The following is a 144,179-nucleotide window of genomic DNA, read 5'->3' as shown; positions in this document are numbered from 1 at the left end:
CTGATAAGAGATAATCTTTGACATGTAATTATGAATTCAGGTACTTGACACTGACATAGTCAGAAGTTTCGCTTTTCATCACTTGCTTTACTTCCCACCATAATCAAGTGGGTTTTTTTTGTTTGTTTGTTTTTTACTGTTTTTCATTTTCATCTAAGTTTGAGGGCTAAGTCCTGCGGTAGCAATGAGGTATTTTTGACCATGCAAGAGAAACAGGAACAATTGATTTCACTGACATGCTTAGGTTTAACAAGAAGAGCCAGGCTCTTTCCAGCGGTGCCCAGTGCCAGGACAAGAGGCAATGGGCACAAACTTGAACACAGGAGGTTCCATCTAAACACAGGAAGCACTTCTGTAGGTGTGATGGAGTACTGTCACAGGTTGCCTAGAGAGGCTGTGGAGTCTCCCTCTTTGGAGATCTTCCAAAGCTGCCTGGACATGGTCCTGGACAACGAGCTGTGGGTGTCCCTGCTGCAGCAGGTGGGTTGAACCAGAGGTCCCTGTCAACATCAACCATTCTGTGATTCTGTGAACATGTTGCATGTGAATGGGAATGTGATCTTCCATAATACTAGGAGATAGATAAGTTGCACTCTTCAGTTCATAGAAAGTGCGAGACAAAAACGTGCAGATATAAAAGGACTAACTCATGTCATGCAGTGGGCATCAAATCCTGAGGGCTGGTGGGCAATACCACCTCCCAGAAACTAGTTCTACAGCTGGAAGAAAAAAAATATCATCCTTTTAAAAAATATTTTCTTGTTTTCATATAGAGCCAGGCCAGACATTGATAACATCCATCATGATAATGTTGATCTTGCCATGAAGCAAGGAAATAGAATACATGGCCTTTCCTGCTCTCTTTCAACCCTTTTTTCTTTGCTTTTGTGGGCTATATGATCATATGGTGAGTGTGGCCTTTTGACCTCTGCTACAGACAAAACCATCCAGTTCAGAAACACTCACATTTCCAAGAAAGTGCCAGTAAGATCTCTATGCAGAAATCAAATCTCAGTGACTCTATATTGAACACGGTGCAGGAGCAGATGTCAGACTTCTGATTTACAGCACATGAAAGTCAAGTACTTCAGGGCAACTTGTATGAGAGAGGGAGAACAGCACACCATTAAGAATGGTGTAAAGTGGTTCATACGAGTAGATGAGTCTCTTCGTGAATGCAAACAAAGAGTATGACTGTTCCTCTGCCTTTTCATATAAGGTACGTTCATCAGTAGGGTCTACTCTCACCCACAGTTATGAAGCTTCCACATGCAAGAATTTCAACATGAAAAAAATGTGGATAGAAATGTTTTTGATCAGACACTAAGTTACACACAAGTCTGGCTTGTGTTTCTCTCTAAGAAATGCATAAAGCACCATGTCAGGCCCTGTGTCTTTTCAACACACTGGAGCTGGGGAGATCCTGTTTGCTTAGGACCTTCTTTAGGTCTTTCCCTGGGCATAGGACCTTACTTGGAGAGTGGATATATTTACTTTTAACAAATGAAGGCATTATGCCTTTTTATTTACTTGATTAAACAAATGATCAATCACATTTTAACCTCCAAAAGCCGATTTTTGGACTGTCATCAATTGCTTTGAATTATGTCAAAAAACAGGTATGTCTGAAGGTTTCTTTGCAAAAAGCATTATAATAACAAGATACAGTGACAGCCCAAATTGCTTCCCAGCCCACCTAAATGATTCAGGTAAAGAGAGAAGGAAAGATATTTTCTCTTCTTTTTGCACATGTAAAACTGAGGCTTGCAGTTAATCAAAGAGTCTCACTACTATTGTGGTTCCTTCTTTTCACACAAGACAAGTTATCCCAAATTTGGGTTCATTGTGGCAGGGATGAAATGAAAGGTTTCTCTTTCACTTGGATGAACTATAACACAGGTGGAAGGGTTACAATTATTATTATTATTATTTTTACTTTTAAATGAAGCATTAAAAATCTGCCAGGCAGAATATTTTTTCAGCTTTCTTTCCTAACCCTAGAGTGGCTGTAAAACCTCAGCAGTTAAAAATGTTTTCTCTGGCTCCAAGTCTAATGCATCTATAAAAATTACATTTTAAATAAAGAAAACATGTTTTGTTCCAAATCCAGAGTGGCTCTAAGATGTTACATATTTTCTAAAAATGCATTTAATTCTCTATTTAAAAAAGCCTTCAATACACCGTGACAGACTAATTTGTTGAAAATTCTGTATGTTCTAATCTCCAATTTATCAACCTTAAACTGGCATTTTGGGATATGGTAAAGGAAAAGCCTTAGATTCAAAATCTGTCATTGTTTCCCCTCAGGACTACATTTAGTTCATGGCCTCTCTAGGGCTGGATTTTGTGTTCTGTGAGAAGCAGAGCTCATTTTGGTTTTAAGTCAGATACAGACATTCTGAAGGGTTTTGAAACCATGACACCAACTGAAAAGTCACTGAACACTTCTACCTCTTTGACTGAATCTGTGATTGGCCCTTTCTGAGCAGAATAGCGTAAGACATGAGGGTCCTTCAGAAAAGAGCCATCCTGGGAAATGCACTGTGTGATTTCTATAATCTTCTCCAAGCTCTGGTGTGGGCTTCTTCTTGGGTTTTGAGCAAGTCACTTAACAATTTTCATTTCCATCTTTGCTGAATGGGAAAACTCATTTTTACTGGCCTTAAGGCATGTTGTGCAGACAGAACAATTTGCATGCTTCCAGCAGATAACATTTTGCAAATGCCTGATTTAAGGGAGAAGTCCTCAGAGTAGGGATATGGGAGGATGGAGGACACATGCTCAGGATGCCCAAGAGGTAAGGCTGCATTTGGCAGGGCTCAAGACCTTCAGAGCTGTGTGCAAGACTGTGCTCTCCCTCACTGCTGATCCCTGAGCTTTACCATGTCTCTTTGGAGACGAGACAGTTAGGGGGTAGAGAAGAGGGTAAAAGTTGCCTGAAGTATAGATATAACTGCATAAAGCTATTGCTCTGTTTTCTTCTCCATTCTTAACTTCTAAGAGGTTCCAGCCACCTGTGTGCCTCCAAGAGCTCTTGACTGAGGGCTCACATGCAGTCTGGCTTAATTTTCCCTTGTTCTTGCCAAGATACAAGAAAACTGTAAAACTTTCCTGCAGTCCTCCACAAGCAGCTTAGCTCTTGACTATCACGCAGAACTATGCACGATCAGCTAACTGTGTTATCCCACTCTCTGTTCCTCAGATCAAGTACATACTGACCTGTATAAGTTCTAGTACAAATCAGGTACATATGAGGCTGTGATACATACATGTGAGGAGGAGGCAATGTGAAGAATACAGGTCATTGAAACCTCCTCATGTTCACCCAACCCCTCCCATTGAAGCCGACTGGAAGTATTTTGCCTCTCTGCAGTGCAGGGGCACAGATTTCCAGCTCACCTTCCCAGCTCCTACGGATGAAGTAACTCAGTGGGAGTTGTGGGTAAGAGCTGCTGCCTCACTGGAGGTGAGCTCTGCTTGCAGATCTCAGCCGGTGCCCTGCTTCCCACTGGAGCTCTTCCAAGGACTCCTTCTGGAGATGGTCTGCATTAGTCTGTAGAATCTCTTAAGAAGCCTTTTTAAATATTGAAAACTGGAGAGATGACAACATGAGCAAGCAGACTAGAGTTGTCTGCACTGGAATACAGTGTATTGGAATACAGTATATGTCCTCCTCCTTTCTTTTTTTATAAAAGAATTTAAATTTGATGTCTAGAATATCTCGCCGTCCTTTTTTAAATAGTTTTAGTTTTGTGTAGTGTGAAGTGATATAAACATGCTTAGGCAGAAACTGTTTATGTTGGAAAAAATATTTTCACAGGCCCACTAAAGAAAATGCCATGATTAGCTCTATCTCAAGTTAAAGTACACTGACGTTAGGGATGGCCATAAAAACCAGTCTCTCCTTAACAAGGAAGAATCAGAATAATTCTTGTTTGTTTACTTGTTTGTTTTCCCATAAAGGACTATTCTTAAAATAATGAGCATTTGTTTATTCATATCTAAACAATTTTGGTTAGGTGTTGATGAAGCCTTCCCAAACATCGTCTTCCAGTGAAGGACCTAAGAGACAGCCCCCGTTTACCCTCCTTCCTACTGTGAGATTCCTGCTTCCAAGCCAGAAGTAGCAAATCACCACCCCCTGCCTGAGTTGATTGAAAGAGCTGGAGGAATAAAAGACAAGGGTGGATTCACATGACCAGGTCATTATGTGAACTGTGTGCTGGGGACCCTGCATTTACTGCTTCACCTGATGGATTGCCCACGAGATCTCAGCAATCCCCCTGCTGGTGGGGCAGGGTGCCCATGACATAAACACTAGTTCTGGGCTGCGGAATTCACCCAAGGCTTTTCTAGAGCTTTCAGAAGCTCTGATAAACTCTCTTCTCTTCTACGACCTCATCACAGTGCACAGGAAGGACAGGCACCAGGGCAGAGTGACTGTTGCCACTATTTCCTGCATTAGTGCACAGGATCAATGTCTGTAGGAGAACTGTGACTTTATTTTTACTAAACGGCCTGTGAAAGCATTTCCATTAGAGATGGTTTGGTATATTATAACTAAGTGGATGGAACAGAGTGAACAGAGTGAGCGTTTATTTACTCAGGAAAGTTCGGATCACATGGAACATCTGGTTTTCATTGAAATCCTCTATTTTCCAAAAAAAAAAAAAAAAAAAAAAAAGCAAACTAAAAGGCCCAGCTGTGTTAATAGAGACTGAAGGAAGGCAGGTGGCTGACATGTGATCACAAGTGAGTTGAAACGGGATGAAAACATGAGCATCCTCTGAAGTCTCAGTTCAGATGATGCCTGGAGATCATTTTAGGGTCCAATTTACAGTCCTGAATAAGTGAAAAGATTGCTTATAAGTGCTGAGTGCACAAAGAGTTATGTCGTGTTTCTCTGAAATGTTTTTGTTTTCTTTCATTATAAATGTTATTATCATGCAGGTCAGCCTAACAACTAAGCTAACAAGTAAGCACAAGTTCAAAAAAATGCATGAGCTGACATCTTTTGCAGTTGGTAACACCACACACAGCTTTCTAGGATCCTCAACACAGCATTATCCAATAGAACAACTGTTCTTGTTCAGGGGCACAGGCATGGGATATCTGACTTAGCTGTCAGTGCTAGGAAAGAGTTTTGAGAGAGACGAATAATTCTAGGATATGTGGTTGGGAAGAGGATTTGTTCTGAAAGCATTCATGACTTGTGGAATCTGCTGCTGCTGCCTTGAGAAACAATTGCAATAGAAAAGGAATGTTTTCTCAGCTTGTTGGCATTCAGCACTGCCCCCAGCGATGTGGGTTACCTTTTAGTCCCTAGGATCCCAGGAGAACATGGTCCTCTCATTTCTAACAAGAAAGAACTTAGGCTCCTTGATCCTCAGTCCCTGCTCTAATAAAGGAGTGATTAACATTACAGTTTATTATTACTTTCAGTTTCAACTCCCATATGAAGCTAGAGGAGCTGCAGTACTAGTCAGAATCCTATTTTCTGCCTGTCAGTTAACCATATGAAGTCCCAAGACAGTCTGACTCACCTTCATATATAAAAGAAAATTATTTCTTTCAACACACACCTGTGTCTGTCTTAAAACGTGTCTTTATTCTGAAAAGTGACTGTCAAAAAATTGCATCCTTTCACTCAATAGATTTATAGCTTGTCTGTATTTATATCCAATGTATTTAGTACTAAAATACATTTTTACTGCATTTTTACTTTCACCTCAGTGTTTACAAAGGTATGAGAGAAAAAGTGGATTTCTGTTCTGGCTCATGCATCACAAAATGATTTGTTAAATGCTTTCCAATTCCAGGACCAAATGCTTCTTCCTCAACTATTCCTTAGCAAACTCATAGGACAATTTATTTGCACAGGTTTAATTGTGAACAGAATTTGATGTAATGAAGTTTTAATGGCAAAGCTGTATGAGCCAGAAAATGCACAGCTTGACTTTCAGATCCCAAGCTGAGTCTGCAAGTGGAGATGCTTCTAAACTGAGAAAATGTCATTCAAGTCACTCAGGCACAATAAATGTGAATCCCTCACCACCTTTTTTATAGTCAAGAACATGCTCATGTGAACACTAATGCAGGACTAAGATGCTGATAGTTATTTCTGCATAACCAGAATAGTAGTTAACAGCAAGACTCGGAAAAGAATTGTGTAAAAACTGTCAGGCTCAATATACACTAATGGCCAAATGTGTTTACTTCAGAGCAAAAGAACTTCAGTGCACCAAAGCTGTTTCATCTTTCCAATTCTACCAGTTCATCTGAAGAATAATCTCTGTTTCGAAATCTTATCTTCCATTGCCCTTCGGCTGCCATGGTTGCAGCAATACTTCCACTCCTTTGCTCAAGGACTCAGCTGGAGAACCAATTTCTAATAAACCGTCAAGGAGTGACAGCCATAAAAATCCCTGATTTGGGGTGCGAGTAGAGTGAATTGTGCCAAGAAACCAGGAATTTAAGACTGGGTAGGTGGTAGGTCTTCTATGTGACAATAACATGTACAGTGACATTCTTAGGAGAAAATGGCAAAGCAAAGAATTTCTGACATATGAGTGCCCAACAATCTTCTCAAGTCCTCATTTAACTTACTGGTGTGTTCTGAAAATAATTTTCATATGAAATAAGTGTTTAGAGTCTGTTTACTCACCTTTTCTGCCTCAAGTTCCTCCTCCAGGCAAAAACAGCCTAAATGCAGCAGCTGACAGTATCTCTGTTTACAAAGACAAGTACTTAGTATCTAGAGTCTCTTGGCCTCTGGGAATGCTTCCAGGCAAAGCCAAGATGGTTAAATAGCCATCTGAAGACTGTCAGAGATGGGAGGTGAGAAGGTACCAGGAGGCGAGGATCAGCCCTGATAACTGGTTATTTCTAATGTGTGAGCAGAACATTTTGTTCTATAATTATTTTTTGGTCAGGACCACTATGTCATTGCCAAGGACTGAGCATATTCCTGCTGTAGCTTTGTGATCATTTGTGTGTTGTGATTTTAACCTCAAATGGCACTTCAAATGGGTGCTTTCTCACACCATATTTACATCTAAACAAAAATATTAAAAAAAAAATAATTATTGGCCTGATCTGATGTCCTATAAATTATGCCATTTTATTTATTGTCATCTTGTAAATTGATGGAGATATCTTTAGAAGTGTTCTACAGTAGCTCAATTCAGCTGTCATGTAGTCAGTTATAATTTGCCCTATTTTTGCATAATTCATTTTCCCTAATATGTTGATTTATTTGGCCAAACATACCACTGTTACCGTAGTGCTGACTTATTTACTTGTTTCAAAATCTATGTATAGTTCCTGTCTGGTTTAACAGTCATTCCAACAGACTAGCAGGCTGTGACCCCAGTATCTTCAAAGTGTTGCACGAGGTTTTAGCCACTCGTCTCCCATTAAATTCAATGATACTCAAGCTAAAAGCATGAACAGTTCCTTCTCTTTACAGCCCTCTTACCTGTAGCTAAAAGACAGGAAAACCTGTGATCATCTTTTTCTTCAGGTGCCCCACGTTAACCTGAAACTCAGTAAATACAGTTTTTATTATATAACCCAGAGTCTTTTCAAGCATTAGTCAATGTAGCACAATGCTCTTTGTTTAGCTTCACAGTAGAGAGAAAATACTCTGGCTTGCTCATACTCCCTACATGGTTGCCTGTCTCTCAATGGTAATGTGCTGTATATGCTATGAATTTGCCTCCCAGCAACTTTACTGTATATGGATATGTGTAACTAACACAATTTAAGCAAAACTTCAGGATTCTCACCTTTTTTAAATGACCATACTTCCAGTTAAATTAATTCCAATGCCAACATTTTAACAATGTTACTTTATAAACAATATTGAATATTATAAAAAGCAGTTCTCTTTGGTACTTTTGTATTCCTTAAATAAAAATAGACCCCAGAGCAGAAATTATCATCAGACAGAAAATCTACACAATCCTTTCACCATTTTTAGTGCCCATGTAACCCAACTGCACTTTTATGCTCATCTAGGAGAAAAGGGACCTTGTTGAGAAAGTGAGGGCTTCCACTTTCCCCCACACTGTGCTTGTCAATGAGAGGAGACAGATGCTCAGAGCACCCTGCTAGCCCCCACTAAGGAAAGGTAAGCAATGACTTTGTCAGCTGTTGGAAACAGCTCTGACCAGAGCTTCTCCCATCCTGTTTACCCTAAACAACTTATGGAATAAGAATTAGCTCTGTATGTCACATATTTGCCTTTTCAAAGAACATTCTAAAGTGAAGAACAGGCTCATCTGATCAAGCTGCTTCCCTCTTTCTCTCTCCTTTTCAAGGAGCAGTGAGCTTGTTCTGTTCACGGATACATTTAAAATTTGGTTTGTTGATTCTATGGCCCAACTATAAAAGAGTGAATAATACTGCACATGTGAATTAGATCTGAATTATTCTAGTGTGGAAGTTCAAACAAAGTCACTGGCTTCCTGTGAAGAACTGAGCAGGCTGGCCTTTAACTGTAGATTCTTCTTCTTCCTATTTAAATTGGCTGCAAGAAAGCAAAAAGCCTTTCAAATAATTTAAACAGAGATGGCAAGTTAACATCCATTTCTAAAATATAGTTAGGTGATGCTATTCCCCGTAATTAAATACTTCATCACTGGAAACCGTAATAAGAATGTGCTAATTTCTGTTCACAGCAGAAGCTCAAAGGCAATAAATTACAACTCTCTATCACACCCCCATCCCTTTTGTGATTACTATTCTGCTATGGAACTAACGATTTTTCTCTCAAGGCTAAGAGAGTATCTTCTGTTGCCACAACCTTATCAAATTTTTTCATAAACCTAACAAAAATCAGGCATTGGTTGTGAAATGTGAATTTCTAGATTCTGTTAGACACTCTTGTAAAATACCAATAGCAAGCAAACAAAACTGTTCCATCAAAGAATTACATTGATGCATACAGACAAATTATTTGCCATGTATTCTACTGACTGTCCTGAGAACATCCTAACAGATATTAGAAAGACTGTTAAAAATTACAGAGAAAAAACACTCTCTATTCAGATATATTTTTTTTAGCATTTTTGTTCTCCAAATGCATTTTCACAGGTCCCTACCCATAGACTTTATCACAAGAACACAATAAACAACTGGCTGTTTACTCTTTCCTTCCACATTCCTTCCTTTACTCTTTCCCTCCAAAGTACTTTCTCACATCAATGAATCAGAAATCAGGTCAAGGCTTGCTATTGTCTTAACTTTCTATAAAATACTTTTAAAATGGACCACAAGAAGAAGTACTCTAGTCCTCTCCCCTTACAGAAAATAAACTGCTCCTACCAATCTTAAAGTTGGCTGCGTTACGGATTCATTTCCGATACTTGTCACAGTGATGGGTAACATGTATACAAAGCTATGACTCCTGAACCTTATTTCTACCTTTTAAGTGGCTGCAATGTATCCTCCAGATTGCTGACTGAACTGGAAGCAGATGCTTCGGAAACCATTTGGATTTCAATAAAGGAGGGATTGTTTATTTGGTTAAAAGATTGTGTGCAGATTTCAGTGGTTGGACTGGAGTCATAAGCCATAAAGCTAGAACTTGAGATAAAGGAATTCAGCTTCTTGCTTGTTCAGAGACTTTCTGCAAGATCTTGAGCAAGTCATTTAGGCTGCTTTAAAAGTTAAGTATTTTCAATAGATCTGAGGAGGCGTGTCTAGCTTTTTCTTTTCTTTGGGACAGCATATCCATCTCATGGCATCATTCATCCTTAAATTTTTTAAACATCCCATAGTGTCCAGATATTATAATGAGATCCCAGAAATTCTCTTGTTAAACCCTTCTTTCTTTTTCATGAAATTACACTTGTATATGATAAAGGAAAATTTTAATGTAGAGACAGAATATTTTCTCCCTGGCCTTATCTCTTTTGAGAAAGGAAAAATGTAAGCTTCTCTTAAAAGCGGTAATTTTCTGGCTCATTAGAGGTGTCTTCTCCTTTTTTTTTTGCAATGAAAAGCCATGTACAGTGGCAGAGGCAGGTCACACATGATTTGAAGAAATGCCATTTAATTTTAAGAAGCTGCCAAGAAAGTCTCCCATCATATCTATATACTTCCTACTGGCCTAGCAGTCAGCGCCACTAGCCATAGCACCCATTGGGCTACTTTCTTCAAAGCATCGTTTTATGAGAGCTGCCTTCAGGAATCTGTGTTCAAAAGACTCTGAAGACCTTAGGGTTTATTGCTGTCATGTCTGAAAAAACATTGGACCAAGTCAGACTGCTACTCATGCCCTTTGCAGAAGGAACGGAGCAGGTGGGTCCTGCAGTAAATACAACTCAGGTCTCATGACTAAGAATCATTAAATAGCCTGAAAACAGCCACATTTCTAAGATGTTTACAAATTGCAAGAGAAACATTTTGCAGAATAAAGCTGCAGTCCCGGAGCTTAATACTCACTTTACTATTTCATTACTGCCCCTGTTTTATATTAGCGCACCGAGCGATTTGTATGCGTCTATGGACCTTTTAGTAATGTATACCCAAAGCAATTGCCAAATGTTATTCAGGGCTGCTAATACGTAATAGTTCTAATGAATAATGTTTTTGTTAGGAATGTGGCAAACTGCTATTTATTCAGATGAATTCCAACCAACCATAATGCCTGGGTCTTACTTCTGAGGTATGAATGCAGTAATTACCAAACACAGTTCTAAACTGCAATTTGTTAACTTGGAGGAGATTGTGAGATCGTGACATACATTTAAAGTGCCCCCAAAGCTATTTTGGGTTGTTTTTTTCCCCCCTAAGTCTTTGTTTATATAAACAGAATCTCCTGTTACTGAATCCACCAGTTGAGTGTCCCCACATCCACTTATGCTGTGTGCATCAAGATTCAATAACTGACACAAGACATCAAGCAAGCAGTAATATCATCTAGAAGAGGAAAGAGGGAAAGAATTTTCAGAATTGTCCAACTCTTTTTCATTTTCCATTAAGTTTAGCCTCCAGAATAACTTGGCCTCGGAATTTGTCCCACATCCAAGAGGTCACGTAAATTAGCAAGAAATAGCACTAGAACCAAAATTTTGTGGATTAGAAATGAAAACTGTGCAGTTTTCTTATGGGTCCAGTAGGAGAGCTGCACAACTTTGTCAGAACTGGACCAGAAGCAGAACCAGCAGGCTGAGCACTATGGGGATGGGAGGAGAAAATGAACGGTGTTGAGTTGCAAAGCTGACTAAACAGTGATATAAATATAAATACAAAAATCAATATCAAATCAATATAAAAGTAATCTATTATGTATTTATGAACTGTAAATAAACATGTTCAAGATTAATGTCTGTACGTGTCACAGTAGACTGAAAATTCAATTACAATGTTATAAAAAATATAAATAAATATTTTAGTGGAGATGAAATTAGAACTAGCATTGACAAACGAGGGCTAAAATGGACAGCATTCCAAAACAAGGATTTTTAATAAGGGTGAGATAAAAACCAGAACAAAGTAGCTGCAGACAAAAAAAGAGTAAGAACTGAAACTAATTCATTACTATGGAAATAACATAGCATGAGAAATAAAGAATTTTGGAGACTGGCCTAAAAACTTTTAAATCATGTGATTCCAAATCTAAATCTAAACTTGTGAATCTAAATAACTAGTATGATGCTGTATGTATTTCCCATCACTCAAGATTATTCAGGACGTACACTTTCTCCCGTCTATCTGCTCATTTTCTGCAAAGTTTGCAAAGTTGCAGGTACGTTTTATGCTGGCAGAGAGTTATAAGTATTTAAACTTATGCACAGACAAGAAATTTGCAGCCTCATAGCTGGGAGACAGATGATACTGCAGGTGCATTAACACAAATGCAAGTACCACACTATTTTTATTGTGATTCACCTGGGAATTTAAAGAAGAGGCAGTCTTCCCTTCTGCAGCTGAGAGAGGCCAGGAAAAAAAACCTGCAGAGAATTCAAGCAGCTGGGCTGGAGAAACACGGGTTTTCTGTGACTCATAAGTTTTAGAGTTTGAAAAGTCCAGTAAATACTGAGGCATGGGGAGAAGAAAACTTGGGCATAGAACTAGTTAATGAGGGAAGGATGTTAGAACTGACTGCAACATTTCTGTGTTATTTGTTAGGTATAGACAATTTTTTTTTCCCCGTTATTATTGTAGAGCTCTCTACTGCTAGATCAGAATGATAATTCTTGGAGGAGCTTGTCACATACATACCAACAAGAAGGCAATCAATGGTCGAGGAGAGCAGAGTCTTCTTTAAAGCCATACAGGAGCCAAAATCTCCGTAGCTGTGACATTGATTATGCTGAACCCTGTGCTTCCAGCCTGGGTCCCAGAGAAATAAATTGAGTTTCAAAAAGCAAACTTTTTTTGGTGGGGGAAGTTTGTGTGTATGTTTTATCCTGAATCCTTCTACTGATTTGTTTGACATCATATTCCCACATCAGCACAAGAGAGGGGAGGGCAGCAGAAAACTGTGGCAGACAGATGAGGATGAGAATCTGGTGGGAAGACAATGGAAATCTTTAAAACTGGTTGTGCTTCCCTGAAAGCATAGCATTAAACAGCACTAGGGGAGACCCGATCTGGACATAGGAGATTTCTTTGGAGCCCTGCAGCTTCACTTGGAGAGACTGTAGCTTGACTGATCCTTGTTGCACAATTGTGAGCTTCTGTGGCAGTCCAAAGAAGTGTGGTCTCACAGTGTTCAGCCTCACAAACAGGAGTTCAGCCAGACACAGCTGTGGTCAGAAGAGCATGATGAATTGAGAGCCCCTCCCCACATCACCGAAGGAAGGGACTGCCCTCAGCTGCCGCTTCTCTGAGCCCGGCAGCTAGACCCCTGATGGGGTTTGTTCCTGGGGTCCTCAAAGCTTGCTCATACGACAGGTGAGGATTGCTGAGAATACCTTTCCTTTCCCAAAAAGAGAGGAAGGTAAAGCATTTCTGATGCCATATTGCCTGGTGGTAACTCTCCCACCATGTGTGGCTTTTGCTCCTGTGATGCTTTCTGTCCCAGAGGAACGACGGGAAGACAGGATTGTTGTAATCAATAGGAAGGAAAACAAGGAAGAAAATGAGTGAGGAATTAATTTCCAGAATTATGCTGCCATGAGCCCTGGAACCACTAGTGTGATCCCAGCGGATCTCATTCCCTCATCACAGTATCTCTTGCTGCTTTCCAGAAGATGATGAAGTGATGTGATTGGCCTATGTCACGTGTGTCATACTTTTACCTCAGAAAGAGAAATTGGGTAATGCCTTATATATCCCCTAGATTAGTCAGGGTCAGATGAGTTTTGGGTGTGTCTCTTGCCCAAGGAAACATTGAAGATGTTCACCATGAATGTGTGACATTCCTCCCTGCACACCCACTGCACAGGTGTAGCACTCTGCTTAAGTATTCACATGGTATTCACTCTGGAGGACCTCCGTCCCATTCTGCACCTCTAACGTTCCCCATTCAAAACACAACTAGGCACGGCGAGGACTATTTTAACACACAACATTCAAAGTAGACATTGAATACAATTTTAATTCTCACGGAGCTCTTCTGGCTGGCTCCTCCACAGACATTACTGTTTAGTTACACAGCATTCCTGCGGCACCAACTATTTAACTCCTGAGAAACTGAACCATGAACAAGCCCAAGCATCCTCCTTTGGATGCACACTGGAAATTACAAGGTCCTGATATCTCAGAGCACTCAGCAATTTTTAGCCCATAGCATGTTCTCTCATGGCTCCAATCAACCAGTCCTACATTCAAGAGCACTTGGCGTGTCTGCTAGGCTGGCTTTCAGCAACTTGCCCTGGGAATCCAGAAAACAAGGAGCAGACAGATTAGTGAGCCTCAAAGAAAATAAGGTCTGACATGACTTGCCTAGTATCGCAGAGGAAACCCATGTTGTAGATTAAATTAGGATCCAGCTCTCTCAACTTGCATTTGATTAAACTAATGATGAAATCATTTCTTTGCCTGCAGCCCCCTGAATCAGACCCCCAACTTCATTAACAAATTATGCACGGATCTCCTAGCTAACAGTCCCATTTCACTACACCATCATAACTGCACACCAGAGCATTTCATCCCGTTCATCGAATGAGACAGATCCAGCAGAGAAGTTGTAAGTTCATGTAAGTAGTCTGCTTCAAAGTGCACACATGAAGCAGCAAAATAAAGTCTAGACGCAGATTAATATAGTAATTTCTTAACTTTTGAAGGCTAAAATTTGAAACTTACTTTTTGGATTTTGAAAAGTGTAGAATTATTTTAAAATGTCTCATCCAACTGTTTTAAGTTGTTAAAGGAATACTTTTAAGAACTGCCTTCTTCAGCAATATGCATGCTATTATTATGTTCCACAAGCAAATTAACTATGAAAGACCAATTATACACTGCCTTTCATGTTAGGTGAGCAATTTTCAAGTGTGGGAAGTGTAATAAGTACATTTCTTTCTGCAAAGGGAGTTCTGAGTGTTTTTCATCCACTCTGTACTTCCATTTTCCTAGTGGTAATGACTCTGTAAGGGACTCAGAAGAGAAGAGTCAGACCTATAATCTTAAAGACAGACTTTGCAGCCTCCATTCATTTAAAAGTTATTTCTTCAGTCGTCTCCTGTAACTTAAGAAACCTGAGTTTGTGAGGTACTGAAGCGAAAGGCATCTGGTGAGTGAGCTGGGGAGGATGCAGGATATCTTGACACTATCTACAGCAAGAGGGGTTTAAGATGTGCTACACAGGGCTGATCCAGATTAACAAACTGATCATGGGTAGGCTCACCCCCACTGCAAACAGGGTAGGCACACAGTTGGGTGCCTGCAATGACAACCAGAGTGAGTAGGAGCAGGGCTGCAGGCAAGACCAAGGACCTGCTCTGCAGGGACATTGCCAGCACCCTGCGCACAGTAAGTGTGACTGAGAAGCCTGAGGGAGGTCACCACACCTGGCTGTGCCTGCCAGCATCGTGGTGGGGCTGCAGGATGAGGCAGGGAAATCCTAACAGGCCAGGTGTGAGTCCACACCTGCATCCTCTTTGAAATAGCAGCTGCTTCTCCGCGCTGTGGAAAAGTTGCACACGACAAGGAATATGCAGAGTGACAGCAGTTGGCAGCCGTTTAAGCCCAGGCAACTATTTCATCGTTAGACTAAGTACACAGTCATGCAAACTGATCACGTTTATTGCTGATTTTGTTTATACTTGCGTGTACTAAGGGTTTTTCAGCCAAGAGTAACTCCCTTGTTCAAACCCAACTCATTTGCAGCAGAAGTGATCCTCAACCCTGCTGCATCTGTGTGCACCCTTGCGAAAAGAGAGGGTGGGTGGCAGCGGCAGTGGGAGCAATGCCAATCTTGCCTTGCCAATGTGGATATATGCTCTAAAATATCCAGAGCTACTGTACATGGGGAACCGTGGTGAAAAGGACAAGCAGATGTGATTTACCTAATTGACGGCCTAATTAAGATCTGAAGAAGAGGTGGGTGATTTAGAGCTGTTAGAAAACAAGTTATTGAAAGGATTGAAAATTAATATAAAAGGTCTCAGTGGTGTTTAATAAACAGAATTCATTCAAAAATGTTTCTAAATGTTCCAGACCTCATTTTCTACAACAGCTCTGCCAGCCTATGATCACCACGTTCAGAACTGAGCCAAGAGAACACAGCTGGGGTGAGTGGGGGCTGCCACTGCATTTTCTTGTTCTCATCTGTTTGATGTGATGCCTATCCCTTAGACTGCGGCATTAGTCAGTAGACAAAACATGGTGCAATACGTCTCTCACTTCAGTGAAACACCCACACTCATTACAGCATGTTTTGTTCAGCAATTTCCACACAGATGAATTCTTAAGCACATCAAAACAAGTCAGGCTGGGCTGGAGGCAGCTTTAAGAGCAAGGAATTGCCATGTCCAGCCCTGAGGTGATGCCCCAGGGAGTTCAGCTCCTCCTTGTATTTGCTTATTTGCATTTTTCCTGATTTTTTTTTTTTCAAACAAAAAGAAACACCTGTATCTCACAATCTCTCTCAAATTCTAACCACTATCATGAGACTAAGCTATATCACTGGGCAAGCCAGACAGTAATACCCATCTCTGGGCCAACCTTGTCGTTAGATCTCTAAAATAGACATTTGGCCAGGGAAGCTGGAAAGTGGATCAAAGAAGACTTCTGCTTGTCTATCTAGGAAGCCATTAGTTTTTCTCCATAAGACAGTCTTGAGACAAGTGTGGAGGGAAGGCAATATCTGAGGTAGCAAAGAAGGCCACCTTGCACAATCTTTGAGCCAATCGGCAGTTTTGCAGATGGGAAAGGAAACCATTTAGTTCAGGGAAGCACTGGTGATGCCCTGACAGAGCTACCTTTGAAGTCAGCTTTGGTATCACGACTGGGCAAAGGAAGTGAAAGACAATGAGAGCAATCTTGGCTTCCTGTGTAAAGCAATCCTACCTGCAAGCTGTGTCTCATTTTGTATCTGGATAGTTCATTAAACTGTGACACAGTGATACTGCTTGCTGCACGTGGGGATCCCACGTCTGTGGGATACTGCCAGAGATGCAGTTAGCAGAGGCTGGACAGCCCTTATTGCTTAGAAGGGAATAATCAAAGAATAAGGGTTCCTGTATTAGAATATACAGGTGTTTTGCATTTCTATCTTCCCACACTTATGCCAAGGTTTTTGAACCTTCTGGATTATTTCAATCAAGTTTTTCACAGAAGTAGAGGTCTCAAAGGTAATTAATGTCTTTAAAGAATATGACCAGTTAAGGAGGGAGAAATCCCACAATACACTGACACAAAAACAGCCAGAGAATCCACTGTGGAGAGGGACTTAATGATTCTCCTACTATAGGGAGAAAAGGAAAACAAATAAACAAACCATCAAAAACAGTTGTACCTCAAATATCAGTCAAAATAACAACTTCTCAGACACCAAAGTAAATCTCAAAACACAGTTTAGTAGAAACTCTGACTGCAGTAGTTCTGATGTTCACTGAATAATTTGTTCTCTCTGGGAAGCCTTCTCTTTTGAACCTGCCTCCTCCACTTGGTAAAAAAAAAAAAAAAAAAAAAAAAGAGAGAGGTTTAAATGATCCTCCCAGTGCAGCATTTACCTTTAAAGACTTGGGGAGTTGTTGCAGAGAAGGCCTTGAAAGAATAAAGGGAAGACATTTCTAGTGAGAGTTGAAATTATTTGGGTCTTAGGTTGGTTTTATTTTAGATTTATGACAAAGAAACCTGGAGTACTAAGTGTATTTTCTTTTACATTTGTACTAGAAAATGAAATAAGCATTATCCAGTTCTTGTTTTATGAGCCTATGGAGATCTAGCCCATAAAATGAATGAGCACAATATCACTGAGTGCTGGACTTTGTTCAGAGTTAGCTGAAGGTTATGCAAAATCATAATGAGATCTGCTAACTTAAGCAAGAAGGACATTAGTCTCCAGCCACCCGTTTTCTCCCCTTCTCTTCTGCACTGTTTTTATTTCAGGAAGCCTGTGAAGTTCTGATCTTCAGAAATGTACCCTGTGTACTTCTGAGAATTATGAGAAATTGTTGATGTGGCTTCACCACAGGTTTTTGAAGTGAACCAAGGCGTTCACTGTGTTCTCCTTGCTAATTGTCCCAAGTTTAGAACTGATCTCATTCAATGCAATAGAAACAACATTTTTTTTTTTTAAGTTCAGGCAGATTTAAACAGGAAACTGTTTTTCTTAGAACAGTGTTTACTCATCCAATATAGTCTCGATGTTAGAGAAAGAGAAGCTGGGAAAGAATCTTCCTGAAATTTTCATTTATAGATAGATTAATGAGGGGACTTGGCATATCATCTCTAACTCATTTAGACTTGTTTCGCCCATTTGCTGCTTTATCCTGGAAGTGCCTGAGGTACACAGGCTACTGAGTCTCTGACAGTGGGAACTGCCTACATGCCACCAGTGCCAAACAAATTTTCTGTCACGGAATCTCTGGCAGAACTCCCCAGGGAGGCAGCAGTCAAGCACCTGTGGCCTCCAAGGGTCAGTGCAACTGCTCCAGCTGCACAAAAGGGAGATTGGCCCTACAATTTCTGACACTTAAAACCCCATGAAATGTTTTTTTCCATTAAAACCCCATGAAATGTTTTTTTTTTTTTTTTCCAGTCATCAGTATCAGCTGGATTATGAGTTGAGTTTCAGATTTTGAACCAAAGTCGTCTATTTAGGAAGGCCTCACGTCTACTATCGTCTGACCCCGGAGAAAGGTACATAGCACAGCTGGGCACAAATCTCTGCTGGGATCTGCTAGTGCAGCCATAACCTAACTGTAATAATTCTCCCTTCAAATCAGAATTTTACAGCTTTCCACAAATCTCTTTAATTACTAAAACCAGAACTCATAGGACCTGGAAGCCTTCACAGTGTTCATCTGCCTAAATTTGGAGAGATTTTGAATGTTGCAGCTGAGTATTAATTGAAGCTGTGACTGTCTGGACAGCAGAGAATTGAGAAGATATTAAAGGGAACAACCCTATATAAAAAACATACCATTTCAAAAACACCTTATTTCTGCTGGAAGCCAAGTACATTTCCTCTACACTCATCTCCGGTGATAAATATCCTGGAATTTTCCCCCCTGAAATGCTAACTAGTCTGCTGTAAGAGAAAGCCCAGCTCACTTTGAAGTGGTAAGTACGCTTAAATTTGCTGCAGGCTTCAGTATCCCTGAGGGTCCTAAGGCCTACAAATTATTTTTATTCATTTAAAATGAAATAGAAATTAGAAAAAAACCTCAATACAACTAAAATGAAGACACCAGAGAGCTTCATAACCCCATCATTCTCCCTGTGGTGTTCTGTCTTCTATCTACGAGGATCTCCCCTATCATTTATTCTGAAGAAACCTCTCCTTTCATTCAGAGCAAAGTAAAATTTGACACATGGTCTGGAAAAGGCAAACATTATTACTGTCATAACTCCACTGTCTGGTGTGAATTGGGGGTGCTTGTATGTTTGTTTGCATATTCTGACAGCAGTGCATCTATATACACTCTACAGAGAAGCTCCAATGAAATTGTTTTCATATAGTGATTTACAACTGCACCCAAAGGTATGACTGCAGCATAGGCACCATGTTTTGACCAGCCTCAGTAATATTGCCCAGTGAAGAGTAAGGGTTACATTTTGTTATAAAAGAACAGCATTTAGCTGGTAGCCTATGCAGATATCCATGCTACTGCACCTTCCTTTCTGTTGCTTCTCATGCTTGCCTGACTGATGTGATTGAAGTTGTGCCCATCCACACTGCTGTCAGACCCCCAGTCACCCTCTGAGAGCAGTACAAACAGTCTGGAGGCAGTTCTTATGCCAGTTTGGGACTGACTGTACCTCAGGGAACAAACACGTCATCTGGCCACCTCATATCAACAGATAAAGCATCACAACCCTCTCCTCCAGCCTATGGAGAGCCTTGTCTAATTCAGCTAAATATTCTTAAAAACCGAGTGGAAATTTTTCTAGGTAGTGCTTGTCACCATGCATTTTATTTAGGTACCTGCCCTACCAGCCCTCCTTAATTTCCATACATTTGTCCCACCTTTCAAGTACATTAGTTCCTATGGCAACAAGGATGCCATTGGCATGGGCAAGCTCAATGGCATTCATAATCCCTCTTTAAAGTCCATTTATAAAACGTAAAGTCACTTATACTATGGTTGTCAAATAAAGAAAGTGTTTATGGGCCAGCTTTGGATCCACTGATGTGGGTAGGAATTCTGCTACTGCCTTCAGTTGCATCCAGTATGGTCCTTATGCTGCACACCATATGTCTCGCTAACCACCACACAATCCCTCACCCCAGACTGCTAGCTCCTCTCTTTTTTGGAAGGAAAACTAGTGAGACTGATTCATGCAAAGTACCCTCATTGTTTATAATGAAGATTAAAAGCATAATTATTTTTAGGAGCTCTTCAGTGATATGAATTTTTAGACTTTAGAGATGTCAGATGATCTAGTCCTTGACTTTATAAAGACAATTTCCTCAGGTGCTGCGCTCTCTTCTGTTTCATGTCACTGCACCCACCTCCCACATACTCCTGGCTGCCATTTTAAAGAATAGCATAGGAATTATTTCAGACATGTAGAAGATGGGGTGTGATTCAGTTCGAGATCTCAGTGGGCTGCAGGGACAAAATTGGCAATTGTGAAGAACCTTCCTACACATTTTCCATATATTTCATATGTCATCCCACAAAAGGAATGAAAATAGAAAAGTCCCTTTCACTGAAGCTGTGAGAAGAGGATAGAAATCGGAGAGGTGAGTAAAGTGTGCCAGAATGCCTCCATTTTACACAAGCTACTCCAAAAACACAGGGAGTAGTCATCTCCTACACACAATATTTCTTAAAACCTGTGCCACTAGACCTTAGAGTATGAGAAGAATCTAGACACTGGCACCAACACCAACACAATGCTTTCATTATTTATCATCTGCAAGCAGTGTGTTTAGGACAGAGAAGAAATTCAGACAGACCAAGATTCCTGCCCTAGAAAGCCTACAAAAACTAAAAGTGGAATTAACAGCCAACAGTAAGTAAATAAATAACATTGCTTGTGTGAATTGGTAGATCGACGTTACTGGAGTTCTGGACAAGGTACTTCGGAAAGAGGTTTGGAAGGAGGGAGGGAGTTCCCCTATGCATCACAATGAAGAGAGACTTATTTCTATGTGTAAAAGGAAGAATCAAAATGACCATGTGAAAAGGACCTTTCCTGAAGTGCCCTGGGGACCTTCTGAAAAATAGTGCCTGAAGCTCACTGATCTCTTGAAGCTTCTTTAAGTCATTTTCAAGCATCCCACTGGGACATCTAGGATGGGACAATCCTTATGAAGGCAACCGACGATCCTATAGAGGGATCAAATGAAGTCTCAAGAAACAGCATGTGTTTGTCAAAATCCAGCTTTGTGGCAGTGAAGGGTGCTAAGTTTTCGAAATATTCAGTGCTAAATAGGGAAGGCTACAAGAAGTTTTAATGTCTTACATTAACTTTATCTTGAACTCTATTCAGCTCTGCCTGACTCTTTATGCAATATGGGACATATTGATATGTGTCAGTTCTGTCTGGAGGGATGTACCAAAAATATATCAATCTTGGTACATTATGAGACTGAATTGAATATTAAATTGTTATTCTACATAGGCAACACATTGCCTAGGTTGACTCACACATACAAAAGGAAACGTCTGACTTAATTTCTATGCTTTTTATGTTATTTCTGTGCATTTCTATCATCTTAAGAGGAATCTGGTCTACTTTCACATGTGAAGGTTGTTTCTTGGGAAAGAGAAACAGTGACATCCTGTGGTTAAACTGTGGGAAAAGTGTATATTTTGTCACACAGATGTCATTGCTCTTTTTCTATATGACTTAAGAACAATGCAAGTTTTCACCATGAAAAAAGAATATTGATTGGATAGCCCCAAATAGCACTTTATAAATGCAATAAGCTTTCTGTAAACATTAGATTACAGGTGTCAGTATATTGAAGACTTTTAACAAATATGGCATTTTATGTTTGGTTAAACACTTACCAAAATACACTAGGACTACTTTTAAACATTTAGATAATAGTTTTAAAACACTTGCGAAAAATGGCTTTTGTGTGGAATCCTCTACATTTTTCAGACTTGAAAAACAAAGTCACATCAGAACTAGTATCTAGCTTTTTCTCTCATAAGCTCCTTTAGGACTTATCATCTTTGGAAACACTTTGGTTACTGTTGTTCCCAGAATGTATTTGAAAGAATTCACCTTAATCAGAATATGATGGCATATTTCCAGGGTAAGCCAAGAGCACTAGCAGATGTAATAATTGAGCAGAGAATGTTCATATTCATGGGAAAAGAAAAATAAATAAATAAATAAATAAGGAAGTAATTCTGGTACATTGATTTAAAAGGTAATTTCCTTACATGTGACTCTTTTAAGCTATTCTTCTTTAGACATTAGAAAACTTCTGACAATCCTGTACTGATAGAAATAATGTCTTTAGACAAAGCTGCAACAATTTAAGATAACGTACCAAAATAATGCCTCAAAGACTTTGCAATGGTATCAAAATCATATTTCCATAGGAGAAAAGAATGGCAGAATTCCTTCCCCCGGCATTAACTTAATGTCATATACTGGCAACATACTTAAGAACTTGTCTTAAGGCTCTATTTTCTTTTTAGATGTATGTTACAGAAAGATAATTTCTGTGGTTTTCCTCATATGTGATTCACATACCGGATTTTTCCTCTAGTATATTTTTTGTCATTTGCATGTTCCTCAGTCATGAGCTTGTCCCTTCTTACATTTAGTTTGCTTTTATTAAGATTCCCAGGGACACAAAGTCATGGGAGCTGTTAAATAATGGCTCCCCAGTTTCCACTACAGCTCTTGACAGTGGCAGCAATACAAAGAGCAAAGGTTCTCCTGTCCCCTGACTTCCCAAGTACAAATGGCTGAGCGGATGGGTGACAATGATGCAGAATGAAGTTGGAAAAGAAAACAAACTTGTTCAGACAGAAAGGATGAAATGTGTTTCTTGAGCATAAGTGATTTTCTCCAGGGCTTCAGTTTCATGACTTTTTTCCCCTTCAACGCAAATAACCTACAAAGGTAAAAGCATGTTTATAGAAAAAGGGGGTATCTCAACTCAGTGTAAATGCTGTGCAGAATGCACACATCCCTGATGGAAGGTGTGAATGCCAAACCATAAGCTATAAAGAAAGCATTGTTGCCAATGGATTACTTATAACCTTTCTTATCATTCAAAAGGTACACAGTTGGATAGGCACTTTTTTCTATACATAAAGCCAAATAAATAAGTAAATCCCCCCACATGGCATAGAGAGTATTCACTGAGATTGCTAATTTCAGAGACAAAAGAATATGCCATCTAACATTTGCATGTATTTCATTATGTTTGACTGGCATATGGTGATCCATAAGCTTACTGCTAATATAGTGCCTGTGTTTTTTAATTAAATTGATGGTCTTAAAAAAGGTACCTAGTCTCCTGAGTAAGGTATAATCTCTTCAATTTTGAATATTGCGTGGTCTCACACCAACTCTGCAGTAGTCCTAAAATTGCTTCAGACACTAGAAGTTGCTTCAGAATAATTTTTAAATATAGGCTTCTAAAATTATAGTAAAGGACAAAGCAAAACTATAACTAGGGATTTCCCCAAAGTAAAATGAAACATAGAACAGTGCAGGCTATAATTCAAATTGTCAATTAGATTTGACTCAGAGGAATCTGAAAATTAAGTTTTTAATTTCTATGTACTCCTTCCACTAATCTGTTTGTGAACTTCAGACTATCAGCTGAGAAACAAAAAGAGAGGAAAACTAGACTCTTTTGAACCAGAGATTTAATAACTCCCCCAGGTCACAGTGCTCATTATAGAGGGAATGAAGTGCTGGTTCTTGGGGAACAGAGCAAACATCTGCATCCTGCAACAAGCCAGGTGCTCTAAATCAGGGCAAAACCAAGGCAGCCCAAGCAGCAAAATCTGAGCATGTCCTCTGTCTCTGCAGCCTGCCTGGGTCCCTGCTATGACTGTGTCTGCAGCTGGAGCGACCTCCCAACCGAATAAGCACACCTGGAAACGCTGATGGGCAGCAGCTGTCTGGCACCCACAGCGAAATTCCCAGCAGGCGTCAGGTGTTTGCCTGACTTTTCCTAGGGGAGCTGGATGCATGTGCACTGTGCAAGCTTTAAAATGTCATTGTTAGTTTGCGTGTCAGTGAATAACATTTAGGACTTGAATCGAAATGACAAGGGAGAGAAACGTTCTGTGAGAGGTTCTGTTATTGGCAAAAATGCTCGCTATATTTTTATTCTGAATTTCCTTTCTGTAAATCTTTCAACCGTCTTTGCTTGTGTACCGTAAAATGTTAACTTGCACACTCCTGGAATCTGTGCACACCTATCACAGTGAGTGTTCGCTCCATTATATTCTCACTACCAGACACAGCTTTATCAAAGCACAGAACTGATTTTCACACATTTCATCAAATAATTCTGAATATATGAACAGCTTATCACATGAACTGCTTATCTGCGCCTTTCTACCAACTCTGCATTTGGTCACCAAAAGCATATACCGTCTTCTTCCTGACTTCTGAAATTAAGAGAAGCATCCAAGACACTCACTGTAGTAGATACCTGTTTGCAAAGAGGTTTGCATACATACATGCTTTTTACCACTAGCATATATGGAGTATTCACAGTCCTTCAGATATCCTCATGAACAAAAGCTTTCACACTTGAATGTTTGCAAGTCAAAGGCAGAGCAAATGCCACCAAAGGCTGCTTTTATGAATGGGGATCATGTGCTTTTATTTTACTCCAAAGGTTTATGCATCTGGGAGCTCTGTTGCATTGCTTGAACAATGCATTTTTGCTTTGATATTATTTCATTCTCAGCCTAGTCCAGGAGCTGTGTATTAAACACTTTTTTTAACTACATGAACAAAGCATTGGTTTTGCTCATGCTGCCCGTGTCAGTCTGTAAATGCACAACAGACATCTTCCAAGTTCTACAAAATCACCTTTTGGGTAAAACATATGCAAGAAAGAACATTCCCCGTTTGTCTGAGTTGTCCCAGCCATGCCCTCTGTTTACCCCCATGCTGCATCTCAGGATGTAGGAAGTCCAAAACCAAACAGAAATCCTACATTGTGTACACGTGCCATATGTGATTCCCCCAGTAGTTTATAGACTGTACAGATGACAGTGTAAATGCAATGTGCACTGGTTCCATCTGACAACTGTGCATGCACAGCTGCACAGCACGTGCAGAGTACATCAGACATGAGGATGGGATGCACTTCCAGTGCATGTGTAGGCCGTCTGGGTGGTGCATGCACACATATTTCTGGCCAGGAAACCCCTGTCACAAATGTGACAGTTCTAATCTAATCCAGAAGCAGTTCTGGTAACAAGTGTCAATCACTGCATCTCTTCCGCTTTCTCCCTTAGGCATGTCCTAGGCACTGCAGATTGTGGATCTGCTACCCGTCCACAACACGCTGCAGAGAACTATTACATTTACATTTCTTCTAACATTGCTCTTTGATAGGTTTCCCTTCTTTTCCCACCCTTAATCTATAGTTGATGTCAAGATTTATTCATTCTGCGTCATATTGTAAAGGTGCCTTCATGAAAGGAAATGCATAATGCATGTAATTGTTAAACACTACTTGACATCCTGAGGGGCTTACCCCATGTACATACCCATATGAAAGACAGCATCATCCAGAAAGTGTAGGGAGCAAACCTAGTGCTCTTATCCAGACAGACATGGTCACTACTCTTGTATGGGGAGACCAGGATCAGCCACTGAGAATCAGTTACACACATTTCCAACAGAGCTTAGCTGTGTATTGGCAAAGCTGCTCTGAAACCCTCTGCCACACTGAAAGCCTCCTGTAAACAATTTGGCTTGTCTTTGACCATTTCACTGGATTACTTGATACAAACGTTGAGCATTTGTTGCTGACTGTCACACAGTGCTCTCCAATTAGCCATCCACATATTAGTGGTAAAAGTAAACTACTGCTTTGCCGGTCTTTTCTGCTTCCTTGGTTTTGTGTTCACTGATGAGAAGAACCTGCTCATTATGGATGGATGACTTTTTCTCTAAATTTCTGCTTTTTCTCAGGATGTCTATAGAACAGGACTGTGTTTTAATGTGATCTCAGCTCTGCATTTCTGTACTGTAAAAGAGGTTCAGATTTGACCTTTGACTGCTTTAACGTGACTTTTGGACGAGACATTTTCTTTCTTGAAAGGTATTTTACAGTTCAGATGATAGAGATGGATTCCAGCCTTAAAGTCACCTAAGGAAATACATTTGCCAGAGTTACAATTATCCACCAGACTTTTTGGGAAATAAGTACCAGTGAAGAGTGTGGCACTGTACCTAGATTTATGCCAGCTGGACATTGTATCAATTTCATTAAAAAAAAAAAAGTGTATATGGACACACATACATAAAATATGCAACATATTTCCAGAAAAATCATGCAGTTCGCTGCAACTTAATGAGCACTTAATCAGCTGATATTACAGTTATTACAATAACATTGCTATAACCTGTCCTACAAATTTAAAACCATCGAGAAGCTACTGCTCAAGCAATCTTGACTCTGATCCATATCTCCTTAAGTCACCTTGTTGTAATTCAATAGACTGTGTGATCACTGTCAAGAAGTTAAAGGTCTGTTCCACAGAGATGCAGCTTTGCTTTCAGAGATGGCACATTGTGCCAGAGATTTGAAAGCCTTGGTTAATGTTACATCAGTATTAAGAGTAGTCTCAGTAGTTCCACATCTTTACATTTACATCATTGTCAGAGTATATTGATCAATGATGCACATTTTCTGGAACAGGTGGATCTAGTATAGCAGGAGCTAAGATATTTTGATGACTCTCTGATGGTGCAGTTGGTGGGTACACAAGCAGTAAGTGTTGACAGAAGATCAGAATGATTTTCTTACATTATCTAGTATATTTTAATGTAATTTGTGTCTGTTCAGCAACAATCATTATCTGGTAACAAGTAGTTTTACAAGGAATTCCTTAAGACATGCAGGTACAGACTTTAAAGGAGATTTTTATGTTAAAGAAAAAAAAAAGAATATTTGTTATACTTCTTTCTGCATAGCTTTATGTGTACAGATAGAGGAAAATATATCTGAAAAGGCAATATTTACTAAAACAGAAATATAAGAGGCACTTGCGGTGGCTCAGCAAGCAGAGTTCAAGGTTTCCTTGAAATCTCATGTTTTACATTAAAGTCTACAAGTTTCTGAACCATATACAAGTTCTGCAAACTGTCTCACACCAGTCAAATCTGTGTGCAGTTAAGAGGCAAAAATCTCCCTTGCACTGAAGCTTACACACCAGAATATCTGATTTACATCATTGCAAGTCTTTTAAGATTGCAGTTTGCCCTGCATCTGGATCCGGAGATGCTTAAGTAGCAGAGCTTGCTTTGAGTGATTGAACAGGGGCCAAAATAATACTTCCAATTAAAATCTGCATTTTCCAGCTCTGTCAGTAGCAGGAAGACTTGGCCACTTCTAACATCCCACTTCACCCATTTTAGTCACCGTGTGGGGCTGTTTGTAACAGCTGTGGCTTCAGGAAGGTACCTGTCACTGAGGATGACAGTGGTCTCAGCACGCCCTGAGGGTTTCAGTGCCACGGCCAGTCCTGTAAGAGGGTAAAAGTGAGTGCTGTGTGGGAAGTCAATGGTAACTATCATCATGCTCGTGAAAGATAGCTCAGGTCTCAAGATCACCATGGCTCACAATGGCAGCTAGTCGGGCGTGCACAAGGACCACTTTAGTGTTTTCTTCATTGCTGCTCCTAGCCCTCATGTTTCTGGCATGTCTGCTCGCGCAGAGAAAAGAGCAGCCGTGAGCACGATGAGAGCAACCCGAGGGAATGGAACCCCAGTATAAAGAACATGCTGTTTTACTTAGACACTTTTTCATAAAAATGAGAAAAAAACTTAAAACAACATGTACGTCGTCGATGTAGTTTCCCTTGGATTAAAAACAGAACACTAGACACGTATTTAATCAGTTTTGCTGTCCCTGGGGGTGTTAATATTTGGCACGCTCCCCCTTTCAATTAAGAGCTGGTTCTCTTGTTCTTAAATAAAAATAGTCAGGAAATTTCCATGAATGCTTTCTCATAGAAAATGCATTTTCTGCAAAACTGAACTTTGAGGAAATATTAATATTCCTTGAGGTTTCTGAGTCTTCACTGTGCAACATTGACTCCAAGGGGAATGTTTTGCTTAGTTAAAACATTTCAATCAGATCAGTTAGACTGTACTTAATGGTCACAGAAGTCATAGCAGTACCTTAAGGGAGTTTAGTTCAGATAATGCTTGCCCCAGTTCTTTTTGCCAAAGCTTCCTTGACTGAGCATAGACATTCCTGAAGCTGAAACATCGGACAAGATCCAGCTCAGCTGGAGACCCCAAACCACAGTGGACAGACAAATGGGAACTCTGCATCTAAGCTACGGTTCCCAGGAGGAATCAGAGGAGCTCCTACGGATAACATTTTAGCTGAAGTCAACAAACCAAAATTAGACATTTTTATTTGGAACTGTTAAGGCACTTAACTTCAATCAAAAGAATTGAAAAGATCTGCTGAAATACATTTTAACTAGTTCTGTAAAAAATGATATTTGTTGTTTTCCTCCTTTTAAAAGCAAATAGAAATAATCCTTCAATTGTTGTTCCACCTTTATGTGTTAAGCAAGGGTGACAGAAACCTGGGTGGACCCAGTAAGTCATCTCCCAGACTGCTAAAGTTTAAGGCCAGGAAGGCCAACATTTTATGCAGGCTTCACATACTGAGTGAGTCCACTAATATGTGTGACTAAAACAAAACTTATGTTGAGTAAAAGCACATCTTCCAGAAAAGCATTCAGACTTGTTTAGGCAATATCACTGCTGGGTGGTTTTATTTTTATTTTTATTTTTATTTTTATTTTTATTTTTATTTTTATTTTTATTTTTGGTATTTTATTGCAGCAGCTATTTGCCCTTGTTTCTCAGAGCACATCTGATGTTTTCTTCTGACTTCATCTGGCCAGAGCCTCCAGCTGTAACTCTTATTATGGCCATATCTGTTGGATACTTCAACATCCATCTTTTCATTCGAATAAACACATTGAGCTTTAAGTTTGGTCATATTCCTTTATTCTTTTTTTTTTTTTTTCCAAGTGGTCAACATCTTGATGAAAATCTGGTTGTAGACCTGTGTGCCATGTTCTCATATTAGCTTTACCAGTACACACACAAGAGAAAAATAATTCCAAATTTCTACAGGCTGACCTACTTGTATACTTGGGGACTGTATAAGTCATTTGGCTTCCCCACCACAACTGTAAATTGTCATGAACTTTAATGAATTTTCATGTCCTATGTCTTATATTCCCTTACAGCTCCTTTCCATATACTTCATAAACTCTGCTAGAGCATACTAACTATTTATAAAGTACTACAACTTTCCCTTGTCAAATTTACCATACAGCAATAAACCTAATATATTCTATGCTCCAAAAACTAATCTGAACTTCGACTTATTTTTCTGTAATATATGCAATTATCTTGAGAGAAGGATTTTTATGAAGACGTGGTGATGTCTCCATTCATTCTTCCCTTTCTTTCCCATTTTTTTGTTTTTTTTGACAGAACAATACTTAAGCGAAACAGCCAGAATTCAGTCAATTAAAGGGCAGTAGAGGTAAGTTTTCAGAATTTTCTGGTTTTTCTTTTGTTTCCTTTTTCCCCTGTTTTTCCTAGTCAAGTATTTTCATTAAAAATAAATAAATAAATCTACAAGATAATATAAATATATATACGTGTGTGCATGTAACATTGATCAACTCCAGAAGACTAAGAAGTAAAAAGGCTAGGAAGGATTTCTATAGGGAAGACTGACCAGAAAGTGGAACAGAAGAGAGTTTATGGAAAGACAGAATAAAAGGAATAAGTGCAAAAGATTTAAGAGCTCCTCACAAGAATCAGATTGAGGAGACTAAGAAGAAAAAGAGATCTGTAAAGGCAGAGCTACTCAGATCACAGAAACTCTTATGTATCATCTCAGAAATAACTGCATGACTGTCAGCGAAGGCAGAGGAGTGAAGTGCACTGGGGTTCTTGCCCTGGTTTTGCGGGTTTCAGTGGGAACAGAAGGGAGCACTTTGAAGTCCTAGATTGGGACAAAAACTTCACTGCTCAACAGGGGCTCGTGGCTAGCAAGAGGACTGAAATCCACCCTGAATTAACCCTTGAAGAATAAATGCCATTGTTTTGGCTTGGAGAGTGGCTCATCTTTGGAAGGGGGCCCTAAGACTGTGACGTCCCGTGATTAAATCTCAGTGCCCCCCGGGGGCAATCCTGGCCTAGGTTACTGATAACAAGGACGCTTTCCATCCACTTGCCAACCTTAGCTAAACAAGCTGCTTCTAAACCTCACTCCTTAAAGTCTTGGCTGTCACAAAATTCCCACAGATTTCAGCTGATCAAGGTAATATTACTGAATACCTGCTTTTCAGCTTAGATGGCACAATGTTAATAGAAAGCAATCATTCAGAATTAGCTATGAGTGATATTCCTGAGCTTTCAGTACTCGGAGTGCTTGAAGGGCACACAAATAAAAGGTGGTGTTCCTGATTTTTGTGTGCCATGCACATACGAGGAGCTCTCCCTCTTTGCACAGGGTAGCTGGGAATTGGTTCTCCTGGATTTATTACACCACTTCTCTTGTACACCATCTGAGAATCAAATTGTCTTTGTTTGCACTTTTTATTTTTAAGGTAGCAGTGTACTGCCTATATGTTGACCTTGTGTGTGCCTGTGTCTGTGTGTACATCTATGTAGAAAAGCTTAGCTTGGAATAATCAATTGAATATTAGGCAAACAAAGCAGAAAGAAAATCCCACTCCTTTCACTTCACTGAAGCTGTGGAAAGGCATGACAAGCAGCAAAACCCCAAGCCATACTCAACCCTGGTTCTGAACGCTGGCTCTGAACTAGCAGTGGACTTTACATCAGAAAAGCTGTGAGCCTAAGTCAAAGTCTAAAGAGTTAAAAGGTCAGGAAGGTAAACAGAATCAGGGCCACTGCAAGCTTTATAAGTCAGTAAAGGAATTTTAAAGCCATATGCTGCTTAACAGGCACTGGGGTAGAGGGAACGTGAGACTGGAGAAATATGATCTGTAGATCAAGTCCTAGTAACAATTCTGGCAGCAGCAACATTCAAAACCATCTGCAGCCAGTTTAGCAAACAATCTGGAACACCACCAGGAACAAATTAAAATAGTCAATCCTGGAAGTCATGAAAGCCTGTATGAACAAGAGCCTGAGCAAATGAAATGGTGTTTTCTTGAGAATATCTTGCAATATTCTCAAAAACATCAAAAGAATTTTTTTGCCCTCTCTTTCATGTGAAGACAAAAAGCCGAAAGGAGACTCATATGGGCAAGCAGAGAGAAAGGCATTGCAGGACTGGAGCTCCAAAGCAATCAAAATGCCACAGATTTCACTGGCAGTAATGTTAATACAAGTCAGGAAGAGTCCTTGTGTACACTGCAGGGCCTCAGACCCGGATATTCCACTACACTTTGTACCACATGTTGAGTGCAGGAGCTGGGAAGCAAGTGTGCTGAGAAATCCCACGGAGAGGGGTGTGGGTGAGAAAACTGGCTAGCATATGTGCGGCTCCAACATACAGCAAACCGAACTCTCACTACATGGATTTCATTGTGCGGCACCTCCCAGCAAGGGGGGAAAAAATGTGCATGTGTGTAAGAGGTTAGGAGTTTAGGATGTAGCGCCAACAGGAAACGGAAAAGGGAGAGAAATAGAAAACCAGACGTGCGTAGAAACTGCAAGGAAACACACCTCTATTAATGCTATCCAGCGAGGAGCACTGCCTTGGCAAATGGCTGGGATAGCGAATTGTCAGGGAGAAGAATGTGAGACGAAGTGTCTTCACAGGCCCACACACTGGGTGCAGCACAGTCAGGGTCTCTGCCGTGGGCCATGTTAACTCCCCCTGGGGACTTCTGTCTGCTAAGTCTCGCATCAGGTGTGATGCTGATGTTCGAAAGAGGCAGCTCCCACCCCTGCTGCTCCGGCACTGTCGCACCGCTCTGCTCCGGCAGTGAGGGCACAGCCCTGCTCCAAAGTGCCCTCCGCTTTACCTGAGAAAAGAGGGAAAGATTTTCAGTTGTGCGTTTGCCTGGATTGTTTTCATCAAAAGGGAAGCTGAGCTCAGTCCAAGTTCCTAGCACATCAGATTCTCACTGGTTTAGGCTGAATATGAGGATCTCTCAGTGCTCTTTTCCCAGAGCAGTTTGACTCACCAGCAGAGACGGAAGGGCAGAACGAATGATCTGGGCCAGGTTTTTGCTCACACATTGCAGGATGTGAACAAGCAAGGTTCACATAGCCTGTCACGAAAAGGAACCTTAGTGGGATACCAGCTTCCTTTCTGTGCAGTCGGGGACAACATGAGAACAAAAATTAATTTCATATTAATCCTGCTCTGAGCTTTGTATAGTTTTAGTCATTCACCTCTCAGTTTTGTTAATCTGGAATTAATAGATACTAAAGCAAAGTTTTGCTCAGCTTAATTGCAGATGTAAGTCCCACTGTCTTTGCCATAGATTGGTATGGGTGAGGCTGAAGCCCTGCTCCTCATCCCAAGGAGGGTTTGTGTTCACCAGTTGTCACTGCAGTAGCAGAGCTGTGATGGAGCTCCCTCATTCCCCAGCCCTGACTTTAACCAGGAGAAGGGTGCTAAGCTCACCAGACATCCCAGACCAGCCTTGCACCCAGCTGTGAGGAGCCACATGACTCGTGCTAGGTGGCTGTTTCATCGCCATCTCTCTTTGTTGGCTATGTCATGGCTGCTCTTAATCTGGCTCTAAATCTGCAGTCAGAAAAAATAAAATAAAAGAGTGATTTATAACCAAGAAAGCATTTTCTGACAGACTGGGCTAGAGGAGGGGAAGCAAAGCAGGCACCTATAAAACACTATTTCAATTTGTGTATCAAGACTTTTATTAGCAAAGCTGATGGCAAGCGGCAGTCTGAGCTGATGAAGTTCACAATAAAAAAACCATAGAGACCATTCCCTGGCTTTTTAATTGTCCTTTCTAAATCACCCATGGTATGGATTTTGGAATTAAGTGGTTTAATAGCTGACTCAACTGAATGGTTTTGATGATGGTTTTATTCAAATGAGGGACAAGCTGCGCTTGCAGCATAGAGAGGCTGGGGAGGGAGCAGCGGAGGCCCTGGGGGCAGGCACCGATGACGATGGGAACAACGGGAAGCCAGGAAACATTTGTGCCCCCATGCAGAGACCAGCAGCCCCCCCAGAGTCTGCCTGGCTGCCAGGCCCCTGGCAGGAGCCCCACACGCACCTCGCTGCTCCCCACCAGTGGTACAGGTTGTGGTGGGACCAGCCAGGGTCCCTGCCCAGGCAGGGACCATGGAGAAGGGAGAAGACTTGGCTTCTCCCCCTGGGGCTTCTCCCCCAAGCTGGGGTTGATAGCTAGGGGATTTCTGGGGACAGACTGCTGCCCCGGCTCTCAGCACAGGCTAGTAGCTTCCTCACTGATGCTGCTGCAGGGAGCCAGGAGGGGGGGAGGTAAAATACGCTCTGCCCTGAGGTTCTGAAATGGCAAGATCACTCCTTCTTACCGAGGAACAGTTTAAAAACAGAAAGTCCTGTATTCATTCTCCCTCATATCCTGCCTCATTTCATGGTCAAATTTCAGTATGTTCCTGTACCTCACTAAAGCATAGCTATAAGGTACATAGCCCAGCACTCGCTGGGGCTGATACCAATGCAGTACCAGACAGATATGGAGAGCAAGCTGTATACCAAGAAAACATCTGGTGAAAGCCAAAACACCAGTCCCTGTCCTTGTCCCTGTCCCTGCACCCTGACCCTGTCCTTCCATCCTTGCAGCAGGAGCAGGAGGGGCGCAATATTTGGTCAAAAGGGCCACCCAAGGTAGGCAACAAAACTTTCAGCATAGGTGTTCAGTTAAGTCTTTCTGGCTAAAGCAATATCCTGTAAAATCAATAGGAAAACCTAGATTCCTTTTCCTTCTAAGGCCCCCGGAGTGGGGGGTTGTCTGTCATTAGATGCCTCAGTTTGCCAGAAATGATCTGCCTTTGAAGATCTTCAAAAACTCTTACCTTTTGTGGTCACTTGCAAGGGAATATAAGCACAGGGTTTAGCAGGGCTGTTTCATTAAGTACCCACAGCACTGATCTACATCTGACTGAATATGCCGTGACCTGTCATGCCCCATCTTTGGCAAAAGATTTTTTTCAATCTTCTAAGAATGTTTTATTCATACCTGTATCTAATTTTATTTGAAAACACAGAGGATTTGGAGTCAAACAAATAAATATCTGAAAACTCTTAGTGGTGAGTATCATTTCTCATTTTTCCTGTAAAGTTCCCAACCCTCCATAACATCTAATGGGCTGCAGGAAACAAACATTTTCCACAGCTGCTAAAACCCCTGCAAATGAATTAAAGAAGTAGAAATAATGATAAAACTGTTTACATAATTTCAGCCAATATCATTGTATTGTTTTGTTCAGCTCAGACAGGCCTAAAATTTTGTAAAACTAATAAACCACAATATTTAGAGCAGATTCAGTAGTTGTGAGCATATACCAAGACCTCAGGCACAAGACATAAAATAAATTGAAAAAATAAAAATAAAAGAAGGGAAAATAACTTAAAGTTCTGTTTTTCTTGAAAAGGAAGCCCCATTTGCCGCTCTTAGCACAAAATGGCCACCATAAGAAACAACTGCTTTTTTACTTCTTCTCTTTAAAGGAATATACTTTCATGTACTTTCTGCATATGTTGAGAAAGGGTGAATTAACCATGACTGCTTTTAAAGAGCACACACACACAGATTTCCTTACCATTCCTAAGGAATAACTCAGATTCCCATAGCCCTGAGAGAGGGATACCAGAAAACCCAACAGGAAACTCATGGACAAATACAGTCACATGTAAAAACGCACAATGTATGAGCGTAGCAGGTGTATTCTGTGTTCATGGAAACATTGCATGAATCTTGGATAAAACTCCAAGGACAAATGTAAAAAAGAAAAAAAATAATCTTTATTCCTTATTAAACTTTATTAGTAAAATTGTTTCACTGCTAGGAAGCACTTATTGAATGAATTTTAAATTATTGTAATTAAGTAGTTAAAAACCCACCGATTAAGAATTACCAGTGGTGGTTTTACCCTGCTGGGCAGCTGAGCTCCACCACAACCACTCTCTTACTCCCCCTCCTCAAAGGGAATGGGGGAGAAAATTACGATGGAAAGGGCTCGAGGGTTGAGATAAGGACAGGGAGATCACTCAATAATTATCATGACTGGCAAAATAGACTCACCATAGGGAGATTAATAAAATTTATTTCCTCTCACTAGCAGACTACATCAGTGAAAAACTAAAAGCAAACCAAAAACACCTTCCCCCATTCACCCTCTTCCACGTCCTCCTCCCCCCCGAGCAGCACAGAGTAACAGGGAATGGGGGCTGCGGTCAGTCCCTGACGCTTCGTATCCACCGCCCCTTCACGGTCACTCTCTGCCCCTGCTCCCCGTGGGGTCCCTCCCACGGGATGCCGTCCTTCCCGAACTGATCCTGCCGGGGCTGCCCACAGGCAGCAGCTCTTCAAGAACTGCTCCCACACGGCTCCGTACCACGGGGTCCATCCCCCAGGAGCAAACTGCTCCAGCACGGGTCCCCCACGGGCGGCAGCTCCCCCCAGACCCCCTGCTCCTGCATGGACTCCTGTCCATGGGCTGCAGCTCCGGCCCGGGGCCTGCTCCTGCGGGGGCTCTCCATGGGCCGCAGCCTCCTCCAGGCCACATCCACCTGCTCCACCGGGGGCTCCTCCACGGGCTGCAGCGTGGAGATCTGCTCCGTGTGGGACCCGTGGGCTGCAGGGGGACAGCCTGCTCCACCAGGGGCCTCTCCACAGGCCGCAGGGGAACTGCTGCTGTGTGCCTGGAGCACCTCCTGCCCTCCTGCTGCACTCACCTGGGGGGCTGCAGGGCTGCTTCTCACTCCTCACCCTCCCAGGTGCTGTTGCACAGCAGATCTTTTTTTTTTCTTTTTTTTTTTTTTTTCCTGTCTTAAAAATGCTCTCACAGAGATGCAAACAACATTGCTTATTGGTTCGGCTCTGGCCAGCAGCAGGTCCCTTTGGAGCCGGCTGGAGCCAGCTCTGATCTGACATGGAGCAGCTGCTGGGCTCTGCTCACATTGGCCAGCCCTTCAGCCCCCCTGCCATGCTCTTGCCACGTAAACCCAAGATGGTACCCTAATCTTATGGTGTTTTTAATGGAAAATCTGTTCTGTGGAAGAAACATCAATTATTTTTTAAAATCTTCCTGGATTCCTGACCCCCATAAAAGACAATTATGATTTGAACTCTTCAGAAATCTGTTATTTGGTAACATCACATAAAACCTTTGTCTTTCCTGTGCACTGACATCCATCAAACAAAATCATTGCACCATCTTCAATCACCTGGTTAAAGAAATACTACAGTTACTGTGATAGCACATAATCAATATATTCTGTTTTGAAGATAAATCTTATTTCAGTAAATGCCTTGCTTCTTGGACAGCAGGAGACTGTTACTCAATGAAAATATTCTGTTTCATTCAGATTATCTCTTCATTAAAAGTTCATGGCTGGGAAAAAAAAAAAAAGTGTGGTTGGGAAGGCAATTTCTTACATGAATCTGAAGCTAACTAACTCTGTGGCCAAAACAAAAGGAAAACAGAAAAGGTGTTTTCTCCTGTCCATGAATCAAGGTACTACCTTCTGCTTATATGACTCCTCACACTGCCATTATCAACAAAGACGATTCACACTGGCCATCTAGAAGGGCTACCTGATCTAGTAGGTGTCCCTGCCCATGGCAAGGAGGTTGGAACTAGATGATCTTTAAGGTCCCTTCCAACCCAAACCACTCCATGATTCTATGATTCTGACTTGTACTTATATCTCCCAGACAGATGCCTTAAATATGGATTTTCCACTGTAACTTAGCTTTACTTCAGTCTAAACTGAAACGGTTAAAATCAAGAAAGCATTTATATTAAAAAAAAAAAGTAATATCTCAGAAATTGCTTCAGACTACATATTTTATAATTAATTTGGCATATTTTGTGTAAGCTAGGAATGCTTATTATTTTTAATATAAAATAAATATACTTTGGCAGGAAAAAGTCATTTCAGATTCAGTAATAAGCTTATTAGTGTTTCTAGGTGCTCTTGAAAGAGTATTTTGGAAGAAATTTCCATTCCATTCTTTTCTTAGGTGCTCTAAATATTCCACTGATCATTGAGAATTGCCACCGCATGGACAGGTGAAATCCTGCACAGCAAGAAAACAGTGTTGAAAACTCTATGGACATGGATGGGGCAGGCACTATACTTCAACAGTTTGAATTTTCATCATTGTAGTCATTTCCCTGGAAAATACTTCCCAGTATTTAGGTAACTGATTTATGTATAAAATCTGTTTTGCTACAAAATGCTTTCTGTATTATTTTAGAGTGGAAATATTTTATGTAATATGGAAATATTTTATGTAAGAATTGCCTCGGTTAAAACTTAAAATACAATTTTCCCCATAGTTCTTTTCTTCCATACCCCCCCCCAAAAAAAAAAAAAAAGGATTAGCACCAAGAAATTTAAGTGATTTGCACAAATGGAGGTGTTCAAAGATGCTCCAGTTCTGAAAGCTCACAGCAAGTGAAAAGCTTTAATTATCTGAACCATCCAGATAGTGAAATGGGGGTGATTCAGCATTCCATTAGAGAATTCAGGTTATATCTCCAATTACATCTAAGATATAAATGGATATAAAGCTTACGGTACTCTGGAAGATTCCAAGACAGCTTTAATTGATTTCATTGGGAATTCCATTTGTGTACCTAAGGGGAGATTTTGTCTGTTCATATTAAAATGCAGCATCTCAACATACTTAAATAGTGTTAGAAGAATCTGAAAGAATGGACAGCTTAGGTTTTTCTCAAGAGACATCAGGATGCTGCAGCTTACATGAAGACTATAACAATAACAAATATAATAGTATATAGTATATATAGTACATAGTATATACTATATATACTGTATAGTATACTATAGTATAGTATACTATAGTGTATAGTATACTATAATATATAGTATAGTATATATATAGTATATATATGTAGTATATATAGTATATAGTATATACTATATAGTATACTATAGTATAGTATACTATAGTATATACTATATACTATATACTATATATATAGTATATAGTATATAACAATAATAAGTATAATAGTATATAACAATAATAAATAACAATAATTTGAAAATATGAGTATTCACATCAACAAGGATTTCAGTGTAGTGATGCACTTTGGAAAACAGGGCTGCATCAAATAGCATTCCTGAGTTTACACCGGTTTAATTTCCAAGAGATTTCTGAAAGAAATAACAAAGCCTGATCTGAGAGTTAATGGCTAAGGACTGCTGTATATTCATATTTGTTTGGAACAGTTTAGTAGGCTGCCTTGTTGTGCCTTCATGCCCTTCTGCAAGCAACAGTGGTGCATGAGCATGTGGTAATGAGCGTCCTTAAGGCGGAGGGATTCCAGCCAACCCTGCAGAGTGTTCTGGGCTGTCCAGCAGCATGAGAGGGACTTCAGTTTGTGAATAAAAGACTTGCATCTCCTTCAGTTCAATATACTGTCCCAGCTATTTCTTCAGGAACAGGAAGGGAGGGGAGAAGCAGCAGCACTGCAGGCCCCTTTCAGGGGTTAAAAACCTGGTATTTTTTGGCTTTGGCTGGATGGCTGCAGGTCGTGCACAGAAGTGTGAGTATAGGGAAGTACTCACTGGGTGAGTATGCAATAGCCAGGGACAGTGGTGCTCTGTATTTTACTCTCAACAGATGCCAAGTCAATGGGCAGTAGGACAGCAAGAAGTAGTTTTCATTTCCTGCCTAAATGTTTTTCTCAGGGTAGCATACAGTCAGCGGAACTGCTCATTTATGTCAGTAAGTTCAGTGTCTGTTGGGCATTAACTGAGGCAAGTGTACCCTGCTTAATTTCATAGTTGCCAAGTAACTTTATTTCATGCTATGCTCTTTTTGCAAGAAAATCTGAACAATGTTTTAGAAGGAAGCTTGTCTGTCCCATTTTACCCTTTTGCATTTAGTCTCCTGACTGTCTTTAGCCCACTGCTGTCTCACAAAATCTCCTTTGGGCAGTAGTAGCATAGTTAAAAGCTCAGAGATTTATGGCTTCAATTGTTTAGCTCAGTGGCAATAATGCATCATGACAGAAGCAATTGTTGGAACAGGCAGCTATGATACCATTCTTTTATGAAAAACTGTAGTTTGAGATAAGGAAGGCAAAAGAAGTCTCTTGTGAATATTATTATCCTCTGGAAATTATCCCAAAAAGATTTGCAGTTTCTCTATAGGCTATGGCTAGAGTTCATTGATCCACAGACTATCATCCTGAATAGCAGATTAAAAACAGATGGCCATAGATCTGCTCTTGGCTACAAATCTCAAAAGAAATGAGAGGGAGTACAGTGGTGACTGACCACAAATGAAAGGATAGTAAGGATTCTTTTTTTTTTTTTTTTTAATTCCCTCTTTGGTTCTTGTATAGTTTTATACAATGTCCATTGTAGTTAGAACTCAAATAATATTAACATAGAGAAGGTATGCAAAGTAAACCAAAGTAGATCAAAATTATACAAAGTACCCTAAAAATACATTACAAAATCTTTTATGTGGGGCCTTTGTTAGGTTATTGTGCTGGAGCAGCACATTGCCAGTGAAAAGAGCCTTTGTATAAACTGACTTGAATTAATGGTAGTACTTTTGCTTTAGTGGCTCAGGTCAAGTGAAGAGTAGGTATAAATTATGTGTCCTTATAAAAGTGATAAATATATACTGAAAAGTAAGGCAATATAGAGAGTGAATCCCTAAATATTTTAACTGTCAGGTCAAAATCCTTGTTTTCATTTAACATATGTCCATATGCAGATTTGTTAATATAGCAAGTAATATCAGTCCTTTCGCATATAAGTGCAACCTCACAGACCAAGGTCTTCCATCTTCTTTTTTGTTTCCATAGTGTTTGGAATAAAGATATTCCATTTATTGTGGAGTTCTATTCCACTTTAAGTAATATTTTCCTTTTTCTCTGCTCTGAATTTATTGAAATGGTAAGCCGAAACTCCAAAATTACTCATGATATAAAAATTCCAGAAAATGTTAGTACATGCTCATTGAAGCAATATATTTCAACATTGTTTTATTCTGACCTCAGTATCATCATTCTGACAAGATAAAAATCCTTCAACTCAAGACTGTAAAAATTCTGAATTTGCAGTTATTGTGTAAGACATTGTGTTTGGATTTGATTTTTTATTAAAACTATATAAAAAAATCAATCTTCAAATCATTTGAATAAGATAGTCAAACAATTAATCTTCTTTTGATTTTTTTTTCACAGTACATTTTCTCAAAATTAATAAATTAAGTATTTTGAAAATAAGGAAACTGCACTTTCTTCAGGAAGCTCTTCTATTAAATAGTTTTGAGGCAATACTACTCTTAGATAGTAAGTCACAAGCCTGGGTAGTCAGTGAAATTCCCATACAGTTCATTATTTAGTTTCAATTCAGCTTTTTTTAAAATGTTTTTGAGCACAAATCAAGTGCAAGCATTTTTCATCAGGAATATACTTAATAACAACACGTTAATGGACTCAATAATATTAATTGTAATTCTATAACAATGCATAAACTATATAATCAATATTATTGTTATAAACATCTACAGTAAATGGTTGTAGGAATCAAATAATCAAATTATATTGTTTCTGTTCTTAGATTGAGAGTATTTTTATATTTCATTTATTCTTGGATACAGTTTACAAGCACAGCTGCACATACTTCAAATTCACTTTCAATGAAGCAGAGCATCTGTAAATGTCTGTTGTTCAAATATTTGAAAGAATTTAATTCCAAAGTATGTAGCATGAAAAAATCTTTTTTCTTTTTAATGTTGATAGTACATGAAATACATGTCTACATTAGCTAGGTTTCTTTTTTACTATGATTGAAAGATGAAATATAAATAAATAAAACCATCTCAGCTCAGTTGATGTTCAGGAATTAGCATCAAATTATTGGAAGGTGTCAGCCCTTCGCAAGCTGCCCATGCTAGCATCTCCTGGAATGGTTAACAACTTAGAAACAAACCAACACAGAAGTTCTGGTCAAGACAGCTCTGTTTTCTGAATTAAAATCTGGATCTTAAACAGTCCAAATCGTCCAAAACGTTAGATGCAACTCAGATGTTCAGCTGCAGACCCATTGGAGTTCTTGTCTCCCTAAATTAAACTCACTTTTCCCCAAGACATTAAAATTTCATTTACATTGTTATTCTCCACCAATATGGAATGATTTATTTCTCATTTACATCAGACTAAATTGACAATTTTCTATCAAAATGTTTTCCCCTGTGAAAATTATTTTGCAATTAACACATAAGTTTTACTAAAAGAGTTCAAGGATATTAAATCTTTCAATTAATGATAAAAAAATCAAATGGAAAAAAATATTTTAAAGAAATATAAATATATTTTCCGTTAGTAGTGAACAAAAGGCATTTTATGTGCACATTTATTTTACTTGCCAAATCAATTTAACTACTGGAAAAAGGTTTTTTGTTTGTTTATTTGTTTGTTTGTTTGTTTTTGTTTTTTAATGAAAACAGCATTTTTCCCCCAAAATCCATCCTAAACATATGAAACTATTTTTTTTTAGAATAAAATATAAGAATTAATTTGTTCTGACATACTTATCCTCTCTTTAAACATCTCTGTTTTACGATGCTGCTGGGTACTGTCACAATTCACCTTCTAGACACATCAGGGAATGTCTCAGGCACATCAAATATTTTTCAGGGGTCATTCCATGAATCCAGCACTTCTTCAATTATCTTTTTTGATGACCAACGAAATGATCCTTGTTGTCTTGATAAAAATCCATTCTTGGGAATGCTCTGCCTTTTCTGTCACTACAAAAACTAGCTCCTCACAAATCCCAGATTGAAGAAGACAGCACCACTGCCATTATTCCAGATGTAGCCCCACAAAACCATTTTGAAAAATTCTGTCAGTTCCAAAAAATGTTACCTCTGATAATGAGTATTCCCTGTTTTCACTCCTCTGTAGCTAAATTTTAATGTAAGTTACACCAACTGAATTTTTTAAGGACTTCTGGTGGAGCAGATCTTTAACAGATGTATCAGCTTCAAGGTTAAAATCCTTATGTAACTAAGCTTTTGGAACATAAAAGGAGACTGAGACTGTCTTTGCTGTGGGCTGTTACTTAGCACATGTGCATGTGAAATCTACTACTTACATGGCATTATGTCAAGATCTCAAAAACCAGAGGCTCCTCCAAAATATGGAGAAGAGTACTTGCATATTAAGGAAATAGTGTGCTGCTCAAAGTGAAACATAGAGAGGATCAATCTTACTGTTTTGGTTCAGTAAGTCTGTACAAAGTATGCTAATTCTGACATATTCATCCTGTAACAAAATGAATTCTTCTTTTCTCCTTATGAACCAAGCTAGGTCTATGGACTTAAGCAAAGAGGACAGAGATGGGTTGTACATTGTTTGGAGAATGGGAAATTATAAACTGTTAATTCCTCTGTTGAAAAATGGTCCAGTCCTTCAACAAAATATTAGACAAGTTAGAATATAGCTACATGGTTTTGAACTCTGTGAAGGAGGTGGACAATGAAAGTTGTTCATTAAAACAAATGTCAGCCAAACTTGCAATGTCTCTTGATTAGCAAAATGGCTTTGCATGTTATGCCTTAGAGTGCTTCCTCAAGGTCCAATTTCCCTAATTTTCTAAACTTGCGCTAATTAACTCTTCATGTGGAGACTCATTGTTACTGATGCAGTAATGAGCTGCACCAGTTACCAGATGCAAAAAAAAAATAATAATATTCCTGACTCTCAGCTTCCAAGGCAAAGTCTTTGTCTTGTTGTTCCCCTTTTATATAGCTTTCTCTTGTGTGTTTAGTACAGGAACATCCTCCAAAGGAAAGGTGGACTCCCACATCATGCCTAGGCCTCTGTTTAGGAGGAGGCTTTTACTCATTTGTATTTCCAAGCTCAAGATGGCCAGCACATGAAATGCCCATGGAGACATGAGGTGGGATTCTGCACGCTCCCCCAAGCCTTCAAACCTTTCTGATATAGAGTCTGGCTCTGCACTGTTGGTGCAGTGGTTAAAAATAATTTTGAATAAAAAATCCTTATCCATAGCCCAGACTCATATCCCGAAGAGTTTATTACCTGAACAACGAAGGTCTGTAATCAAAATATCCTGACATTAAAGTTGCTGTTGTATCACCATATTTTTAAATATAGCCACAATTTCTCTCTAATTTAGTGTCTTATGCTCTGCAAAGACAGGCAACTGTTCAGCCAAGAGTGGTAAGGAAGGTTAACTAGCAGTTCCTGTCTTCAGAGATCAGCCAATGTCATTGATTATGGCAGTTGTATAAAGACGGAAATGAGGAAACCACATTAATTTTAGTGTTGTTGAATACTCATCATAGTGAAGGGTGAAGGACAAATGAATGCTTAATGAAAACAATTAGAACTATTGGAAAGGAATAGTTGTTCACAAAGTAAAACGGAAAAACCTATGAAGAGGTGGGTGTGTTTCTATGAGCTGTAAATGACATTACAGTCTTGGGAGGAGCAAGATGTGTTTGGACTACCAATTTTTGTCTATAATACAGAGGTAGATGCTTAGAATTACACCTATATTCAAAAGGTTGATGGCAACTTACTAACCAGAGCCAGTAAGTCATAGCTACATGCACATTCAATGGGAATAGCACACTGTGAAGTGTGAACTGTCTGAATGGGACTCCCATGTCATTCGGTAGACTGCCCAAGGAGTCAGACAGCCTTTGCTTCACTCACTGACTGGTCTGTTGAACTTAAACATCTGTTGGGCATGCAAGGGCATTTCAAACACTATAATAGCTGCTAGGAATATGTCTTGTTACCATTAACCCCTTTGTGTCACCGACTTCAAGGAGCAGAATATACACTGCAAGGTCTGGTACAAGTTAACACACTGCAATCTTTGCATGCAGACATAGCCCTGGCCAGGGATAATGAATTAATTTTCTCTGGAACTCAGACAAAGGCTGGCAAAACAGAAGTTTGCAGTGATGCCTTTCCCCTTGCTGTCTTTGTAAGAGGCAGGCTGACTGTGGATTGCTCTGCAGTGACTGTTGAATTTACTCTTGAGCAAATTTTTTTTTTTGAAAGAATGCAAAAGAACTCAGCCTGGTGATTTTATCATATTCTTGCCTTTAATGCATTCCAGGAGAAAACAGATGACATCCTAAATGAAATCAGATACATAAGAGTATCCTCCACATAAATTTTAAGGGACAGAAATATTTTCAATAGAGGGACATTTGTTTAAGGTGGTATTAAAAATAAATAAATAAATAAATAAATAATCTTCCCCTTTCTTTTGGCTTTAGGCCTATTTTGAAATATAATGTGGCTATTTTGCCCTTCCACCCTTCTACTGTCACAGTTTTTATCTGGAACATTTTTTTATCAGATAGCAGTATCCTGTGCAACAGGAAAAATATATATATATATATTTCTCTTTCAAAAAAAATAATCCAAAGGTTTCATTGTGGAATGAGAAAGGGTCTGATGACATTTTCTAGCAGCCAGCAAATCATGCTGTCATGCATAGGGAAAAAGCCACTAAAATATCCCCAGCTAAAATATCGCAAAATTATGTAGAGCTCAATTCTAGGGAGCCATCTGCCATGTGAAAGCTCCACTGATTTCTAAAGGCGTTCATTGCAGGCAAGCTTGCAGGACTGGACGCATAATTTGTCCCTTTTAGAAACTGTAGCTGTCAAAAAGAAGCCTTCATCACAAACACATGAGTGGCAGAGGCTGCCTGAAAAAAAAAAAAAAAAAAAAAAAAGGCCGTGAATTCAACTGGGCAAAAAATACACCAACATACCCTCGACAGGAGTTTTTGTGCTGTCTGTGTGCCACAGCTACAGGTGTAGAAATGAGCTACCCATGAAAGGTCTGATCCTGCCATGCGTATGCATGGAAATCTGGCTGCTCTCGGGAAGTTTTCTGTTCAGAAAGTGTGCAGATAAGGTTCCTCTTCAGTAACTGCCCCTTTCTGAATTATAAGGCCTTTTAAAACAAAAGTTAAATAATGCCAGCCCACTTGGAAGAATCTTCATAATACAGATATACAGACCATAAGCTACAGATCTATAGACTACAGTTATGTAGACTGAGATATGTATATGTGTGTATGTGTAAAATTTTAGTATTTCCAGTCGTTTTATTAAGAAGTATATGCTGGGGATGGTTTTGTGGGTCCTACCTTGGGACAGAAAGATGGTCTAACAGCCTCTCAGCGTCCTCCCTCCCAGCTCTATGTTTTTGGGAACATTGAACCTAGATGTGGAGGAAGAAATCTACAGAGAGGCAGAAGGGGATGTGTTTTACAAATTGCAGCCTCATGAGGACTGCAACAACATTAAACACCCGTGGAGAGTTTCTATAATACCAATACTAAATGAAAAATCTTTTATGGCAATAGTGAAAGCAAAGCCTTTGATATATATATATAAAATAGACAAAATTCCATTAATTTTCATCTCAGGACAGACGGTATATTTGAATTTACAGACATGCCAAATGGTAATTTTGGCTTCCAGTCTTTGAGATGTGGCTGATCTATTATGGGTGATAACAGCATATGCTACTTTCTGAGTCAGTTTCTGTTATGTCATGAGAGGCGCCACTGCTAGTAATGGGAGGTATTTTTACGTTAGCTAAATTGCAGTGAGGTTCATAACATAACAAATAGGTGGGCTTCAAAGGTATATTCAGTGCTTGAGATGGATGTCAAACTCAATACTGCTTAAATAAATCAACAAAAGCAAACCTCACATGACAAATCAACATGGTATGTAGTTTGTTCAGGATTTTTTTTCTTTCTCGATGTCAAAGGGTTGTGTGCCTTGACAACTTCCTTTAGCTGGTTATGCCTGCGAGACTCAAAGGAGACATTTGGCCTTCGTGGGTCTGTGTCTGAACTCGTATGTCCTGGGGAGGTATGTAGCTGCTTGAGACGCCACCGAGCAGCGATGAACAGCCAAGGAACGGCAACGTCTGAGTGCAATTTGATGGAGCAGATGTTGCATCCCGGCACTCCACAGCTGCCCCAAGGCTTTGTCTGGTGTCAGCCCTTCCCTAAATGAGTTTTCATAATGAATTTATTTGTTAATTGACACATAAAAATCTATGTTAATATAACATTAAGGACCTATCTTAAATTAACATGGCCAAGAAATTGGAGGGGAAAAAAAAAAAAAAACACACACAAGAAATCCTGAACTCGAATGTCACCAACACTTATCTGCTGTTTTCCATGGGGAAGAAACTGCTGGTACAGACACACTTTACACCCCACAGAATTAAGCATTGCTACTTGCTAATGAAAATAGTATTTGCATGGGAAGATCCTTTCTGATACCTGCATGGGCAGAGGCAGCACCTCCAAAGCTTGGTTGAGATTTTGGCAGTTGCTCCTGACCTTGATGAGCGCAGCGCCATAAGGACACTTTATTTGCTTTTACCTGGTGCCCAGACTTGCAGCTCTGGTGGCACCAGACCTGGGCACAGCAAATTTGGGGCAGATTTTGGTGATCTGGCAACACACAGCTGAAGTTCTCAGACCACACCTTGGAGCACACAGCCCAGATGGGCAGGATGTTGCCTTTCTAAGCCAGGGACCAGGGAGAAGGAAGGTTCAACAGCCATCCAAACCTACATGGATGTCTCCTGATAAATGGGACAGTAGGACTATTATCCTAGCTTTGAATTAATCTTATGACTGAACATATTTCTCCTTTACCTTTCTCTCTTCTAGTTAACACACTTCTAGTCGTATCCTAAGTTTTCTTGGACACATGCCGTGAACTCTGCCTGACACTACCCCACTGGTTCTGGTTGAAGTATCTGAGTAGCTACACTGGTGGAGGAAAAATGATTGAAGTGCTTTGAGTGCTGTGTTTGCAAAGACTGTCCACAACACAGAGGTGTTAATTCTCAGGATACACCTGTTCCTCCTTATGGACCACCTGTCTCTCTGAAAAGGTGTAGTCTGTGAGGTTAAAAGAGGCAGATGTCAGCTTGCTCATACAAGTACTTCACACTGTTATAGATGGAACACCTATAAATACTACATTTTGTCTGAAAAAAGAAATCTTACTCTAGAAAACAAAACAAAAACAAAAACAAAAAACCACAACACCCTCTTTTACTGCTATGAAGTAATTTAAATGTTATTACAACTACATTAACAGGCTCGATGGCAGTGTGGGGCAACTATCTTTGTGTGAGGCAAGTGGCACCTCTGCAGAAAAATTACTTTTCTGCTGATCAAGGGCCTGCCAATAGCAAATGGTTCAGTTTTTTATCCCGTGCCTCCTCATGCAGCATCCCCGTGCAGCCTGACATCCCAGCTGCCCCACATGCCTTCAGCCTTTTCATCCATGCACAGTATCACACACTCCCATTCCCTTGATATTTCTTCTCTCATTTGGCCTCTTCCCACACCCTGCTGCTTCCTCTCAGTCCTGTGCACCATGGCCTCGTATTTCACCAGCATCTCAGCCCTGGTCTCCAGCTCTGCATCTGAACCATTGCACGTGTGTCACAGTCGCTGTTGTGCTTGGGCTACCCAAGCTGTAGAGCAGCCTATAGGAGAGAGGACAGGGGAAGAAGGAAGGAGCGAAGCCTTCCAAGACTTCTGTCTGTACGTCTGTAGAGCATCATGGGTCCCCTAAAAGTCACCATCTTAGTTTCATGGTGCTGGGAATTGAAGACATTAGGCATGCCGGAGATATGTGAAGTGGAAGCAACAGTGGAGCCAGGCCAGCAATGAACCTGAAGATCGGCAGATTTAAACACAAATTTACTGCTGAAAATAAAATGAAAATGCAGATTGCAAATGCGATATTCCAAAACCTGTTTCAAATCTGGAAACACTCCAAGACCAAGAAAGAGAGGTTGATTTTTTTTTCCTTATCAGTTAGGATTGCTCTCATTCTTTCAAAACATGTCTTCCCTTATGGAAGTACTCTGAATTAAGATTTTGGCTAAAGGAATCAAGCAGAAAGCTTGAAACAGAAAGAAATGAAGTTCCAAAGATTTAAAAGGAGTTAGAGAGAAAGCAAAGAGAAAAAGGAACCTGAAAGAAAATTCAGAGAGCATTTAAAATTATTAGTTTATACTGAAGTATAAACTAACTATACTGAAGTCTAAACTAACTACACTGAAGTATAAACTGACAATTCCAGTACTGTGACTACTAAACTTTCTTGGATATGAAATGTCATAATATTATTTTAAAACATATTAGAAGAGGACTTCAGTAATAGAGATGTAAACACAGCAGGTCCACAGTGGCAGAAACTCTCCCATCTGTAGACTGCCACAGATGAATTGTTGCTATAATTACTATAGCCTGTTCAGGCTTCAAATGTTTGTGATAGCAAGTCAAGTCCCTTGCCATCATGAGTTTGGTTTAATGACCATTCTCTCGAGACTAAAAAACATGGTTACCAGATCACACCAAAAATGCAGCTCTGTAATGGAACAGGTCCTCTCCTGTCCTCATGTTTCTATAATCACTTTTTCTATCGCTGTGCTGGTTCAGTTCCTTCAGAAGCTTCAAGTGGTCCAAACCTGAAACCACCCCAGAGAGATTGTGTGTCATTTTGTAATGCTCCTGGCACTTTGTCAGTAGGCTAATAGAGACCTTGTTTCCTGAACTGATGAGCAACAAGCCTTTTTATCCACACTACCTGGGTCTACAAATGTCAGCTTATTTGCTGCTGGCTTTTTTACATAAACAAAGCAATTTACAGACAAGCAAAACTGTGCAAAAAAATGATGTTCAACAAAATCTGACAACTATTAGTAACAATTAAGGGATCAAATTCTTTTCTGTCTCAGATGTAATAAAGACAGTGTGTCCAATTTGTGGGATGTACTTTGTGGGATTTAGGTGAAAGCACCGCGTGCAGCTTAATCCAGCATTGTGGAGTTTTAAAAAATTCTTAAGTTCTGGCTGCAGTTTTAAAGCACAACGGGCATAAAAAGCATTTACAAGCACCTAGTCAGACAGAGGCAGCACAGACCTTTATGACCACCCGTGCATCCATTCCCTCAGTTCTTCTTAATCCTTAATCACCTGAACATATCCAGCACAAAAAGCCTTTTTATTACTGGAAGGCACATTAGGAAAATATTAAACAGCTATCCATTTCTCTGCTTCTGCAAGTCATGCTTTCCAGAAATGCTGTGGAGTCAGAGGACTCCTGTTAGGGAAGAAGTTGCTCCTCAAGCTACCTCTCAAATCCCTGGTGAGAGCCCACCTTGGGCTTTGACACACCAGTTCTGGGAATGAAAAGAATGAGGTTACTCAGCCATCTCACTCCAGAGTGCTTTCCTTGCCATTTTGTGAGTGTAGTCAAGAAGCATAGCTGTAGAAAACAAACAACAACAACAAAAAAAACCTTTATCATTAAGAATATCTACTATAAATTGGTAACGCTACAAGACATTTATATTTTGCAAGCCATTGTAAAATTAAATTTTAAAAAATGTAGAGGTTGTATTAATTTTGGTAGAGGTAAATGCTTTCATAAATTACCAGGCTTGAAAAATTAAGCTACTACTTTCAAGACCAAATTTTTAAAGGGATGTCAATCTTTTTCTGTTAATGCCATTGCAGTTATTAAGGGAGTGGGAGGATTTACCCATAATTTCCCTTATACTGGGGTAAGCCACAGACTTTATATATGCTATACCATCAGTGTGCACCATCCGTAGATGTAAACTACCGAGTTAAACAAGACATATTCAAATGACTGTATATGCATAGAGGCAATATTGGGAAAATTAGCCCAAGATTTCTGTATTCTTTATATAGGTAAAAACATCTGTTAGATGCCATACTCCCCTAAGAATTGTGAGAAAGTCAAACTTCTGAATATAATACAATTTCTCTTCTCTCATTATTAAGATCTAATATATTTTCAGGTTGGAGAAAGAAAAATATCTCATCACAGATTGGTTAGACCAAAATGTTAAAAAAAAAAAAAAAAAGAAAAGCTGCTAAGTATTGAAATAATGAGGGCATCTTCCTGCTGCCACATGTAAATTGTCTCATATTCCAATTTATTTCTGTATGAATTTATTGTGTATGCTAATACACAAAATTGAAACAACAAAAAAAAATTAAATGCATTGAAAAACATATGGAAACATGCAGATTATGTGATCTTTACTAAAAATCCATCTTAATGATGAAAGCACCATTTAGCATCCACACTGGAAGTGCACTTGTTCATTTATTTATGAGACGCTACTTTCTGTAGACAAAGAAAGTATCTTCCAAAAATAGGAGTGCCATATTTTCAAGGCATACTGTGTATTTTATTTTTGTAACTAGTAAATGTCAAACAGTATTCATACACAGTATTGACGCATTAATGTTTTCATTCAACAGTGAAGATACCTTTCCTTGTTACATTATATATTTATGGCACACAGAGCTGTCAAATAAATTATGTCAAAGCAGCTGAAGTCAGACCTTGTGACACTTGAATCATAGAATCAGGGCAAATAACCTTTAAAAAGAAAGACATATGATGAGAATTAGAACCATTTAATTTGCATAAATATAATGTTAACAGTCTTTTCCTTATTACACATTTTATGCCTGATTTATAATTGTCACTATGTTCACTTCTTAACATCAGTTTGCACTCTATTTTTTTTTCTTCATTGCTTGCTTTGTTTTGGAATGTGTGAAACACAAATTCTGTAAGAAGCATATGATAAGATCCCCATTTTAACATATTCTGATTTGCACATCTTAAATTTTATGGGAAAACTCTTCATTCACGTCATGTAATATCTAACATTTAGAATTAATTCCTAAAAATAGCTAAGAATTCCTAAACACATCAAACAAATACCAAATCTCTAAAAATATTGAGCAACTCTTGAAAATAATAATATATTAATATTTTCCTATGTAGTGCAGAATACATCAAAATGTGCAATATTGAAACGTGGATCTTTGTAACTCACATGTTCCATATGCTTTGAGTTTAGGGCTGTAAAATCTATGCATCTGAGTACACAGATAGGAACCAAAATAAATGGCTGGATTTTCAGAATTGTTTACTGCCTGGAGCCCCTGTTGGTTTCATTAGGTGAAACCTTGCAGAATGGCACGTTAGGTGAGGAGACGCTTCCTTGAGCCTCTGCTGTGAGGAGTGGAATCTCTTGCCTTCAGAAACCAACAGGAACCAAGGAAGCTCAGCAGTTTGCAGGACTGGACTCTTCTTGCTAACACCACATGGCCTTACACATGCAAGCACAAGCAATAAAATTTTGCATTACTCTGACAAGTCCCTATGTATATTCAGGTAAATCAGGCTGGAAGGTACAAAGATGCATGGCTACCTCAAGGGGACAGAATAACAAAGCCCCCTTATTCTTACTGGCTGCAATTCATCTCAGTTGTGAGAGTGATACCAGGGCATCTAATAGCACCCAGGCTTTGTGCAGCCCCTTTGCTACGGGGTGGGTTTTGTTCACTCTGCCCTCCTGCCCCAGAAGAACAAGTACATTGCAGCTGATGGGAGGTCTGGGGATAAGGTGCTACAGACCTCAGCATAAGTTACAGCCTAATGCTTCCTGTGAGCCAGAGCCAGTGGACAGTATATACAGAAGAGCATTGAGGAACGGGTTAAAACTGATATTGAACTCCAAAACTAAAAGGTTTAGGGTGTTTACTTGAAGCTTCACCAAAGAATCTGGCAGTTGTTTGCCAGGTAACAGTACAACTGGAGCACACACACCATCAGCAGAGATTTGCAGAGTCACGCAGATGAGACACTCAGCATCTCACAGGCCACAAGCAGAGAGATCCATGATGACTCCCTGGCAGTCAGTCACTGCTGTATGAAATCTAACAACATCTGGTCACCTGAAGGCAGGCAACAATTACGAGTTTTTTTAAATGTCAATAATTTGGTGGTCAAATAAATAAAAAATAAAAAAATAAAATAAAAGAAACATCAGCACTGAAGTAATTTGCCTTCCTAGGTCACTGGTAGGAGAAAAAAAAAAAAAAAAAAGACTTTCTCACCCAGTAACCACTGCTCTGTAAAGCAGTTCTGGTCTGGCAAAGCCTAAATTCAGTACAGATATTTTAGAAGCAATTGAAAGGGAAGCTTCCATTGCAGCCCAGCTTCAAAACGCCTTCATGGGCTCCTCGAATGCTCTGTTCTGCTGAGAAACAATTGTCATTAGTGGTGCTACTTGCCAGAAAGGGAAGCTAATTAACAATTTATATTCTCAGAAATAAGAGGAAATTTAGGTTAATTATACAAAGTAAAATACATTACAGGAATATTACAAGTATCCCAAGCCCCAGTGCTGGAAGATTAGAGAAGTCAGAGTCATAAGGTAAGAAATGTATTTCATCCTTGATTCTACCCTGAGAGACAATCAAGCAGTAATCACAGCATTAAGACAATTTGAATTTGTAGCCTTACACTGATGAAACACATTTGTAAGTGATATTGTGCCACAGGAAGGTCTTTGACCTAATGGGAGATAAACGTCCATCTCAAAACAGCCATTTAGCTGTAGAAAAGTTATTTCTATTGAACACAGGGAAAAGCGGAAGATATTTTGATTAGCACTACAAATTTCTTAATTTGATGCAGAGAGCTTCATCAGGCACTAACATTACAAATAATTTTAACAGCATCTGTGTTGTTTCATTAACAAGATCATTCAGAACAAAAGTGAAGGTCTCATGGTCGATGCTATCTTTGCTAAAGACCACGGTTTAACAATTTCATTAACCAACATATCCACAAATCTTTAGAAGATACATTTAGCCATCAAAGATGAAATAATGAACTTAATAGAAAAGATAACTTTTATTCATTTATTCGGCTTGCAGTTAAGTAGAGATCTCCATTCAGCTGTGACATACAGTTGATTCTTCTACAATTAAAGCACAATGTAAACAGTTTCTAAAGTGTTCATAAATTACTAAAACTGTCTGAGGAAATTAATAATCAAATGTTATAGCCTGTTACTACGTCCAAGGATGTAATGAGTCATTTGCAATCAACTGCAGCATCTGACACAAATGCACTTGGCACAACGAACAGAATTTACTTCTGTGTATAACAAGCTTCTCACAGTTACCAATCAGCATTTTGCATAGTATTTTTGAAAAGTTATCTTAGTAGAACACGTAGAGAATGTTTCTGCTCATCTGTGGTACGATGTGTGAAATAACCCTAATAGTCACCTATGACTGAAAGGCTAAAAGAACACAAGGCTCTCTCCCATTGTCTTTTAGTAGTGTGGAATGACCAAGGACAGAAGAAAGGCTTATATTTGCCTTAACAAAAACATGCAAGATGTGAAAATCACTCCATGAGCTGTCCCATGTACTTCAGGTAGCTGCTTTAGGCAGAGACAGCTGAGAGAGTCTAGACAAATATATAGATGTAACTGCTTCTGAAAAGAGGATGCTTAGCATTAGATTTTGGCTATGCACTCCAGCTGCACAGAGCATCCTTGTGCTTCTCTCCTCTCTGTAGTGCTAAGATGACCATTACAGCCATGCCATATTCATTTACATTTTAGCTTCCATAGTTTTTTTTAAGGTCAGTGAGGTAATTACCTACTCCTCATCCATTCTCTTTTTTTTTTTCTCTTCAACTTTTATATTTTACAGCTTGTGTACATATATGGCAAAGACAAGAGGAAAAAATCTTCACATATGTTGCCAAATAATACGATATTGATGTGATAGTATAATCTAATATGATTGATGGCAATCCATAATTGCAAGCCAAACGTGTGAATTCAACCTGTGAATTCTTCCCCCGTTTGTTTGCTCGTAGAGTACTGCACGCTGGAATTTGGGCTGAAAATTGACACATGCCTTCTGTGTCCCTCTAGGGTCACCTCCCAGCTGCCATAGCTGAAGATTCCAGCCCTGATCAAATTCCAGCAGTAATTCGGAAATGCAGACTATGCTGGAAACAAGAAAAAGTTTTGGAAAAATGTTACCAATTTTTCCTCTTCAATCTGAGCTAGAGAATACCTGTGGCACTGAAAATATAGCAAATCTTTATAATAACTCATGACATCTACTAGAAGAAGAGACAATCCAGTGCACTTAGCCAACATCCATCTGCCTTCTTTCAATATACTGTGCTTTCGCTGACCTTGGCAGGCATTAAAAAGCATATAATAACCAAGTATGAAAAATGCAAGGATATGTTAGCTGTGATATGATGCTGTTATTGCAAATAGCTATCTTGAACAGCAAAAAGGATAAGTAAAGCTATTAGAGTATGCATTGGTGTATGACTTCCTGCATATACTGTATCAATTATAACACACCACTTTTAAGAATTCATAATGTCTCCTTATTCCATGCACAAAACTACAGATGCATATTACAACTAATGTTATAATAGAAGATATCTAAAAGATAGTAAACAGTCAATACCCCACATCTGCTTTCTAATAATTTTTGTCTAAACATGTATAAAAATATAATATAAAACCATTATAGAACAATTGTATGAACATTCTCTGAGTGATGGCAGCTAAAGATTTTTTTTTTTTTCTGAATGTCAGATCTATCATTACTGAATGTTGTAAATATGTATGGCATACAAAATAACATCTATGAGATCTCTTGGAGAAAAGAAAAATGCTAAGGAGAAACCGTGGTATAGTTCATTCTGTATGAGTTGATCAGACTAGCCACATTTGATGGGTCAGCATCACACTTCACTCTGTTCACTGAACTTGCTGTAATTCTAAATTGTGAGAAACAGAAGAAGAAAAAAAAAAGTATTAAAATGTTTTCCTAGAATATCACGTAAAAGTAGTGGACAAAAGACTGATGTGAGGGGATCAGAAATGTAAATCCAAACAAATCACTTTCCATAAATTTCCACCTCTTTCTGCTCTGTTCTTTTGTATTCTATCCTGCCATTTTTTCTTCACTCAAAATTCCTGCTGACCTGAGCGTCTTAAAAAGTCATATGAAGCGTAGACACAGTTACAGTGTGGTGCTGCTACTGCAGTCACCGTGCCTTTTTACTCCTGTCCATCTTATCTTCAGTTGCTAAAGTCAAGGAACACATCAAGAAAACAACTCACATATTTTGAGTGCTCTGAAGAGTCATTGGCAGCATACATACACTGTCTATAATAATTACATTCAAAATTTGAGACTGTGTGCAAGTTTTTCAAACTGCTCCACTAAATCATTATTCAGAGTTTTGACTTGTTTAGCAGCTCCGGTAGAAGCATGTTATCAGTTCCTCGAAAAATGGACTTCTGAGCTCCTTTTTACTTGAACATTTATCCTGGTCTTTCCACATCCCATTTGCATAAAATGGGAATACTAGCTATCTTACAAGAATGTTAGGAACATTAATTGGTGTCTATAAAGAATGTAGACCTTTTATAACACAACGATCATGCTAATTCATCTAATCAGACCCAGGCAAAATATACAATAGCCATCCCCATTATTTTTGCCCTGCAGTTACCATTTCAGTAAATTATTTTTGCAGAGCAACAAAGAAAAATGTTGAAAAGCACCAAAGAGAACATACTTTTCCTAGTCAATCCACCAGAACAAGAGTCAACTCGCCTTATCTGGGTAAATCAATGGAAAGTGTATTTTGTCCATAGGCAGTTCTAATTTAATTCGTAAAATGTGCCAGATCACAGTAAAGGGGAGAAAGAGCAAACAGAAACCACAGACCATGATTAGTTTAATGTCTCTTGGAGAGGGCTCTGAACTGAGCTCTAGCCATGTTTGGAATCATAAATACAACCATGGGAAAGCACACTGCTTATAATGCATGCTCAGTTACACTGGGATTACAATGGAAAAGGCTTATACAGTTTACGAGGAAAGCCCAGGTTTATAGCCTTTTAAAAAGGAATGGAAGAATTATTATTGAGCAAATAAATACATGTTTAAGCAAATGCATGTTCAAGCCTCTAGCCTCAATTTCTGAGCAAATCCTTCTTCCTCCTCCCTCTAGCACTCCCTTCCACCTCATACATGTCCTCTCCCCTCTTTCCACCAGTGAGCCAACACATTACACTGCAGGGCCGGGCAGAGATGGGCTTTTTAGCTCTGAACAAATTTGCCAGGGATCCAGAAGTGTTTTGGTCAGAACAGCCTGGAACCCCAACTTGAATTTATCCACCTTCTCTGTTACTTAGCACATGTGCATCTCAGGGCAATGCTAACTGGAGGCATGCTGTTTAAGCAATGCAGACTGAGGAACAGAGTGTAGCTTTAGTTATGCACAGCTGGGTACAAGGTAATTTCCCTCACCGAGAGGCTACGTTAGGTATTTTGAGATGACATTATGCTTTCCAGTGGACCATGCACCCAGGTTAACGCACCTGAACATCATGCCTCTGGATCCAGCATAGAAGACATAGAAGTTATTGCAAAAGAAGAGGAAGAGAATGCAAGCAGGGAAAATGTGATAACTGCAGCCCCAGAGGCTGAGGACTGGTTGCAGAGAATACAGATAAAAGATTTCTGCACAAAACATTCACTGGATAAACGAGATTTCCCCAGACTATCAAAGTGCAGTGAGCATCCAAGAAGCCCCTCCAGACTTCATCTACCCCTGCTGTAAGTCTCACCCTGTGAATCTGAATGGCATCGATTGCTGAAGAAACAGATTCAAAGAAGACAGGGTTTTCGGATTCAAGATTTCCACCGTACTGCATTGCTTTTATCAAGGAAGCTGTAATAAAACAAACATATGAGCACTGATAAGGTAGTGAGGATATATAAACTGTCATGTTAAAAATTTTGCTGTAAGCTTATACTTGCCTTTGCAGCGTGCTAGCAACACATCAATGTGTCTGTTTTTGCAATCCATGTAAATCTATATGTGTGAAAACATGAAATTCAAAAAAAAAAAAAACCTGTTTAAAATACCAACAGAGAATAAAATACACAAAAAAGAATGTATTCAAAGCAGGCAGAGCATGAAGTGCTGCTGTTCAGGCTATGCTGACAGCAGCCACCAGAGAGAGCCCCTCTATAACACAAACAAGGAAAACCCACACTGAACAGGAAAGCATCATTTCCTCCCCCCTCCACAAAGTACTCTACAGTTCTACTGGCAATAAAACTAAATTGATTAATAATATAGCATTTATAATTATATTTTTTAGATTAGTTTTTCCAGTATGCCTTTTTCAACAAGTTGCTGCATCTCCTCTCTGTATGCTTACCAACCAGTCCAGAAAGACAGGAATTTGACATAGGAAACTTTGAAACTTCCAGTAGTCTATCAAAAAATTGCCATAGCCATCATGCTACATCCTGCAGTAAGTTGTTCTTTTTCCTTTCTTTGAAAATATGCAACTTCACAGAGACTAGGTATCCAATAAGCTAGAAAGTAACAAAAAGTGAAAATAACTCTAGAACTAGAGTAGGGCCTTTTCTGACAGACGAGGAAGCATCCAAGGCAGTCCCCATTAAAAAAATAAAAAATAAAAATAAAAAAGCTTAATTCATCCATGTAAAGTGGAACAGTTCTAATAGAAGAGATTCAATGAGAACCACATCAGAATAACAGATTTTTAAAAAGGAACCAAAAGCCTGCTTCAGAATAAAAATCCTTGTAACTCCAGCAGAAGTGATGGTATTTAGGGAATTAGGGAATGAGTGTAACATGGAAGAAGTGCATTCTTCCTTCGGGTAACTCAGTTCTGGACCTGTCTTTCAGATAGAGATTGCAACCCCAAACTGTATCTCATAGCCCAGGATGGAGTTGTATCCCACAAATCTGTCTAATGCCTCTTTGATTTAATCTGCTTTCTGAGATCTCAAAGACCTTTTGGAAATTAGTTTCACAAATTGTTTATTTATTTTTACCTACTAAGCTTATTGAATGCCTTTATTTTGAGGGGGGATGTAATAAAGAATAATTCCCATTCACCTTACTTAATTATCCCAGTTTTCCTTTTGACTATATGCACACCTAAATATGTTGTTTTAATTTTATTATTATTATTATTATTATTTAATTTAGCACTTCATTATTCACTTCAGTAAACTGAGAAAACAGTTAGGATAAGAAAAGTCCTGGGCTGAGACCCAAGTTCAAATCTAGTCTTCTATCTTACACAAAAAAATAATATATGAACCAAACCTTGCATACCCAATTAAATCTGTACTAACTGCACATCTTCTATTAAATGCCAAACCCTATGGAAACACAGGAAACGGATTCTGAACATATTTTTTCATCTGCTGTATAGAACTGATCATTATGGTTGCTGGTTTTGGTCTTCTCAGGGCTCCTGCAATGAGCAAGGAACCCAACCTTCTAGGTATGTAACCCACAGAAGAAAACATGGAGATCATTAAGACTCCTGGCTTAGAAGAAAGCAGGACATATAGATAAAATCACAGAAATAAAAGCTGAAATTTTAATGGTGTAAATCCACACAGAGGTCTGCTACAACTGACATAACTGACATGACAGGGTTGAATATGACCTAAATCAGTTTAAAAATAAATAAATACATAAAAAGGAGTGCTTTCAGAAACTCATTTCCATTAAATATGAATACTTACATTTGCACTGAATGTCACTTAAAATATTTAGAATTATTTGTATATAATTTTATATAAACATAGTGCAGTTCGGTACCAAAACTCTGCTCATCTTTTCCATAAGTGACCACGTTTATCCACTAATGTGAGTGATGTGAGTAGTAGCTGGTCCCAATAACTTGTGTGTGCAATCATATATTTCTATGTACAGAACGTGTCTGGTGTTATAAATACCTGAAGCAACGTGGAGGCTCCAGTGTAGTCAAACAAACTCAGTCCACTACAGTCTAATATCAAAACACGTCGCTCACTCTGAGATGGCTGCAGTGACTCACCTGCATATTTGATATGGGAGAAAGCTTTAATTAGCAAATAGTCAAGAAATGTGTATAACGACAGAACAAAATAAGCCCAAAATATCACAGTAAAATTTGTCTATTTTTTACTGGGACATGCATTAAGCAAATGGCACATTTTAGAAGTACAGACAAATGAAGGGCCATCAGAGCAATGGGGTGAAGTCGACAGGCAGAATATATTATTAGTGAGATGTATTAGACAGAAATAGTCTCTCCAGCACAAAAAAAAAGTTCTTCAGATTTGAAATTCTACATGATTCTGGCTTGTTTGGGAAAGTTCACTTAGGATTCACAGAGAAAATATACCTCTCAGATTCTGAAACTGCGTACATACTAAATGTGTCCTGAACTAGCATGCAGATGATTCCTGGCTTTCATAAAAGGAAAAAAAGAAAACAATGTACATCTTATTTACAATGGTCTGTGGACAAATAACAGCTTTAATATTAGTTATCACAAAACAAAATTCAAAAAAAAAAAGATGAATGAAAGGAATTATGAATGTAAAGATAGGTTAATTGAAATGGTTTTGACACAGCAGAAGAAAAGATTTTAAAATCTTGAGGGGACTTAGAATTTTCTTATTGTGTAGATTTATAATGGTGCTAATTCCTTTCTGACAGGAGTCTGAGTCTTTTGCACTCGCACCTCCAGAGATTTACTTTCTTTGTACTGTCCAATGTACATTAATAAACACATTGCAAACAAAAATAAAGAATTTCAAAGAAAGCCTGCCTGGCACTACTGCAGTGGAAAACCAGGAAGGATTTATGAGATCTGCTGGTCTGCTTACTGTAATCAATTCTACAAAACTCTGTCTCCAAACCAGAAGAACTTACTCTTTCCCTGTTACTTACTCACCCCCCAAAAGCATGCACATTTGTATCTGCAGGGTCCAACAAGTTTTACCTTAAAAAGTGGTCTGAGGTTAATTTTCCCTTTTGATTGTTATGCTGCTTAAATACAAGTTAAAAGTTTGACAGTTCAAAAACAGATTTTGAATAAATATAATTACAGGTAACTTGCTTCTGTATAACAGAAGCAATAATAAAGAAATTGGAAGGAAGGAAAGAAATAGAGAAGGAAGGAGGGAATTGATTTAACTTAGAAATACTACATTCAAGCACAGAAGTTGAGCTCACCTTACACCTGAAGTGTGCTTAGCTGATATGTTGCACAAGCACACCATGAAACCCTACTATTATCAACTATACTCTGAAATCTCTTCCTTGACAAACCTCATGAAGGTCAAACCATATGTACACACGTACATATGCATAGAGAGAGTGAGAGGCTATGCTGGACTGGAGCTCGCATTACCTTCCCCAAAAGCTGGCATCCTGCCATTAACTGGAGGCTGCTTGACCTCTGAAGGTGGGTGGTGGTGGTGGGGAAACCTGCTGCCTCTGAACCACTGGGCAAGGGCAACAGAAGCTAATTAACTTGTTGCTGATATAGACAATGTCAAGTCGGTATTCCCCAGAGGTCGAAAATAAAGGTTTTGACAAAGATGCTGCTGCACCTTCTAGGACAACTGATGTCAGGACAAGAATTATGTCTTCCTGCTCCCCTCCTTCCTAAAAATTTAAGCCCCATGCAGTTATGCTTTTTTAGTGATTTTTTTTTTTCCTCCTCTCCAGTTTTTATTTTAAAGCTCCCACAAAGAGTCACCATACTCTGCTTAGTACAAAGAACAACATTTAAGTCCCCAAGACAGGACTTAAGGAATCAGAAAAGAGGTCCTGTGCTATCTGTCATTTCTGTAATGTGAGATACCAGTTCATCCAATGAAACCACATTTCAGCGAAACCTGAAATGTGTACTGACAAGACCTTCCAAAGATCTCCCCACAAACACAATGCTGTGTGCTCATTTACCATTTTACAGTATAGCACTGTATAGTCTCAATAGACATTATCGTTATGTTGCTGTGCTACAGCAAAACATTCTATCAACCCCAAGTAAAGTAAACACTGTAAAAACATAAAAATGTCATGAGCCTAGTTAATAAGCATAAACTATCAGACAACAGCCCCCAAATCAGATTCTCTACTGTGGTCTTAATGCTTATAAGTGTTTTAAATAAACACAGCATCTGAATTCCATCCATGATGAAGTCATCTGTATAAAGTATCTTCTGCAAAAGGTTCTAGCAGCTATCCCATGGGAATGTATGTGCTCTGGTTTAATTTAAATTCTATAAAATGTGGGAAGAGTAGAATTATCCAGTTTAATCCTTAATTAAAAGCAAACCCTTAGGTTTTTTTTTTTCTTTATTCTGTGTTGTACTGTTTTACTGTGCTGTATTGGTGGCCACAGTGTCACTGATAACTCAGATGACGTTTATGAATTTTTCTCTTCAGTGCCTTTAACGTCCACAAAGACTTCACATAGCTCTAATCCCACCCTATTTTTAGTTTTGCATATTAATGTTCAAGTCCCACGATGAGCTCAAAACCAAACCAACCAACCAAACAAACAAAACACAAGAAAGCAAGAACACAGCTTAGCAAAACAGCTTATTAGGCCTTTGGCTGAAGACCAATAAAGGCAGCAATGCTGGAAGTGATCCCCCCCCCTCCCCCACTAGGTACCCCTATCCGTATGCATAGAGTGATTTGTGTGAAATAAGCAGGGACTCCTGCAGACAAAAATATTTTCATTGGTTTCCCACTTTTGAAATCTTATAAACTCAGTCAAGAACAGAATAAAAACAGGACCTGTTAGGCCAAGGTTAACAGAGTTTAACAATTTTTAGCACTCATGTTTCAGTGAAGGTGTGATCTATCTGAAATATTAGTTTCCAGACAATTTGAGTTCACCTATAAATAAATAGAAAAACCTGGAGCCATTTTGCACACTTACATCCATCTTAGTTTTAATATAATTTATAGATAATAAACTCACCATGACAACTTCCATTGGAAAATGAACAGAGTAATGTGTTCTGCTCACACTGAAATAAAAGCAATGAACAATTAGCATACCAAGGAAAACTAATCCAATGCAGAGTAACCAGAGAAAATCAATGCAATGCACAAGAATTCTGTTTCTCAATATCAAAATTAACTCATTCTCTCCAAAAACCATATTGTATGCAACAGTCTATTGGATATGTTATAACTGCTGAGCAAGCCTTTCATTATTCTTCTAATGTCATATAAAACTGTAACCTCACTTTTTTTTTCCCTTCAGATGACTCAATCTCTTTGACATTTGTATCCATTATAAAACATATTATGAAAACGATGCTCTTGGGAAAGCAGGGGTTAAGAAGCGATAGAAAGATGAGAAAGATGTTCTTGAAAAGATAAATTCAAGTTAGGAAACTTTTAAGATTAACTTCTACTTGATGCAATCTCATCTAAGATTTTAGTGAGAATTGTTATGATGTAAATATGTTAAAGAGTTATGTTTATCTGGAGAAATGTTTTTGTAATGGTTTCAATATGAATGTTAAGTTGTCAGTAGACCTATGTTTAAAACAGAAATATACCATGGAAACAAAATCCAAAGTGCAATACTTTTTCATTTCCATTATGTTCCATGGAAAGACTATTATTTCACACAAACACACACACACAAAAGAAAAAAAAAAAAAAAAAAAAAACAAACAAAAAAAAACACAAAAAACTATGCACAGTATTTCAGGCAGCTGTACTGCCAAGTAACTTCCAGAATAGACAAAGGATAACATCTCACTCCTAAGTAACTTATAAATTAACTTATTAAATTAACTTATTAATTCATTACACTTATTAAATTAACTCATAAATTAATTCCATGTCAATCCTAAGTAATTTCTCTCAGTTTGGGAGTTTGTTATCTTGGTAATCCAAATCAGTTAAACTAGAAGAGCCAAGGAAAAAAAGCAGCACAATATCTGAGCTGGATTTCTGAATAACAAGAAGGCACCCATCAGAGTAGGAACGGGTAGTGCAGATCTTTAGCAAGAGACAGCAGAGGTGGTAGACAAATATTACTGTTTTAACAAACCATCTAGGAAATACCTATGATTTTCTCAGTCCAGTTCACCAAACCAGATGAGATTGCCTACAGTTTATCATTTATTGTATTGGATTGGAATGTCTTCATTGTAATGATAGAAAAACAATACATTTTTCCCCTCTTTCTGGGAACATTGTAGGAATTTTCAGTAGCTATGTGCAAATAAACTTTACAAATACAGTCCTTACTGGGACATTTTCCAAAAACAAATTATACAAAATTTTTGTGCTATTTATTTTTCCAATACAATCAGTGCAGAAAATTAAAAAGAAACACCGCCTTAGGTGAAAACTTCAAGCAGTTTGTACCTTCTTCCTATATCTATTAAAATTATTCATAGTTAGAATCAGAAATGAAGCATCTGTCTCTCATGGACTCATCTCCAGAGGGAAGAAAAAATTAAAAACAAAACAAACAACAACAAAATAAACAAACCCACAACTTTATTCAAGTAGAATTTTAGCTACTCATTGAATTTTCGAAGTCACAACCTCACATTATCTGAGGTTATGTAATGGTTCCCAGAAATTTTGAAGAGCTTTGGCTAAGTGTTTTAATGTATTTTACAGGACCTTATATTGAGAGGTAGGAAAGATATTATTTTCAAGTAATTATAATAAAAAATGCAAAGAAAGGAATCATACTCTTCAGCATTGTCACCATGATTACAGAAGCATGTAGCACATCTTACCTTGTTTACATCTTCACATGTCTGGCTGCTCGTGCTATCCTTCTGGATTATTTTTGTAAGGTCTGCCTGAAATTTCCTGGCATTCAGAAAGACTAATGGGTTGTTGACTGAAACTATCTTTACCTGTTTTAATGATTTCTGTGAAATGAAATAAACAAAATGCTGAGAAGTTTATCTTCATTTTACAAATTATAATAATAATAACAACAGCAGTAATTTCTTTAAAAGTAATGAAAATTCCTGTAAATCAACCTAGAAGGAACTTTGGATTGTGAAGATGATCTAATGGATAACCATCTTGATCAGCTTCACACATGACTGAATAAAAAAGTAATCTATAAGGAAAATTATCCTTAATTCAGGTTAGCGCAAAAGCAAAATCATATTAATTCCAATGCACAATACTAAGAACTATCATCTGGCAGATAGTAGGAGCACTGTTTCAGTTGGTGTGATTCCCAGACACAAGCAAGACAAGGTCTGCAGACTGGGAAAATCTTCTACTAGGTAAGTATTATATGTATTGTAAAAAGTGAACAAGTTTTTGGAGCATACAATGTGGCTGGTTTGAGGAAACAGTCATAATGCTAATCTCGGTCATCTGAAGATGACTGTAGTACAATAGGGATATTTTATCATGGAAGTGAAAAAAGCAACCACTGACTTCAGTATGGGAGGAAATTCCCACCAGCCCCACTTGTCTGGTTCTCATACCACCCTGAGCTGAAGTTGAAGCAGAAAATCATTTAAGTACATCCTGCAGCAGAAGCACCTGCCCTGGAAGAAACCTTTCTGTAGCCACTCTTACTTCACTAAGCCCTTCAGCAAAAGCAAATTCCTGATGGTCCCACTTGTACTGACTGGATCCAGACTGAGCCTGATTTAAAACTTTGCTAGCATTTATCTACAACCAACATAATCAATAATCCACACAAGAACCATCATCTGCCCTGGATCCTGTCTTTGCATTTTATCAAAAAAAGTTTCATCCAAACTTCACACTGTAAAAAGCCAGTCACGATATGTGTATATATATATATTTATATATGAATATATTAGATATCAACATCAGTTGACATGCAGGTTTTCTAAGTAGAATTAACCTAATTCTACTGATGTCTTCACTTTTGACAAATTACAAACCAACTGTGTGTCTCTCTTCCTTGGGAAAGAACCCTATTCTTGCCGTTTTCCCTGCAAATATCCCATCTATGTGATAGATACCAACCACTTGTTCTCTATCACCATCTGAGACAGACCTGACTCATTGTGGAGCAATTGTTCTCAGCTGCTTTGATGCCTGCTGCTTGTATTTCAGACTTGAAGAAAAGTCTGCTGGCCGTTACGGTCTTCTACTTTTCCAGTTGTACTATTTAATCTAGTAAAAGATACTACATCTGCATGCTTTTTATCTATATTCAAATAAATAACGATTCTTTTATGCCTCTAGTGTTGTAAAACAGGAATAAGCAGGATCATATTTTCAGTAGCATGTTCTACCCAACAGGCATGAAACTAGAGATCTTTAAATATCCATAACAACACTGCTAATAAGCTCCAGTTGGCAAAAACACAATAGGATTAATTTGCCTTTCAGGTATGTCTTTCATAGAGGCTGGACCTCTGGATTACACATGGAAGTTCAGAGCATTTTGATGAGAAGAAGAGAACAGATGAGAAAAAAAGAGGATAGTTGAATCCACAACTGAACTTTTCACAGTAATGATTCTGTTTATTTTCATTACTGAAATATTTTTTTAATACCAAAGTAAAATATATGATTTATGCAAGTATCAGTTCTCAGAAGTGAACTACTCATGACAATGGGTAATAGGAAGTAAAAAAACAAACAAACAAACAAACAAACTCCAAGAGTTTGCAAGAGAATATAAACTCCAAAATCCTCTATTCTTCCTCATGAAAGTCAAAGACACGCAAAGTTACTTAACTAGGTCGTACTTAAACATAAGTAAGTGGAGCTGACAGAGAGGCAATTTTGTAGAAGTTCAAAGAATCATGGGATTGCATTGAAGATACACAGTTTTCCCAACAGACCTTAAGCAAAACAGGACTGAAAATCTTTACCACAAACCACACAAACGGTCTCCTTACTGTAGACTTCTGAGAAGCAGACAAACTCTCAGACACCACCATAGTAGACATCATACAGGCTAATGAAACATTTCAGACATCCAGAACTGAGGCAATGAACCCCAGACTATATATAGTGACTTAGTACAATTTACCTGTGAATGCAATCATCATATCACCAACATAGTTCAGTCTGTCAAGCGGTAAAGCCTAACCAGCAATTAAAAAGGGTAAGAGTATATGAAAAATAAATAAATTAATTAAATAAAACTTCTTAAATAGGGGTAAAACAGAGGTCAATATATGGTTGAATGTAGAAATACTGTGAAGTCTAACATTCCCTTAAAAACTATTCTATACATGGCTTAGTATGGAGACAAGTGGACGCTTTGGTGCCATACCAGAACTGACAAAGTGGAATGTGCAAACAAAGACAAAATAAGGCAGATGTGCAGAGATCAAAGCCTGTGATCCTCAACGAGCTAATATGAGGTGAAAGACTTGAAAGTCTCAAATCATAAGGCCAAATCAAGCTGATGGAAGACTTAGGTATAACCTTTTGTATGGAATCACAGAATCACACAATTGTAGGGATTGGAAAGGGCCTTGAAAGATCGTCGTCCAGCCCCCCGGCCAAAGTAGGTTCCTTAGAGCAGGCTGCCCAGGTAGGCGTCCAGCCGGGCCTTGAATATCTCCAGAGAAGGAGACTCCACAACCTCCCTGGGCAATCTGTTCCAGTGTTCCATCACCCTCACCGTGAAGAATTTCTTTCGCATGTTGGTGCTGAACTTCCTGTGCTCAATTTTGTGGCCATTACCCCTTGTCCTGTCCCCACAAACTACTGAAAAGAGGTTGGCCAAATCCCTCTATCTCCCACGCTTCAGGTATTTATAAGCATTGATGAGATCCCCTCTCAGTCTTTTCTCCAGGCTGAACAGACCCAGGTCTCTCAGCCTTTCTTCATAGGGAAGATGCATGGGGAAGGATGGGGAAGCCAAATTTGTCTATCAGTCCTGGCTCTGGTTTAGTTCTAGCTCCTTTCTCAGTAAAAACTCTTCTGAGAAAAAAATAACTTATTTTTGTCTGTTCTTGCTCAGAAAGAAAAAAAAATCATCTCAGGAGGTGTTTTTACTCTGTCACTTAGAAGGTTGCTGCCAATTGCCCTGCACACATGGCACAGCTCTCTCTACACTTGGGTAAGAATTCAGTTTAGTGAATGCCTTTGGTACAACGTGTTTCAAACAAGCTTCTAAATACCCTTTTAATTTTTTCCACATCAAAGTATCTTTTCTCCTGTTGATGAAATAATCCCTATAAATCCACAGACCTTAATGGTGGGGTAGATCATTAAGCTTGCATATTTTCATGTTTAAAAGTCCTGTTACTTATGTCTAAGCTGTTATTTACCAGTGGAACTTGGATTACTCTAACATTCATACATTAAAAATTACCCCAAATTACCCACTGACTCCATAAATTAAATTAAAAATATTTAGTATAGTCTTAAAAATATTTTCCTTTTTTTTTCTGTATAATAACCTCTTGAGCAATTTGCTTTCTTAACAAAATGTTATTTTCCCCAGTGTCTGCAGACACTGCTTAGTTATTACTTGGTTACTGGCACTAATCTTAATCATTCAGGATAAAAAGATGGGGAACAGTTAGCTTAAAAATGATGCATAGGGATTTGTACAGATATTTTATTAACTGACACACACACACACACAAAAAAAAAAGTAGGCAAGTCAAATATTGGTTACCATCTCTGACAAATTTACTCCACCAATTTTCTTAAGAATGAAAAGTGATAATAATAATTGACAGTTGGGCTAGCCTCAACAATAGTGTTTTTAATTTACATTTTAGAATCCTCCCCATTCTCATGTACCTCTCACATTCCAGCATTGTTCAGCATGCCAAAACAGTAAACCCACCCAAGCCAAATTCAGATTTTGAGCCTGAGATAGCTCTGATCGAAAACATTTGCCAGACAAAATAAATTCTTCAGAAGAGTGCCTCTTAATAATAGGGTAATAACTGCTGAGCACATTGCTTACTTGTAGAGAAGACCCTTCATATGTGTTGGGAAAGTAAAGCAGGCATAGTAGAAACTGCCAGGATGAAGAGGTCAGGGTGTCCTAGTGAATGGACTCCATGCCGAACGGACACATGATTCTACTTTCTTGGCTGCTGACCTACTGTTTTGTTTTGGAGGAGGAAGGTCACCTCCCTGGGTCATTACCCTTCCCTTCTTACCACAGACCCCACCACAAGAAACTTTGATAATAATGGTAATGAAAAAAATGAATAAAAGGAAAAAAATAGAATCCTTGACTAGTAGGTTTAAGCTTGTAAGAAGCAAATTTGAAAACCACGTTCTTTGCGAGAGATGCTTCCATCCATATTTCATATGACAGTACCCTCATTTGAGTCCAGGGTGGTGCGATGTGTGAAGTGGTCTGACAACTGCATGCTGCTCTCTCTTCTTCCTACTACACACAGTGTCCTCAGGGACAGCCAGGTCACAAGGGGCTGGTGGCAGAACCAGGGGTGGAAAAGAGGTGGTGGATGATGAGGGCATCAAAGGATTTTCAAGAAATGAGGAACTCTGAAAAGAATATTTATTATCTACACAGCTATCATCTGTGTAGATAACCCTTGTTCTTGCTGAGGAGAGATTTCCCTAGACAGACAGGATTTAGGAAACTTTATAAAGAGCAATTCCTCACTGAAAAGTAACAAATAAACCAAGGCAGGCAGATATAAAAGGACTTGCCAAACTTAACTTTGCAGACCAGCAACAGAACCAGGAAAATATTCCAATTTCCTGAGGCTACTTTTCTATTCTCTATGTCACACAGGATTTAGATTCAAAGTGATCATTTCATAAAAATGTTCTGAAAATACTGATTATAAGCTAGTAAACAATTACAGAAGATAAACAAATATAAATTAGTAGGACACAAAAAAGGGAAAAGAAAAGGATAATTTAACTTACACAATTATCTTCTGTTTTGTATTTATATTCCACTTCTTTCATATTTTTCAAATTCAGTGTCCTTACTCTGTAACCAATACAAACAGAAAATCTGTGAGGCAAACAGTAATAGTTGTGAACAGAAACAGAAAGTGAAACACACCAAAATTACAACATGCAAGTTTAAAGTTATGACAATGCAATCCATATATATTTTTGTGCATAAAAAGCTTATTAATCATAATAATAATGAAGTTAAAAGAGTAAAAGGCAAATTTTAGAATTATAGAATATCAATTTGAAAATTTAATAACATTATATATTTATTCAAATATTAATAATAAAATGTTTATATTAAAATTCATTATTTGTTTATATTATTAAATGTTTATATTAAATTTCATTATTGACTTATATCTGGCCAGAGAGCTAGTTTTATGTCAAGATATGTAACATATAAATTACAACTTCAAATGTACAATTTAATTTTAATTAATATTTTTTACCTACAAAATCATATTGTAAGGAAAGGAAACAAAGATACTCAATAGATATGAGTTATGAAACTCAAGGATTTTTTTTGTCATTAAAATTGATGCACCTCTGTATGATAAAACAAAACATTATGCTATAGCTGTCAAAGTGCAGGACTTAACTGGAAAAGCCAGTGTCCCTATGTTCTCTATATGGTCAGTGGAAAGAGAAAGTTGCCTTGAAAAGGCAGTTCAGTGTAAGATATTCTACTTCCATACATCCTTTGCAGGAACACATTTAAGTAGAGAACAAGATATCTATAAAATTAGCCATCACCTGAGCTATGTGCCTAAAGCAATGGAAATCATCCCAGAACACAAGCATTTAGTAGATGCAGCAATGCACAGGGAGGTACTGGGTCACTGCAGGTACTGGGGTCAGCTAAATGAGGCTTGCAAAACTCAGCTGTTCTCTCCTGTCTGCATAAATCTAGCTGTAGCTGCTGCTGTTTTTTAATATATTCTGATACATGACATAACATACCATGTCCAATACTCTGGTGTCTGAACAGAGGTTTCACAATAAATCATCTACAACATTTTTTGTGCTTTAGTGTCTAACTCTTCTGCAAGTCATTAGTGAGAACATTTTTGTCCGTGACTGGGTGACTTACTGCATGTTCCCATGCTAAACTTACCTGTGCAGTACAACTTTTAAGATTGTTAGATCTTTCAGTGCCTTTATATTTAATGGACAATCATGTGCAACATGATCAAAGACCACAAAAATCACTGGAAAGAGTCTTATTTATTAATTTGTGCAGGTTCAGGCTGAGGTCTCTGTCCAATAGCAGAGGATCAAGCTTTTTTTTTGTCAAATATCCCTACCCTTCCGTTATAGAATCATAGAATCATTAGGGTTGGAAAAGACCTCCAAGACCATCTGGTCCAAACATCACCCTACCACCAATATCACCCACTAAACCATGTCCCTAAGCACCACGTCCAACCTTTCCTTGAACACCCCCAGGGACGGTGACTCCACCAGCTCCCTGGGCAACCCGTCCCAATGCCTGACTGCTCTTTCTGAGAAGAAATGTCTCCTCATTTCTAACCTAAACCTCCCCTGGTGCAACTTGAGGCCATTCCCTCTAGTCCTATCACTAGAACCTCAGTCATCCAAACACAGTATGTAAATAACTTGGAAACTTATCTTTTCTTTTACTAGCAGAATTTACTCATAGTTTAGTTTGCTGAGTAGCAGAAGGTTACAAGAAAGGTTCTGACTGTTTCAAGCAGAAACCATCTGCCATAATTTGCAATTGCCTTGCAATTTTGAGCTACTTTCATGCCGATTCTGCAAATTAATTCTGTGAGAACAGAGCTCTGCACAATTTTAATGAGCATTAAACTGAACTGTCTATATGGTATTTAATTCCAGTGCAATTAAATGTTCGTGCAAACAACTGCCTGCTTGCCTACAAGTCATTTGTAGGACTGGTGAGTTATGGATTAATTTTGTAGTACGAAATGATCATGAACGATGATATTTTCCTTTGCTCATGATCAAAAGTAGCAACTGTAATATATTGAAAATAATATATGAATATGTTAGATTTAGTTACTTTGTCCTGACTTTTCTAATTCATACATAGAATTTACAATGAACATTTCAGACATCAGAAAATGTTGTGTAATTATCTTTCATTAACGTGTTTTAGCAAAACAAATATCAGCTTGCCAATCCTGTGCTAGTCTTCTCAGAAATGCTCTTCCTCAAAGGCAAAAAAGTATTGAATGGAAGCAAATTTATATTATTGATTGCCCTGTTGATTTTGTGCTACCTTCATTTAATGGGTCCTAGAGATGTGTAATATTAAGAGAAATCACAAAATAATGCCGTAGTATAAAAAGTTTTAGCCTACAGGTGTGACTTTTCCTTCTGAATGATCTTATCCTATAATTTTCTGCAATTAGAAAGGAGGGTGCAGTGAGGACAGAGCCGATCTGTGTGCAGTGGTGCCCCGTGCCAGGATAAGAGGCCCTGGGCACAAACTGGCCCCCAGGAGGCTCCCCCTGAGCACCAGGAGCACTTCTGTGCTGTGCGGGTGACGGAGCCCTGGCACAGGCTGCCCAGAGGCTGTGGGGTCTCCTCCTTGGAGCCCTTCAGAAGCCGCCTGGACATGGTGCTGGGCACCCTGCTCTGGGTGTCCCTGTGTGGTTGGACCAGGTGGCCTCCAAAAGTCCTTCCCAACCTCAACCATTCTGTGATTCTATGCAACTAAAAACTGAGGTCTCATTGTTAAATTTAGTGTACTGTATATATATATCCCATCAGTGAAGCAATATGCCAGAAAGAAGACAAAATGATGTGGTACTAGAACATTTCAATAAATTATATCTTACCTGGAAAAGCGGAAAATCACAGTTACTATAGTGGAGACAACACCATACAACAGTCCCACATTAGCAGCAAAACAGATTGTGAACACGTAAGTACTAACCCATATGCTCTTTAAGGAGGGAAGAAAAAAACTTGATTAGGTGAATGGCGATTAGCTTTAATTTTGTAACAGTCCACATTATATGAGTCAGAAAAAAAAAAAAAAAGAAAAGAAAAAAAAGAAAAAAAGAGAGGTGAACATTTGGATCTTTGAACTGACAAATACAGAAGACTGAATTATCGATCAAAATAACGTCACTCCACTAGAGAACACATCATCCTAATGCTCACAGAAGTTCATTTTGGAGTTCCTTAAAACAGTATATGAAGTTGCACTAACAGTGTAATTCAGAATAAACTCAGTTTGTTAAAGCTATATTTGATTTTCTCATATTGTAAGTTATTGTCAGCTTCTTCACTGCACGCAGTTAAAATCCTCCTTTCCTTTTACACAATGAAGTACCCTAAAGATCACATACAGAGAGCTCGTCTCACACTAATTATTTAATTGGGAATTATAATTTGATAGGAAGTTAATTAAAAGTGGCATTTAGCAGACTATAGCTGACTAAATCAATTCTATAACAATTTTAAAATGGTGGAGAAAGAATTTATTCGCATGAAAATTGTAAGATTTCAGATTGCTTCCCCATCTTTCAATGCTTGATAAATAATACTTTGAATTCATTTTAAATATAATTAAAAAAAAATACAAATAAGAATATCTGAAACAAAAGTCACTTTAAAAGGGTTTTTAAATATTTAAAAGGCAAAAAAAAAAAAAAGACATTTCTTTTTTTTTCTTAATTTATTTCTAAACAAAAATAATCATCTATATTTCCATACTATAACACTCCATGTGGCATAGCGATGTATAGATTTTTAAATTAAAAGGAGAGAAATATAAATGGCTGGATTTCTTATATAACTTTAATGTTAGGGATATTCAGCACATATTTCTTTCCTTGAGGAACCCTTAAGAAATGACTCCCACCTAATCTTTATATAAAAAGTGTTAAAAAAGAATGGCAAGTATTTTCACTCCTATGAATATACTGTTCTCCACAGGTGCCCCTTTGAACAATTACAGTGCTTCTTGTTAATGTTTGCAGAGGAACAGATCACATTACAATGGCACAATTGGTGTTAAAATTACCCTTTCTGATGCTTTCACTTAGCTCAGGAAAGCCAGAGACAATAGCATACTTTCAGCCTAACCACAGGAATTTTGCTCAATTAGATTTCAGAACTGTTATTTTATGTATTATAAACTGTAAGTCATACTGTACTAACTCACGTTTCATGGAGGACAGAGTGTTACATGACTCTACTGAGAAACCTTTTCCTCCCTCATCTTCAAAAATTCTTAACTACTGCAAAAGGTTTTGCAGTCTCCTCAATGACCCAGCTGCCAGGAAATGAGGTGGTTCATTCTTTGAAACAGTTCTCAGTCTCCAGTAATATTTTAAAATGAGATCTTATACAAATTACTGTGGATATATTTGCACAAAAAAAAAAAAAAAAAAAAAAAAAAAAGCAACTCATGTTTAGTACTGACTGATCAGAAAGAAACTAATTCTAAACTTATTTATTATATATTTATAAAGGAGCTTTCTGAATATGAAAGGGCTAACAGAAGGACTACAAACCTGAAATTCATTTGGATCAAGAGTTGGCCCATTCTGGTAAGGCTGAACCCTTGACAAAGCCTGAGATCAAGCAATCCACTTCAACTGCAGACCTGTGCCTTGCTGTCACCTTATTCTTGATATCACATCTAACTAAATATCTGCTGCAAGACCTGCAAAATTCTTCTTAGTCTCAGAAGAAAAAAGGAAAGATGAAATCCCAAAACAAAGTCCACACTGGAAGAATCAAAGCCAAAAATATTGAAGTACTGCTGAGTACTGAGAAAGCTAGTTGAGTACCCCTTTAGCAGCATAGTATCTTACCTCTTAACTGTAACCAGACTCCTATTGTTGTAGAGGACGAGCCAAAACAAGCATATTCTCATCTGCCAATCACCCTTTCAGTGATTTATATTGGCCTTGAGTCAGTACTTTTTATGCAGAGTAGCATCAAACTTGTAGGAAGAAGTTATGTTAATCTGCTAGACTTTTTTTTTTTTTTAATTCACAAAGAAGTCATAAAAACATCAAAGGTTTCTTTGGCAACTTACTTCAAGATTGTTAGTACATACTCCAGGATGGATAGAATCTAACCACTTCATTCTTCAAACCTCAGAGATAATGTATTATATAGGTACATGTTACTCTCAAAAATCAAAACAAAATCCAACTTTAAAATATGCTTGTACTATATTTTAAAGAGGGAGAAAAGAAACAAGTAGAAGATACAGATTTATGTTGAATCCTGCATGTATCAGAAAGTATCAGAAGCATTGGGGGGTATTGTGACTGCATGCATGTAGCAACTATCTCTGAAACTCTATGGGCAGTATGTTTCCATGTAGACCTTTGAATTTCATAGGATCTACACATCCACCACTGGGGGAAGGCTACAATAGGAACTTGGTGGGATAAAAGCACATAAACAGAAGTGGGAGAATACTCTCTAGGTCAATGATTAAACAATGCAACACTAAAATATTGTGATACTAAAAGTTTCTGTACCACTTTGAAAACTGATGATAGATTTACTTTTAATTGCAAACTGAAATGATCAACTATTGACTGTATGGGTATGGTTCATTTCACTTAACATTATCTACAGCACGGATGTCTGCATCTGGGTAAGCTATCTAGATTCCCACTATAATCAATGGAGACTTGCTTATCAGTGAGAGAGGGGAATTTAGGATGATTCTTCCTGATTATGTTGGTGACTACTTAAGGAAGAGATGAATCATGCCCTAACATGACTTGACTGACAAGCCTTGCACTGTATATACTGTGAAGTATGCCAGTCACTTGCATGTAGCCAGGAGAATCCTATTAAAGTCCTCTTCATTCAGCAGTTGCCTTGGCAGAGAAGGTGCTGGAGTCCAGGAGGAGGCTCAGACTACAGGGAGGATACATAGTACATCCATGCCCTAACATCCTTCTGCAGACAAATGACTGATGTCTGCATACATTCCTCAGAGTACCCTGCAGCAAAACTCAGCATTTGAGTGCTCAAGTCAACTATAGTCATACAAGAAGAACTGCTGAATAGTAGATGATACGGTACTTTTTTAATATCATTTTTCACAAGCATTCCATACTCAAGAGTTGAGAGGGTTTTTGTTTCTGAAGACTGCCTGGAGACAGATGGACTGATATAAATATTATTTTTTAAAAAGAATTTATATGGCAATCACACTCTCAATGGATTAGGCACTTGTAAACCTCTTCCCACTCCACTTAGACAAACTGCAGCAAAATTAATGTAACACAGAGTAGCATGTTCATTAATGCAGGAGGGATAGAAAATCTAGGACTTCATAACCTAGAAGTATTTGTGTAAAATTATTGTCATAGAAGAGCTGGAATGTTTGCTACTCTGTGGAAATTTGATTAGCAAAGCCCTCTGAGATCTCTCATGAAACAGGGCCTCACCATGATGAATACCTGAACAAATCTACAATGTTATCATGAGGATATTCTCATGAGGATAAGAAGATAAAATGTTCTAAAAATGCATGAAATTACACCAATGGGCTCCAAAATCCGATGGAAGACCTTCCCTGCACCCCTTACTCCAATCTATTTTGACAAAGTAATTTGACAGTGTGGTGGTTTTGTGTTTCAGAAACCCACACTGGCGAGATGCTGGAGGGCACTTGTTGAAAGTAAGCCCTCCCTTGCTGGCTCTACTTTAATTGCTGACTTGGTATCAGTGATTACATCTTTTACATATTAATAAATGTGCATACACTTACAATTCATTCATCCATAACTACCTCTCGCATCACAGCACCATGCAAGGAATGTGTAATTTTTACCATAAATTGTTGCTGTTCTTTCTGTTTTACAAGTCAGGCATACAACTTAGCTCTGCCTCAGCTGAGGTCATTTCCTGGCCAAGTCATTTGTACAATTTGTAACAGTTTTTATCTTTAAATAAAATATTATTTTTCTGTTCAATACTCTAAATCCCTTTTATATAGCTGTTTAACTCATGAGAATAATCCTTATTCTATTGTCATTTTTCACCTTCTGAAAAACAGTTTCCCTGTATTTGGTAATTTCTATTTCCAAATGTTAACAACAAAATGAATATTTTTCTTTAGCAGTCCATTATCAGTCTTTGACTAGTTAGAATAGCTGCAGCTCATCTGGGATTTTCAGCCCTAAAGAGAGTTAACAAGAACTTTATTGGCCTTTTTGTTGATACTAGGAAAGTGCACTCTCAAGTTGGTGAACAGAAAAGAGAAGATATGTTAACAAGTAGGCCTGTAGAAGGAATTAGCCTTGCGGGGAAGGGTACAGAAATCAATGCTTGAACTGATGACACACAGAAAAAGTCCGCTTTCCCTCCCCCACCCCACCTTGCCTCCCTCCTTCCCCACCCCCCCCCCAAAAAAAAAAAAAGAAAAAAAAAAGAAAAAAAGAGACAAAAATTCATGACAAATCATTTTCAGGTCAGCGTAAAAAACACAGATAACACAGGGATCAACACCTTAGAAACAACCAAAAGATGGAGGGAGAAGAAAATCTGTAATGTATATAGTTATGTAAACATACTGTTATTTTAAAACACATATCAGTGGAATAGAACAATTATTTATCTGAAATCATTGAAGTAATCTGAGAAGGTGCTGGGGCTGACAGAAGATCTTAATTGAAGCAAGAGACCTTTAAAGTTAATGTGAAAGTTGTGAATGACAGGACTCTGGAGCAAGAGCAGTGAGGTTCTAGCTGGAAAGAATTTCATTGTGATTTGAGGGATGGGATTTAAAAGCAGGACATTCCTGAAATCTGATAAAAAAAAAAAAAAAAGTTGAAAGAAAACTGAAACAAGTATATGTAATTATATTAACAACTATATGTAGTTATATTAAATTTGCAAGAAAAAGCAATCCGTGGCTGAATGGAGAGATTTCAAGCTGTACCTTTTACATTTAAAAGGATTATGATGTATAAATCACTAGTCGACAAACTGTGTTCAATGAGAAGCTTAAGTGCGAGGGAACAAGGTAACAAAAACTATAACATTCTGTTTCCATGCACTATCATTTGCCAGACACGTGAGCATAACAAACCTGACTTCTATGTTACATGACACACACCCTTCAAAGAATCAGTTCCAGAAAGGACAGCTGCTAATTACTTCCAAATGTTTTGTTAGAGTTTCTCTCTTCAAAATGCTCTGGATAACCTGGTAATGGAACTGATTTGTTTCCAACAAGCTGTCAGGTCTTGGGTGAATGTTTTCAGGCCAAAATCAACACCACTGTAATTTCTCAAATCACTGGGCTTGGTGGGGCTCCCTAGCCTAGGCAGCAACATAAGATCCATGTTTAGAGCTTTAGATTATGCTATTTAGAGCAGGATGATTTACCCTGTCAGGCTAAGGATTGATGGTACAACTACTTGAAGATAAATCGTTGTTCAAGTACGTTCAGTCAAAAAGATAAACCCAGCAAACTCTCCCTCTCTATAAACTCTCTTAAAAATAATGACAGATGTCAGAGATGTAATAACTACTCACCCATCCTTTTCTGCCAAAACTACGAAAGCAAAAATCAGTCAGGCTAGTCTGCCTATAAAGATGCATCAAGGCTGGTGAGCTTCTAGAACATTCTGCTGGAAAACTTAACCATTTATTTTCTCAATGCATTGTTAGGGAAGCTATAGATGCCTCCCATAACTACCAAATTTCTTAAGTCCACTGTCCCCAAAATAATTCTTGATCCACATCATTTATCATTTGGGTCAGTGGCAGCCTGGGTCAAGCTGAAGACCAAATACAGTACAAGTGATAGAAAATATTTTCAGAATTTTGCTGCTTGAGGAATATAAGGCTTCATGAAAGACAGACCTTTTCTTCTTTTCTTCTGGATGATACCAATAATAATAATAATAACCCTAGTCTTCTATCATTGAATATGAGAAACCTCACACAGTCAAACTTGATGATGTTTACTCAATTCCATTTTCCATACTGAAATTCGATACCTTATAAACATATATATATTTTAATCAGGCTAGACCAACCATTACCCCTGCAGAATACTAAGTCACTGGAGAGTTCAACAAAATTGAATATTACCTCCAGAAACCTGTACCTCCCACCACAGAACAGGGGGATATGCCCCAAATACTTTTATAAATATTTGCTAACTGAAACTGCATAAGCAGAAGTTTCAGAATGATTATGGAATATCAATATGTGTTTGTGTGATCTAGAAAGCTGTTAGAAGTTTTGGTTCCACTAATTTGGTAATGTATTCAAAGGTTCCCTTGCTAGAGAAATCTGGAAGTCTTCCTAAACATGGAGTCCTCTTTAATATTTGCTGGGAATTCTGTGCAAAGGTATGTCAGATTGTTCAGACTTTGAATTAAACTGTATTTTCATATTATGCCTCTTTCTACCTATCTGCTCTTTCTGCTCTATTTTATCTCTAATACTGCAGAATCTCTCATTATGATCAAATACGTATTCTCTTTGCAAAATCTCTGAGGTAAGGCAATTTACATCTTTCTGCATCTCTGGTGTTTCCAGTTCTGCTTGTAATGTGTGGTCATTCCATATCCAAAGAGAACAAAGATACTGGGATCTTTTTGACAATAACAAAATAATAATAATTAAAAAAATATAACTATAGCAAAAACATGCTAACTGGCTAGAGTAGGCTTACAAAATTAGATACATATCTGACCCAATTAGTCTGGTCTGACTGTATATACATTTTCAGCATTAAATTGGGTTTGATTCTTTATCACTTGCCAAAATTTCTAAATTTTTTTTTTTTTTAATACAATTGACATTTCAGATGCAGCTATTCTGAGACAGAAAATAAGCTGATTAATACACAAAAACCCTAATAATAATGTCTTGAATGTCTTGCACTTATCTATTCTAGGGCCATAGAACTATTAAAGTTTATTTAGCAAGTATTTATTAAAGGCTCTCAAGAAAAACTCCTCGGATTGAGTCTCACTTACCCAGTCTATTTTATCCACATTCCAATATTTTTTTAAGTCACGGAACTGCATTAACATTCCTTTCAAGCCCACAATGATAATGCTTGCTAGCACACACTGAAGGAAAAAAAAAAAAAAAGAGCTTGTTATGGAATTAGTAGGGAAAATGAATGTTCTTTCTTCAGTTCAATGATCAATATGGTAATTAAACTATTGAAAATCTGAAGTTAGTGTTTCAAAAGTGGGATAAGTTCAAGTATTCTTCTGATGTAAATATAATAGTATCACAGACATTCTTTTTCTTTCTTGAAGGCATTCTAGAGGGCACTTGACTATGAGAAAATGACAAAAACTTCAGGACATTCCAAGACTCTCCATGGATCATCAGACCAACTACATTCTGACACATTTGGGGGACCCCAAAGCAAATCAGCACCCAACTTCTCCACAGTGAAGAAATTAAGTTTCCCTTCATAATTACCTACAGAAAGTGCCTAATGCAAAAATAAAAAATAAATAAATATCCATTAATTTTGTGGCAGACAAGATAATTTATAGTTCTCCAAATCAAAAAAGGAGGCAGAAAGGGATGAAGAAATCTTCAGGAGCTCAAGAGTGATGGAGAATAATCAACTTGCAGCGGGGAGGTGGGGAGAACCAAAAAAGCGTAGGAGAATAGTAATAAAATATCAAGAAAGCAACATATGAAACATTTTTCTTTTTTTTTTTAATATGGAAAAAATCTATAGGAAAACAGTCAAAACTTACATATATTCCATATAAAAATGAAGGGGGGAAAAGAGTATAGTAAGAAAAAAGACATATTGTGCATCTTCAAATGTCTCTGATTTGCATGATTAGAATAAGCTATAACAGGATGTTTTTAAAAGTGTTCTGCCTTCATCTGACACTGCAAACAATAGCATGAAGTAAGTTTTAAAATTGTATACAAACATAGCAATATTTTAGATAATTTTGGAGCTGTATTCAACATCTTTGACATCTTTAGATAAAATTCATAGAATCATAGAATGTTGGGTTGGAAGAGACCTTAAAGCTCATCTAGTTCAAACCCCCCCTTGCCACGAGCAGGGACACCTCCCACTAGACCAGGCTGCTCAAAGTCCCATCTAACCTGGTCTTGAATACCTCCAGGGATGGGGCATCCACAGCTTAGCTGGGCAACCTGTGCCAGTGTCTCACCAGCTTCGGAGTAAAGAGTTTATATCTAATAATCTTATATCTAATAATATCTAATAATCTTATATCTAATAATATCTAATTTAAATCTCCCCTTTTTTAGTTTAAAGCCATTACTCCTGGTCCCATCACTACACTCCCTGTTAGAGTCCCTTTAAAAATAAATAAATAAATACATAACTATTCATTTTCAATATCAAAAGCTAGATATATCTTATGTGAAAATACATCATGTTACCTCATAGATTCTTAATGTAGAAGATGTATTCCATGACAGTTATAGGAATATCTCATATTTTTCTGTAATTAAGCTTAGATCACTATCTTCAATCATCTCTGTTACATTTATTTCAAAAGTATAATCATACATCATATACAAAACTGGAGTAATATTGTGGATCTTCATTAATTTCTACCAAGCTCTGTCAATTTAAAACCACAGCAATCTGGCTGAATGCTTTTCACAAACTACATGTCAAAAGTAAGTAGAAGAGAAATACTTTATTATATGCTTCAGTGATATCTTATGTATATGAATGTGTATGTGTAAAATCTACATATACTATGCAGTAACCTCTATATCTTATTATTCTAGGACATGTTCTACCCTTGCTGTTTTCTCTCTCATTGAAATTAAAGGGAGCTATTTCAGATAGTATGACATTTCTTTCCCTCAAAGAAATTAACTCTTTAGAAAATATTTGATGCAATCTTTAAAAAATAAGATAAGGAACATACCATAGGCAGCCAGTATAACATTGGTCCAATTGTGTAGATCACCACAAGAATTAATGCAGAGGAGATAAGGCAAGCCACCTAAAATAAATGAAGAAGAAAATCCAGTCCAATCAGTCAATTAAAAAAAAAAAAGTTTTATTGTTAAAAGTTGTAGACATAGTCAAGAATGAGATGCTGAATATGTCAGCTATTAATGTATCTATAGATTGCAGAAATATGTAGTTTCAGTTTCTATCTAGGGTGATTACTTTCAGCCAACAACAGTGAAAATATAGTAAGGGATACCAATATCTGGGTTAGACCATGATGTCAGTACATAGACTGAGACCACAACACCATTGACGTAGTTGTTAAATGGAACGTGTGTAAGCATTATCTCATTTCAGATGTTTTGCTGCATCCAGTGTCATTCCATAACATATTTATAGCAATTGCATTCTATGTAGCACTGAATCACAGATCTGTCATAACACTGAGTATAAATTATATATGAAGAACTGTATTATTATTTTTGCACAGGAAAAGTTTTCTAACTTCTTTTACTGGGATTGGCACTGAAAGGAAGCGATTGGGTTAAGTCAGAAACCACCAATGACCCTCGTGTTTTAGCAGCTATGCATTTTATTTTAGAAAATGTAGCAGCAAATTACATTTATATGTATATATAATGATAATTAATGCAAGTAACATGAATCCAGACAAACATATGGCTTAAGAATAGTATGTTACTTCACAGTATTCATGGTATTAATCTGATGGAAAACTACAGTAAAATTGTAATCTCTTTCTCCACTCTGACTGTTCACAAAGTAGAGAACTTCTGGTCTCATTAAGATACAGTCCAGATTCACAGAAGGTTTTGATGGTAAGTAGACAGATGCTCACTTTATTTTTATATTGATAAAATTTTTCTTTACTAAAATAATTGTTTAATTTTAAGAGACAAGTTGTTAAAAACAAAACCAGACAAGTTGTTAAAACACTAGAGAAGAGAGCCATGGTGTACTTAAAAATACCATCAAGGAGGATAGACAGAGTGTTTACAGAAAAAGGGACACAAAATCTGCTGGTAGAGTCACAAGGAGCTTTTCCCTTTCTCTGCCTTCTCAAAAAAGCAGCACACCTCCCAGCCAAAAAAAAAAAAGTGTTGATTCTACTTGAAGGACAACTCAGTCCATGATACAGTCCTTCACTTCTGTTGTCTCTTTGGAAAATATGTCAGTGAAGAATAAGCGACATCACTGAATGCAAAATGTAGTCTTTGGAGAAAAGAAGGCTATGCATAGCCTCTGCAAAGCTCTTCACATTTCTCTCATGTCTCTCTGTGTACTTAAATCAAGCTGTTGCTCCTTTTTTTTTTTTTACCTATGATCTGGCAAACATCTATTAGTGATATTCTTCTAATTTGTTCATTCTGCCTAGACAGACCCAAAAGAAGGGTCTGGAGCAGATATGTTGTTTTCCAAAACAAAGGCAAAGAAGACAGGAGAGAGAATGTTGTTATTTATAAAGTATTCTTATAATCCTAGTGTATGACCACATTCCAATTTGTGGATGCAGACTCTGTAATACTATGAAACCTCTGGATAAACCAAGCCAATACTTGTTATTTTTACCATGGACTTCCCTACCTTGACTTCAAACCATGTTGGTTTCTTTTTCCATTTCCTATCATGAACAATGTTCTAGTGGGTCATTTTCCTATATGTTCCAGTACTCAGATGTCCTTTATGCCTTCAGGTTACCCATACGGGTTACTCAGATAGGCCTTCAGGATACCCTAAAGCTTCCCACAATGCAGTAAAACTGCACTTTGCCAACAAAAGATACGAGCAGGTAACAGAAGAGGATATCTGTGAAGGTGAAGGCACATGGCATGACATTGAATCCAACACAAAAATTCAAAATGGATAATAAAAAAGTGGTAGCTAAACTATTTGCATATAAATGCTTTCAAAGATGATTATTGGATAAATTATTCATTATTGTTAACTGTGTTCAGAGAAGTGTGCTGGCTAATTAGCAAGTAATTAACATGCAGAGTTTTGAAATAAAACTCTGTATCATTTCTCAGTGTTGTGGTGTCTGCATGAGAAACAATTGCACAATACAGTCAAGAAGAATCAGTACCTATGAACTGTGCTTAAGCTTGTCAGTCATATTTTGTTAGCACTTTCATTGTAATTAATGACCTTTATACAGGCAAGGACAGCAGTTATAAAAGGACAATTGCAACAAACTCCATGGGACATAATATTTATGTGGCAGGACACTTGATTTTCAGAGGAAGGAGGGAGAGGCAGTGTTTAGGGTTTCCCAGCTGGCGTGGCCCACATGGTGCCATCCATATGTCAAGGTCTCAGCAGAGCAGTTTGCTGCCTTTCTTGTTCCCAGGCACAGGTAACAATATTACAGGGTCACAGTGAGCATTTTCTTCAATTACAGTTCCCTCTTTTCCAAGCTACTGCCATGGGATCTTTTGGATTTCATTTCCATCAGAAAGAGAAAGACAAAAAAAAGTCGTGAAAAAATGAAATGTCATCTCTGTGGGCTCAATGAATGCTGAGGGACAGGACAAGTACAGGTCACAAGTACAAGTTCTGTCACAAGGCAGAAGTTGAAACATTGCTTCCTCTAGGAGCAGCTCTTAAGATTACTTCCTCTTTATTTTGAAAATCAGATAAGAGCACCAAATTAATTAAAAACAACAAAAAACAACAGTTTAGCCTGAATCATTAAATTCCTTAGACACCATTAGAGGGCACTTTTGTTACAGTGCTGACAGATTCACCAAAAAAACCAGAAAGGCTTCTGTAGAGTTTCCTGCAGTCTGAAGACAAAGCACTGCAGACCCCTTACTGCCCCAGACTTTAGAGTTTGTATTGAATTAAACTGGTAAAAGTGCATGAGGGGCACTGTTAGCTTTTCTAGTAAGGCAGTTGCTGATCCATGCAGTAATTCCATGCAGATTGTTAGAATTAATAGGGCAGAGTCATTTTCCAGGATAGAGGAAAAGGGAGAAGAGAGGAGTACAATGGATCAATGAGTGCAAGCTCCAGTGAGCAGCATCGTAGACTTATTTCTCCTACTGACTGCACTCTAACCCCTTACCTGTGTTCTGGCACCCGTACTATATAAAAGTGACGTCCGTCCCATTGCTGCCGCACTTGGTATGCAAAAGAAAAATGAAGGAATCACGTTGCTGAGACCATGAGCCAAAAATTCCTGCAAAGTAGTTAAAAAGAATGTTTTTCTTTTTTTTCTTTCTATTATTCTGCCATTTCAAGGCTTCTAGCCAACAAACGAGTCCCCTATGTAAATATTAGCAACGATAAAGGATGGGCATATTTTTTGAGGGAAAATATCACATACATACATGATAAAAGATCTCCCAGTATAATATATCTTCTTGCAACACAGAGCTATCTTGAAAGGTAGAGCTGCTGAACCCAGATTCATCAAAAGCAGAAGACGACACATTTTGTTCACAGAACAAATGATAGTGCTAAGTTTTGAAGATGAAATTCAGCAAAAATATTTACATCGTGATCCACATCTGCTTTTTAACAGGCAGCAGTCTCAAGTAGTGGGATCTGGAGAATGTCCAAGTTTTTTCTGGCTTATGACTCTACTGGAAGAAGACAGCCACTGTCTTTTTTTTTCTTTTTTTTTTTTTTCTCTTCTTTCATAGCATGCTTTAGTGAAAGTGAAGTATGGCAGAAACACTATCTGTGCACTGTATTTCATTACAAACGTATTTGATGTATATTCACAATCAAAATGCAGACGTGTCTGGAAAATGACTTACAGAAGAAAAAAGTGCAGTGGGGAAACTACCTTGTATCTGCAGCCTGAGATGAACAGCTTCTAAAGCTGTTCAAAAGCACCCCAACTTGGCTACCCAGCGTCAGCCTCCTGTCCCAGGCTGTAAGGAGCTCATTCATCTCCTGAGGGCAATGCGTAAGAGAAGACATCTGTACTTCTAGAAGGGCTCAGTACACAAATGGTATTATATCCAGCCAGGACAACACGTGATTATATGTGGGTCTCCACAGCACACGAGAGCACCACTTTAAAGGACACAAGATAGCCTTGCGCACCCACGTGTCACCATGTACAGCCCTGTGCCTGGTCCCTGAATGCAATGCAGCTTTGCCACTATGCTGCCACACTGTATGCTCTGTTCTCATGAAGGGTTTGCTCTTTGCTCCATTATTCTGTGCAGACATACAAATCGTTCCCACCACTTCAGTAATTAAGGAGCATAAGTTACAAGTTTTCCAAACATGCAGAAAGACACACAGGCTGCTGTGCTCCATTTAGTGCCCTTGAGACACTACAGCGTATCAGCTCAAACAAAGCACTTTACACTGCTACCTAGGAAACACTGTTCTGCAGCATCAACAGAAATTCGTGAAACAAAGTATTCATTCTGAACATTTTTTTAGAGAACTGAGTAGACAAGAACATTGTCACCATATTTTCCAGTGATAGCAGAAGCTGCAAAGCACATGCACTGATGTAGCAAGACTGATCTGTCGAGATAGGATGACCAAATATGTCTCCAGCTGCAAAACCACCTGTCCTTCATCCAGCTTTATGTCATTTATCTCAAACCATTTAACAGAAAAGTGGGCGGAGAGCATTCTCATAACACAGCAGTATTTGGTAGTTAAGACCTTATTTAAAATTGAATGTTTTCTACCACGGATTTCCACTTGGCTTGAAGCTACCTGTCCACGATGACCAGCAGTGGGGTAGTGCAGGAAGCAAACATCCCACTCCTATTTGAGCTTGCCCGCTGCAGAATGGAACTCTGCACAGAAAGCTCTTACAGCTGAAAAATTGGCAGTGCTCTCTGAACTCACCCTGCTTCTTTTATATAAATAAAGCTTTATTTCAGATGGGACTTCTACTCTGCATAACCCTTATTTTATAACTGATAAATGTTATAAATGTCCTGGGGCTGTAAGTACCTAGTTTATTTTTAAAACTGCTTTGTTTCTTTAATCAGTAGCTGATTTAAAATCTTAGCTGGTCTTTAAGACCTCAGCTGCCAGAAGAGAAGCTGTCTTGCCTTAAAACACTGGAAAATCACATTAACGCCTAAATTGGCTGCTGGCTGGACCAAATGCAGCATTGTGAGATTATCCTGAAGGATTCACTTTCCCAAAAGGTATATCTCAACCAACTAGGCTATTCTGCAGAGCTGATTTGTACTAGATTGTGGTTTTACAGTAATCACTGGAAGGCCTCAGGATGCCACATGAAACTTACCTTTTCCTACTGGGTGTTCATCTATAACATTTTTCCAAAATAGTGAAGCAATTTCAAGGCTTACTGACCTTAAGGTCTCCTTAAGTGAGGAGAAAGAGCTTTACCTGGTTGTCATCCACAGTATATTTAAACTTTTTAGCAGAGCCTTGGGCTAGAGCTAGCGATGCTACATAACCAACCAGTGCTACTCCAAAAGCTTCAGTGACTACTTCAGACAGGACATTCATGGGTGGCACTTTTGGTGGTGGTAGCCTGTAAAAGAAAGGAAAAAGAAAAAAGAAAAACAAAACAAAACAAAACACAATCTTTTTGCAATTCATGAAAATACAAGAGAAACAGAGAAACAATCTCTGCATGCCTGGTTAACATTTAAATACTTGTGACATTTATCAATATTTTAGATTAGTAAGATAACAGTATATTGGGAACTGCAGGGAAAAAATTGTACTGGCAGATGAAAATTTTAGATAGATAATTCGATTTGTAAATTGTGGTTTGAGAATTTGTGGAGAACTCCCTTTAAATTAGCTCTCTCCACTGACATAAAATCCCTAATTCACTAATTTTGTAATGAGAAATAGAAGAGATTCGACTGTATATCCTTTTTCTTTTTTCATACTTGGCTTTCCTGAAAAGTTCATTTTAAATCTTTTAAACCATTTAGTATCTTCATAGGTTATAGACAGTATGGAAACATACTCCATCTAAGGGAGATGTTAGACTCCATCAAACAATCTGAGGGGGGTTGCTATGAAATGCTGCAGTTAAGAACTGAATCACCCCAGCCCGCCTCTGCACTCCACGAAAAGATTTCGGGATCTCCTTTCTATCATATATCCATCAGACATCATCAGGTATTCCATACGTACTCCATAAAGTATTGAAATAACTACAAAAATGTACAAGAAAGTTTGCATAATATCTATACCAATACACCTTTTTAATGTGGGACTGAACTGTGAGAGGGTATTTGAGGAGTTCAAAAATGGACATGATAGATTTTTGCTATTTCTTATTTCAGAAAACTACTTTGACCTCTTAGCAAGCTGTTTGCAGAACTAAACATATTTAAAAGCCACAAGCTAATAAAAAGCACATTACCCTTCAGGAATATGTCCCACAACTTCTAGCCCATAGGCGTATTCCATATCAGCATAGTAGCAGGCAGCAGATGTAGCAATTATCTATTTGATTCAATACAGAAAAAGACATTATGTTTCTGTTGCTTTCAGGTTCTCACATGGTCCCTGTTATTGCCATAGCTAAACACATGACGGTGTTCATGAATTTATCCTTACTACAATTCACTATGACAGGGAAGTATTATTACTAAAATTTCAGCAAATGTGGAAGTGAGGCAAAAGAATCTAAGATCTGGATGCAATAATGGGTTTAGAAAATACGTCTGAATAAGGTCTATAGTGGAGTTTGGCTGCTCTGTGCTAATAAAATCTTCAAAAGTCTCTGGAAAGCCTCCTGACAATCAGAATCAAACTGTCCCTGTGCAGCATGTGCCTCAGGCCACTTCCATTCATGCCAACAGCTTAAAGTAATTCATAATTTAGCCATTCCTGAGTGGTCTGAGGCAGATGATGTTGTCTGAGCACATCTAATCCAGACTGGCAGAGTTGACTTCAGCACAAAACCCAGTAAGAGGTGGTGTGTTTGCCTCCTATATATATGTTCCAGCACGGATAAACCTTGCTGAGGGAGAGGAAATTTTAGGCCTAAGGAGGTTCAACCTGTTTCCTGTACTTTTTGTGAGCTAATCACATAAATCCCAAAAGAACAGGATCAAGCTCCAGTCCATCATCCTTGGTCTGCTGCATTTTCTGGTATTGTTTAAAAGACAATACAGAAATAGATCCTAGAGCAGGGACCAGAACCTCCTTTTCCAGCATTTTTCCCATGAAAAAGGATTCTTTTGTAAACTTTTTTTTTTTTTTTTTTTTTAAAAAGAGTAATTGTGATGATCCACTCTGAAAAGAATCTTTCACTTTTTTAAAATTTTCTCTTAGATGTCTAGAGAAAATCAGAAACTTCTGTCCTGGTGCTGGTTATCTGACCATAGCTTAATCCTTAAAGTAGAGATTTACAATGCAATACCTAATTTCAATTTAGCCTCTGCCATATGAAAGGAAAATTGTAAGTAAACTTACAGAGAGCAATAGCTTAGGTATTTAAATTTCTTGCAGATAATTAACAGGCAATATCTAAGCCAGAACTACCCAGTACAAGATTTGCCTGGAGTTACAATGTGTCAGTTACTTTTCATTTTCTACTTCAGACTTACACTTTAACATTCTAGGCTCCATATTCTTGTAATTATGTAAAAAGTAGTAAGCACATGAAAAATATTACACAAATTGGGAATGTATGTCACTTCTTTCTTAATTATTTAGCCAAACTGTTTCCTGTTCTTACATTTAACATACAGCCATGAAAATTAGCTATCCATTTAATAAGCGGCAGGTGTGGCTGTGGGTAACTATACACAACACAGTAAACTTTAGCAGATTAGTTAAACCACTGAAAACTCTGTAAAGAAAAACGTCTGATATTTGGCTTCATACTTACCAAAACTAGATCGATAGGAAGAACAATTTTAATGTTTCTCTGAAATTTCTCATTCAGTTCCTTAACAAGAACAAGCACCACAATGCTCAGCAAGGAGAGAAGTAAGGCCTCTAGTTGAACTGATCTGATATTTTCAAATATGTAGGCATAAATCTACGGTGATTGAGATGAACAACAAATTAGAACCAGATTACAAAATACACCATTCTGGGTCACGTGCTATGACATCTTCTACACAACTTCAAATGCTTTGAATTACCCAGGAGAAGAGAATCAGTGCTCCAGGATCTGAGTCATCTGACACGCTGGCATCCACTTAACATTTTGCAAGGAAAAAAGTCACCAGCATACCATTGCTAAATTCTATGAATTTTCAAAGACTCAAAATCTGTAGTGAATATTTGTATATAAAAATTCATACATTTCTATTGGTTGGTAGAAGGAAGCTAGAAAATTCCAGTACATCTGATATTTATCCTTTTCTTATTCCATTTTATTAAATTCAATGACATAAATGAGTGTTGCACAAAAATGTTAAGAAAAGCTCGCACAAAGATTTATTTTAGGTGTCCATAGCTTGTGACATCCATCAACTCCAATGGTAAAAGTAACATCTAAGGAAAAAAATTAAAAGACAGAAAGGAGGGAGAAGAAGAAGGAGAGAGGGCAAGAAGAAAAAGAGAATGAATAAATGCAGTATTGGCTGGGAAGAGAAGCAAGAGGAATCTTCCCAGATGATTGTCCTTTTCATGGCCTCCTCTCAGCGCTCAGGGAGGTACAGTTTCTAGAGTAACCGTATAGTTTCATCAAGATGCACTCAGTCTCCGTGTTGGTTGCTCTTGCCCATTATACTAACAGCGCTCCACAGAGCACACTTTGATCAGGTCCAGATGTTGCATACACTAATTAGCTGTCATGCTTTGTGTGTGTATTGTTGGCTATTTAAATGACTATTTAAATGACTAATGCTATCTACAAGGCTCTATTTCTTTCCCTAGCATGAAGTTATAGGTTAAAAGCCACAAAGCAAGAGATAGAAAGAGGCTGGGGGGAGAAAGGATGATTCACACATCAGTGGAAACTTTTTCTATGGGAAAAACAGCCATGGTGATGTGTGGGAATCTGCAGGTGCAAGGGTGCAAAGCACACTGGACCACAAGATTAAAAGTCCTGACACAGCAGACTCTGGGATGTTGGGGAATGCCTACAGTACTGCAAGGGAGAGACAGAATGCAGTGCTAAAAAAGGAGACTGGAGCAGAGCTACAGAGCTGCAAATGGGAGGCCTCAGCTGCTCGAAGTCTATGGCATGGCATGGTGCAATGTGACATAAAGCATGGTCAGAATAATATTGCATCTGTGATAAAGAAAGAAAACATAATGCTAAACATAAGGAACCTGTGGAATAGAATGAATGAATAGGAATAGGAAGACTATGAATGAATAAAAGGGATCTATGATGATGAATACAAAATTATAAGTAACAGGCTTGGAAAAACACAGTTGCCTTCACTCCAGCACTGAGGACACAGTTATCAGTGAACTGTAATTTCAGTTCTACTCTGAATTTAAGGTTCCTGAAAATGAGGCATAAATCAGTATGATAACAGATTAACAGAAAGTAATGAAAAAAATCACAAGTCAGTTGTAATGGCTACAAAGGGCTGGTGAAAGTTGGCGGAAACTTCCATCATGATATACAAAGGAATAATTATATCCCCATCACAAAGTATTTTCAGGCCTTATGAATAAAAGCAGCAGTCCATTGCCTAGAGGAAAAAAAGAGTAATGAAAATGGAAATAATGCATATGCTTAATAAAGCTGCAGGGGAAAAAACAAGGTAGGCTCAGTCCCTTGAATTCTGCAATAAGGTTTTGGTAACTACTGTGTAGCCTGAAATGCAAACTGTATAGAGAACAGAAGCTGAAATCTAGGCTGTAGATTTAGACTGCCTTACAAGTATCTTCCTTTAAAAAGACAGCATAAAGGATAATAAAATCAAACAACTGAGACTGAGATATTTAATTAAACAAATGAAAGGTGTTTCTTTTTCTGACAAAAACAAAGATCACTAAAATAAATTAGAAGTGGCATTTGTAGTTTTATCAAAATATAGATTAATAATTTTCTGCCCCACAGAATCTGTTTTCAAACAAATGTATAATGCTAACAAGGTTTGGTGGTTTCGAGTTTAAATACAGATATTTATGTTAGATGAGAAAAAAAAGACTAGAAAAATTGTCTTAGGAAAGGTTCTAGGAGAAAGGTAGTCAATATGATGGCATTTTTTCCCCATTCTAGTTCTATCACTCCTTGAAGACACAATGCTCATTTTGAAGAATGAGTAAATTACAAATAGGTTCCTGATTTTTCCTCTTGTCATTTCTATGAAGTTTTTCATAATTTATAAGGAAAAAAAAATACAACGAAAAACTCTAAAAATAGTTATGGAAAATAAGAAGAAATTGGAGAAGAAATGTATTTTTTTCTCATAAAAGGGAAAATGTAGACCACCCCATTAGCCTTGGACTTTTGACTGAGGATGAACAGTGTAAATCAGCACAAACATTTCTCAGAATCTGGAAGAAAAACATTTTAAAATCGACTTGTTAAATAAAATGATCTACATGTCATAGGTCTGAAGGATGGTAATCGAATGACAGTTTTTAACCACATATTGTCCCATTGTCATCAGACAATGTGGACTGTGTCTTGAGTGACTTGGGATGAGTCTTTGATCCATAATTTTCTAAAAATGCATTTTTAAGAGAGTGCAGACCTTGGCTCAGTGCCCAAGCAGGAGCTGTGATTAATTAGGACAAAGAAAGCAATCTGGAAAACTACATTGCAAGCTGTGCCCACGAAGTCACTAAAGTCTGAGCTAGATCTAAGGTAAGGAGGTAAGAAAAGGGAAGAAATAGATTGATTCTTAATTGCTAAAGTCAAAGAGATGTCGGCCTTTTTAAAATGAGCACTGTCAGCATTAGTTATCTCTGGCTTTGGTGTTGAATTTAGTTTGCCTAGACAAACTGAAATATAAAGAAGGGTGAACAAATATAATTCTAATGAAGGATTACTAAGAAATGTGCATAAACTTTTAGAATGTTTTTCTTTCTTTACAAATTGACTGAAAAATAAGATTTGTTATTTTTCTAAAAATATATAGCCAAGACTCCTAGAACTTTCACAGAATGCATGAGGCTGTCAGGGACCTCTGGAGGCCACTTGGTCCCACCCCTGTTCAAACAGGGATACCCAGAGCAGGGTGCCCAGCACCACATCCAGACAGCTTCTGAAAGTCTCCAAGAAGGAGACCCCACAGTCTCTGGGCAGCCTGTGCTCCATCACCCACATTGTAAAGTACTTCCTGGTGTTTAGGCACAAACCCCAGTCTGTGCTCATTCCTTCTTGTCCTCACACTGGGCACCAGACTGAACAGTTTCATCTCTCTCGGCCTCTCCTCATAGGACAGATGTTCCAGTCCCTTGCTGGCCTTATGTTGGACTCTTTCCAGAATTTCCAGATCTCTGTTGTACTGGGGGGCCCAGAACTGGACATAGTACTCCAAGTGCTGCCACACCATCACCGAGTATAACAGAGAGATCACCCTCCTTGCCATACTGATGATACTTTGCCTAATGCAGCCAAGAATACTGTTAGCCTTCTTAGCAGCAATGGCACATCACTCACTCATGTTCAACTCAGTTTCTACAAGGACCCCCAGGTCCTCTTCTGCAGAGCTGCTTTCCAGCTGGGTGGCCCCACCATGTGCTGGTGCCTGGGGTTGTTCCTCCCCAAGTGCAGGGTTTTGCACTTCTGCTTGTTGAACTTCATGAGGTTCCTGTCGGCCCACCTCTCCAGCCTGTTGAGGTCCCAATGGATGGCAGCACGGCCCTCTGATGAAGCAGCCACTCCCCCAATTTTGTGTCATTTGTGATTTAACTGAGAGTGCACTCTACCCCATCATCCACATTGTTCACAAAGACGTTAAACAGGATTGGACCCACTACTGATACCTGGGGTACGCTGCTATCTACTGGTCTCAAACTAGACTTTGGCCACTAGACACTGTAGTGTAGACAGATTCTCTGAGGATCTTGTGGAGAGCAGTGTCAAAGGCCAAAAAAGATTATTTCAAAAATGAGTATGGAAGCTGAGGCAAACAAAAGAAGAATTAAAAGCAACAAATTAGTTATAACACCTTATACAGCTTAAGAGTATATGGCCCTATTATGTTTTAAAAAAAAATGTTTGTTTGTTTTTTGACAAATACAACACATTGTGTGAGGAAAAAAAATTCAGGTAGAGGGAACAAACATGAAAAAGAGGGGGTAAAGGACTGATATTGGGATCATGAAGACTTTCTCAGCTAACTTGCAGCACCACAAGGATTTTACAACCAAGTTGCAACACAACCACAAAAGACTGGTTTTTGCAAAGTAGGTTTGTTTACATCGCAGGAGATCACTTTGTAGTGCTGCATTTTCTCAGAAACTTGTGGTAGGATAAACATATCTACACCAGGATAAAGGGCAAATATAGATATTTTTCTGATATTTTTATAGATATTTTTTTATAGATATCTTTCTGTTTTCGGATACTAAGTAAAACTTGTTGATAGTTTTCTTCCTGTCCCTTGTGAAAATTAGGCTTCACGTGTAGCGCTGTCTTACCATTTGTCTTTTCTCACATTTACCTTGCCATTCCATTTTGTAAAATCTCTATTGATGCTGCAATGTGCAGCTCAACTGCAGTGTTACAAATCATATACAGGGAAAATGAAATGTAATATATTACATAAGCTATGTGTAAACACAACAATCCCATAGGCTCGATGCCAGTTTAGTAGATTTGTTCTCCATATACAGTGCTCATTTTTACATATTTATTCGTGATCTCACTCACTGTAAAAGAATACATTTTACTGGCTTGTTTTACTTTTAACTCTCCTATCACACTTTATTAAACATTCTTTTTCTTGCTTTGCCAACCCAAAGGCTGCCTGAAGCAAAACAATGGGCTTTGTGAGTGGGAGGTGGTCTGGAGTGGAGAAAGGAAAAAAATACAAATAAAACGCAAAAATACCAGTCTTTGGGGTTTCATGAATTTGGAGTAAAGAACATGTCCAGAAACACATTGCCAAATTCAGTGCTGTTGACTGAGATACTGGAGTTTCTTGAAGCAATCCATAAGTCTAAACAGATACCAGAAGCATTTAAAAATACTTTTATGGTTAAATTGTCCCTTCTACATATGAAGGCTTTCTCATTTGTTATTATTCTAAGTTGCACAGAGTTTTGTTGTTGTTGTTGTTCATTTGTTTTTACACAATTCTACAGAGCAATTGAAAACCTTAAAAATATATATATATTTGGAAAATGCTCAGAGGAGTTTGATTTCAAAAGTGAAATGAAGGGCAAAGACCTTGTTTCAAACACATTAAAAATACAAGGGATAAGGGAATAGATTTCTTTCAAAGCATTTGAATGACTTCACTTATGATATCATCAACACACCAACATGGAAATATTTCCTTCTACTACTTCTGTTCTTTATTATTGCTCATAATGTATGTTTTGATTATGTCTTGGCTGTGGTGCTGACCGCTAGTCATCTCCACAAGATGATAATATGCCTATATGTAAGTAGAATCACCATGGAAATATCATGAAAAACAAAAAAAGGAAAAAATAGCTGCTCTCATTTTATATTAAGAAGTATTTATGAACAGGCTTTTAAAGAATAAACAACTTTTTTAATATATGGTGAATCATTTGTAATAGTCTCACAGGCCAACCAACTACTCATAAAAATGACTATGACATTTTTACTTATTCTTACAAGATATATTTACTTGTCTTTATTATATGTCCCTAATTCTCATCAATAAACTGTTCCTGTAGAAAAACTTACTGATGTATTATCCAAATAAAATGTTACCAAATGTATAAAATACTATAAAACAACATTCTGAAAAGCAACATCTTTTTTTTAATCACATAGTCTAAATTAACTAAGTTCCCAAAATAAGAAGAGAAAATGAAGAGTTGAGCAATGCAAGAAACTGGTCAATCTTTTTAAATAAAGTGTCCTAATTTAGTAGCTAACTAGAACAAGCCTCACCTCTTCCCTCATCTGGTAACCGAATCATCTGTTGCTATCAGTTCAAAGTAAATACTGAGCGAGTAAAGATAATTTTGCTATGAGTAAAATGTCATTTTGACAGATATTATTGTAATACTACTAATTCTTCAGACAAGATATTATACTCACAACACCTAAACTCAGAGTTTGCTAGAGTAAGTTAACTTAAAGAATCTATTCTCAGATCTTTTATGCAGTAAAATCATACAGTATAGAAACCCTGAAAGATTTCAGCCATCAATATCTACTTTCCAAAGGGAGCCAACATGATAATATATAAAAGGTTTTATGCGCTTTATAAAAGCTACCTTGAAGCTGTATACTTGCTGTACTTCTGGCCAAAAATAAATAAATAAATAAATCATGTCATAAAGTAACACGTAACATATCTAGGGTAATTTTTTGCATAACAAGTCCACAAATCATGAGTCACGTTTATTTTACTACAATGATGGTTAGGTTACATTGAGCAAAATATAAAGAAAATAATGACATTTGTAATATACAGTGTTCCCTCTCAGATGCTGGTCATACGAGAGTTAACCCTCCCTGTAAAAGTATATAAAATCTGTAATTGCTCATGTTAATGAAAGGAATTATTGATGCTATAATACATTTATATTGCAAATTGTTTATTGTACCCTTTCAAAATATGACTGGTCCTGCTAACTCTTCATCAAGTTTTTCTAATCTGTTTCTAAAAACAGAAGTAGCGAAACAAAGATTTTGGTATTACTTTTTTGTTCATTCACACACATGCATCACAAGTTCTGCATATATATATATATAAAGAAAAAAAAAGCATAGCGTGTTAAGAAAATGTTAGCTAATGAAATAACCCATCTCATTTACAGAACTCACATGAAAAAATCCTAGTGGTCCTGATATATATGGCATTTTCATTCCCAGCAAGTACTTCACTTGTGAAGTCACCACATGTGTTGCTGCTCCTGTTGTCATTGCGCTGATCACTGGTTCTGTTAACAAGAAGGTGGCACTGCCCAACTGCAGCATAAACATTGCTACCTGGAAAGCAAAGGTATATGCATCAGCAAGCGTAATAAAGTGCAGCTTCCTGGTGATAGGGCAGTGAGTCCTTTTAATAAACTGTAAGATAATTGAGAATAGAACACACAAGTCCTCTGAAGGATGAACTGAACTTAAAACTGAACCCGCTGGTTCATCTGCATTATCTCATTCACATCACGGGTTTACCAGACTCTACCTTTAGCTTAGTAATGAAAGCCAACTTGGAAAAGCTGTCTTCATGTGATGCTTATTATTCTCTCTTGCTCAAATATGGGATAAAAACAAATACTATAAAAACATCAGCTGAATAAGCATGGTGCTAAGATTCATTACTGCTCCTCTGATATTCATACTGAGTAGGCAAAGGGTCATGGTCCACCTAACCAATGCCAACTTGTCAATAGCATGATTCCCAATGTCAGTAATGTCAATAGCTACCAAATTTATTAGGTGCTAAAACTGCAGAGACATGAGGCTTACACTGAGCTTTGCCCTGCCCCAGGCCACTGTGCTACCAGTGTCCCCATCCCACAAAGTCACACATCATCTTAGCTCCTCTGGCAGAATTTAGCCATCTGATATCCTACTGACCCTGAGCATATTGTCTGATATATCATGATACTTGGTGCTCTTGTGCTACAATATCATAATATCAAATATTTCTCGTATGACCAATCCAGTATCTCTAGTTACATCAACTTCAAATGCAGAGGTTTCTGTTTTTGCATCTATTCAAGTAAGGGAGCTACAGAATTTGCTTTAGATGATGGAGGGTACAAAAATATTTTCTTCTTTACAAAAAACCAGAGAAGTTTATATAGTTTCATGTCCTGTTTCAACAAAACTTATAAAATTATAGTAAAAGTAAGATATATTAAAGATTTTAAAAATCTGCTTCCTATGTACTTGGGCAATACTTGAACTAACTTAAAATAGAATATCTGTATACAATCAGAAAATTTAAAACAAGAAGAAAAACTCAAAATCTAATTACATAAACACAATCCTATATTCAAACTAGATTTCTCCTCTAGGAAAAAAAAAATAAAAAAAGGAAAGAAAGAAAGAAAGAAAAAAAAAAGTAGACACTGGCTCAGCTATATTTGATCTTGAAGATAATTTCAGCTGCCCTGCAACTTTTACAGAAGTTATTTCAGAGTGCAGGGATCATAGAATATTATTCCTCTCTAATCTGGGAATCTGTTTACAACTATTGTAGATTCTTCATACGAATATAGTACAAAACCCCAAAGTATTAAGTGTCCTACTACTACATTATCTCCCTTTATCCCAGACTGCAATCACTTATTTTTTTTAAAGAATGAGATTTGACAGAGTTTATTTCTTTGACCAAGGTTGTTACTGACTTACAGATGCTACTGTGGTTTGCATAACATGCAATACTTTGCTGGATGACATTAAACTACATTTAAATTATTCCCCTTACAATGAGTTCTGCAGAATCATTAGATTAAAATTTTTTTTTTTTTAACTTTTATATCCTTTTGCATTTGTTGTTCTTCTGCCTGAAAAGTTAAACAACTCTGCTCAGAGTTGTTTATAACAATACTTTCCATGAGGATTATTTTGTGTTTATCATATTAAATACAGTCATTTCAGAACACATCAATCTCCTTTATTTTTGTTTTTGTTGTAGTTTTGAGGTTAAGACAATCCTTTTCAACTGTTATTATTCCTTACACATGACCACCATTTGTTTTTTCACCATAACTCTCACCTGTATGCAGCAAGCTACAAGTATAAAAGCTCACAAAAAAAAACAACAATAAAATTAAATAAATTTAAAAATAAAATAAAATAAAAACAGAGTGGCTTTTATTTAACAGAATAACCTCTAGTGAGCAATTTCCTAATCCCTTCAAGAGATGAAATATGAGAATCTTTTTCTCTATTCCCAACTAATAGCATGTGAACTGCTCTGTACTACAAAAAAAAATCAGAATATTGATTGCCATTCCAGATTGGACCCCAATAAAGATAATTACTGTTATACTCTCAGTGAGTAGTAATTTAGTTAGTCATGCCTAAAACCAGTAATTACTAACTTCAAAATATTTTGTTTATCTGTTTGTTCCAACAGTGTGCCTATTCAGATATTTAAAATATTTTTCACAGGAGAAAAGTTCAATAAGAAATAAATTTTCCCTCCTCTAGTGAGTTTTTCTTTGTTTCTTAAGATCAGTTTGTATTATATTGTTGTGAAATTTCTAAACATATTATATTTTAGTTTCCAGAGGATGAAATGGATGTTTCTTTAGTTGTGGAATCAAAACCACGGAGGCTGTTCAGTGAAGTAACTAATATCACTGAGAAATAGTAGTTAATATTAGCATTTCAGATAAAGTTATTATTACTATAGTGAATTACAGAGATTTACGACTGCAGAACATTACAACTTCTGCATCACACTCACATTTACTTTTTTTTTTTGACCTTATTTTTTTTTACTTTAATTTTTCAGCATTTTGAGGCCATGTGACCTTACTTCACAGGTAGAAACTAAAAGGTTGGTCACATTTAAAGCACACTTACTGTTTTTGTATAACTATGTATAACTACGGGTTATATAAAATAAATACAAATCATGACTATGGTTTCAGATGGGCAATTTCTGTAGCCACTCAATAAAACAACAATGAAACAACAAGCACCAGCCTATGCTGATCATCAGTCTCTTACTGTAGAAGGTAACTCAGGACTTCCAGAAACAAAGGCAACTCTTCATCAGCATGTACATCCTGCTCTTTATTTACTTTATAGCTAAATTAATTAAAAATTATATAAATAGCTAAATTACATATATATATAATATATTATATATATATATATAGCTAAATTAATTAAATGTGCATCCATGAAGCAACCAGAAGAGAAAACACCTGAAAGGAAGGGTGTAATTTTCAGCATAAGTGTGAAAGTGTGAAATTCCTGTTGTCCTTGCATGTAATGTACAGAACTGCTTAGATGGAGAGGAGGCAAAAAGTTGTTTGGAAATCAACTTCCCAAAACCATTTTCATGTGAGTTTTCTTGTGACATATATACTTTGTATTTTTAGCATTTATACAGTCATAGATCAAGTCTCAAGTTAACCTTCTCTGCTGGAGAACAGACAGTCCATAGCTTGGCTACCACTGGTTTTTGGATAAACACTATTTGAGAGTAAGCTAATGTGCTGCACAATTGCAGCACACCAGGTTACGTCATAAAATCTTTCACCCACTGAGCAATAATCAAAATGCAGAGTTTAATATTCTTAAAGAAATTTACAGTAATCTACTTTATCTTCATTACTGTCATGATGCTCATTTTTGTAGGTTCCTAGTCTTTTCTGGTATACTGTATGATTTTCCTTCCCTGTTGATGCACAAAAACTACAGAGAAAACTGACTGTGAAGCTTCAGAATAGCAAATAATAAAATGCAAAATACTGTCAAAAGAAAATAAGTTTCTCTTTTTGTTATTTGTACTAATGCTGTTTTTTTCTAAAACTGTAAAAGGAATAAAATTTTCAGATAGTTTAAGATTGTCTCCAGATTTTTTCCTTTTTCAAAATTTAGTTCTTAGGTGATGAGGGGATAAGTAATTCAAAGAGAGAGTAATCTCAGTAAAAAATAAATAAATAAAATAAAAACAGTTTTTCTAGTTTCTTTCTGTGTCTTTTTCAGTACCTCACAACAGGAAAAAAATTGCATTAAGTAAATTTTCTTGAGATTTTGTTTTCACCAGATATACATTCTTGATAAAATTCATGCAAATGAAATCAGAAGGAGCTGTCAGGGAAAGGGAAAATACCCAGGAGAAAGTGAGGGAAAAAAAAAAAAAAAAGAGATCACAGAAACAAATTATAAAACCAAGTGATTAAACAGAAGTGGTGGAGTAGAAGAAAAAGATGGGGATTTAGCAAGGAGAAGAGATATGAGTAACTGCAAAAAGCAGACTCCTCTATGTTCATTAATTCAAGCACTTTTGGTTCTTGTCCACTTTCAATACTTACTTCCCATGACAACGAGCTCAGTTTATTATTGTTAAAATTCCACTCTCATTGTGTAGCCAATTTAACTTTATGGCCAGTAAGAATTTTTCACGCAGAACAGGCTCTTTGGAAATCACTAATCTCAAACTTTCTGTCCAAAGTAATTGAGTCTGATAACGTGTTACCTGTTGCATGAATTCAGTTTTGGAGAACATTTTAAAACCCTCAAAACTCCATGTTCTTGAAGGAGATGATTCTTTTTTGAACATTACACAGAACAAGAAGTGGTGGTACTCTTTTGGATCATTTGCTGCCTGGGCTAAGAAGATGAGTTCAAGCAGAGGCAATATCTCTTGGAAGGAAACAGTACAGACTGTGAGCCTCTCATTTGGTATTTTCTGTAGATTATCTCAAAATCAGAGGTTGCAAAAGTGAAGATATCTGGGGAACTTCTGGAGACCAACATGACACGGACAGTTCAGCTTCATTGAGTCACCAATTTAAATTTCTTTTTGGCCTGTTTAAATAGACATAATTGGTAGCTTTTGTTCTTTTGATTTAGAATCACAGAATGGTTTGCGCTGGAAGAGACCATAAAGCCCGCCCAGTTCCAACACCCTGCCACGGGCAGGGACACCACCCACCAGACCAGGTTGCCCAAAGCCCCATCCAGCCTGGCCTTGAGCACCTCCAGGGATGGGGCATCCACAGCTCCTCTGGGCAGCCTGTGCCAGGGCCTCACCACCCTCTGAGTAAATATTTTTTTCCTAGGATTACTGCTCTTAAGTTCATTATAGTTGAGTTAGAAGTATTTTGTAGCTTCTGGTGGTGTGTGGAATGAGCTTTCTTCACTCCAGGACCTGAAGAAGACTTCTTTCTGTGGTTCAGACTAACAAGTAGCATGCTGTGTTGTGCTGCCATTGTGGGAACCAGAACTCCCAGCCTAGCTGTCCTTTCTAAAATGCAGAATATCAGCCTGCAGAAAGTCATTAACCAAAGCTTTCCATTGTAAAAGGAAAATGAACTATTTTCCTGATTACCACCGTATAATAAAGATTCATGTTTGTTTTCAGAAAGAACTACATATTACATACAATAGCGCAACATAATTGTCTCCACAGGGAAGACAAGTATTGGATGAGAATATTAGCCTTACAAAAACATACTTCATGTTCAAAGGTACTCCTTCCTTATTAAGCAAACTTATAGCAGGTCACATAAATAACCAAGTGTAAAAGTAGAGTTTAATGCTTTTTAAATATAGTAGCTGAAAAATAGTGTCAAATCATTTTTCTGGCCAAGTAGGTTCAAGTCTTTACCTACCCTTTCTAAGAAGGAACATGCTGTTTTGGAGAGGGACAGTTCGTCCTTTGGGTGGAAAATGCCCATGGTAAGGAATAGTCATAGCGTCAGCCATTTATATGTAATTAGGGACTGGTTAGAACACTGTGTTTCAGTATAAAGAAACAGCTTTATGAGCAGATAACAAAACAAAGGTTTGCTCCTTTGCCAGACTAGTACAGTCCCATCTACAGTGATGATTCCACTTCCTTTCACATTTCAGAATGTCCTCAATGGAAATCTTTTGCCCTAAAATACATCATATAAACCTTCTCATAACAGAACACCACACCTATTCTATACGATTCATTAATTTTTGGTTTATCTGATCAGAAGACGACACAGGTCACTGATGTAGCTCTCCACTACCAGCAAGATTCACCTTGTCTCCTTATCTGATAATTGCAGCAACTGCTAGCCAGGAGAATGGAATCAAGAAGAGAAATGTGGATTCTCACAATTCACAGCACCTAAGATGATGGCAAAATTTAATCACAGCCTTTATCTGGACTTCCACCTGAATGTCACTGATGCGTAGCCTCTAGGCAGTCCTCTGGGATATGGGAAATACATATTTTAATCCGTTCTCTGTGTCCTAGATAAATGCTCTGATCATTGCACTTGCATTAAGCACTAGTGGCAGCACAACAAGCGCCGACTCTATTAGTAGGACTGTAATAAAAACAACCTTACTGACCTGGGAGAATTGCCCACACACTTGGCACAGCTCCCTCCCAGACTCACTTTGAAGACTCAGGCAGAGGATTTTCCAGTTCTTCTCATTCCAATCAGGCATAAATAGGACGGAGGCTAAGACAAGTCAGCTGGGGCAGTTTAAAGCATATGAAAAAGCAGAACTTTTCAGAATGAAAGAGGAAGAGGTCTAGAGGATTTACACACCTAATGGGATTCTGCAGCAGCTAAGTAAAATTTTTCTGCATTGGATTTTGAACTTAGATCAAATGCAGGAAACTTCCCATTTTAGGCATTTGGGCATTTTAACACACGTGGGGATGACATAAGAGACTGCCATTCTCTGAGCACAGCACTCCCAAATGTGTATGCTCAGAGGACTTTTAGCTGTTATAAGCACTCTGCACATGATGCAGTGGTGTGTTACACTCATTGGTGTACATACAGAAGCCAGGCACAATTACAGAGTCACTGAATCGCAGAATGGTTGAGGTTGGAAGGGACGTCTGGATGTCACCTGGTCCAAACCTTCTGCTCAAGCAGAGCCACCTAGAGCTGTTTGCCCAGGACCGTCTCCAAGGAGGGAGACTCCACAGTCTCTCTAGGAAAGGCGTGATGTGATCTGCACCAGGTCTATCTACCCTATATGTTGTCTCTGGGGGTTCCTTCATATGGCAAACTCAAGTTATAAGTCTGTAACCAATAAAAGAAAACAAAACCAACAACAACTGACATAACAACAACAACAACACAGCAGAAATGGCCACGCTTCTTGATACTCCCTACCAACTAGCATAAGCACATGCCCCAGTCCCTTCCAAGTCCCAAGCCATTGGAGATGCCAATGTGGGCTCCTTAGCTCATCCTTTGCATGGTAGAGGGACCCAAAGCACCAAGTGTAGAGATCTGGGTTTCTTCCAGGAGGTGAGGTACCTAGGAGGTGTTGCAATGTCAAGTGCTGGAACATTTCTTCCATTTTAATATTTACAAGGAAAGATGGAAGCCTTCTTTGAAGACCTAAGCAACTGGCAATGGATAAAGGAATTCAGTGCTTGTGGTGAAAATAGGAAGAGAGAAAAATCTAAAAGACCTCTGATCATTTGAATAAGCTTTGGAGAATCATTTGAAGACATCTGTTTTACTAATTTATTTTGCTTTAATGATGGGTGTATGAACTCTAAAGAGAATTTAAAGATGTTTCCCCTACTGTTTTTAATTATTGAATATTGTATAGTATTTCTCTTCAGGCCAAAAGCAATAGAAAACCTCAGGAATATGTCAGTGCTTACCAGAAAGCTGATTCATGTTTTGTTTCTGAAGGAGAAGGAAAGGGAACACCAACAGCAACTGAATGTTATATTAGAGCTGACTGAATGTAGTTTTACTTCACATTACAACACCCTAGGAGCATGTATACAAATTATTACTGCATCTCAACCAGCAAATTCTTAAAGCACATTCAGTCTATCATTCATGAACATCAGACCAGACCCATGGTCAGTTTTTCTCAGAGAAGTAAAAAAAGTATATTACAGAAGTCAGAGCTGTCACAAATGCCAAACATCAGCAGCATACAGAATGTGTGTTCACCATTTACCTGAATGATTCCTCCCAGAAATGAAACTGCAGCTGCAACTCCAATCCTCTGCATTTCAAACTCTGATAGGCCCAAGACTCCTGAATTATTGTTTGCAGTGAAATTAGTGCCAGCTGAGGGAACAAGACGTTCAACTGCATTGGCAGATATTAAGGAAGTCAAAGCAAATGTTCCTATAAAAAAAAAAAAAAAGCCGCAGATTAGTTACCAAGGATTGTATATCTGTACTCATCACTAAAGGTCCCTTTTTCAAAACTTCACCATTTTGAGTGAGTGTCATTTTGTGCAATCCTAAAAATAATTTCTAAGATAATATTTTTACATATTACTAATTTCTTCATGTAAAATACCATTTGTACATGTAAATTAAATGCAAACTTTTCACGAGAATACTTATTCTTATATTAAACATATTAGACAATATTAGACATATTAATAAAAGAGGTTGAAACATAATTATTCACAATTATTTGAAGATATCACAGATGTTTTTGACTTACCATGTGTGTGATGAAATATTTTTTGTCTAAAGGTCCCAAATGTTCACCATTCAAATTTCTAGGGTAATTAAATCATGCTATATACCTAATACTTAGCACAATATAGTTAGCAGATGTGAATGTTTAAAAAAAAAAAAAAAAGAAAATTTGCACTGGAAGCAGGTTAAGAAAAAAAAAATCTTTTCTTAGAGAGGTAAAGCAAGTTTAATGAAACATAGATAAAGAAGGATGATAATCCAATATTTTAAAGGACAAATATATCACATGGAGCTCCAATAGCACAGAAAATGCCCAGTTATGTCAGCGCCCCTCAATGGCACATCTGGCCCAGTACTCTGACTCCAGCTGTTGAAATCAGAGGTATTACTCAAGGAAAGTACACAAGCCTGGCCACTTTCTGTGGTCTATTCCCCTCGTAAACCACAGCATCCATAGCTGTTGTATTGAGGATGCTAGTGGGTACATCCTTACCTGGTCCTTTTAGATTTTCCTTATGGACTAGCATTCATGAATTTGTTAAATCTCTGTTTGAGCCTGCTTGTATTTTCTTCCTCCACAGCGTCCTCTGGGAGCAGGTTCCAGAGGTTCAGCATCTGCCATAGTATTCTCTTTATTCTATACTTTCTTTTAAAGTGATCTTTCATCAGTTTCACTGAGCTCTCATTATTCCTATTCTTTCTTATTTGTACAGAACCTGGTGAGAACAGTTCTACCGTCGACTTGGCCTCAATATAGTAAAACTCCCATCACAAGTTCTTTGGGACCCTACTAGGACTCCTCCACCCTGAAAAATGACCATTGAGTCTTATCTTTGTCTTCTTGTCCTTTAACCAGCTAATAATTAATAAAAGAACTTTTCTTCTATCACAAGGGCAATTTAGTTTCTTTAATAACCTTTGGTGTGCAACCATATCAGCAGCCGTTTGACCATTCTGATATCTTACAAAGTATTTATTTTTGTTATGTGCTTTCTAACACTCCTACAGAACTCTAGGAGGTTAGTGAGATGGGATTTTTCCTACATAAAAGTCATGCTAACACCTTTCCAGCAAACTCTGATCATACATAACTTTCAGTGATCTTATTTTTTACTGTAGTCTGTAATAATAGGGGAGAAATACAGTTTCTAGGATTCCCTCCAGAGCCCTTCTGGCAGTTGAAATCACTCTGGTAGTTCAACAGTCTTGTGACCTTGTCACAGAATGTCCCAGTTATGTCTTTGTCAGAAAGGTGTCACAACAGTTTCCTTCCTGTCTTCCTCATTTTTATGTATTTAAAGAACTTTTAACTACCAGTTTGATCATCTTCTCCATGGCAGTTTTCAAATTCATTTTTTTAGCCTTCTAAAATTCCTGCATATGTCTGACCTACCACATTTCATGGCCTTCCTATCACAGATAAAGATGCTGTCAGAGGATCCTCCAAAATCACTTATATCAAAAGCAGACAAGAAAAACATGCAGGGATTTGTTATTCAGGTAAATAATCTTTCAAATTATATCAACCGTGTCACAGAAGAGATATTTCAAGTAAAAGTTGACAGAACATGGCCATTGATGAAATTTCCCATTTCATGCTAACGTAAGTGACTTAACTAACAAAGGACACCCTTGTAGCCTGTGCACATATAGAGAGTCCCGTTGATATTATAGAAGCTGCTGTTAGGAGAAGAGATTTTCAACTATGTACAAGGGCAATTACGGAGCATTTGGAGATCTGAGAGAGGCAGTATGGCTCCAATTCAGCCTGCTTACCACAATTACTTAACTGTGGCTGATGGGATAATTACATGAGACATTTCTACTGAAAGGATCAACAACACTTATCACACAAGTTTATTTAAAATAATAATAATAATAATAAATTTGTTTGTCTGGAAGACATCTGAACAGGTTTCCAGGTTTTCACAAAAGGGATTGTGCAGGAATCCTCAGCCATAGAATTGAGGAACTCTCAGCAAATCACTCTTTGAATGCTATTCTCTCAAAAGGATAAAAGATCAGCCTTAGCTGCTTGCACTTACCTGTTGCCTTATCTGTTTTCATTAGTAGAATTTAGGTCAACCAGATACTGATTTATCCACTTTCCTACATATGAGACATTTTTATCTTCCTAGTAATCTCACAATAACAAACAGCTGACAATCCACTGCCAAATTATTGTTTTTAAACAACTTTTTGTTATAGATTCGTGTTTTAATATATTTAATGAAAAAAAAAAACTGTTCTGAAAAAAAATAAAAGTATACTAATCTATCTCCACTCAAGTGCCAAAATTATTTTCCATATTCTAAATTTTCACTTTAAAAAATATTTCTTAAATCAGCGGAGTACATTCCATCACTCATTATAGCTTCAAGTTAATATCAGCATCCACAGCTCCTTCTCAGACATCAGAAGGCTCAAAAACTTTCTGCGCCTTTAAGGAAAACAAACTTCCAGCTTTCCTCCCGCTCTAAAATAATGTATAGCTGTTCAGAAATTTTAAATAATTTAACTGAATATTAGAATGCTTGGCATAAGAATTACTAGTCAGCCAAACATAGCATTGATAGCTTTTCCCCTAAAAGGTAAACAGAATTTACCAAATTTCTTTGTCCATATTGCAAAACCTAAAGACACTAAAATAATTCAGACGCACTTTGCTTTGTACTGTATATAGAGATATACAGATAGATATTTCTAATGGGTAAAAAGAGCTTTATTAATGCTTTCAGATCCAGTCACTGGTCCCACAAGCATACATTAGTGGGAGCAATACGGGATGCCACAAGAGTGGATCATATAACATGGAGTGCACACTACTTGTCCAGGACTGGACAGAATATTCAGGACTAGGCTTATATGCAGCTCTGCTGATGTCAGGAGTCTGGTACTTCTGGGCTATCGTTTCCTCAAGCTTGTCCCTGTTGAACTAGGTGAAACCTCATTTAAGGAAGAGGTGGATCTCCTGGTGTTTGGGTAATTCAACATTGTGTAAAATGGAAAAAGAAATCATTGTAAAAAGAAGAAAAAAATATATAAATATATTTCTGTTTAGTCTTTAATTTCCTTCCATTGATCTTATAACACACTTTTACTTCAATTGCCAGTTCCTTATTTCTGAAAACATTTTAACGAATAGACACTTACCTGTCGCAACATGACGTCCCATTCCAAATATGGCGTAAATAATGACAGGGAAGAAAGAGCCATATAAACCAAAAACTGGATGGACTGAAGACAGAACAGCAAAGGCCAGCCCTATGGAAAGTTAAATGAAATTACTTCTTTGCGTGAAGGTAAAATAAAATTGTTCTGCTTTTTTTTTTTTTAAATGAGGAAATGTCTATGATTTTATTAAGAGCACTAAAGGAAACACCTTCATTTACAAAAGTCTAGACCATAAGCCACTGCAAAGACAACTTTTCAATGAGGATCAGGAAGAACTGAGAAAGGTTTTTCATCTATTGTCTATCATCAAAGTCTTCACACTTTCTTCTGCATCTTCACCACCAACAGAAACAAATTGGTCACAGATATGATCTATGGCCTCAGCTACTGTTTTTTCAGGTTGTCTCCATAAGTGTTTCCAAACTATTTTAATAGAAAACCCTCACAGGAGGAGGCAGTACCATTCCATACATCCCCATCCCAACAAACAAGGGTTTGAAACTGCCAGGGCTCCAGGCAGTCAGATGGTTATTTCTTACAAGCAGTTCAAAACCTATAATTTTGGTTTGGACGGAGCCCTTTCAGTCTGCTTTCTTCTAATTTTTTAAACAAAAAAATATTCCAGAGTTCATTGTTTTTAGGTGCCTGGGTTTTTTTAATCCTTCAGATATTAACATTTTTTTCATTATGTAAAGCTGTGGGTCCAGAAACTCAGAAAATATTTGATTTTTATATTGAAATGGAAAATGAACTGAATTGGTTAGGATTTAACTTTACAGATTACTAGTTACCTTCATTGCTTAGCTATAGAGGACAATGTCTATCTTGCTCCAGGAAATCTTCTTTTAACAGAGACATATCTGCAGAGCAGCAGCTGTGGTTGCTGTTCAATTTCAGATATCTAAGATAGCAAGCAACTCTACATTGACTTCTTACAATGCAGCAGAGAGACAGACTCCTCTGTCTGTCATTTCAGTTTTTCCTTCTAGCAACTACGATTAGGAGAAATTGCCTGGCAGAGTACCTCCGTAAATCTTGTTGGATACCACATCCTGCAGTAGGGAACACAGGACTGGCTTGTGCAACACACAAGGTGCCTTTCTGAAGTCCACCATCAATGTGAGTGACCAGTCTAAGCTTTTATATGGATATATGTGTGTGTTCTGGGAGAATGATCGTGCATGGTCTGGGACAGAGAGGTGGTTCACACCTATGGATCTAAGGAATCATTAGTTCTTTTATATGCTCTCCATCTTGCATTAAGTGTTCGGCCTCCATCAGTGATTACAAGGGAAGCACAAAAGCTCCCTCTTCACTAGGAAAAAGTAACAATTTTGAAAAGCAAGTTTTAAAATAACATCCATTTTTGCAGAAAGCAGATTAAAGTCTTATAATACCTAACATTAGAATTAAATTGTATTAATATTGGACCTTGAAGCTTTCCTTCTAAAAGGAACTGAAGAGTTTTCCTCATAAAAGGAAATGGTTCACATTTAATAAGTTTTCACCCTAAGAAACTTTATAATTCAGTTCAAGAAGAGGTTACCTTAGAAGTTGTACAAAACAAAACTAGAGGTTACTGTGATATACCACTATACCACTATACTATACCACTTTAGCTAAGCTAAAATACTTAGAAGAGGGACCACTAACTTTTTCCTATTTGATATTTCCAATTAATACAGGATTAAGAACAGCATACATTGTTCTTCCTCTCAGTATTTAAAAGGAAAACAAAGGTTCAGCTACCACAAAATATTCTGTTGTCACCTGACTGTAAAAGCCAATTATTGCCTCTCTACATGTATTTACATTTTTATATGTTTCCTAGGACATTATGACAATTGAAACTTTTGACAATTATGGCCAGAATGTGTTTGATCCAGCATAAATTGTACGAGCTGTGTGTAGAGCACAAGAAGCAACACAAAAACTGCATCAACATCTCACTTCAGCTCTCTGAACAGGCCACAGAAAAACAGGGAGGCACAAGCTGAACTCCTACAGCCAAGTTCTGTAAAACTGTGAAAGGGGCTATCCAGACCAGCAAACCCCCAGGATCCATGAAGGAATTTTTCTTTGCTCACAGACTTACTGCTGGGAAACACATCTCATCTATAGGCAGATAATCTGAACATAAATCTGGCCCTTGTTCTTGTCTTTTCACTTGTGGACTTTTCATAGTCTTCTTGTATTAAGTTTCTAGAAGTGGTGGCTCATTCTTTTCATGGTGAGGTCATAGCAGTTAAGACAGAGCTAAAATTACCAGTCTTTGATTCCAGTCCTAACTCTGTTGGGTTTTTGTTCCTGTTACTGAAAAGTGTCAATTGTGTGTAAGAGCAGAGGGGCATTTTAAAGCAGAATTAGTAAAGACTTCAGGCTTTCTGGTTCGATATATAATGTTCTAAAAGTTCAAATACATTTTAAAGATATAAGCAGTAGTATATTTCAGCTCACTTCATTAATTTTCATATTAAACTTTGCTACAATGCATTCCATATGCTCAAGAACTAGTCAAAAGACAAGAAACATTATTTTAATTTTTTTCATTCCAAACAGTAATAATACTCAGAAGAAATATATCATAAAACAAGGATCCCATGTAATCTCAGTGGTAATGTGGAGAAGCCTCAATGGCAGTGACATTAAGGTTCTCATATAAGAATATAAATTCCATGGAAAGAAATGCAAACAACAATAAGTTCAAATACAGTACATTAATATTGTGGTTCTTTGCTTTAACTAACTCCTTATCATAAGATAACAGTGTGCCACGCAGTTTCATTGAAAACCATGCTCTCTGGCTAGCACCAGATGCATAACAATCACAGCTTGCCACACTGAAAAGCAAGAGATGTGACACCACTGTTGGTAGCTGTCAAATGAAGTTAACTATAGAATAACAAGCTTGATACAAATAGAAATAAGGCCTACCACAGGAGAAAGGTCTCTCAGTTTGCTAATGTGATAGTTTCTCCTAATTAGGCTAGAGGCAAAACCACAGTCACATAAATAAAAAATACTTTCCATAAAAAGAACTATGAATCGGCATAGTATGATCAAGTAGTTAACAATCTTCTGCATTTGGAAAAAAGCTGGTGACACATATGTATGTTCAGAGGATATCTATACCATGTCTTTTAGAAATTCTGTATGCAAACCAGAAGCAGAAAAAGTAGCAAGTCTACAATTAATCCTAGGAGTTTAAAAATTTTCTTCATTTACTATTTACTGTGAAAAACTATACATTTAATAGATTTTCCTGTAGCATATATATTCAAGTAAAAATGTGTTATTGTAACTTTTCTTTTCTTGAATGAGACTACATTAAGAGGGCCAAACATCAAGTTTATGGAACTCCAAACAACACTAATACATCTTATCCCTCTCAAAATGCTATCTGCAGTCAAGAAAAATCTCTGATGCTTCAGAAAAAAGTCAATTTTTCTCCTTATTTTCAAAGCTGAATTATTTAATAAGAAAAGCATTTCCTCTAGATGTCCTGAAATGTAGAATTAACACATATTTAATGAGTCTCCTATCAATCCCTCTTGGAAAACCAACAAATTAAACAGCCAATGATTCATATCTAAGGCTTTAATTTCTAACTCCAGGCTAATAATATTTACTGAGTTAACTATATATATATATATATATATTTCATAACAATTGCTTAACACAAATCTACAGCCCTGGGAGATTATTTGGCACTGGCGTGTTAAGAGCTATTAGCACAAAAAATGATCCTTTGTAAATAATAATATTTTCCTCCAAAAATTGGAAAGCTCGGTATCAGTTCTTTTATGGTGCACACATACAGCTCATGCTTGCAAGATCCCTGTTTCCTAATGGCATAATTTTCTGGGGCTACGCACGTGGATTTTACCTTCTGCCTAACTTATTTGAAGAGAAGGTACAAAGAGCTAAAAATCATTTCTTAGTTCATCTGCCATTCAGAGCCTGAAGAAAATGAAGAATTTAATAGCAAAATGGGAGGACATTCTGCAAAATTTAGCAAAATCTTTCAGAGTCCACACAAGTGTTAGCAACCATTAGAGAATGGTTTTTGAGGAATGCTTCAGTGCAGCACCTTCCCAAGCAACCATCACCTTCAGTCCACGGAGACTGGAGTATCTCAGCTGTATTAGTCATACAGTATATGAATTGCATCTTTCCCCATGTGCCATCTGAGAATTACATCAAAAGTATTTTTGGGAAAGCACTGTTCTACTCCTCCACTTTGCAGATTTCCAGATACTGACACTTGTATCTTTATGTTCAAAAGAAAGTATAATCAAGTATTACGGTAGTAGAAACAAGTGGACTGTCTGACTCATTTATGAATTCTCTAATCAAGGTATCTTGACCTTTCTGTACATAAAATTTTACATACTTACACCCAAAAACAGATAGAAAAAAAATCTAGAATTTTCTTTTCTTTTCATGAAGATCTAGGAAAGAAAGGAAAAAAAACCAAAAAGACCATCGACAGACAGGCAGATATTAAAGATTTAGACCTATTACTATTATACACCGGTCAGCCATAACACATGAAGAACCTGTCCATCTCCAAAATAAAATTAAATAAGTATTTTGAAAGGGTATTACAGGAAAACTCCTCTGCACCTCAGTAAGAATAATCAGAGAACTAAACTATGAGGTAGCCTCTTGAGTAGCTTCAGCACTGTAGAGAAATAAAGACCAGTCACTGGCTGATAACAGGCCTTAACCCAAGATGAACCCGACTTTATGAGACGTATGATGAAAAACATCCATTTTGACAAAATGATGGTCAAGGAGCTCAGTACTAATAGTCTTCTTGATCTCTCTGACCTAGAAGTTTATAGGTGAAGTCATTTTTTTCTTCAGGGAGTCAACACTCCCTGGGTTTGTCAGTCTCTGTCCATGGTGCTCAGGTACCTCCCAGGCGCAGGGATAGGACATCGCACAGCTTATCTGGTCATACTGACACGTATACCTGTACCTAAAGCTCCAGAGGATTCAGAGGTCATTCAGAAGCTGAATTCACATTCCTAGGAGTCACTCAGACAGGTCTACATTAGCACATGTGCAACTTGGAAGAATCTTAACAGACATTAGGAATGAAAATAGTGCATTCACAGCAGCACCAATGCCTTAGTCGTCTGCTGGAAAGTTGTATAAATACGAAATATTGCCCTGCATTTACTTACTAATATGCTACATTTCATTATCAGCTTACATCATTATTCTCTGTAAGGGAGAACTATACCAGAGTTCAGCTGGAGACTTTCTTCCACAAATCATTTATGAACTGCATGGATTCTCCAGTGCATTCTCTAGGAAATTTTTTGGCTCTCATTCCAAACGTGCTTATTCAATTTCATCTACACATGCTATTTGTAAGCCAGATGTATATTTACAAGACAGATCTACTCCTTAATAAAATTATTAGCTCTAGTTAGTCTGCTCAGAGTATATTTATGTCTACATTTATGGTCAGAGCCTGAAAAGAAAAAAAGAAAAAAGAAAAAAAAAAAAAGAAAGAAACAGCAACTATCACCCCTGAGAAGACAGCTGGGGTTCCTCCATGAAAAGATACGTGTGTGTGTGTATATATATACATATATATATATATTTGGCATCGTGCCTTCCAAAACACTGGGCACCAGTTCCGGAATGCATGAAGGCAGTATAGTCCATTTTTTTTATCAGCATGGTCTCCAGCTAGTGTTAAGGAATTAGTTGTTCAGCAATAAATCCAGCTCAAGATTAAATTAACTTTAATTAAAACATACAAAACACACCAATCCTAGGCAAGTTATTATTGGGCTTGCAGAATGAAAAAAAAGTTGGCAAGAATAACAATCCTGATTTCATCAGATGCCATCTACTTATTTCACTTTTAGAGGAAATATGCCTCAAGGGCCCTCCACGCCTCCAAAAAACAATCCACCAAAACCTATTTGAGCCAAAGCATTTCTTTCTCATGATAGGTCATAGGAAAGCCAGCTAATGTATAACACTACATATGAATTCTATATGAAGTATATCCATGTTCTCACTGACTACAAAAATAAACTTTTTAAAAAAATTGCAGAACACCACTCTAATCTCAAATCCAATAAACATGAAAGTCCAAATCTTGTACCCACATGCTTCCATATGGGTACCCTTTGAGTATATGCAGTATAGCACATAGTCACAACTTTATTTCAGAACAAATAACAAAATGCTTATGAATCCACCAAATATCAGGAACTTAACCAGATGAAGATGGAATCAGAAATACAGTGAAGATTTGTGGAAGATTTCTGTGTGTTTTTTGTTTATTTGTTTGTTTTTAAGATAAACACTTATCTTATACCGCTATCTTATACCGTAGTTTAAAACTTCAGTTTTTGGAGCAGCAACTGATATTGTAGGGAAACAAACTTGTGAAGGATCCCCTTGTGCACTGTGCTCTGATCCCCTTTACAACAGGCAAATGTAATTTAATGCATATATGAATTATGTGATAAGGAGATATATCTCCTTATCCTGATATTTTAATTGACTGGTTTTAGATTTTAAGTCTAAATGTATTCATGCTACTTTATACTCATTTGTTCATGTGCTGCAACTGTTTTTTTGTTTTGTTTTGTTTTTTTACTTTAAAATAGGATCTCCAAGATCCTACAATGGAAAGTGAAAGGTGCAAGTATTATCATCACCTGGTGAATGACAAAACATAAATTAAGTCATGCATTTGCCAAAGCAGAATTCTCTCTGGTCATTAATAGCTTACAGAAGAGGATTATAATTATCTAAACCTAGATCAAGATCTTGGAAGAAGTTTTGGGGGAAGGGTTCATATTGTCTAAAGTTAGGTATCTATATTAGGAATTTACCTCCAGAAAGAGTAAGACAACTTCAGTTGTTAATCAGAGAACTTACTTTGAACATTATGTAATGTCCTAACCAAAGTACTCTGATTTACACTTTGGATACATCTGTGTCCCCTAATTATACAGAGAACTGACATATCTAAATAAGTTATGCACACTAATATATGTATTCAAACAGATTATGGGAGATAATTAAGGATAATTTCTGTGGCTATGAACTCAACTGCATAACAGAGGGTAAAATTGCATAGCCTTTTTCAGACAAACTCAGATTTATGTTTTTGCAGACCACGACAGTCAGAGAAGCTTACTGATGGGTAAGCATTACCTACATGGCTTCTAGATGCCATGTACTGTGTGGACGGTACACATAGTTCTGAGAGGGAAAAAAAAAAAAAAAGAAAAAGAGATTCTAAACAGAATCAAAAAGAGAAGCAAAAACTGAGATGGGCATGCAATATATCAAGCAGTATACATTGTATACTTTATATCCCAAGAGAAGGCACAGAGGTATTTGTTTGAAAAGATTACATTGGATGAAGAAGGCTAGCAAAATGGATTAATCAGAGATGTATCAACAGATTGGTAATGAATAAATGATGCCAGGAAAGATCACCTATGTAAGGCCTTGAAAGTAAAGATGAATAACTTGCTTAGTGCAATAAAAAGTTACCACAGACTGAAAATGAGCTAAGCAGCTGCATTCTGAACAGATATGAATAGGTTATAGCACATGTTCAGGAGGATACAGAAAATCAGTTTGACAGGTTTATGAGATTTAGCTGCACGGAAAGACTACATCATAATACACCTTAATGTTATCATGCAAGAAAACTCAGAAAAATTCAGACAAAATTTTATCAAAGTATGCTCCTTGCACATGTGGATGAAGTCCAGGTCACATGGCAAAGCCACAAGCAGAAATTTGGTATTACTGTGACAGGTTAATGGATGCGATACACTAAAGAGTATGATCTGCCTTTAACTATTTTAAACATGAACAGTTTATTACCCACAATACCACAGTTATAATGGCTGGGAAATACCTCACCTAAATTTTCATGTCTACATCATCTGTGGCTACACCTGAGCCAGTCCCCTATTACTTTCAGTGGAAATCTTACCAGTACAATCAGCCTTGACAATGTAGATGCCTGGAGTTTGATGAATCACACCTGTAGTGGGTTGACTCTGGCCAACAGCTAAGCACCCCCAAGCCATTTGCTTGGTCCCCCCAAAGGATAGGGGAGAGAATCAGAAAAGCAAAAGTGAGAAAACTTGTGGGTCAAGACAAAGACAGTTTAGTAAGTGAAGGAAAGAGAAAAACGAGCAAACTAAAGTGATGTAAAGATAATCACTCACTACCTCCCACAACGTCAAACACCATAAATTTCACTCTTACCAACTAGATTTCCATTGACTGTAAGGAATGCAAGAGCAGCTCCTTGACAACTAGATACCTACACTGCAGAATGTTTATTTTATTTACACAAGTTTAATTTGGAGAGAAAAATCTTATTAGGGACTTGCAAATCATCTACACGGAGACAGTAATTGAATTTGCGTGTATGGGTAAGAAACAAAGAACAAAACAGAAAGAAAAGTCTTCATATTTTAAAATCATCTTCCTGCTGATGGGGTATTAATGAGTTTTAAGAGGGAATGAAGTACTAGTCTGAGAAGCAAATAAAGGATTCAATTGCTAATTTAGAGACTTGTTTCTCTAGTCTATCAAAAACAGATTTTTGAGAAACAGACAAATTAGGTAGTAATTACAAAAACATGAAAACTCTGATTCCTTAGCTATCTCTGAAAATGTGCTGCAAACTTCAGTACTGGATAACCAAGTTCATTTAAGATTCTAAGATTATTTTTCAGCCTTAGGTATCAGAGTAAGAATAATGATTCTATGTTTGAAAAATGAGATATTGAGAACGACATTATTAAATAATTATAGTTTTGTGGGCTTGAACTAATGAATCTTGGTTTCTTTTGTCACTTTAGATTAAAGGTTGACTGCCTTTGCAGTCCAATAGTGCAAGCTCCAACTGAATCTTTCCAGCAATTAGGGCATTAAAAGGCTTTTTTTTTTTTCTACTACACGTTAACTGATGTCTAACAAGATATGAGTTTCTATTAACAATTTTTAGAACATGCAGGTCTGTTTTCAATGGTTATTTTCATACAATTTGTAGAAACATAATCACATTAGACACCTCTTTCACCATCTTCTGTTGAATTAGCTAAAACACTAAAACTAGAGGACGTAGACAGAGACTGTACAGGTATTGTTTCAATAGGTAAACAGGACAGAAAAATTCACCAGTGAATTCTGAGACTCATGAATTAAGATTAACTTGCATTTGTAGTAGACAATAAAACAACTATAGGAGCATGTGGAGACGCACTGCTTGGTTTCAGCAAAGACTTGGTGTTGAGCCCTCCTTCTTCGCAAATGCCAAATAGCACATCAAGATAATCCCATGACTTTCTTTCCCATCTCCCTACCCTACCCTGTCCAGTCTCCCCTACCTCAGTACTGGATCCACTACTTACACTGGATGATCAATGAATTCCCTACACATGGTCAAACACAAATTAAGCATGTTTTAAACAAGCTTCAACAGAATTTGAAGGGCAGTTTCAGAAGGTTCACTTTCTACAGAGATTATTACATTATGGATTCTTTGATCATGATTATATTTTAGTCGGATAATATGAGAAAGTAAACATAACACCTTGGAAGCCTTCTAAAGGTCTATTTCTTCCACACTGCACACGGAAGTAAAGACAATTAAATATCCAGGTATCAGGCCTTTCTTGTGCATCGTTCCTAGACTCTGCCCCACAGGACATACGTTCTACTTTATGTCATGATAGAATTCATTTTAATCCTAAATTAAGTGATATACACTCGTGATTTAATTTTTAACTTGTGATTTAATTTTCGAGTACCTGACTTGAAGATAAGATACCTTACAGAGTTTAAAGGCATAAGTCACATTTAGATAGCAATCACTCCTACACTGAAAATCACAACATAAGTGGAAGTAGCTCTTTAAGATTCTGTCCAAAACAAAAGATAGCATAAAAACAGCTATTCTAAACTATTCAATACCCCTGCAAAAAACTTTTGGGGAGCAAACATTATCTGCATACATTGATCACTAGTAATATCATTAATTTAGTCTTTTCTTTTTCTCCCTTACACAAGGTAGACTCCAAAAACTGCTCTTGTGTAAGAATTATGCAGACGCAATTTCTAAAAAAGTCTACAAGGAACAATTATAAATGTAACCTTTGCCGTATTTAGTATGATGCCATGACACACTAATGGCAGTGACTTCCTTCTTTCCCTTCCTTTACAAAGACAAGACAGCTCTCTCCTAATTTTTTGGTTAGAAGTTGAAACGCAGACACTTTACACCAGATCAGAGCACCTGCCATCTTGAATATTCTGAATATGGCCAATACCAGATGAGTAAGATATCCCACAGTAGGAAATTGTGAAAAACAGCTCTGAGGAAAGGTCTTTCTTTATTCTCAAGCTACTGGACTGCTCTCTGCCCTGGAGCATGCAGCTCTTATCACTCAGAAAGCTGTTGTGTATGCATACTACTTCAGATTTTTCCATAACTGAAGTATATTTCCTTATACTTGAATTTATTTAAACATGTTGCTGTGACACCCAGTGACACTGTGCTCTGCATGACAATTATCAGTCATTTCTAACTTTTTCATACCAGTGTTTGATTTTTCCATTTTCTATCTTTACTGGATCATCTTAAATTAATCTCTCATATTAATTAACTTCTTGGTACAAGACTCAGACAATAAATTTCTGTCTAAAACCATGAGCAATGTAGAACTGCTGGTAACTTAATATTTTTTATGTATTTCACCATGCTGTTATTAACAGCATTTTAATTACAATTGTTGTATATGTACATACCAGTGAAATTAGATACTTTACAGTATTAGAGTATTAAGGTTCTTAAAGTTCAATCATGCCAATGCAGATGTTCCTAATTACCTTAAAAGCACAAATACTTATACAAACCGGTTGTTTCCAGCTCCAGTGTAATTCAATTAAAGTAGTGCTTATAATTTAACAACGTGGATGATAGTTAAGCATAGCTAATATTGGAAATTGTTAAGAAATAGCATATATAGTTTATATAAGGCAAGGAGCTGAAATCCATCTGAAGCAGACAAGCAGCTGGGATTTGCCTCAGACATGTATAAAATATTACCTAAAGAAGGTGACACTATAAAAGACATAAAAAATGGATTAAAGCTTTTATTTCCCAGTAGCAATCACTTTGCAAACTTGCATTATTGGGACTTTTGGTTTCTGCAGGTCATTCCTCAGGGTTTTCTTTCCGAGAGTGTTTTTTTTTTTTCTTTTTTGTTGATTTTTCTTTATTTTTAAATTGCCAAATGGAATCTAGCTCCACCCCTACTTTGTATCGCTGCTTGACAAGAGGTGTGCTAGGTACTGTAATACAGCCTTAAATCAACATAGGAACTGAAATATGCAAGCTGCGTATGCACACAGACCCTCTCCATGGGTAATGTTTCTGGCAGAAACACCTCTTAACTACAGAACATTGTTAACTTTTACTGCTGCATACTGGGTTTACACAGGTAATAGTAGCATGCCAATGCTTACTCCAGAACGGCATTTCTTAAAATTCAGTTATAAAATAGACACATTACAGTGCAATTATCATATAGATATATTTTGGTTTTTTTCATGTAAAATAGGAAAATATGGTCATTTAACTGATTAAAACATCAGATACAACCATATAGCTGTATGAACAGATTTACTGGTCTCCTACCTCCAATATTAGGTCTGAAAACCTGTCAGAGGGATGGGATAGTAAAGTTTCAGTTCAGAGCAATCAGTTAAAATAACACGAGGTATTTCCATCCACATTTGTACTTCTATTATATACACATAAGAGTTAATACTGTAAACTCATATTTTTATTTAGATTAAATCAGCACTGAAAAGGTAAGCATGTATTTGTCTTAAAGAAAGTTTTAGGATAATAGTAAACAAGGTGGGGGATAAAAGAAGACCAGAGAAGTTCAGCAGGACCCCGGTTCCAAACAGGACTCTCAGCTGTGCTAACTGTACCTTGTGTCACCTGTTGAACGGCTAACATCATCCCAGAAACCGCGTCGGGAACCAAATTCTCCTTCCAGTCGTAGGCGGGCACCCACTCCAAAACGGGCAGCCGCCTCATCCACCAGTGCCTGATGTCCTCCAGGCGAAGAGCCCGAACTTTCCTCCAGCCCTCACTCCGTGTCCTTTTGCCCCCCGGCATTGCCAGCCCCGGCCGAGGCTCCCCTGCAGCGGGACGCACGGCTCGGCACCACCCCGCGCCGGGGCGCTCTCCAGGTGGCTTCTGAGGGTTTGCAGTTCCAAGGCTACAGGGGAAAAAAAAAAAAAAAAAAAAAAAAGTAAAATAGAAAGGAACAGGGGCACGTAAGGTTTCTGCAGCCGTTCTCTAACCACGCTGGATAAAAGTACTTATTAAGCGCTTTTAATCATCTAAAAGTGAAACGCAGAGATCCCGACTCCGTTTGGGCTCGCCTCCCCTTAGTTTGGGATCCCTGCCCGTCGCCTCCCGCTTTATATCCCGGGCAGCTTTATAGCCCCTGTGCCTTTGGCCTCGCTCCAGCTTTAGCACGGCGGGACCCCCACCGGCACCGGCTCCCCCCCCCGGCTCCCTCCCGGGGGTCCCCCGGGGCTCCCCCGCGGCCGCAGTGGCCGCCCTGCCCTCGGGGTGCTGGTCCTGCGGTAGCTGCTGCTCTTGTACCCCTCGTCCGTGGTAGGCAGCGTGCAGATCCAGAGGGATAAGAGCACGGGGGAGGTGTAAATGTCAAGTTTATACGCCTTGTCCCATACGGAGCAAGGACACGGTGGCAGTAAGGCTTTCGTGCCTCTGGATGGCAGAAAAAATAATTAGGTTAAAATAGAAGATCCATCATCTTCACAAAAGTGCCCTCCTTATCATTGCTCTGCAACAGGCAACAAAAATAAAAAAATATATTTAAATATTTCAGGTTTACTCCTATACATTAATTTACGTTTTATTGTTTAGCTTAAGATGAGCAAAGCTAAACACACCATCCATTCAGCACGGTAACGTGGTTTTGATATTCTGCTCAAATCACCAGCAGCGCTGAGCCATCTATTTTAAAGGAGATCTCAGTTCTCATCTCGAATAAAAGCTATTTCATAGCCCCTGAAAAGGTTAGAATTAATTTAAAATGGCAAATAAAAATAATTAAATTTCATTTTTAATGTATTAATTCAACTTCCTGGTAGTCTGAAACTTGACTCAATTTTTTAACTCCTGGCTTTGGTGGTTCTGAAACAAAGCTCCAGTTTTGCAAATATCTGATTAGGTTTCTAACATTTCAGAGTTAATCAATGCTCAATATGACCTTGGTGGTGTCCTAAATATTATGGTTTTAATGGTTTTCATAGTTATAAATGTTTTTTACAATGTATATTACATCCTTGTTCCTGAGTTCCATTTTGATTTTTCTTGTTCAGAATTTTATTACATCTCCTATATCATATCAGTCCATACCACATTTAATGTTTTTTTCTTCTAACATGTAAAAGTTTCATTTGGTTAGCTAATTTTTTGTGATATGAAATTTTCTTCTAAATCACATTGCCAGCACATCTAATGATCAAAATATTACTGACAAAACATTGTGGCTCCTGGGTGTACAACCTTAAAATTGATACATTTTGAAAAGAAATCAAACCAATCCAAAATAAATAAATAAATAAACACAATTTGTATACAAAAAAAAAAAAGGAAAAAACCACAAGGGCAAATGCACTACAGACTGTGTCATTCAGGTGATGTCCACTGTTGTATCACTCAAAATTGGAAAGAGAAAAATGGAAAAAGAAGGAACGGAACAGAAAGGAAAGGCACAAAAAATATCTTCTACTAAAGTTCCCAAGTAGGACTACACCAGTACACTTACTTTTTGCCCTGCCCATCCTTTAAACATGTACATCTTTTAAAGAGCAGAAGAAACACCCAAGACAGGTTTGTTTTACTTCTGTTCACTGTAACAAACCTCAAGATAATGACTTTTTTTTTTTTTTTGGGGGGGGGGGGGGGGTGAGGGGGCACAGGCCTTGCCATAGCTTAAAAGTACAGTTTGTGGAGTTCAAAATCGAGGTTTTTATAACTGCCAAGTTTTTCAAAACACAGACTTTTGCTTATTTTCAAATGATCCACAGTGGACAGGAATCCGTCTAGCTACAGTGAGTTACCTGTCATGAGCTGCTTATTTTTAATTAAACGTTCAGTACCTCTAACTGTAACAGCATTTACAGAACAAAAATACATCTAAATACAGTTCTACACATAGATATGTATGTACAAAAATATGGGTACTGATGTAAAACAGGCTAATCCTAATTTAATAAATACATGGTTCACTAGAAGCTAATGAATATTCTGAAACTGTCAGAGAAAGTATTATGGAACCAAAGACTCATCACTAAACACACAGGAATATAATCGCTATTCTTCAGGTTTGTCACATCCAAAAGCTGAAGCTGTTTGAGAAACTCTGTAATTGAGATTTTCCCAGCTAGTATTTGCAGTGTCAGTAAATTTGGAAAGTTTCATCAAGCCCAGATTAGTATCTGAACTCCTAGGATTAGCTGTATCAACACACTTCTGTCCATCACCAATAACAATGGATGGTTTTTCTCTATGGGTGTGAGCACACACGAGTGCAAGCATCTTACAGCTAAGACTTGAAAATAAGCACTGCTAGTTAGACTCAGACAGAACTGAACATGCAGAGTCTTTAGGATGTCCACGATGTTGCAGCATTTGTGTGGAAATTTGATTTTACTCCAACAATTGCTTTGATGAGAAAAAGACAGATTGAATTATCATTAGATCTGGAGTTGATCAATATCATCAGCAGTCATGAAAAACATTGTTCCTCGTTGTAACTTCAGAAATTAATAAAGTGCTCACAGCAGTGACACAAAGCAATATATCATTTACCACACCCCAGACAAAGAAATCAATTTATTTATTTTTTTTTAAGGGAAAGCAGACATACATACATAGAAGAGCAAACCTTTCACTACACAGTAGTGCAACCTAAAGGAAACATCGAAAATTCTTTTGTTCTTTTGTAAAACAAATCAGTATCCTAATTGAAAGACATACCATACCAGACACACAATGTTTAAATATTTTCACATCAGGTGGCTCCCATTAACCTATAAATCTATAATCCACAAACCCCCAAACTACAGAGACTTGTCATACTGCAAACTGTATTACAATGCCTATGAGCTACCAAGGCTCCAAAAACCTCTCCTTTCCTGAAACAGGTGCATAAAACTCAGTTTTCTGAAATGCTAAATGCTAACCATGAGAAACCTTTGGTTTTATGCATTTAAGTCAGTGTGTTCACGCACATATTTGTAAGGTTAGTTTACGATTAGCTTTTTTGATGGTCTTACAGAAGTAATACCTATTTTCAAGTGACTAAGTACTTGTTTTTCTGGAAAATACACAGCACTATGATTCTAATAGTGGACATATGTACAATGCTAAAATGACAACTACATAAGTCAAAATTCAGTATATAAATACTATGCAAAAGGAAAGAATTTTTGTACTGTACATCAAATCTGGAGAGCTTTTCATACTTGTTTTAAAATAGGTTCACTGACAAATGGGTTAATTTCTGTGGGGACAGGCTGTATTTTCATCAGTTCCTCTAATATTTGCATACACTGGATATGGTGGATACACATACGTGGTGGATACATGGAGTTAGAAGGTTTGATTTTCTGGCCTCAAAGGGTGAAAAAAAATAAAATGTTTACACCTTATTTCCACCTAAGCCTGAAAAAGAAAAAATCTGGTAAACTTTAAGACAGAAGTCCTAATCCCCACTTCATATGGAGGTAGTTTTGTAGGAAATCACTGGACTTTTGCACAAAAATTGTATCACATAAACTAACTGGAAAGTTCTAGATGTTCTATAAAGTTCTATAAATATGTTTACTTATCCTCACAGAAGATAAATTAAATTATTTCTACCTTAGACTGTCATTGATGTCAGGATGGCTATAATGTGAGTTGCTTTTTGCAAGGTTTTTCAAGAAGACAGATCACTTACTAAATATCTGCAAGCAGCCAATATTAAAGCAGTTGGACTTTGGGCTAAATGAACCTGTGTTCCTGCTGATTTACATCATATGTTCCCTAAGAACATTGTGTTCATCCAAATCACTGCCCCATGGTCTCTCACCCAGCCTCAATGAGCAAGGGAAAGTACATGCTGTGATCAAGAAATATACAACTATTGAGGTCTCCTCACCTTTTTTTAAGTGGTGAAACAAATTTCCACTCATTCTTGTCCTCTATCCTGATATCTGACCTTAGTTTTGGTACTACTATCTTTCTGCCAAATTCAGATAAAAATGGTTAAAGGATTCAGAGGATATCACATGAAAGACAAGAATAAAAGACGAACAAAAACCTTGGCCACACCATCGTTATTTCTTTAGGAAAGCTGGTTAAAATTCCAAGAGAAATCATATGAAAAATTCCAAGTATGTTTGACAAAACACAACTAGATTGAGAATGATCCTTATGGGTCCCTTCCAACTCAGGATATTCTATGATTCTGTGATTTTATGAATGGAAGTCGTATTTAAAATGAAGTGTGGTATGTAGGAATTTAAACAAGTTGAACTATCGCTATTATATTATACAAGCTACTGGAATGATAAGAAGGTGCTAAAAAAATGAACAAAACAAAAATAGTGACAAAAATCCATGCCTTCAAAAATGTATTCATGAATTTTGAGAATTAAAAAAAAAAAGTGTTAACAATTACATATATTACATAAAATATTAAACTGGGCCACGGAGGCTGTATCCCTTAAGTATGCTAATTATTTACTACTGAAATTTAAGGAACTTCATGCCCTACAATTTTAGCATTGAAACCAAATATACTTCACAAAGTCCAAAGATTCCCAATACATCTTCCAAACTGGATGTAATACTTTTATTTTCAGTTATACTTAAGCTTAAGAATGCTCATTTCAAACATCAAATACTTAAATGTGTATATAGAGTGAAAAAATAAGATCCTAGCCCTTCACAAAACGGATTAAGCTAAAAACTCCCTCTCTTCACCATATAAGATATTTAGGAGCTGCTGTGGCTTGACACTAACACCTCCTGTGCCAAGGACTGGCCAGAATTATGCCAAGATAAAGGTGAACCTCCAGGCAGCACAGAAGTCAGATCCTGACCCAAAAAGCTGGGGTTCAGCTTTAGCATCTCGTCTTCAAATGGGGTTTTCAGAACTCTTCAATCAGGCTGTGCTATCCACAGCTGTGTGAAGCAACACTGTCACCCAGTGGCTTTGCTTGGGATTTTTCTTCAGTTGTCGCAGGGTCTGAGAGCACTATCCAGACCGGACTGCCACACTACATGACAGTTTTCGAACTGGATAACATTAAGTATACAGCTTAATGACACTGTCTGGTAAAAATCAAAGTTCTGTAGCAGCAATACAAGTACATACAGTACATTATTCAGTACATTTCAAATGTATTTGCTGGTCTGAAACTGAAGACTGAAGGTGGATTGCTAGATTAGCAAGTACTGAACCATAAGTGCTCCCAGTGCTCAGGTACAGTCTGCCCTCAGCTAATTAATAATTGAAAAACGTAAGCACAAACAGGAAGAAAATCTAATACTGCACCCATTCTCTTAAATTCCACTCCTGTTGTGTTACCACTGTCTGCTACACAGTAGCTAATGAAGAAAAAAAATGATGGTGAAATGATATTGAATTATTTTAGCACACTTAAAATGAGCATAAGAAACCTAACTGTGTCCAGCTCTTAGGGAAGTCTTCTGTAAAGAAAATCTCATTTTTTTCATTCTCTCTTAAAATTGCTTCTAGCAGCTGTTTGAAGGTGAACTTTCCTTCAAAGGAAGAAAAAAAGGTTATTTTGCTCTTTTTAAATTAGGGATAAAGGTCACAAAATGGGCTGGAAATTGAGGCTTATGAACTACATTTGACAACTCATAGCCAAAATACAGAAATATATTGACACATCAATACAATGACATTAAACACAGAAATATTTTGTGGTAACCTTGACACAGTCTCATCTGTCCAAAACAGATGCTATTTAAGCACTCAACACCAAAAATGCAAGTTGATAAAATACTTAAGTCATAAACATCAGCTTTTTGTTATTATTTTGCTTATTTGAACGTTGAGACAGAGTGAATAAACCAGATTTTCCGATTTCCAGGTGCACAAAGCAGACTTCAGTTTTGGACACTGATAGGCCTAAGTTCAAGTGACCTATCTAACCTCGTCCTCCCGAGAATGAGCTTCTCTGCTCAATCCAAATCTTATTCCATTGAAGATTAGTGGGTGCCGAGCATTAAAATCTCTTGAAGAAATAGCCATCTTTGTGTCTGAGACCTAAAACATGAGACACTGCCCCAGGACCTGGCCCACCCGCAGCTGTGGGACACTGAGGCACTGATGCTGCTGGGAAGACAAAATCCCCATCTAAAATGTAGGTACATTCAAAAAATACACCACGCTGTTCCCAAGCCTACAAAGGACCCATACATTGAGTTACTTTTTACCTGAATAAATGTTCTCATTTAGGTGCTCACTAACTACAGTTTGTCTTACCAGAAAAGCATTTGGGAACAACTATTGTGAAACAAGCATTCCTGGGGAATTTTATCTCCAAATATCCTTAGAATCATAGAACAATTTAGGTCAGGAAGGACCTCAGAAGGCCATCTAATCCAAACAGTTCCTCAAAGAAGGGATAACACCAAGTCAGCTCAAGTTGCTCAGGACCTTGTTCAGAAGCATTTTGAAAACCTCCAAGGCTGGGGGACAAACTATTCCTGTGCTTAACTACCCACTGCATTTTGTTTTTCCCTGTGTGTCTCTTTTCAAACAGAATTTCCCTTGCTGCCACTTGTGACCATTGCCACTTATCCTTTTGTTATACAACTCTGACAACAGCCTGGTTCTATTTTCTCTGTCACCTTCTGGTATTTCTTCTTCAGAAAGGAGAGCCCCTTGCTTCAGTTTTACATTACTCCACTTTCAAGAAGAATAAAAACAAAATAGTCTTATTACAAAAATGATCATACATGAAGCTATTCAAAACGGTAATTGTTTTTAATATAAATAGACAACATAAATTGATTTCAAGTTTCAAACGTAAAATATTTATTGAAGGAAAATGGAATGAACTTCACTTCAGTTCCTGGAATGGTAGCAATGTGTGACTCAAAAGAGCTACCCACAGTGCCACAGCTACTGTGAGCCTGTGAACACGCTAAAAACAGGAAAACCTTAAGCACCATCAGGATCATGAAAAAAGATAATTTTCAGAGCCATATAACAGATCAATCAAATGAATTTCAAGGAAAAGATAAAGAATGTTAAAATGTGATGTTGCTGTCCTTTTGCTTCAAAAATGTGCACCATTGTGAAGGAATCACTGCTGTTGCATCCCATAAGTTGCCATTTCTTCCTCCAAACATACACTACATTCAACAGTGTGAGCAATGTAGAAAGTTTTTCACGCTGTCTCTAGTATTACGTCATCTATGGCAGGGGGATAGACTACTAAATCAAATATTATCCCACTTTTTGTATCCTTCTTTCTAATGTGTTTGTTCTGACACTGTTACAGACCTAAGATACTGCCATATGAATAATCAGCAATAGCTTGCCTCCAGATACTTCAACAGATGAAATCCCTTATTTTGCATCCCATGGTAGTATCTCATTCATTTTTCTCTGTGTGAAAGCCTCTAAATACCTAATTTCCACCCACTCTTACTGTATACCGTGCTGCTACATGTTTTACAGAGATGCATGATTCAGTGCAAGTGTTAGTTACAAAAACCTGCAGCTTTGGAGTGTTCATAGATTTTATTCGTTGGGTTGATTTCAACCAAGTGAAAAGGATACTTAATCACTTAACTGAAGAAAGAGTTCAATTATCAAGCACCATATTAAACCAGATCTGTAGGCTGCCATAATATGAATTACTATGGTAATATATTTTACAGCTTATGACAGAAAATATGGCCATTCAAAAAGGAAAGCCTATAAAGGGTAATAATTAAAATTTAGTAATTAAATAGCTAGCATTTTACTGCCCTCAGAGACAGTAAGCCAGAGAAATTCCAAAGTGGCAACCAAATGAATTCCCCGAAGCTGAGAAACAGCTAAAACAATTCTTGAAAAAGTGGTCTAAAAATATTAACAAATACTTATAATCCTTGGTTTCCTCATTGTAATTTCAAATATCTTAAAATGTACTTCATGAGACTAATATCTTGTAATCTGCATACTTTGCAAAAATGTTTCACAAAAAGAATGTACAGTCCATGCTAAATAAAAAAAAAAAAAGTTACTTTTCAAGCATGAGCCCCAGAAGACTTGAATGCTTTCCCTTCCAAAACTTGTTTGTTAAATTCACTTTAAAAAATATCAACACAAATATATGAAAATCCAGTGTATTGTACACAATGCTATCCTAGTGGCTAAGAAGGTAGAGAGAAGACAAAACTTGTGTTAATACTCTGAATTGTAACATCAGCTTTTACAGATACCAAATATAAACCAGGCAGATATATATATTCATAAGAACATTATTTTTATAAAAAACTTTGCTACCAAAAAGGATAGTAACTTCAGAAAACTCAACAAACTGTTGTGCTGAAGTGTCTTTTTGTGCTTCAATAAAAAGTCTCAGCCTTGCTTGGGACTGAGTGATCTAGACACACAAAATAATTAGGCTTGATATGAAGTATTTTAAATTACTCCATAATGTCTCCATAGCTTATAAAAAAATTTGCAAATGCTAACTGTTTAGAAATAAGTCAAACTAAGTCCTCCAGTGTACTTGCCAACTGCTCAGAAACCAGGAATGGTGCTGCTACCTCTCCAGCAATTTCTTCCCAAGTGTGAGGAACAAAACCAGCCCAGTCTGGGTGCAGTCACCCAGCACAGGGTGACTCAGCATGCCAGCTCCTTAATAAGCCATGACTTACCCAAAGACTACCACCAGACAACTCCATATAATTCACTTAAAGTTTCCACTCCACAGATGCATATTCCCCAATTCCAAATGCACTCAAATGCACTGTCCGGTTTTAATTTGCATTAAAATACAGAATAATTGAGATGAGAACCCAACCAAATGCAGCTACTTGACCATTTTATGCAACTGCACATCTTTTATACAACTAAATATAAGAGAAAGCAAGTCTACATATGGCAAGACTTCCATGGCTTAGACTCTATCATTTGGACATTTTTGCTCCAATTTTTACTGGCCTATATTTGCAGCAGAAAAATCTGTTCTAGATCATCTTGAGTAATGCATTCTATCTTTGTACCTCTGCTCCACGTGTTTATTAGTATATACTTCTGTTCTCCTATTATGTGAATGACAAAGACTGCATTTATGAAGAAAAGGCTGCTTTCTTAAATATCCACTGTTGCTCACATTAGACAATTTAAAACTAGATATCTTTCTTTCCTGGAAATGACTGAATTATTCTACAATGAAAACAGTAAATTATTGTTTAAATCACTACAACTACATCTTCGCATTGCTGTGGTGTATAGCGTTGAAACCTGGTTGGGAGCAGGGAGAAAGGATAAGACCTTCAGTCATGGTCCAATAAAAACAAAAGATAAATTCATAATCATCTGACTGAATTGCACATATTTTAATTAAATCATGATTTTAAGATGTTTGAAATGTGCTTCTTGGGGCAAGAGAAACCCACCACAGATACTTATAAAGGGTTGCAGAACTTCAGTTGGTTTTCCAACCAACCAATGCCCCTGACACCCCCAACTCTTATGATGTTGTCATCTGTCCTTTGTCATGGTGAGGGAACACAGACAGCTGAGACCATTTCAAGACCCTGCTCTCTTCTAAATACGTTTAAAGAGTGGGATGGGATGGGATAGTTCAGTTGGAAAGGACCTTCAAAAATCATATATAGTCTAATTGTCTGACCTCTTTGGGACTAACAAAAAGTTAAAGCAAATTAATAAGGGCATTATCCAAATGCCTCTTGAAAACTGGCAGGTGGGGTAACCATCTCACTAGGAAGCCTGTTCCTGTTCCAGTGTTTGACCACCCACACAGCAAAGAAATTTTTCCTAATGTCCAGTCTGAACCTGCCCTGGCACAGCTCTGTGTTGTTCACTCGTGTTCTACCACCAGTTACCAGCAAGCAGAAACCGGCACCCCCCTCTCCAGTTCACCTCCTCAGGAAGTTGCAGAGAGCAATGAGGCCACCTCTCGGTCTTCTCTCCTCCAGACTAAACAGCCCAAATGTCCTCAGTATCTCCTCATAATATGTATTTCAAGATGTATTGCCAAAACAGAAAAATATCAATTGATTATATGCAGATTTTCCAAATACAGTTTTTAAAGTAATCAGGAAGACTGTGTTTTTCAGTGTATATGCATTAAAAATTTCAGGTTAAACTCTTAAAAATCTTTATAATCATCTTTTCATCTTCATTTTCTGTAATCCTACAAAACCTATGTCTCACTGAATTTAATAAATAAATAAATAAATAAATAAAATTGTCCAAGGGATTAAACTAATTCTCAGAGCAGCTATGGAAAGGTTTCTGCAGACCCCAGTGATTACTCAATTGACTGTAGAGTGTTTTGTTAAATAAAAAATGCACTTGAGCATATGGCTGGATAGTCTGCTGATTCAGGTGCTTAGCGGTTGCTTTTGTTTAGTTCCTTATTCTTTTAAACAACACAAACCACCTTCTTTGGTCTTTTCCCCTCATAGTTATGTTGTTACTTTTGAAGTTTTGATATTGTTTAGCTTATGTTTTGCTTTCTCTTCCACTGGCTTGCAATTCATTTTCCTTTTATGCAAGATTTCCACTTTCTGATTCTCACATTCTGTACAGACATTTCCCTTCTACCTGGTTGAAACCATGTGCTCAAATTTGTTGATGGGACAGGAATTTTCCTGATTATTCAATGTTTTTTTCTCACATAGGTCAGTTGTGCACTTTCCCAGATTGGAATTACTTCCCTCAAATGAGTCTTTCCTTGCCCTTCAGAAATTCACGGTTTTGTAGGTTACAAGTTAGGCAGAACAGTGCCTCAAACAAGGCACATATAGCACAGATTTGTTGCTTCAATCTTGAGCCATTTTTGACAAAGCTGGAATTGCAATAGGATTTCACTGGAAAGAGGGGAAGCTTTCTCCAAGATACAGTTATCTAAAAAATAATCTTGTTTTAAAACATATTTTGGGACAATTTCTGTAGAAAACTTGATATCTGTCATGAGAGAGAAACTCAGATTCAGAGAGTGACTTTCCATACTTCAAAGAAATTTGGTGTGCTTACTCAAACATTTTGAGTGAGGAAGGAGGCTAATTTCACCCACGTGCAGTGACATCAGTTTGTCATTTTCAACTAAAATTTCAGTCTTCATGGGCCAAAATATGTGCTCTTCTATTACTTTGCAGATGCCCTCTGGACATCAGTAAAGAGAAGGAGGAAATTTTACAGAGAAGTTGATGGAAAGGGAAAGCAGTGGTAAGTCCTGATGACCTTCATTTACACAAACCGTACAGAACTAAACTGAAGTAAAGGGAACTGACATTGAAAGACCAGAGATTTGGGCAGCTATTAGAGCCACACCATGACTTTGTTTTTCAGCTCTTCTTTTAGCTCCTTTCCAGCCATCTTATATCTCAGTGTCTGATAAATGAGGCTCTTGTTTGCCAGTAACAACTTACTTTATTTGCATATATATCTGCCATTATATTGCCTTATTTTCATGTGTGTTGATTTTTAAAGTGTGTTATTTAAAGAGCCAGCCACTTAAACCAATGTCAGTATAAAGTCAAACAGGAAGCACCGAGAAACCTGATGCTGGAATGAAGGTGTTTTTGAAAAGGAAAAATGAGATAAACAGCATCAATTACAATATCTACATCTAACAACAAAACCTGTAGCAGACATGAAATATTTTTTGTATTCAAATTATACAATTTTTTCCAGAGGTTTTTAAATGGTAAGCCTGCATGTGTGTGTGTATTCCTACATAAAGACAAAGTCTGTACAAATGCCCACACAGACAGCACTTGTGTAAACATCAGTGATGTTTTTCTACTTGTCGCAAATGGATTTTGATTTATGCCCTACCCAAAGGAGAAACTGCATATTTTCTCTTTAAACTATTGAAATAATTGATCTTTAAATCATGCATAATATTACATCTTAGACTAGTCACATATGAAAGTATTCTGACTCTGATTTTCTTGTACTTGGAAGCACAATATGACTGCATATAAGACAATAATCTCTAAAGACCTTAAAGGGAAAACACTAAGATCTCCCCTCTGACTCTGGTTTTGTCATTCTCATACATTTGGGCACCTCTCACAGCCTTCTTAACAACATCTTCATCATGACAAAAATATAAATTTAATATGCCATGTTTACAGTTCTTATAGCCATTCTGCCTCAGTGTCAACAACGAATGGAGTGCTTTTAAACCACTCTCTTGCTCAAATGTTCAGATCCAGGAAGGTGTCAGAATATTTGGAGCTTTGCTGAGATAACCCAACCTGTACCTCTCACAACCCGCACAGCAGTATAAAAGTTCATCTCCTCTCAGCAATTTGCATCCTTCAAAGTGAAAAGACCATGCTATAAGCTAAAAGTCTCCAGAAATGTTTGCATTCCAATGATCCTTTATTCTAAACAGAGATCTTATAGAAGTACTTCAATTACAGAAGAATCTGCATGTTTATAGAACTTTTATTTACTCATTCTTAAGCCTTACAGTATCTATAATAGGAGTAGTAATTAGCAAAGTAATTTCAAAGCAACTTTGGACCAGCTGAAGAAGCTTAAAACGCACATCCCTAAATTCAGGCACATTGAGAATCCCTCTGAAATTACTGACTAATTATGTACTTAAGTTTAGGATTATGTTTCCTGAATCAGCTCTGTCTGTGTAACATCACAATGATTTCCAAAGAGTGGGAAATAACAAACAACTGTAATTTCTGAGGAGGGAGAAATAACATGAATAATCAGATTCTTACCATAAAAGAAAGAGTAATCTTGCTTCCACATGAAAAGATCCATAGAAGTAAGAACAAAGAGTATAAACCTTTTTTGTAAATATACATTCATTCATGTTTTCTCAGTGTTTTCCATGAGGCATAAGAGACTCTTTAAGTGTAAAGTTGTTCCAGGAAAACAAACAAAACAAACAATCAAACAACAACAACAAAACACACAGAGAAAAAAAAGGTTAAAAAAAAAAAAGCAAAAAAAAACAACTCCAAACATTTCAAACCTGATTCTTATTTCATATTTTTCATCATTTCTTCATTTTCTTCCATATCAAGACATCTGTATAACAAATTTTAAAAGACAATTTATAAACTTATGGAAGGTAGGATTTATAATGGAAATGACAAAATACATTAACAGGCAACACTTTATGCAAATTTAAAATTTGAACCCAAAGTCTGTAAACAAAAAACATAAATCACAATATCACATTAAAAGGCATGGATTGCAAGAAGAAGCCAATCAAAAAGCAATCATATATCAATTGTTTACAGCTTACCCAATAAAACCCTGAATAATGTTTAAGCAATGTCATCTGTTTGATCTATCCATTGCTAGAGCTTAAACAGCCAAAACCACTACCATTACACAGTTACAAGGAATAATTATGTATATGGATAGATTACTACTTTGGAATTAATTTTCTCTCCATCTGGTGTGCATCTTATTTTGACCACAAATGAGGTACTATGCTAGGAAACTAATTAACAATTATTGTAAACAATACCAAAGAGAGCAATCTGATTGATCTACTGAGCACATTCTTTCCTTACTCTGTGGTGCAGCAGCAGCAAAGACCATGATGGGCAGGAGCACAGCAAAGTCCCTATAGACAGCAGGTGTACAATTTGGACTCTTTTCATTTTCTTCTGATAGTAACAGTAAAACAAATGATTTTTTTTAAATATAAAACCCAGTGATATTTTACATAATTTTTAAAGAAAAGTTGTAACATCAGTATTTTGAAATCACTTTTCACTTTCTCATTCTGTCAAGCAACCTGTAAATATTATTAGCTTTTTTAAAAAGTTTGCAAGGCATGAAGGCTTCCAAGGGCACAATTTAAACTAAAATTTCATCTTTAAGACAGATGTTTTCTTTTAAAGATCCTTAGGACAGGGACCACTGCTATCTCCTGCGTCACATGTAACATTAAGCTAGGAGCAGACAGCAATACTGCTTATATAAAAAATTGGAGCATTAGGATATAATGAAGTTAAATATGGTCATACTATGAAAAGACTTGACAGAGTCTGAATAGTTATATTTTCAATTACTTCAAAAAATTGAGACATTATAACAGGAGATAGTACTACAAGATATTAAGGAATTTGCTTCTTTAAAATATCTAAATTAACAAGATACTAAGTAATGGCAGTCAGTGATTGCATTTCATGTCCAGAGACTCTGGATGATCAGTGTTAGGTCAGGGTGATCTGCAATTACAGTTTCTTAAAGTGTGTTTATTATGCAGCTGCTGATGGCAACTCTATAACTCAGACAGATTTTTACAGTTAAAGCAGGAAATATATTTAAAACCAAAAACAAAGAAACAAACAAACAAAAACTCTTCATATGTGAAAACATTATTTCTGGAATATACAGCTGCCTGAGACCATAGAAGGAACATAGCTTATTTTCAAATTAAGAAGCAGGAATGATTGCACAGCAGCACTACAGGCCTACTTAGCCTGGACTTCATGGGAACCATCTACACAGATAAATAGCTGAGGGCCTAAAAATGAAATTATGCCTTGGACCCTCGATGCCCATATTGATTCATTTTTAGCTCATTCCCTTGATCTCTTGGATTGCTTCAAGTAACTGAGCAAAGTTAGGAGGAAGGTTCACTCCAAAAAAAGAGCCAAAAGGCAGCACAGATAAGGCTACATCAGTCCTGCCTTCTTTTGCATACCCAGTGCTTCAGAACTACAGCCCAGAAGTTTCTGCATCCCCTAAAAATCTTGATGGTGCAGTATAAAACATGCTTACATGCCTTCTGGTGGGCTGGACAAACAGCCCTCACTTTGTTACAGAAACTTTAAAATGAGAAAAGCACACAAAGAATAAGGGCTGCTCCTTAGAGCCACAGGCACACTGTGGGACCAAGAAGATCACCAAAGCCAACAGCTCCACTATGTGGAAAGGGACAGGAAGCTGCAGAGAGATGGTGTCCAGCAGTGAAAGCAGTGGTTGGAGTAACACAAGGAGAGATCACACCAGCTCCTGACAGTGGCAGCAGAAGCAACATCCATCTGGGAGGCTGCTGAAGCTGCTGTGAAATCCAACAATTTTGTTGGATATGAACAAGTCCACCTTCAAGTGGCTGTTAAGAGATTTGGTTTTCCAAGGTGCTGAACTTCTTCAAACCTCTTTCCATCACCTGTATGGGGACCCAATGCATTCATACGTGATGTCTTGAAAATGCCTTATAATTCTATAAATCATTAAGCAGAATGTACTATAAAGCCTTTGAATAGGAAGCTATATAAAAACAACCAAATATTAAGTCCTTCTAAGAAAACTACTGTAAACTCACATACCTAGGATCCTCCAACAGAGCTTTAAGTCCAAATACTTCAGCCACTTCCTTAAAGTCTATTTACTTACAAAGAAACATATGCTTGTGCTGAATAATACACATTCAGGATTTCCTGTTTTTCAGTACTGCACTTCCAAATGCATTCTACAGATTTACAATTCCATCTCAATTTCTCAACCCACATCCGCACGTAACCCAATTCTCTGTTCTATTGTACTATTCATCATATTACAGACAAGTCATTTAACCTCCGTGACCTTATCTACCATAGCAAATCAGTGGTCTGTGTAACTAGCGCAAAGATGCACCTGTTTTCAACTGATAGCATAGAAAGAGCAACCACAATTCACAACAACTCATAAAAATTAGGTTTGTGTAAGAGCACATACTTTACGACTTGGTCATGAGCAAAAATTAAGCGGAACTGAAATAGGCTATCAGATCAGGCCTTTGTTTTGAAGTGATTTATCTTCCCCTGTGCTTTCTGGCTTACAGAAGAGAAGTGCTAGTGCACTTCAGTGACGGTGTGTCCGTGACTGAAAAGCCAGCCGGGTCCTGTTGGAAATCTTGGACTAAGACATTGCTCCAAGTTTTTCCAGAATATCAAGCAGCAGCAACAACAACAACAAAAATATAGATGGGTTTTCTTTTCTTCCAAATTTTAAGTTTGGTTTACCACTCTTATTTCTTTTAAATGGAACTGCTCATCTGATTTCCACCATGGATTTCTTAAAAAACAGTTAGTGAACAGAGAAGTCCATCTTGCACAATGATGCTGCAGATATAGTCCCAAAGACCACATTGAAAAGAAAGATATTGTTGACTGATGAAATATAACTATCTCATTTTGCCCTTAAGTACTTGAAAATATCCTGATAAGTATAAAAATCTTGTGCATTAGATCTAAAAAATAATTATTACCATCAAATGGAAAAAGGTAGAGGATTACACAATTTGATTTTTCTTTTATTACAAAGATCCCCAGTTCCTATCAGCTTTATGCTTGCTTCAGATCAGAAAAGAAAACAAGAAAACCGCCTAAACAAAAGTGCCATATCCCAAGCAGGATAAGAAACTTATTAAAGAAACACCACCAACAACAACAAAAAGAACAAAACAAAACAAAACAAATGAAAAAAAAAAAAAATGAAGTTCTCATTTGTTGCTTTGCTTCCACAAGTTACCAGAAGAATTTCAAGGCTGGAGGTATTTCCTAACCTAAAATCTTAACACATTCCAATACTGTTCTGCTAATTAAATAAAACACTGTGTATTTACTGTTATGAAATACCTGAAATATCTGTTTTATTTGAACGTATTCTCAGCAGGACAAATCATGGCTAAAAATAAGGAATTTCACATTGTCTTTTAGTACTTAAATAAATTACAGTAATACATATTAAGCAGGAAAAAAAAAAACAAAAACCTACTTGCCACTTGTCTAGCTTAATTATCAAGCTTAGCTGCTTTTCACTGACTTCATTCTGTCTAACCCAGTGAGGTAATTTTAGCTTGCATGCTATAAATCATCGGTAAGATTAACAACAATACATATTAAGAAGATCTATGTTTTATTGCTACTCAGCTGAACGTCAGCTAAAGTAATTATGGCTATGAAGCTATATTTGTTTTTCCATAATGTGATCCTTTAAGTCACACACATTTGTAATGAGGAATATCCACTTCAATCTCTTTCAAGAGTAGTTTTTAACTGCATTACATCATTTAATATGGGGTTGAAAGTTCATTACCCAACACACAAATCTTTTACTCCAAAAACTCTGTAACTTTAAGAGGATCTAGGGAAAAGTTAGAATTATCAGCACTGCAGAAAGTAAATATATATAAAAGTGTGTCTTGGGGACTGAAAGGCTGCAGGAGATAGCAATGGAATTTAGGACCCTCTTTTTCTAAGTCACTCTTTTCATTATGTACTCTATGAGTAATAATTGAGAGTTGTTACTACAAACTAGTTGGTATTAGCTCCATGGCCTGAATCCAGATACTCATGGATGAAGCCCAGATTTTTAAAAAAATCATTGTACAGTGGGAATTCTTACTGGCAGTTGCAGCAGAAGCGTTAAGAACTGGCAATGCAGAGAAATTGTTATGTACTCTGAGGTGGAGAAGTGCTTTCAAAAGAGGTGTAAGTTATATTAAATGTGTGATAGTTGATGCAGTTTAGGTCTGAATAGGCAAAAAGCTATTCAATACCACATAACAAAATTTGCCAGAAATGCTCCATGTTTGTTGGGACTGGAGCTCCAAGAAATAGACTCAGGGCAAATTGCATTAGCTAAGTGAGATAGCTAATGCTGTGTGACAAAGTACATTACTGCTGTCCAGCCCAGTCTTACATAACATTCATTTAATGAGGTGCAAGAAATAGAAAATGCTTTAATGAGATAGGCAGCTGATGCCAAATTGGATGGAGATGCAATAATAAAAAGATCTTTGGAAATACAAATGAAAAAATAACAAACTGAAATTCAAGTGGAAAACAAAGTATGAGTTGCTCACCATTTGCACAAATGTGGACAAAACACGTCTTTGCATGGGATGTGCTCAAAACAGCCAAGTGATACAAGGGAGAGCTCTGGGAGTCTCAGGAAATGACTGAGGTCAAAGAGCTGAAGTTCTTAAGTAACAACTTCAACTGTTCCCAGCCCCAGCAGAAAATGATGACGATCCATCACTGTAGTACTGAATGATTCTCCAATAAGATGATCTATCTGGAAAGACCTAAGTATGATAGCTCATATAAGAAATGGATGGCTAAGGATGAGAATGGAATGGATGTAAGGCCTGTCTAAAGGAATAAGCGTCAGGTGATTTTATCCTACTGAACACAACACAGCATCATAAATAAGCTGAAGAGAGAGAAATACCTCTCAAGCTGTTCTAGTCTGTCAGCTGGATCTATCAATCTAGGACAGAAAGTAAGTAGGAAAAAACAATCAAACCCCGCAGTCACTATGAACCAGGAGGCAGAGTCCAAAGAAGTTGTAAAACTCGGCAGAAACTGAGGAAGTCATCAGCTAAATAACTTCTCTGAATTGTGGTCCCTTTGACCTGCCAGGCCACAGAAATATGGGAACCACAGTCAGAAACACGTAGAACCAGTGTTTCTCTTCTGCCTGGATGTAGAGAGTGTTAATACTCTTTCCTCCCCTTCTTTTTTTCACATACAGGAAGATGCTCAGAAAGTGGAAGAAAGAATAATCTGGTCTATCTGAAATTAGTGGTGCCTTGAGCTAGATGTTCATCTGGAGGACCTTCAGAGATCTACAACTACAACGAGGAAGTCTACAACTTCCTCGTAAGGGGATGTCGAGAGGCAGGAGACCTTTTCTCCATTAACACCAGTGACAGGACCCGCGGGAACGGGGTTAAGCTGAGGCAGGGGAAATTTAGGCTTGACATCAGGAGGGGGTTCTTCACCGAGAGGGTGGTTGCACACTGGAACAGGCTCCCCAGGGAAGTGGTCACTGCACCGAGCCTGTCTGAATTTAAGAAGAGATTGGACTGTGCACTTAGTCACATGGTCTGAACTTTTGGGTAGACCTGTGCGGTATCAAGAGTTGGACTTGATGATCCTTAAGGGTCCCTTCCAACTCAGGATATTCTATGATTCTATGATTCTATGATCTCTTCAAAATTGAAATATTCTCTGATTCTGCCATACCATACACTAAAACAGAATGTAACTATGAAATTTGTGCTTCATATTTATTCCTCTGTTTTGTACTGAATTTCAGAGAAGTGTGACTGAATGTTGACATTTTGCAAATGAGCTGTCGGGGAGTACTTGAGTAGTAAACTCAGATTTATTGAAACGTGGGTGTTACTGAGTTTACTGATAACCTTATTAAGAATTCTTTTTCACCCAATTTCAATAATCATATTCTAACCCCGTCTCACCATAACCTTTTGTTTCCCACTATTTTGAAAATAGGGTATTATCCTTTAGAGATAAAAAGTAAATGAGAATTAATACATATCACTAACCTTGGTGTAAAATCACTCAAATATTTGGTTAAAGTATCATTGCAGGCAGTAAATTAATGAAAGTTATGTGCTTTAATCTTGTGTTCTTGTAATGTGTTCTGTACTGATTCCAGAAAAGAGCTTGTGTAACTACTGTTTTACTTCAGAACATAAACTGAAGAAAACAAAAGTACCCAATTGGTAGATTTTTATTTTTTTATATGTCCACAGGAAGATGAGTGGCATGCAGAATTCTTTCATAATTTAAAATATAAGTGGAGTTACTCAGCATAGTTATGGGTTATCTACTCTCAGACTTCTATATTTCAAAAATAAATGTTTGTTAGAATTAGAAAAATTAGATAAAATTAGATAAAATTAAATAAAATTAGATAAAATTAGATAAAATTAGAAGTGAAGTTGCTCCCATAATCTTAAAGTCTGTTCCATTAAGATTGACAGTTTTATCTTTGACAATGAATAATTAATTTGTACAGTGTTTTAATAAATAATTTGTCAGCTTTCATGGTAAAAATTGGAAGCAAGAAGTGTTTCACTACTGAGACAGTATACTGCTCTTCATTTGCACTGAAACAGTTAAAGATAAAATTTAAGCACAACTAAAATAAGCCAAGTAGAAGATATTTTAATGTATTAATGTCAAGGATTCTGATCTTGATGGGTTGTTTCTGACAATTTCTAACTCTCCAGTAAACTGTCATTCAACTGACAAGATTAATCTAGTACAGCAAGTAAGGATTAGCTGTCTGATTAAAATATGTGAACTATTTATCAGAAGCACTAGGGGACTATCTGCTCCTAAATTATTGCAAAGGAAGAGGAGCTTCAACCTCACATACTGCTTGGAGCATGTCTTTACTTCTTTATGCTTTTACTTTATGAAGCATTGTCTGTTTCTTTCTGCTTACATTTCTTTAACTTGCTTTTTCATTTGTAAAACAGTTGATGTAAACTGAAGCAGCAAAATTGCTTAGTTATTGATATTAGATGCTGCAAACATTTTGTGTTGAAGTAAAGGGAGGTTCTTAGGTTAAGGAAATCATAACGTGAGATAATCTACTGCTTTAGAAAAAGCCCATCAGTATCATTCTGAAAGAACAGGTTTGTCTTCGTAAGATTAGTAATGAGATAATTCAAATATTCCTTTATATGACTAAAGTCATATAACTAAACCCAACTATTTGAATTATTTTGAAATGCAAAACATTTTAAGAAACTCCTGATTATCAACTTTACTGATGCTATTCTCTGCTATTTCTTCTGGTGGTGTTCACTGTCATGATTAACAGGAATCTACCCACAAACAAAGCAGAACAGAGTAGGCAACTGTATGGAAATTGTTTTTTTTTCGCCATTCCAAAGGTGCATTTTGCTTCACTTAACGTACTGAACTATAGATTTTTTTCTGAAAATTATTGTTTTCGATGAAATCAAAGATCTTGCATTAGTCAATGCTTTGTGAGAAACAGCATAAATTTTGAGAGATGGGCAAGTTGCCTTAGAGATCTTTGCTGTTTCTTTTAAAACTGAATCATAGGAACTTTGGGAAATACTTTGTATTTAATATTCCATTCTAGTTATGGCCTTACTATTCAATGTGATGGTTTTAATTCACTAAAACAACTTTTAGCACACAATATGTATTTTTTTATGCATAATAAATTATATTTTTAAAAAATAAGCTTACAGATCTAACTGATATCCTGTTTGCTCTCTTCTTGGCCTGGTTACTTAGGTTTCATTGTAAAAGTAGTCAGCAGTTCTCATCTCCTTTTACAGTGTACAGTATAGTGTTGTTGTTTCTTTTCCCATCACTAAAATGCATGTTTGATGACAGTCACTGAAGAGATCTCTTAATAGTGACCTGATATGAAAAATGTTACACACTGTTGCAGATGAAATTTGTAAAAACTAGCTCAAGACTCTTCTTATATCATGTAATGTCTGTAATAAGTCTGGGGAAGCCCAGTCAGTCTTTGAAGGCAATAGCCTAGTTTGCCCATCTGACAACATTTAATGTTTCATGCATCACTGCAATATGTATTACACATTGTGAGGGATCGGCAATAATAAAAGACCTCTACTGAGGTCATTTCACCTGTTGTACAAATACACTATCTTGTGTATTCTTCTCAAAATATGTAAATAAATTTTGCAGGAAAAGACACATAAGGGATTAAAGGGAGACTTTATTATAAAATGTATTTACTAAGCAATAGTTTTCAAATTTAGCCTACTCTGTCTTATTATTTCATTAAAGATCAAGAGCTAGCCAGGGAACTAGAACTCTGCAAAAAAAACAGTATTAAAATAAATAAACAAATAAACAGAAATGTTCCATCAAATCTTTTCCCCCTTATTCTTTTCTGGTAGAGTATACAGACAAGCAGCAACTTCACCTTTGATTTTCAAGGAGGTGGGAAGCTGCTTTTGGTTCTGCATTTCAGCCACTGGAAATGACCATGGAAAGATCCGAGAAAAACATGGCAATAAGCATCAGAGATGAAACCGTGTTCATTTATTCTCTGGCAGGACAGATATGGTTATCACATACCATCTGGGGTGGGATGGGCTGCTGCAGCTCACCATGAGTGCAGTCAGCCAGGCTGACCAAAAACGAACAGAGCCCCACAGCCAAATCAGGGTGGTTCCTAACTCCATTGCTGATGGAAAAGCAGATTTTTTGTTTTTCTTTCTTTCTTTCTTTCTTTCTTTCTTTCTTTCTTTCTTTCTTTCTTTCTTTCTTTCTTTCTTTCTTTCTTTCTTTCTTTCTTTCTTTGTTTTTTTGAGGGAAGAATACTTATGGAAATGAGAAGTTAAGCCATAAATTGGGTAAATAATTTAAAAGTGGTGCCTATCTTCATGAGTTAATGCAGTGAGTGGCCAGAAGACAGTGATGGAAACAATTAGATGGAATGACTAGAAATTATGACATGCAGGGAAAAGAAGAGCGCCTTCAGGTTTTTTTTCATCAGAAAGAACAGAATGGTTTTCCGATATGTAAAGGGGGCAACTGCTACCAGCCTTTTCCCTGAGTACTAAAAAAAGAAAATAATTTGTATATTATCTGTGAGAAATGGTCTTTGGGAGCATGATCCTGCTTAGAAAGGATAGACATGGGTCTGTTGAAGTCTTTTCCAGCTTTGTAGCAATCTGATTTTTGATTATTCTTTTTGAGTGTCAGTAATTTTACAGCATCCAGCACTTAAAAAATACAGTGGGATCCTCTTTGGGAAACAAATAAATCAAAGAAAAACAACAACAACTACAACAAAACTGCCATTATCTGAAAATTAAATTTTAGCATCTTTCCAGTAAGCAAAAAAAATATATGACAAGACACAGTAAGTCAAAGACAGGTACATACAGATAAATAATATCTGTAGATACTATTCTCTCAGATAAATTATGGAGCAGAAAAAAAATATTTAGAAAATTGGAAACAATAAAAAAGGAATAAAATCTTCAAGTTTTAATTTATATTAACCACTAAAATCTTTTAGCTTGATTAAAAATGCTTTAAAATGTAGCTGACTATGCAATACTCTGACAAAATCACATCCACAATTTAAATTTTCCTGCTTTATTAGATGGTCATCATGTGTTTCTGAGTAACAGTAGCAACTATTGATTATTAGAACATACTCAGAATGAAAGTGGTGTAATTTGTCTTATGTTTTTTACAGAAGGCATGAAGTGAACAGGGAAACCTCTGTAAGGGAATGACAGTTTAGAATGTGCTTAGAATGGCAGGGGGGTTGGTACTAGGTGATCCTTCGGGCTCCTTCCAACTCAAACCATTCTATGATTCTGTTTCTTTCTGGAATCATGGAAAATGAAGCAAAATGGAAGACCTTAATTTCTATATAAAAAAATCCAGTAAAACAATTGTGAATTGCTCAAAGGAGAAAAATGACATCGGAAAAAAATTGTTTGACCTTATTTCAATAATACATTTTCAGTTACTAAAATGCTCTCTGGGAAAATCTTTTTCTCTCTGAAAGGCACAGCCAGGTTTTGATGACCTTTACATTTCTTGGCATGCTCTTTTTAATCACTCTTTAATTTGCTATTTTATCTGCATTTTTCAAGTGTTTTTGTCTAGGAAGCTTTTGTCTTGAACAATCAACTCAACATATTTTCACATCAAGCCTGTGGTAAGTGTAATTAGAAATGTTCTCAAATATTGCATCAGGAACACAGAGAAGTCTGTGTCCCGGAAAGCGATTAGCAAGGAGGTGCTCAGATCTCGTCAGACATCAAAATCCTGATACTATAAATTTCCATCACTGGCACGCTGAATCACAGAAATGGTTTTCTTTTAATGAGTGTGATGCAGTGCCTGAGAAGTCATGCATGAAATCAACTTACCAGTGATGGACCTTAACTTCAGGGCCTGCAACCAAGAAACCTCTTCTTAAAGGCTCTTCCAATGGCTTTTACAGGCTCTTCCAGCTGTTTGTAAAGGCTTCGCATACATTCTTTTCCATATTGGTTGGTGTGTTGAAGGCACCCCGGTGTTTCTGACCCGCAAGCTGCGGACAGAGCAGTCACCGGTCCCACAGCAGAGCACCAAGCGTCAGGGCTCTTCTCTCACAGGGCACAAGCCTCGTCTCCTCACCTTCCCAGCCTGCCCTCCCTGGACAGCCCGCAGCCAGCCAACACACCCCTTCAGTTGCACAACCTAGTCCTAGTTTCTTTATAACCATGCCCTAGATCTGCAACGGTCCACAGACTTCCAGCACCAGGGGAAAAACTCAGTAGCTAAGACGTTTTTCCAAAGGACCTATCATGTGAAGAATTCACTTTCTCTTAATTAAAAAAAATAAATAAATAAAAAATGCAGCCCTACTCTTACACACAGCATCAAGGCTATTTTAGTGAAGATGTTAGGATCTAAAAGCTGTCCAAATAGAAAGAGACCCTTATCACAATTTTTGTTATGTGTCCTTGCACTAGAGGGGGGAAGATCACTTGTTATGACGGGGAAAGCTTTTTTTATTTCTTTTAGAAATAACAGAATCTGCAAAAACTATTAACACTATCAGAGGCGTGACATCCAGTTTCTTCTTTATTAAAATAAACAAACAAAGTTTATCTTTGACACAACTAAAACAGAAAAACTAAAATTTAAAGTTTTGGAATAACGGGTAGGTCATTTTCCTTGAGAACCCTTTTGTTATTGGCTTTTCCTTATGAACCCTTTCATTATTGTTTTTACTGAAATAGCTCGGTTTCTCAAGTTGGATTTAAAATATCCTCTTATTACATTCTCCAACTTCTTGTCAGTATATTGTTAATTTTCATTTCATTAAGAAAATTATGAGCTAGAAAAAGCAGTAAATCCTGTAAACCTCTGCCTTTGTTTCTTTCCCCTTCTGAAGAAATGTCTTTTAGCATAAGAACAGATCCCGTGGAGGAGCACACAATCTACCTTGTGCAGATCATGTTTTCTTTCTGGAAAGCATGCTACTGGTTTAATTTGCCATCTCTGTACGTGGCTAATTTTATAGCTAACCTAGCCTTCATATTTGCATTCTTTGCCGGGATACTTTTGTGCATTTCACACAGGCATCCCCAGTTACCAACAGCCTTCTCTATTCTGCTTTTGGTGTTTTGTGCTCCAACTTTCTG

At 37.5% G+C, this 144,179-nt stretch overlaps 1 protein-coding gene across 7 annotated transcripts; it reads right to left on the bottom strand.

Moving 5' to 3' along the window:
- Positions 1-52,787: 52,787 nt before the first annotated feature.
- On the bottom strand, positions 52,788-143,374 carry SLC26A7 (solute carrier family 26 member 7). 7 transcript variants are annotated; one of them, XM_048075219.2, is made up of 20 exons: positions 142,917-143,374; positions 132,219-132,274; positions 118,893-119,185; positions 106,860-106,970; positions 103,229-103,401; positions 95,435-95,599; positions 88,430-88,582; positions 86,954-87,036; positions 85,957-86,104; positions 83,687-83,800; positions 80,576-80,653; positions 78,659-78,754; positions 71,513-71,619; positions 68,655-68,721; positions 63,566-63,703; positions 61,774-61,822; positions 58,742-58,842; positions 56,771-56,825; positions 56,578-56,681; positions 52,788-54,713 (listed from the first exon to the last, which is right to left on the bottom strand). In XM_048075219.2, the coding sequence occupies exons 3-20, from the start codon at positions 119,080-119,082 to the stop codon at positions 54,678-54,680; spliced, it is 1,968 nt and encodes a 655-aa protein (XP_047931176.2). In that variant the 5' UTR covers positions 119,083-119,185; positions 132,219-132,274; positions 142,917-143,374; the 3' UTR covers positions 52,788-54,677. The 7 variants fall into 7 exon arrangements, 6 of the variants coding, with proteins under 6 accessions (XP_047931176.2, XP_047931174.2, XP_066846686.1 ...); XM_048075217.2 differs by lacking the exon at positions 132,219-132,274; XM_066990585.1 differs by lacking the exons at positions 132,219-132,274; positions 142,917-143,374 and adding an exon at positions 131,962-132,071.
- Between the last annotated feature and the right edge of the window lie 805 nt (positions 143,375-144,179).

This window comes from Anser cygnoides, chromosome 2 (assembly GCF_040182565.1).
Source record: "Anser cygnoides isolate HZ-2024a breed goose chromosome 2, Taihu_goose_T2T_genome, whole genome shotgun sequence".
Classification (NCBI taxonomy): domain Eukaryota; kingdom Metazoa; phylum Chordata; class Aves; order Anseriformes; family Anatidae; genus Anser; species Anser cygnoides.
Note: the sequence above shows the minus strand (reverse complement) of the source record. Positions and strands in the feature narration are given on the sequence as shown.

Excerpts from the sequence above, each read along its gene's own strand:
- SLC26A7 (XM_066990585.1), bottom strand. The coding sequence starts at position 132,056 with ATGAATGAATGTATATTTACAAAAAAGGTTTATACTCTTTGTTCTTAC. Across the intron at positions 80,654-83,686 it reads GTACGGGTGCCAGAACACAG|GTGGCTTGCCTTATCTCCTC; the intron begins GTAAGGGGTTAG and ends CATTTATTTTAG. Across the intron at positions 56,826-58,741 it reads GAGCCTCCACGTTGCTTCAG|ATTTACATGGATTGCAAAAA; the intron begins GTATTTATAACA and ends TCACACATATAG.